This window comes from Neofelis nebulosa, chromosome 5 (assembly GCF_028018385.1).
Source record: "Neofelis nebulosa isolate mNeoNeb1 chromosome 5, mNeoNeb1.pri, whole genome shotgun sequence".
Classification (NCBI taxonomy): Eukaryota; Metazoa; Chordata; class Mammalia; order Carnivora; family Felidae; genus Neofelis; species Neofelis nebulosa.
The window spans coordinates 155,096,483-155,236,200 of record NC_080786.1 but is presented as its reverse complement, the minus strand read 5'-3'; the positions used below and the strand labels follow the sequence as shown (position 1 = coordinate 155,236,200).

Genomic DNA, 139,718 nt, shown 5'->3' with positions numbered 1-139,718 from the left:
AGCCCAATGCGGGGCTCAAACCCATGAACTGCGAGATCATGACCTGAAGCAAAACCAAGAGTCAGACGTTTAACCGACTGAGCCCCCCAGGTGCCCCCATCTGTGGTCTCCATTACCTCTTAAACCACCTGCTGGACACTGGTTTCAGTTTACTTTTTAAGCTCATATGTTAATATTCTTTGAAAGGGAGATGGTACAAGGAAAGTTCTCTGAATCTTCTCTTGTCTGGAAATACCTTTATTTTCACTCTCGCTCTGGATCTCGCTCTGGATCTCACTCAGCTGTTGCTGAGAACAAGATGCTGTCATGATGGCCATTGTCGCCCAGCACTGTGAGATTGTTCCCTCCTCTATCGGTGACGAAAGGTCTGTTGTCTGCTAATTTCTGTCCTTTTATCAGTCATCTGTTTGCTCTCTCTGGTGGCCTTGAGGATTTCCCACCACCCCTAACGTCCTGAGGTGTTATTGCAACACCCACCTCAGACCTTGCTGTCAGTCGAGTGCTCGGTGCTTGGTGGCCACTCGGATGTCACAGCCAGAGTGAAAGTCCCCACCAATGGGCTCTGGCCAGTCAGGGAGCTCAGTGCCTGATGGATCACCTGAACTTGGCTAGAATATCAAATGTTTTAGTTGGCAGGTAACTGATTTTGTGCAGCAGCTTTATTGAAATGTGATTCACATACCATTGTGTCACCCATTGTAAAGGTGCCATTCAGTGGTGCTCCGTGTAGTGACAGACTTGTGCGTCCATCACCACAGTCAGTTTTGGAACTTGTCATTACCCTTTGGCCGTCGAGCCTACACCCACTTCTAGGCAAGCACGAATGTGCTGGCTGGTGCTGTGATCTGCCTGTTCTGGGCTTTTCCCACTGACAGGATCACACAATATGTGGCTTCTTTCGCTCAGCATCGTGTTGTCGAGGGTCCCCCACGCCATAGGTGTCAACGTTTCATTCCTTTTGGTGGTGGAAGAACAGTCCAGGTAGGTCATTTTGAACCTCTGGGAAGGCTTTGAAGAGAAACAGAGGTAAGAGTTGAATTTCCCGTGAAACGAATATGGCTTAATCTGCAAGTCCTTCGAACACGTGAGCCCCTTCCAAGGCTTTGGAGGTCCTTCCTTAGTCATAAATGTGTCCCCTTTCTCTTTCTCTTTTTTTTTAAACTTTTTTTTTTAACGTTTATTTATTTTTGAGACAGAGAGAGACAGATCATGAACGCGGGAGGGTCAGAGAAAGAGGAAGACACAGATTCTGAAATAGGCTCCAGGCTCTGAGCCATCAGCACAGAGCCTGACGCAGGGCTTGAACTCACGAACCGTGAGATCATGACCTGAGCCGAAGTCAGCCGCTTAACTGACTGAGTCACCCAGGCGCCCCCCCCCCCAAAATAAAAATATTTTAAAATAAGAAGTGTAGGGGTGTCTGGGCGGCTCAATTGGTCAAGTGACCGACTTAGGCTCAGGTCACGATGTCACAGTTTGTGAGTTCAAGCCCCGAGTCGGGCTCTGTGCCGACAGCTCAGAGCCTGGAGCTTACTTCAGATTCCCCTCTCTCTGCCCCTCCCCTGCTCACGCTCTGTGTCTCTCTGTCTCTCAATCATAAACAAATGTTTAAAAAAAATTTTTTTAAATACATAAAATAAGAAATGCAATTCGTAACGTTTAAGGACACTTAATAAACAGTTTTGGAAGCCTCCTCTCCTCCCATAAGTGATTATCAAAAGTCTCCAGATTTATATTAAAGTGAGTGAATTGAACATTAAGCCCAAGGGAGAAAAAAAAAAAAAAAACAGAGGTTTAAAAACGTACAGCTTTGGGGGCGCCTGCGTGGCTCAGTCGGTGAAGCATTTGACTCTTGACTTTGGCTCAGGTCATGATCTCGAGGTTTGATTTTGAGCCCGGTGTTGGGCTTCAAGCTGAGAGCCGGCTTGGGATTCTCTCTGCCTCTCTCTCTCTCTCTCTCTCTCTTTTACACACACACACTAAATAATTTAAAAAAATAAAATATACAGTTATGAATAAATCAAACAGTAGATTTTTAAAGGTTGTTGCAAATAGTCTTGTCTGCACACAAAAAAATGTCCTCCAGGACACCACAAAACCCAAATGGAAAAATAGAAACTCCTCCTCCAGTGGTGGCTGTGAACAGACTTTCAGACCCATTATGAAGCCTGTGTCAGGCCTTCTGTAAACTGAATTTGCTCAGGGAGAAGTCATATCCTAAAGATCAGTTTTCCTGCGTGCCTCCCAGCATCTGAGTTTATAATGGGGCTTTGGTGCCCAGCCCCTTCTAGGAGAGCTCGCCGGCCCCGTGCCGTGGGTCTCTGTGGCTCCCTCCTCCTCTCCCTCTGCTCCCTGTCCGGAGCCAGCTCTCACATTGGCATTCAAGGCTCCAGTCCTGCCCTCGCTGGGGAACCCAGGCCCAGCAGCCGAGTTTCTCCCATACCTGCTGTGGCTCCCTTGTTCACCCGCCTCCCGGGACCAGGCTTGTAAGAACACCGTGGGAGGGAGGTCTGTACAGATTTGTTCTCGCCTGTGCTTCAAGCCCCAGAGTCTGATTCCAATTCCTTGTGTCTCCAAATGCCCCTGGGTGTCCGTGCCCCCCCCCCCGGGAGCCCACTCCCCAGGCCCCTGCTGGCCTCAGGCCAGGAGCCCATCTCCCTCAGGCTCTGGCTGCCTATCCCCCTCGAAAGGCGCGGTGCAGGTTTTCAGCCCATGTTCTGTGTTCTCTTCTGTGACATGATACTTCATGTCATCACCAGGTGTTCAAGACGACGAAAACCTTTCGAGGTACCAGCCATTGTAGACAACGAACAAGTTTCAGGGCGGCTTTTATTTTCTTCTTTATGTACATATACATTTTTTCAGCGACCGTTGAACTATTTCAAATATTCATCTGCCCATGTATTATCAGACAAAAATTCAAAACGTGACCTGGGAAGGACGTCGCCAGCCCTCATCTGACTCGACCCAAGCGGCCCCGGACGCAGCGCCCTGGACTGATCACAACCCCCGCGAGGCACACTCGCTCCCGGGTTTCCACGACCCGACCCCGTAGGAGTCTGCCGAGGCTGTGGCCCGGAGTCCCGCGACCCCGGGCGACTCGAAGAACAGGAATCTCTTCTCTTACAGGCTGGAGGCTGGAGGTCCGAGGTCGAGGCATGGGCAGGGCTGGTGGCTCCCGTGGCCTCTTTCCCTGATGTGTAGATGGTCCCCTTCTCCCTGTGCCCTCACATGGTGGTCCCTCTGTACACGCACGCCCGGGGTCGCTCTGTGTCTGCGTTCCCTCTTTCTCCGACACCAGTCACATTGGACGAGGGCCACCCTCATGCCCTCCCTTACACTGATCCCATCCAGCGGGGTTTACCCGGAGCCCTGGGCGGGTGCTCGTGCGGTCACAGCATTTTGCAAAAAATACTGCAAAAGTTAGACGTTTTCACCGCGGTGCCGAGGACCCCGGCCTCTTTCTGCCCACGCTTTTCCTTCATTCCAGTCCTCTTGGTGAGGAAGCAGCCTCTCGGGCACATTTGGACGGGCGTTAAGGGGAAGCTGAGCGGGGGGTACGTTTCGGTGGGGATGAGTGATTCTTATGTTGTCTGCCATCGTCGTGTGAGAGTGATGCGTTAACTGTGACGTGTGGGGATGGCCTCCGGCGACGCCCCTGCCACCCACGGTGCTGGTGGGGGTGCTCTTTGGATTACCAGTGTCCTGTGTTTGTGGGCTCCAGATGGACGGACTCAGAAGCTACCATGCTGAGGGGCACAAGAAGGGTTCGTCCGGCCCCTCGATAGGCACGCTGTTTTTAAATCGCGGTCGTAAGAAGTAAGCCAAGTGCATACACCCCAGAAATGCAGTTAAGGTGTTATTATAGAGTTAACGAAACGCTTACGTTGTTTTTCTAGATCTGTGATATTGGGGTACGGTTAGCTTTTTAGCACTTGTGATGTGTTGTGCTTTCTTCTTTCATTTTAAAAAGATATCTGCTTCTGATCTGCTCTTGTAGTCGTAATTCTTTGTCTTACTTTTTTTTGTGAAAGAGACAGAGAGAGAGAGAGAGAGAGAGAGAGAGAGAGCTCATGCAAGCAGGAGAGGGCCAGAGAGACCGAATCTTAAATCAGTGCAGAGCCCCATGTAGGGCTCGATCCCATGACCCTGGGATCGTGACCTGAGCCAAAATCGGGAGTTGGACGCTCAACCAACAGAGCCACCCGGGTGCCCCTGTATTTTACTTCTTAAAGAGGGTCCTCCCACATCAGATAAGCCTCAGCGTCCACAGACTAGGGACCCAGCCCTAATGGGGCCTCTTGCAAATATGCGTCACCCCTCCTCCAGCGGCAGGAGATGCCCAGACCTTTTGCATAAACAGCCTGTGTGTTTCACCATGACTGACAGTGAGCAAAAGCTTGGATGTGCTGATGCCCGAGAAAACCCAGTCCCATCTGCCCCCAGTTACCGGCGCCTGCGGGTCAAGGTTGTGATTTTATGTTTGATTCTGTACATTGGTTTAGCGCTCTCTTCTCTTTTTAAACCCCCTTCGGATCCATTGTGTCTTGGGACGGCTGGGGCAGGGGAGTAGGACCAGCAGGTCACAAGTCCTTGTGTGACGGAGGTGGACACCGGCCAAAGTGGTGTCATTGACATTGAGGGCTCAGTCCTGGGGGCCTGGAACCCAGACCTGGATTCCCTAGAAACTCCAGTCCTTGCCTGAATGCATATGCAGTGAATATGGACGTATCCAGCGAGGGCCGTTGTCCAAAATTTCCAGGGACAGGAAATTTGCCAGGACGTGTGCAAGGAAACACCCTCTCCTCCAAGCCCAGAGGAGCCTGCTCACGAGCCCCAGGGGTTAACACACTTCAGCAGGCATTTCTGGACCAACTGGAAAAACCAGGCCAGGCCCTGGGTGACCGCAGGCTGCCCAGTGGGAAGAAGAGAAGTGTTTCCCCAAGTGGGTAGGGAGAAAAGAAGGCAAGAAAAGAATCTGAATCACTCAGCAAGTAAACACATACCACCCAGATTCCCGCTGGTGGAACCGGTCCTGGGGGAGGCAGGCGGTTGGAGGGGGGGTGTCTGGCCCCTCACCCCAGGCATCCTGGCTGCTCACCCTGGCCAAGGAAGGGTCAGGACCCATTCAGTCTCTTCTCCCTGAGCCCCATTTCTACCTTCTTCTCTTCATCCCGCGTCCCAGCCGCCGGCCCAGCTCCCGGATAGGACAGGTGATCCTGTGCCCTTTCTAACGACCCGGCCAAATCTCCCCCTGTGGCCCAGAAGTAAACTTAGAAATGTGGAAAACACGACCTCCCACCGTGCGGAGCCACCTGGGAGCAGGGACGGCCTCTAGGGCTCAGGCCTGGGCATGACTCCACTGGCACCGACCCTGGGGCAGGGGTGCTGACCCTGCTGGCCCAGCCTGGCACCCACCTCCCACATCTCACCCAGCTTGATGGTCGTGCCACGCGGTGCCCAGCCCGGCGACTCAGCTGGAGGACGTGCAGTGGACGCGGGCCCCCCTCCGTCCCCTCTCCCTGTCCCTGGCCCGGCTCCTGACCGCCGTGCAGCTCTGACCTACACACTCAAACTCTGCCTCGAGTGCAAAGTGGGCTATGCCCCCGACTCCCAGTATCATGCCCAGAATCTCAGGAGGTCACATTCAGGAAGTGCGGTCGAGGTGCCAGGCACATGGTTAACCCTCTTAAAACTTAAAAAAAAAAAAAAAAAATGAAACCTGTCGCCTTATCCATTCAGGCGGCTACGACACAAATACCATAGGCCGAGCGGCTCAAGCAACAAACGCTTCTCGGCTCTGGAGGCCGCGAAGACTGAGATCGAGGGGCCTGCAGATCCTATGAGGTCCCTCCTCCCAGTTCAGAGCTGGCCGTCTTCTCCCTGTGTCCTCACATGGGGCCCGAGGCCAGGTTGCTCTGCCAGGGGCCCTCTGCCACGAGGGCATTCACCATGAGGTTCCACCCTCGTGACCTACTCACCTCCCAAACAGCCTACCTCCAAATGCTGCCACACTGGGGGTTAGGATCTCAACGTGCCAATTTTTGGTTCGGGGGGCGAGGGAGGGGGGACACAAATACTTCGTCTATGGCATCTATGTGATTGCATTTCTGTGATAAATAATGACATTTCTAATTTGCATACTTATTACACTTAATCAATATAATTGGTATCACAGATTCTATATTCCAAAAACATTGACCACAAACTCTCCCATCTCAACTATTCCTCCCTATCGCTTTGGGTGCCTTTTGGGTGCTGCTGATGAACAAGAACCAACATGGCACCAGGAAATGCATTTATCCCCCCAGACTCTTCCCTGACAAGATGGCACCTAGTTGCTATATTAGTCTAGGGTTTGTAACAACAGGAATGTTCTCCTTTAATCACGTCTTCATTAAATCTCGGGGGGAGGGAAGTCATTTCACACCTAGAAGTCAAGCTCTCTTGGGTAAGGCTCAAGCTTCGTGTCTCCATCGGCCACACCATGGGGAAAGTAGGAGTTTAAGGTGCATAAACAACCAGACCAAAACGCCCAGGTTCCGAGAATTGGGCCACAGTCTCCTTTCTCAAGACCAGGACCTCGGTGTGTTGATTCTTTGGATGCGTCACCCTGCTCACTCCCACCTGTGGCTCTGTGGCAAGCTGTCATCACTGTTATTCTGTAAAGATAGAAAGACCCTCCCCTTCCCTCTCTATCTTCTCGGTGCCGGGAGCCTGGAGAACACCCGTGAAGGAATTCTGACAGTTGTCAGATGCTATCCAAGTGTGGTCATCACAGGTTGGGCGTTAGCGGAGTCTGGTAAGTGTGGCTCTCTTGCCTTTCTATACCTCGTGTCCTGTCATCGTCCCGGTAACCCGCGGGGAGGCACGGCGTCCGCGTTAGGAGGCAGCTGAGGCTTGGAGAATTTCAGCCACCTTTCATGATTCCACTTCATGAATGATGGTGCCAGGGTTTAAAATGTGTTTTTTAACCAGCCTGAACTGAACATGCTAATCAACCAGCCTCTCTAGGGAGCATCTACGTATCCCAAGGAAGAGTTCATGACTGGGATCAGGAGGTGGCCAAGGGGCCATGGCCTCATGGAGCTTTAGCTCCAGGACAACTGTCTCCCAGGTAAGGAACTGTCTTTTTAGAGACCAGAAATCATCCTGGCTACTCATTTTCTGTTTGCTTCTCATCTTGCCTCCTTTTCTATCTTACCCTGTTCCAGGCTGCCCCACCCCCATCCCCGCCTCCACTGGGAGGCACCATGATGGATTCTCTCCCATCCCCCACCCCCAAGCCTCCTCCAAATGTTCTCCTCTGCCCGGTACCCCTGCTCCACCCAGCAGCTCCCTTAAATCTGCCACAGCTCACCCCACATGCCATCCGGGCGCCTGGCACAGGTGAGCCTTCTCAGATGGGTTTCCCACTCAGTGCTTCCAAATGCTTATGTGTCATCTACAGGAGAGTCTAGGGGCACCTGGGTGGCTCAGTCGGCTAAGCATCAGACGTTTGATTTCAGCTCAGGTCATGATCTCACGGTTCGTGAGATCAAGCCCCGCGTTGGGCTTTGTGCTTGACAGTGCAGATCCTGCTTGGGATTCTCTCTCTCTCAAAATAAATAAATAAACATATTAAAAAAAAAAAAAAAAAGGAAAGTCCAGTTGGCTTTCAGTATGACTTGTAAAATGCAAGACTGATTATCAGTTGCAGATGTGGTCCCTTTGGCCACTTACCCATGGGACAGAATCCAAATCCAGTCCTCTTTTTATCCCCATGCTGAGGGCATCTCAGTGACAGCAGGTTGGGGATGAAGTTGGGAGTTTTGTCAAAATAGTGTCAAAATAATCCTTCTCAGGGGCAGCCTCCCATCCTGAGACCTTGGAAGGGGGTGTTCAGAGTATGTTCTAGACCACCAGCATCACCCTCCCCCGAAACTACCAAAGAAGGCTCTTGAAGGCAAGGCTCATAAGTTTGTATTTCTTAACCAAGCTTTTTAGGTGACTCTTACATAGGATGGCATGTGAGAATGACTGGGGATGTCACACACTCATATGTACATAGAGAGGACCTCCCTGATGGCACTTTTCCAATCTTCCACGTCTGCTCAACCCTCTTCCACTGTGTTTGTTTGCTTGTTTTAGCTGTATTCACCTGTTCAACTGAATGAAGGTAAGGTCTTGCTGGTGTTGGCTTTGGCCACCTATGCTCTGATCCATTGTGAATTGATTTGTACCGTTTTACTGTCAGAAAACAACTGCCCCATTATTTTCAAGCTCTTGGGTCACCTCCTTGTTCCTCTATGCTGGAGAAAAAAGTGCTGTTAAAAATCCTGTTGTTTTGGGGCGCCTGGGTGGCTCAGTCACTTAAGCATCTGACGTCGGCTGAAGTCATAATCTCATAGTTGGAGTCCTGCGTCGGGCTCTGTGCTGATGGCTCGGAGCCTGGAGACTGTTTCACATTCTGTTTCTCCCTCTCTCTCTGCCCCTCCCCCACTCGCACTCTGTCTCTCTCTCACAAAAATAAAAAAAAGAGGGCTCCTGGGTGGCTCAGTCATTTAAGCGTCTATCTTCAGCCCAGGTCATGATCTCATGGTCTGTGAGTTCGAGCCCCGCGTCGGGCTCTGTGCTGACAGCTCAGAGCCTGCAGCCCGCTTTGGATTCTGTGTCTCCCTCTCTCTCTGTCCCTCCCCCGCTCGTGCTCTGTCTCTCTCTGTCTCTCAAAAAATAAGTAAACATGAAAAAAAATTTTAAATCCTGTTGTTTTTACTAATCTCACTGTCACAAAGGTGAGTCACAGGTGCAGTCACCGCATCCTGTGCGGTGGTGTTAGGAAGGGTTTCGTGTGTGGCTGGATAGTTTTAGGTATTAATTCATGTGTTTTCCTTACCTTCCCTCTTTCTCCCGTGGTCCAGACTAGGCTGGCTCTGGACTGGATCTCTCCCAAGCCGGAGGTGGTAGCCTCAGAGAAGTGACCAAAAATGGGTCTTTCTGGTTCTTACAGTCCCAAAGTCTAAACCCTTAGGAGAATGTTTTAGAGAGCACCCTTTTTAAAATTTTATTATTTTTATTACTTTTTATTTTTATTTTTTTTAATGTTTATTTATTTTTGAGACACAGAGAGACAGAACATGAACAAGGGATGGTCAGAGAGAGGGAGACACAGAATCCGAAGCAGGCTCCAGGCTCCGAGCTGTCAGCACAGAGCCTGACGTGGGGCTCGAACTCACGGACTGTGAGATCGTGACCTGAACGGACGTCGGATGCTTAACCAACTGAGCCACCCAGGCGCCCCTGGGGAGCGCCCTTTTAAAAAACTATAAAATGAAAGGAGAAAGAGAATTTTTTTGGAGGGAGAGGAAGTTCCCTTCTCGGGGAGAAGAGGCAGGAGGGCTGGGGGTGTACGTGCTTGATATCTAGGCTGTGCCCTTTTTTTTTTAAAACAATCTTTATGTATTTTTGAGAGAGCAAGAGCAAGCGGAGGAGGGGCGGAGAGAGGGGGGCACAGAGGACTCAGAGCGGGCTCTGTGCTGATAGCAGAGAGCCCCACGCAGGGCTCGAACTCACGAACCGGGAGATCATGACCTAAGCAGACGTCCGCTGCTCAGCCAGGAGCTCCTAGGCTGTGCCCTTTTCTAGGCAGAGATGAACTGTTTCCGTTCCCTCTTGTACAGACTGCTGGTCGCCTCCACCCGAGGGGACCCACGTGCACTCAGCGGACGGCCACACAGCGCGGTCTTCCTGAGCAGCGAACGCTGGGGTCCTGCCCTCTGCCAGCGCGGACCCTCCTCCTGGCACTGCAGGGCCCATGGGGCGACATGGGGGACGGCTTCACAGCTTTCTCAGCAAAACGTTGCGGGCAGACATGCCCCCAAACAGCAGTGAACCCTCACCTCCAGCGATGCTCTGGGTTTGTGCCTTTCTTTCCAGGCAGCTGTGTGGTGTCTGGGTATAAGGTTTTGTATTAAAATGAATAGATGCATTGGGCTTGAAAATTTGAGAATTAAATGTCATCAGTATGATGACTAAACCTACCTTATGAAACAAAAAAAAAACCCAGAGTCTGGAATCTTTAGGAGGCTATAGACCGATTCAAACCGACTATGGTGTCCACCCAGAAAGGCCGGAAGGACTGTGCAAGGAATATTTGCTGGGACTGATTCGTTAGTTGCTCATTTTAAAAATAAAACATTTTTGGGGCGCCTGGGTGGCGCAGTCGGTTAAGCGTCCGACTTCAGCCAGGTCACGATCTCGCGGTCCGTGAGTTCGAGCCCCGCGTCGGGCTCTGGGCTGATGGCTCGGAGCCCGGAGCCTGCTTCCGATTCTGTGTCTCCCTCTCTCTCTGCCCCTCCCCCGTTCATGCTCTGTCTCTCTCTGTCCCAAAAATAAATAAAAAACGTTGAAAAAAAAAATTTAAAAAAATAAATAAATAAAAAATAAATAAATAAATAAAACATTTTTAAGGGTCCCTGGGTGGCTCGGTCGGTTAAGCGTCACCTGACTTCGGCTTGGGTCACGATCTCACTCCTTGTGAGCTCGAGCCCCGCGTCGGGCTCTGGGCTGACAGCTGGGAGCCTGAAGCCTGCTTCGGATTCTGTGTCTCCCTCTCTCCCTCTCTACCCCTCCCCTGCTCGTGCACTGTCTTTCTCTGTCTCAAAAATAAACATTAAAATAACTTTTTTTTTAAATTTAAAAAACCCACTAAGGTGACTGAAATCAACAAGACAGAAAGCAAAAGGAAGAAAACAGCGTGAGGGCCGTAGAGGTAGACGCAATAAATTTGCCTCGAGTTTCCTGGAAACCAAGGGCGAGGCAGAGGGAGCGCTCTGAGTCACCCAGAGAGGGAAACAGAGCAGCGCGCTGGGGGAGATGATGGTCCTCTCCAGAAGGATCAGATTCCACACCCTGATGCGCCCCGACTCCGCCTGCATAGACAGGGCTGTGTGCTTTCTGGGAAGGCCAGTAGCGCTGCCCTTGTCTACACTGGCTGTTCCTTCTATAAATAACATAGAAGGAAATCCCCTATTCTTGGACTGGCCTTAAGATCGTGCCTCAAAAGGACATGAAGCGTCACTTCCTTCTCTCGCTCTCTCCTGACTCCTGACCGGTGTTTGTCACCGACGGTCCCCTAGAATTGCCCTTCCCCTGCTTTCTGGATCCAGTCAGGTGCGGTCTGGTCCTCCCTCACACCACAGCCGACTGCTTCATTCTCCCTGGACCCTGTCACTCAGCCTCCCACCCCATCACGGGCTACTCCCTCTCATTCTCCTTCCCTGGGTCCCCCTGACCTTCACGCAGGCGCCCCTGGAGCTCTGTCTCGCCCAGCCCCTGGCTTTCAGCAACATGTCTGTGCTGACCCCCAACTCTGTGTCCAGTCCCTGAACTCCAACAGCATACTGACCGTCCCCACTCAGAGGGCTAAGGGCCATCCGTGTTCATTTCCCAGGGCTGCCATTGCTGAACACCACAGACCAGGGGGCTGAAACCATTTGCTTTCTCGCACTCTGGAGGCCAAGAGTCCCGGACCAAGGTGTCTGCGAGGTTGATTTCTCCCCGGGGCTCTCTGCTTGGCTTTTGGGTGGCTGTCTTCTCGCCATGTCCTCACATGGTCGTCCCTCTGTCCGCGTGTCCAAATTCCTCTTCTTACGAGGCCGCCAGCCAAACAGGATTAGAGCCACCCTGAGGACCTCATTCTCACTGAATCTCCCCTTTAAAGGCCCTATCCCCAAATGCAGTCACTCCGGGGCCCCTGGGGTTTGGGGTTTCACATGAATTTGGGCAGCGGCACAATTCACCCCACAGCAGCGTCTCTGACTCAAGATGCCCACGGCCATGTTCTTGGTCTCGTCCCCCAGATCTGCCTTCCCCATCCCAGCCGACAGCACCCCCATTGCTCTGGTTGTTCAGGCCAAAGCCCTGGGGGACCTCTCTGACTTCTCACTTCAACGTCCGCATCATCTGGCTCCGTCCCCCGTCCCCCGGTGCCAGGACCACTGGATGCACCTTCTCCAAGGACCCCCCTCTCCTGCATGGCCCCGCAGCAATTCGGTCTCATCACAGCAGAGAGCAAAGTGCTCCTTCCGAACGCAAGCCAGGCCGTGTGGCCTCACGACCGCCACCCACTCCGAATAGAACCCCAAGTTCTTTTTGTTGCTCTGAGGTCTTGTGCCACCTGCCCCCCTCCCGGTCTCTTGTCTGTTATGGTCCGTGTCTCTTCGGCTGCTCCTCTGGGCTCCACACCTGCTCCTGCAGGGGCCTCTGCCTGGAAAGTTTTTCCTCTGGCAAGACCGCTGGTTGCCCTTCCTGCCCTATTGGGGGGCCTCCCCTGCCTCTAGCACGAGCAGGACGCCTCTGCTGTCACCACTCTGGCCCCTTAGCCTGGTTTTTTCCTTTTGAGCCCTCAGCACCCTCTGACTCTATGTATTTATTGTTTATGAGTTTCTGTCTTCAGTTGGATGGGGGCTGCATGAGGACTCACACGGGGCTCCCTCTGCCCCCCCGGTACGGGGCCTGACGTGCTGCAGGTGCCCTGGAAAGGTGTGTGTCTGCCCTGTGGAATAGAGGCAGGCATGGGGGGGGGAGTGGGGACTCCTCTGCTGTTTCCCTCATCACCTCTAAGCTAAGGAATTTAAGAGGCCAGGAGAGAGCACGGAGAAGGCAAAGGTGTTTCCTACTTAACGGGAGTTTCTGACCTCAGCCCTCCTGGGACACGGGGACTTTGGGACTAGGCGTCAGGTGTGGACCAGACCCAGGGCCTTCTGGAACAGTCCAGGAGGGTTCCGACCATGTGCCATGCTGGGGCCAGCCACTTGGATGCCATGGCTGCTCTGTATGATCTGTGCGGGCTGTCGGCCAATTCTTCCAAGTTTTAAAGAGAAGCTCGGAAGGCTGGATTTTATGTGAAGTCTCTCCATTTTAAACTGTTAGTTCAAGTGTCTTTTTTAAAATTCTGTGTTTCTAGGAAGACGTATCACACCTGGTTTGGGCCCACTACAACCAAGTAAGAGCTTTGCTATAAATCAACGTAGAGTGGCTTGGCACATTGAATCACATTAAAGTGATCGATGCCTTTATTTCTGGCCTCTAACCATATATTTAAGTCAAAGAACAATTAAGATACAAACCCATGATTCAGCTTTATAAACCACGTGGAGGAGAGCAGTGCTGTAGGGTTAGTTTATCTTACAAGAAAGCGCAGGGACAGGCTGCCTCATGAGGGGTGCATTCAGCACTTCCATACAAATTGGAACAAATCACCTCCATGAGATGTTTTCTGGCATCTCCTGGAAAACTGCCATGTTAAATACACACATCCCTCGTGACTACGGATGTGGAAGGCACTGCCTGGGTTTGTGCAGTCCACAACCTGCACAATCCCCAGGTATGGATGCCTCTGTCCAACCCACCCTAGACCTAGACTGGCTTGAGAGTTGTCTGAATTCACCCCTCCTTGGAAAAGAGGACAACTCTTGTTTGCCTACCTCTTCACAGTGCACAAAGTCTCTTTTCCTTCATTGGCTAATTGAATCTTGCGCAGTCCAGAAATGTGTTATTATGCCTCTTTTTTGGATAAAGGAATAAATTCCCAGAGACTTTAAGCAGTTTGCCTGTGAAAGTACTTAGAGGCAGAGAGGAGTATGAGCCACTTCTCTGACCTAAGGGGTCCCTGAGGTCTGGGCCGTTCCACCCGGCATGGCCCGGACCGCTTCATCCTTCTTTTGGCTGATGGGTACTCCCACTCCCACTGAGCCCTTTAGCCCGCAGAGTGGTGATCTCCAGTCCCTCCCAGGCCACTGCCGGCAGGACTGCGAACAGTCTTTTTTACAGTCAGTAAAAGAGGAAGTCAATTTTTTTTCCTTCCTTCTTTATAGCCAAATAATTTATGGTTTTACAGTCAATGTTTTGTACCCAGGACTCCAAGACTTTTACAACTGGGAACATGACCGCTGGTTTATTTTCTTTATTGCTTTGTTGAGTAATTTGTCACTGTCGGGCTACATAAGGTCGTCCATTATTGTGAGGTGCAGGCTCCCCAGATACCTGCCAACACACCCAGACAAAGACCAGCTGCTTGCCCCAAGGTTAGTTTGTCTGCGTCTTCAACTAAGAGCGCGGTGGGGGCAGCAACTGGGTCCAGCCGTTTGGATAAATAGGCCACCGGTCGGCGCCAAGGTCCCAGGCGTCGAGTCAGAACTCCCTCGGTTACCCCCCCTTTTTTGGCTACAAACACATGGAATGGCTTGGTGGGATCTGGCAAAACCAAGGCTGGTGGGGTCATGAGAGCATCTCGTAAGGCTTGGAAGGCTTTAGTCTGAGTCTCCCCCCATGTGAAGGAGTCCGGAGACCCCTTGAGAGTGGCACACAAAGGGACTGCCAGTTCAGCAAAGCCAGGTATCCCTAGTCTGCAGTAGCCTGCTGCCCCCAGGAACTCACGGACTCGTTTGCGAGTTCTAGGCTGAGGAACATAGAGTATAGCCCGAATTCTTTGTTCACCGAGACAGCGCTTACCTTTTTTAAGGTTGTAACCTAAATAGGTCACTGCAGTACGACAGACCTGCGCTTTTCTGGCTGACGCTCGGTACTCCGGTTTTTGCAGAAGACTCAAGAGTTCTTTGGTGGCACTCAGGCATTTTAAATGAGAAGGGGCCGCCAACAAGATCTCATCAACATGTTGCAGTAGAGTTACCTGCGGGTTGGAGATTCGAAATGGCTCTAAATCCTGGTGCAGGGCCTCATTAAAAAGAGTAGGAGAATTTTTAAATCTTTGGGGGAGTTGCGTCCAGGTGAGCTGTCCAGCTTTTCCCTCTTTAGGATCAGTCCATTCAAAGCTCATCAGTCACAGCTGTAAGGCGGGGCCTGCAGTGTCCCGGAGAGGGGACCCAGGCAGGACCTACTGGGGACTGGAAGTTTAGCTTGGGGCAAGGCTTTCGGGACGTGGTGGGGAGGGTTTGGGCGCAACTGGGTGTGGATGCTGTTGCAACACTCGGGACTGGTGGAAACAGCCCGGCGAGGAGTTTGAGGAAAGGATTCGAAGACTCTTAGGGCATCAATGGTTGATACTTGCCATTGATGAAGTGTGGGGTGGGCGGGGGGGGCTCCCAGAGGCCTCAGCAACGAACGGTCAAGACACTTGCTGGGCCAGAGTCTCCTAGAGTGGTAAAGTCATGCTTCTAGGGGCAGCGGAACAGTTGATCTTGTTAAAGGAGACAGTGAGCTGCTTTAGGTGTGGGCCTGGGTGGTGTCGGTGCTCATTCTTTAAAGGACAGACTCACTAAAACAGTTAGAGTTTCTAAAACCCAGCAAGAAAAGGGAGTGTCTATATCTATCTAGTTACACATACATATCGTATATATGTGTGCACATACATGTGTGTATATGCACACACATCCATGTGAGCACATATATGTGTATACATATTTACAGGCTCTCTCACTGCCTGCCCCCTCTCAAAATAAATAAATAAATGTGGTTTGTTTGGGTTTTTTTTGAAGAAACAAATTTAATACGATGCTAAAGAAATAAGAGGGACGGAAGCATATTTAGCATACAAATGAAGCTGAATACTATTCCTGGTGTCTAACCACCCTCGCCCCCGCCCCGCAAACACCCCCTCCCTGCGCTGTACCTGGGTGGGTGAAGGGAACGAGGCAGAAGCCACAGGTGCAAGTTCATCTCATCTTTCCTCTCAAACCCTCGAGGATGCCCCCGCGGGAGGTCAAACCAAACTCTTTGAACGGGTCTTCGAGCTCTGATCCAACCCGCTTCCATCTGTCGTCAAGCGTCAGTATTTGTTCCTCCGGTGACATCCGGTACGCTGTCTGCGAAACGTACCCAAGCAGAGGGCAAAGGAGGGGACTCCGACCTGCCTGTGCCCACCCGCCTTGGTGCCCACCCTGGGGAATCTCCTTCACGCATGTACAGCAAGAGCCCTGCCCCACGTAGCTTGCCCGAGCACACGTAAAGTTGGGGCACAGGTCTCCCTGTCGGGGGAGGGAGGGAAAACCATTCCCACCCTGGAGTTACCGCCTCCCTCTTGACCCACCTGGAAGAGGCTGCTGGCCTGGCTTTGCACAAGTTTCTGGTGCAAGGAACTGCCGGCCCCTGAAGAGTCCTCATGGACAAGCCGGGCAGCAGGTCTGCTGGACCTTGCTCTTCTGAAAAACAGGACGCGGGCACGGAAAGGCTTTGCGACGGCCACCTTGCCTTGCAAAGCAGCCCCCGTGTGCCTCGCCAGTCTTGACTTAGATAGCCTTTCATTCCAAGCCCAGGAAGTGGGCTTGAAATAGAGTTCTAGAGGCTGACCTTTAACGAAGTCCGTTTGACGATAAATCATTGTCGTTAGAGCTAGTGCGGCACCGGTGGGCATGCCGTAAAGGTCACGGTAGCACCCAGAGCCGGCTGGCATCTGCTCTTGCCCAGGAGACCGCAGTTACGCTGCCATTGATGCCCAACATGTTGGCATTCATCAATGCGGCATTAAGTATTAGTCTCGACGTGATGGAAGCAATTTCTTCACTCACAGAGGCAAGCTGAACACAACCCACTGGGCCCCAAGAGAGGGTAGGTGGAGGGCCGTGAGCACAGCCGTCTTGGACGCTCCAAAGCAGACGTGTGGTTTGACACGAGGCAGAGCTCAGCATTCCCGGGCTGAGGTTGGTGATTCATTCCCCACAGAGGTTCGTTCCAGAACGCCTTCATTAGAAGTGGATTAATTCACATGTGTAAAGTGAGTCCCTTTACTTTACGGTTCCTGGAGCCACGAGTGCCAACTCGAGAGTCTAGAATACGTCCCCATAGCGACGTGGGTCTGAGTCAGGGTAGGTGTTTTGCTAGGTTTGTTTGAGGAGGATGTGGCATGTCCCGAATACCTTACTAGTTCTCCTACAGTAGTCGTAGTAACTAGGCATTTAGTAGGAGCTGGGTGGTCTTTGAAACCTTTAGTATGCCGGAACTCATTTCCACAGAGCTGTGTCTCTATGAGACTTTAGGGGCATCCAGCGGTTAAGTGACTTCTGTCCTGTTCCAGGTTCTCTGGGAGGCAGGAAGTTTCTTGGGGAGTGTTATTGGGGTCCATCCTTCTGGGAGTGCAGGTGGCAGAATCAGGCAGAGGGAAGGACCGAGCTCTGTGCGGTCACCCCCAAGGCCTCCTCCCCCAACCTGGGCGCCTCTGGCTCTCAGGGTGGCCCATTGAGTTGTCCCGAATTAGAGACAGAGGCTCCGGTCAACTGGCCATCGGACGCGGACAGTCTCAGCAGGTGGCTGTGCTCAAGGGCCAGGCGGCTCTCTACAAGGCAGCTGTGGATGTCGTAGGCTGGGGTGGGGCAAGCAGGGGGATTAGGAATGAGGGGAATAGCTTCGGTGCAGGGACGGGAGACACGCGTAGCCAGGAGCTGACCGGCGTGTAAGCAAAGAGCCTGTGCTTTGGAAGGCGTAGAGCTGTATCCCTGTTCATCCACCACCGCGAGAGGGTAGAGAGGGTCGCCTACAAGGAAGCCTGATAGCTTGGGAATTCATAGTCTGCCCAGGAGAGAAAACGTGGGGGCGAGTAAAAGGTCACAAAGCCATGAGAAAGTCCAGAGCGTGCTCCCCACTCCCCGGCCTGGCTGGGACGTGGGGGAGGGGGGTCTCCCAGGGAAGAGGTGGGACCTGTTCTCAGCTCCTCTGTTCTCTGTGACAGGACACGGGCCATAAAGGCCAGCGGACCAGGCCTGAGTCTAGCTTCGAGGACCTTGTCTGACCAGGACCCTGGTTGATGGAACCCACATCCTCGGGGAGCCTGGCACGGACCTCAGCCCAGAGGGGCCCTGGGTTAGCCCAGAAAAGCCTGTAATCCCTCCGCCCGGAGGCACAGATGCACCCAGATGCCCACCCAGGCAACAGGAGGCAAGGAGAGCCCTCCGCTCTGGACCACGGAACCAAGGAAGTCCCCCGAGGGCAGAGCTGAGGCCCCCGGGACCTCTCAGGATAGCAGGGCAGGGGCCGTGGTCCTCCCCGCTGGACACGTCTGAGGGAAGCCACATGACCACCAAACGCTGCTTCCTCCCTCCCCTTCTCAAGTGGAACTTTCTATCGCAATTATCCTATGTTTCCTCCATCATTATGACTCAGGTGTGTTGGGGACAGTTTACGTCGTAACTTGGCCTCCAGAGCCGGGCCCAGGGGCCCCGCTGATCTCAGTGAGTGCACGTCAGCCCAGCCCCCCATTCCTACTTGGTTGCCCAAGACGCACCCGAGGCCAGAGAGCCAGCCCAGGTCTCGGCACACCCAAGGGACCCGGGGAGCCGAGGTGCCCTCCTGGAGACCCCGTGTTCCTCAGCTGTAAAACAGGGAAACCCACGCGCCTATCTTGCAATGAGGTCACTGGCATGATACGTGCTTGATAAAAGGTCGTTGTCATTTTTACAGGGCTGGGGACCCAGTGCCCACTGAGCCTTGGAGCCACGCCTTGTCGCTTGCTTCCACCACGGAAAAGAACAACTATTGAAAACTTCTTCCCTGTTTGAGCAACTGGGATGTGGATTTACGTGAGGAACCCGCAGGGAGCACGGTGTCTGCATGAAGGGGCCCAGGAGTGGCGTCTAGGAGAGGCCTCGTCCGTCTCTTCGGGACACCCCGGAGGTCCTGAGCTCACCCAGAGAAGGTTTCAAATGGTTTCCTAAACAAAGTGCTGACGCCCTTCCGACAGCACTCTGCTGGGAATCAATTCTCTGTTTCCCGTCTTCTGCAGGGGGTGTGTTCTTTCTCGGCCACTCCTTCTGACTAGGGGACTCTGAGCTCGTTAACATGACCATCAAAGTACAAAACTAGCTTCACCGTCTTAAATAGCAGGGGGGCCCGAGGTCTTACCAACAGCGGACCACGAACTATTCCCGTCAACGGATTTGCTGTCAGGGGCACACATTTCAAAACCAGTCAGTTGGACGGTTATTCGTACATCATTTTTATTTTTATTTTATTTTATTTTTAAATTTTTTTCACGTTTATTTTACTTTTTTGAGACAGAGAGAGATAGAGCATGAATGGGGAAGGGTCAGAGAGAAGGAGACACAGAATGGGAAACAGGCTCCAGGCTCTGTCAACACAGAGCCCGATGCGGGGCTGGAACTCACGGATCGCGAGATCATGACCTGAGCCGAAGCCCGCCACTTAACCAACTGAGCCACCCAAGCGCCCCATCGTACATCATTTTTAAACTTAGGAAACATTCCACCCATACAACAGAGTACAGATACTACAAAAAGAAGGTACGAAGAGAAAAGGAAGGGGACCCCAATGTTGTCACCGTCCCGGTTAACAGATTGTCACCGACCCCAGACTGTCAGGCTCTCGCTTTGCACCCTCCGCCATTCCCACTGGGGGAAACCACAATCCTGCATCTGGGGTTTGCCCGTTTCTTTCTGTTTCATGGTCTTCGTAGGTAAGTATATACGTATATACCTCGAAACAAGATGTCACTGATGTTGAATGTTTAGATATTTATGTGACTGGAGCCACCTGTATGTGCCCTGCTGCAACTTGCTTTTTTGATCAACATGTTGTGGGATTTATTCACCATAATGGGTACAGCTGTGATTTGACAGGATTTTCGTGGCGTCCAGGTTTCTGCAACAGGAATAGTGCTTTTGTGAGCACTCCTGTGGGAGTTTCTGGGCACACTGCTAGAGTTTTCTTTAGGGCACACACTTAAGAGTGGAATTTCTATGGGGCGCCTGGGTGGTTAAGTCGGTTAAGCGTCCAACTTCAGCTCAGGTCACGATCTCGCGATTTGTGGGTTCGAGTCCTGCGTCAGGGTCTGTGATGACAGCTCAGAGTCTGGAGTCTACTTTGGATTCTGTGTCTCCCTCTCTCTCTACCCCTCCCCAACTCGAGCTCTGTCTCTCTCTCTCTCTCTCAAAAAAAAATAAACATTAAAAAATGTTTTAAAAAAAGAGTGGGATTTCTGGGTGAAAGTTTTATGTGTCTTCAACATTACAGCCTAATACTGGAAAGGTTTTCAAAGTGGTTGTACGAATTTAAACCCTTCCTCCTTTCTCTTCCCCTCCCTGCAGCTGACTCAATTTTGGTCATACACAGTATTGAGTGACTTTAATTTTTGCTAGTCTGGTGTGTCTTTGTCTTTGTGTGTGTGTGTGTGTGCGTGTGCACACTACATAAAATTTGCCATTTTAACCATTTTTAGGTGTATAGTTCAGTGGTTTTTAAATGCATTGACTTTGTGGTGTAGACATCACCGTCATCCATCTCCAGAACGTTCCATCTTCTCCAGTGGACACAATATCCCGATTAAACAGTAACCCTTCCCCCAACCCCCGGGGACTCCCACTCTATTTTCTGCCTCTAGGACTCTGACTACTCTAGGGACCTCATATCAGTGGGATGGTACAATATTTGTGCTTTTGTGTCTGGCTTATTACACTCCACATAACGTCCTCAAGGCGCCTCCACGTTGGAGCACTCCGAGTTTTAATTTGTGTTCCACGTCCCGTAATGGCGCGTGTCTGTGTGTTCTCCAGGGCACTGGGGAGAGGATCTGGGATCATGCAATTGAGGGAGCTGCCAGCCGGCCGCTGTGTGCTTCTTGTCTGCACAAGGGATGCTGAAGCTTGGAGACCGCAGGGCAGGGAAGGATGCCCTCTTAGCCAGCTTGGGCTACTACAGCAAAATACCACGGCAGGGTGGCTTAAACACAGTTCTGGAGGCGGGAAGCCCAAGATCAGGGCTCTGGCCTCTTTGGTTCCTGGTGAGGGTTCCCTCCCAGGCTTGCAGGTAGCAGCCTTCCTGCCGTGTCTTCCTGCCTTCCTGCCGTGTCTTCACGTGGCCGTGCGCGCAAGAAGAGAGGGACAAGACAGAGACTGAGGCGCAGACAGACACACACACAGAGGTCTCTCTTCTCATTATTATTAGGGCACCAACCCCATCAATCACCAACCCACCCTGTGACCTCATTTCACCTGAATTATCCAAAACCCCATCTCCACATATGGTCACGTTGGGGGTTAGGACTTGAACATACAAATTTGGGGGATCATAATTCAGTCCACAACAGATGTAACAAATGGGACGGCAAAGACAAGCTGGAACCCACGTGCATGGGCTGGAGGCCATGGGGCCAGACAGTTGCCCGTGACCTTGATGCAGGTGTCCTCCAGAAGCTGGGGCAAGGGTTCGTGGACACAGACCTAAACACACACGCCTGGCCCAGGAGTCGGAGAGGCGGGAGGATCCGGGGAAAGGCCTGGCCACTACCTCGTGCAAGGAGGGTGCATAGATGACCAGCAACACGATACCGGAGCAGAAAGCAGACCTGCTTCACTTCTGGCCTCCAGATCCCCCAGGACCCCTTATGGCCCGACCCCAACAGGTGCACACAAGACAGGGAGTTCTGGTGATGTCGTGTCATTGCAAAGCCACCTCCTCTCCTAAAAGTGCCAGCACTTTAATGTTCATATGTCGTCTATAATTCACCAGAACCGCCTACACATACGATGCGATAGAGGATTCTATCGCCATCTTTAGCCACGCGATACTCGGTCTGCATTAGACTTCTCCACCGATCTGCATGTTGCCTGTTAACACTTCAAGACCCCGTACACCCGTGGTTCTGTTTTTTGGCTCTCTGGTCTTCCCTATTCACTGTCTTCTTTTCCCCACACCAGCATTGTTGCACAGCTTTTATAATGAGGTCATCAGACCCTATCTCCTGCAACTGGTCTTCTGAGACCGTTTATTTGGAAATAATCCTGCCGTGTCTTTGCTCCCTGTCAGGCGTGTCTTGCCTGTTTTTGGCCCTGTGTTCTTTCTCACTCTTGCATATGTAGTTTGGACTACATCAGTGAGCGTCACTACACATGTGTCAGAAGTTTGGATGCTGTTGCACTAAATGTGTGATGTCCATTGGAGGGGACAGTTGACATCCTTATAATATTGAATCCTCTATACATGAATTGTGTTTCTTTCCATTTATGGGGTTTTTCGTATCTTTCAGTAAAGGCTTATAATTTCCTCCATAAGAGTTTTCACATATTTTTGTAAGATTTATTCAAGGCAACTAATTTTTTGTTACCTTTGTTGGGCTTTTTTTTTTCAACTTTTTATGATGACACGGTTCAAAGATGCAGAAAGTATGGAATATTAGTATAATGAACACATGTACACGCTCCTCCATTAGATGGCTTTTTCTGATGAACCCTTTGAAATTAAATTGCAGACATCATGACCCTTCATGCCTCAATCCTTCCACATGCCTCTTCTGAGAATGACATTCTCCCACCAAATCATGCTACCATTGTTACGTAAATGATACGTTTAAAAAGAACATTCTAGGGGGGCCTGGGTGGTTCAGCCAGTTAAACATCTGACTTTAACTCAGACCATGATCTCATGGTCCGTGAGTTCGAGCCCCACATTGGTCTCTGCTGACAGCTCAGAGTCTGGCACCTGCTTTGGGATTCTATGTCTCCCTTTCTCTCTCTGCTCTTCCCCTGCTCACTCTCTATCTCTCTCTGTCTCTGAAAAATAAATAAACATTAGAAAAAATAAACACATAAAAAATAAATAAAAAGAACATTCCAGTGGCTAGTTGGTGACATAGAAGAAAGCAGACTTTTTTGTGCACTGTCTCTGTATCTACATTGACAGACAGCTAACCTTTCTTACAATCCTACTGATTTCCTCTTGAATCTTTGAGGTTTTGTAGGTACACAGTCACATCATCTTCAAATAATGACAGACTAGTTTCTTCCTTGGAAATTCTCATCAGGTTAATTTCTCACCCTGGCCAAAACATTCCGTACAATGCTGAATAGAACTGGTGTCAGCAATAATCCCTTTCATTTCACCACGAAGGGTGATGTTTGTGGAGATTTTTATAGATCTCCTTCATCAGATAAGAAAGCTTCTTTTTATTTCATCTTTGCCAAGGACTTTTATTTTTTATTATGGAGGCATGCTGAATTTTACTGAATGTTCTTTTTAAATCTACTAGGGAAGGTTTGTTATTGTGTTGAACTATACTGATAGCTTTTTTAATGTTAAAGCAATAGTATATTCCCAGGAGAAATCCAACCTGATCACAATCGTTTTTTGTAAAGTGTTGGATTCATTTTGTTAATGTTTGTTTAGGATTTTTACATTTATATCCATGAGTTAGATTGGCTTGTAATTTTCCTTGAACAGTCTTTGCTGGTTTGGACCTTGATAAAGAAACGAATTTTTTGTTTGTTTGTTTTTCGATTTCTTGGAAGAATTTTTGAAAGACTAGAATAGGAAGTTACTTAACTGTTCCTTTAAAAGATTTTTTAATGTTTATTTATTTTTGAGAGAGAGGGAGAGTGAGTGGGCAAATGGAGGAGGGGCAGAGAGAGAGAGGGAGACAGACTCTGAAGCAGGTTCCAGGCTCTGAGCTGTGAGCACAGAGCCCGATGCGGGGCTTAAACTCACGAACTATGAGATCATGACCTGAGCTGAAGTCGGCTGCTCAACCAACTGAGCCACCCAGGTGCCCTCTTAACTGTTTCTAGCAATTAACCTGGAAAATCATCTGGCCAATTATTTGGTGTAAGCGTCTACTAATTAATAAAGACTGCTCATTATGTTGTGCACAACTTCTATATTTTTACTGATGTTTATTTGTTTGCTTGACCTTTGATGGCTATGAGAGAAGAAGGCAGATTTGTAAAGATCTCATAACTGTATAAATGTTCCTTTATACATTTTTGAAAACTCTGTTGTTAGGTATATATAAGTTCACAACTATTATATTGTCCAAGCGATCTGTTTACTTTATCATTATAAGTGACCCCTCCCTTATTTCCAATAAAGCCTTTTATTCTCAGATCTATTTTGTCCATTATTAATAAAACCAAACCAGCTTTCTTTTACATATGTCCATTCTACAGATGTCTCATAAACAGCATAGCACATGGCTGTCTTAAAAATTAGATGATCAGATAATGTATGTATTTAAAAAAATCCATTCCTATTAACTGGACAGCATAGAGCATTTACATGTAGTATGACTACTGATGAATTTGCATACACTTCTACATGTATACTTTGTGCTTTCTATCCGTTCTGTTCTTTCTGGGTTCACTTTTCCTCCTTTTCCCTCCCTCATTCTTCTTTGCTTCATTTTGTTTGACTTCATTTAGTTCTTTCCCACTTATTCCCTTTTTTCCTCTTTGCAGTTGGACATATCAACATATACTCTATTTCTTATTCTTTTGTAATTATCCTTTTAACAAGCATATTAGCAATGTCTAATGTTAATCAGTATATTTATTCTCCTCCAGAGGAATCCAATCATTCAAATACGTTGATCTTGTTCATTCCACTGGGGATACCACTGTTTTCATGCTATTATTTCCTGATATTTTAGCTCTATTTGTTGTTGTTGCTGTTGTTTCTACTCTACCTTTGCAAATTACACATTATCGGGGGTGCTGCTTTTTGTTTCTTTGGTTTTTTTTTTCTTTGAGAGATAAAGAAAGAGCAGGGGAGAGACAGAAGGAGAGAGAGAGACAGAGAGAGAGAGAGAGAGAGAGAGAGAGAGAGAGAATCCCAAGCAGGCTCCATGCTGTTAGTGCAGAACCCCATGCAGGACTCAATCTCACGAACTGTGAGATCGTGACCTGAGCTGAAATCAAAAGCCCCACATGGGGCTCAATCCCATGAAGCACGAGATCATGACCTGAGTGGAAATCAAGAGTCAGACGCTTAATCGCTTAACCAGCTGAGCCACCCACGTGCTCCTCATGGGTGCTGTTTTATGTTGTCAATGTTGGTTTAGATTTATCCACATTTTTACCACGTCCTTGGCTCCCTCCTGCCTCTGTGTGTCAGTCTTTCCTTCTGGGATTATTTTTCTTCTTCCTGAACTACATCCTTTTCAAGTTTCCTTCTTGTGGTCAATACTGTCTTGATTTGTCTGGGAATGGCTTTTCCCTCTTCCTTGAAAGAAATTTTTTTACAGGATATAAAATCCTGGGTTGCCAGTCACTTTCTCCAACACTTTGAACATTTGATTCCTTCCTATGCTGCCTGTCCTGGGAGGGGGTGGGGTGGGGAAGTCTTCTGCTCCAGGAGGCTTTTTGGGTTTCCTCTTTATTTTAAGGGTTCTGCGTTCTTACTATAGGATGTTTAACTATGGATTCCTCTTTTTCCTGCTTTGGATTTGTTGTGCTTCAATAATATAAAGATTCATGACTTTTATCAATTTTAGAAAAGTTTTAATCATCACTTTTACTTCATTCTCTCTGTTATCACATTTTGGAGATCTAATCAGACTTATTTTATTTATTTATTTTTTAAAGTAGGCTCCATACCCAGCAAGGAGTCCAACACGGGGGCTTGAACTCACCACCCTCAGAATGAACACCTGAGCTGAGATCGAGAAAGACGCTTAACCGACTGAGTCACCCAGGAGCCCCCAGACATAGCTTAGATCTTCTTCCTCTATTCTCCATACCACTCAGCTTCTTTTTCATATATTTTTAAAAATAACTTAGTCCCTTTGTGTGCATTTTGGATAAATTCTCCGGTCCGTGTCATGGATTCCCTCTTCAGCTACTGGAATGCTTCTTTTTCTTTGAAAGTTCTCTTTAGTGTTTCTCCCTGCAGGTCTGCTAAGTTATTTTTACAGATCCTTGCTTCTTATTCATTTGTAGAGTCTCTCTTTTTTAAAATATAGCGAACATACTTATTTTCTCATTTGTATCTAATAACTCCAGTAGCTATGGTCTTGTTGTTCTCGCTGACTTTTTTCCTAACGCCTTCTATTTGTTGTTTTAAACTAAATTAATGCTCTCTTTAATTGTGACTGTATAGGACTTCCCCCCCCCCCCCCCCACTGTGCTGAGGGGTGAATAGTCAGGGTCATCCAGAGAAAACAGAACCAACAGGATAGATCCACCTCTCTCCTCTCTCTCTCTCTCTCTCTCTCTCTCTCTCTCAGAATCAGCTCGTGTGATTATGGAGGCCAAGAATCTGCTCTCTGCGCGCTGGAGAACAGAAAAGCCAGCGGCGTGATTTAATCTGAGTCAAAGGTCTGAGAATCAAGAGCACCAATGTTGGAGGGCGGGCATACATGGATGCCCCAGTCAGGCAGAGAGAGCATACTTCGCCCTCCCTCTGCCTCCACCTGCATTGGTGAGGGCAGTGCTCGGTGTACTAATTCAAATGCCAATTTCTTCCAGAAGCACCCTCACAGCCACACCCAGGAACAATGTTTTACCATCAAGCTGGACCTCTTTTAGCCCAGTCGAGGTGACACATAAAATCAACCAACACAAGCAGCATTCCACGAAAGAGGATCCAAGTTGGCTCTGGCCGTGTGCTGGGACATCCCCCAATCTAGAACCACCTTAGATTAAATTCTTGGCTCGATGATTTCTGGCCACCAAGGTAGTAAGAATTTAGGCTCAAAACTTAAACTGTCATAGGAGGACCTGTTTGTAGTTACAAATTCTTAGGGGAGTATTATTCCTTCTCTACAGAGAGCTAAGACTAAGATACAGACAAGTTTGTTGGTCATCACCTTCCAGTGGGAAGGATAGCAATTTTTTCTTTGAATTCTCTTTCTTTCTGAGAGAGCTTTGTGTGTTTTGACACGCTGTGGTGGTATCCTAGCCAACTTCCCACTTTGCTGAAGCCTTTGACTTTGCCATTCACCCTCATCCCCTGGGCGTAAAGCTCTTCAGAACATTTGATGGCTTCAGGATGTGTGCCACTGTGGCTCCTTCCTCCCTTCCCCGGATACAGACCCACACTTCACTTTTGTGTCCGGGAAGTTCCCAATTCTTCTTGCAAATTCGGCTGTAATTTTTTTAACGTGTACTTATTTTTGAGCGGGGGGGGCGGGGGGGGGCACAAGATCCCAAGAGGGCTCTGCACTGACAGCAGTGAGCCCAATGTGGGGCTCAAACCCACAAACCGTGAGGCCATGACCTGAGCCGAAGTTGGATGTTTAACTGAGCCACCCAGGGGCCCCAGTGCAGCTGTAATTTTAAAGGACATTAACAGGGAACCCTGGGTGGCTCAGTTGGTTAAACGTCCAACTTCAGCTCAGGCCATGATCTCATGGCTCATGAGTTGGAACCCCATGTCAGGCTCCGTGCTGACAGCTCAGAGCCTGGAGCCTGCTTCGGATTCTGTGTCTCCCTCTCTCTCCCCACCTCCCCCACTCATGCTCTGTCTCTCTGTCTCAAAAATGAATAAACGTTTAAAAATATTTTAATGAAAAAAAAAGTAAGGTTCTGCTTTCATTGTATCACAGCTACTCCCCTTGGTAAGCCATTCTGATTTGCCGCCTGTATTCATGAAAGAGGTGGCAATGTGGGCCTAACTTGGGAGCCGATGTGATGCTGTGGTTCAATGATGCCATGAAGAGCTGGTTTTCTAGTCTTCTCTATGCTGTCATGTTGGAAGGAGGAACTTTCTCCACTGCACAAGGCAGTAGGTTTCTGGACGTTCCCTGAGAAGAAAATCCCCAAGCCCCTCCCCTAAGCCCCTCACTTTACGGGCCATGAGCCAGTCGTGAGCTCATCCCTGAAGCAGGAATTCTGGCAGGGAACGGGACAGAGCGGCTGAGCCGAGACTGGCCACATGGCCACCTCCAGCGTGGAAGTCAAGTTGGCTCCCAGGCTGATGGTCAACTCCTGGGAGGTGTGTCCACTCCAACAAACATTCCCCGCAGCAGTGCAGAGAAGGAGAAATGGACGTTGTGAGAATAACCAGCAGAAGAGGGATGAACACAGAGACACATGTGCCACCTGGTGTGAAGGTGGACTTGGGGGTTTGCTGGAACATGGGCTCATTTCTGGACAGCCCTGAACACGCCATTCAAAACCAAGATAAGTGAGTGGCCAGGAGGAGACCATCCTACCCGACCTATCTGTCATTCACAACCCCGCCTGGGCAATGTCCTCTACTGGGGACAACCCGGACACCTGTAAAGTATGAGAGATGGGTGGGTGCCGGGGAATATTCGGGATGGTCCCCTCGGTGGCTGTGAGGGTGGGAGACAAAGGAAAGGTCGGGAAGGGAAGAACTTACTAGGGAAGCCCAGCTCCCAGCCAAGGAGTCATGTGAGTTGGCAGGAGGTAGGTTTTCTTCCGCTCCCACTTTATCAGAAAGCAATCCATGTTTTGTGTATTGCAAACTTGGAAAGAGTTCCTAAGGACAGGGAAGAGCCTGTCTTCTGGACGAAGGTTTATCTCCCCAGCTTTCCTCCCGCCCCCCCCCCCACCCCTTGTCTGTGATGCTGGGCAGCCCTTTCACCACTGCTGGGGACAAGGGGAAGGTGGGGGTGACTTGGGATCCGAAGGCAAAACAAAGGCGGGCACAGGAGGGCTGGAGAGGGTCCTCGGTGGTCCTTGCGTGGGGACAGAGGCCACACGCTCTGTCCAGGAGCTCCCGGGGGGGGGGGGCCTCCGGCGGGGACTCAATCACTGCCCCCCCCCAGAAGTTCCCTCCTTAACCCAAACTCGAGACCTCGGGGCCCCAAAGCGCTCGCAACGGGGGCGGTCCAGGGGACGTGGGGAGGGAGGCGCGCCCCTCAGAGCCCTACGCCCCCCTCGGCCCTCCGGGGACCTAGCCGGAGCTCCAAGGGGTCCACCCCGCGGGCGGGGACCGGGAGAGCGCCCCGGGCTTTCCCGGGAAGAAACTCCTCCTCCCGCCGCCCCGCCCCGTCCCCTCCCGGTGCCCGCGGTGCCCCGGGACCGCGTTTAGGGGTGTCGCCCTGGGCGCTCCGACACCGCCTCCCGGGATTAAAGCGGGGACTCCGGGCAGAGGAAGACGCGAGTTCCGCAGGAGGCCGAGGAGGCGGAGGAAGAGGAGGAAGGGGAGGACGAGCCAGGGGCGGAGAGCGCCGGGCGGGGAGCCCCGCAGGTGAGCGGCGCGCCGGCCGGGTCTCCCGGCGGAGTCTGGGGCGCGGGTCCCAGGCGCGAAAAGAAGGATCTGGGTGCCAGGGGACAACCCAAGCGTCCCCCTCCCCCCCCGCCCTGGTTGGCGGCGTCTGGAGGTGAGGCCAGGTGTGAGCAGCGCGAGCGCAGCAGGTGCGTCCTCCCGCCGGCGGGACGCCCCGGGCAGGGCCGGGCAGCGCGCCCTCGGTGGGGGCCGGAGGGGGCCGGCTTCGCGCAGCCGGGAACGTCGCTCCGCGTCCCTGGCTCATTGGTCGGAGCAGAGAGTGCCTCGGGGTCCCTCGGGGTGGGTCCCCTCGGCCAGAGCCGGCTCCAGGACCCCCCGCCTTCTGCGGCCCCGGAGCTGGGGACCAGGGGTGCGCCTTTTCCTTTGGGGGGGTGAGGAGGACAGAGCGTTGCCTATCCGTTTCTTTGTTTCGGGAAAATCTCTGCAGCCCCGAAGTGTTACCTGAACTCCTTCTACTTCTTGGTTCCCTCCCGAGGTGGGGAGAAACTGGAAACTCGCTGTAGATTCCGGGAGCGATACCGCCGGCGCGGCGGGGACGGCGGGGACAGGGCCCGGAGGGCCCCCCGGGCGAGGCGCGAAAGGCTCGGCCGTTCCGGGGAGGGACTGGCCCACAGCCCGGATCAAAGCCGGGCCGCCCGGGCACCGGGGTCCGCAGGAAGCCGCCCGGGAGGAGCGCTCCTGGCTCTGGCCCCGCGCTCCCTGCCGGGGACAAGGACGGGCCACCCCGGCGCTCTGGTCCACCGCACGCCGTCAGGCCCGGACCTGGACAGTGGCTGCGGGGCTCAGCGCACCGGCCTGGCCGTGGACAGGTGTCCTGCCCCTGGCCCCACGTGCTCTGCGGAAGAATTGCCTTATGGCCCCAAAGTTCGTGCGTCCACACTCCAGAGGGCATTTGCCAGCCCAGAGCCCTGAGCCGGTGCTGAAGCGGTCGCCCCCGCCCGAGGGCACAGCCAGGTGGCCTGGAATCCCAAAGCCCGAATCCCTTTTCAACCCACAGGGGAGGCGGGGAGCGGTCAAGAGGAATCCTAGTGGCTCATTTGGGAGGGAAATGATAGCTGGGAGGCCGAGGTCCACCTGGTGGGCAGGCGTCACCAGGGGCTCGGCCCTGACACAGCGGATCCCTAGATTCCAACTGGCGCAGCAGTTCCGGGGCTAAGATGGGCACACCCAGGGGGGCGCTGGCCTTTGTGCTCCTGGCCTAGCAGCTACAGAGCCTCACCAGGCTCATGGAAACTTACAAAGGCCGCCCGGAGGGAGTTTTAAGGTGTTCAGGAACCCTGAAGTGCGGGTTGTTGACTTAGCCTGGGAGGTGGGGGGAGGTTCTCCCGGAAGTGAGGCCGGTGCCAGCCTCCCCTGAAGGCCGGTAGGGGCTGGGAACGGGGACAAAGATTACCCAGGCCCAGGAACCTGGGGACGCAGGCTCTCAGGCTGCCGCTGCTGGGTGAGGCAAAGGGACCTGGTGGGCCAGGTCGGGTGGGGGGAAGCCCCCAGGAAGTCGCTGGCTTCCTTTTCTCAGCGTTTCCAGAGGTGAGGCCTGCCTGCCTCCCTCCACCACGGCAGGCCTTACTGGGGGTTGGGGTTACCAGGAAAGGGCATGGCCAAGCAAGCGAACGCTCAGCCCAAGAGTTGGGGGGTGGGGGGCGTTCCCGCAGTGGAGACCCTCTGCCTGGAGATCGGTCACTCAACTCCTTCCTCTGTTTTTGTTTTTTGTTTTTAAATATCAACCCGGGAGCAGTGTGGCCTTTGTTCTTGGCTTGGATGAGTCAGGCCAAGCCACTTTTCCCTTCAACATTCACAAGGTCAGGCTTCTCCTAACAAGGCTGTGTTGTTGCCAGAGCCCCGGACGCTGCTTGGAGCTTGGGCCTCGCACCCGTGGCTGGCTCTGCCCTGGGCTCAGTCCCCGGAATTGCAGGAGAAAACGGGGCCGCACTGGTGTTATAATTAATAATGGCAAACCTGGATGAGGCACTCTCTTCCAGCCAGGTGTCATTCCAAACTCTTTGTAGCGTACTTAATTATGGGGAAACTGAGGCAGAGAGGTGAGATACTTGCTCCGGGTCCCGTAACCCCTGGGAAGACCTGGGGAAGAAGCCAGGCTGTCTGGCTCCTTAGGGCTCTGACAGGTAGTGCGGCTGCCTTTCCTTCCTCTAGAAGATGGGAGTGTCATAGAAACCATGTGGACAAGGGCTCAGGGTGCTGAGAGCGGGGCCCAAGGAAACCTCACGCGGAAGGGACTTGCTTGGGGGCCAGGCTCGTTCCCCTTATCCTAATACTGGAGCACCTGCCCACAGCCCCACCTGGACTCGGTGCTGAATCTTCCAGAATAATCCAGGCAGACGTGTGCAGGACTCCTCCGCAGGGAGAGCTGAACTCCCTGGCTATTGGGACATTGAGGGACAAGACTCAGGCGAACATGTGCAGTAGACAAGGAAGCCCAGATACCTGGGGGCCTACCCGGAAGTGCACAGCAGGAGCCCAGGCCGGTGGCTCACTCTTTTCCACCCAAACCTGTGGCAGGGGTCCTGGGAGAGCTTCCTAATGAGATCGAGGTAATTGTCCTGGTTCCAGTCGCTGTATCAGACTGACAGCGGGGCGGAGCTTGGGAATATACTTTCTTAAGCTCTCCAGAAAATCCCAGGGCTTGGGGGCCAGGGGCAGGTCTAAGCCTTGATAATAGGAAAATTGGCAGGGTCGAAGTTAGCGGTGACCAGTTCGGTTACGTACAGGTTGGAAGCCGGCCTCTGATGAAGGAGGTGAAGGGCGTCTGGAGAGGCTCTCGGGGTCTGAGTGCTTTTCCATGTTGGTTTCCTCTGCTGCTCTGGATCTCCTGGGGTCATCCTGCTTCTCACAGCTGCTCGGGCTTTGCTCGCCCTCCCCACCCCACCTTTCTGGGGCACCTGCAGGGACCTGCTGACATTGGGTCCTCCCAGGATGAGTTGGTGGCCTCTGCGGATGGGGTGTGAAGGCATCACATACCTGAGCACTGAGACCTGAGTTGGGAAAGCACCATGAGTCTCATCCTGGTTTGGTGCTGGGGACCAGCACCATCTCGGGCCATCTCGGGGAGCCCCGGCTTGTACGCCTCCAGGGGTAGTGGGCCAGGGGTAGAGGGCCTGGGTAGTAGGCCCTCTGTGCTCTGGGCCACCCTGGCCTCAAGTACATGAGGAATCCTGGGGAGTAGCAAAGGGCTTGGCTGGTCATACAGGCAGTTTGAGGGGGACGCCGTAGGGGCAAAGCTGGCCATCAGGAAGGAGAAGAGCCGGCCAGGGAGTCTGTCTGTCCCGGCCGGCCACTGCATGGTGGTTGGGAGCAGAGGCACCAGCACGTATGGAAATGCCACGGTCACGGGCAGCCTTAGAGGCATCGGGGGAGAAAGGCAGACGCCGATTTTCAGGTGGGAGTGCGGGCAGTCATGTGGACTGTGAACGGTGTGAACTTTGAAGAGGGAAGGTGGCCCAAAGACATGCTCGTAGAGGCGAGTCCATGAGGAGGAGGACAGGGCTTGCTGGGTAGAAACTCAGGGCATTTTGTTGGTGTGGATGGAGCTCAGCCGTGGGCGTCCCCGCTGTATGAGGGTGCAGGGGTGTGGTAAGGGAGCACAGGACGTTTGAAGGGCACCACGTGTTGTAGCAGCATTCTGGAAGCTCGTGCGATGGCAGGAGAGATTGGGGGCTCAGGGGAAACCGGTAGGAGGCCGTGGCGTCCAGCGGACATTCGACAGAGAAATCTCATCAAGCGAGAGCTGAGCTGGAAGGAGACGTGGCCTGGGCCTCATGACCACTGATTGGTGTACGAGGCAGGAGACCCAGCATCGGAGTTTCTCAAGGTCACTGCTCTGCGAGGGGCCGTCCTGGCAGGACCCCACACCTGAGCTCATTTCAACCCTTGATCTAACTCCGGGGACGTGGGGCCTGTTTTCCAAGGGTGCTGGGTCATTCTTCGGGTGTCTGACCTCAGGCAATAAGAGTTCATCGTCCCTGGCCCCCCCAGTCAAAGCTCAGCACCCTTCTAGAATACGCGTGGACCAATACACGTGAAGAGCCCACCTGCCAGTCTCAGATCAAACATGCTTCCGTTTGAGGAACTCTGTTCTCTCCAAGGCAACTAGTTGACTATTTAAACTTCCTCACTGTTGGAAATTTGGTTTCCCGGGATTGGGTTACACCTGCCTTTCTGATACTGCTGACCGCTTTGATTCTGGCTGCGTCCTTTGGATTTACACAGACTAAACTGAATGTCTCTCGCACATGACAGTCCCTTCGCTACAGGCAAGCAAATCTTAGCTGCTGTCACGATGTGATTGTTCAGTGCCTAGCGTGTGTTGGCCACGGTGTTGGAAACGGACACACTTGGTCCTCGAAGCAACCCTATTACTTTATTATCCCATTCCACACATAGACTTGGGCAAGGTCTTCAACCCTAGCCGGGGCCTTTGCACGTCTCGGGACTCCTCTCTCCTGCAGGGACCCGGACGCCTCCCCAGCCGGCCTGTCACATTAGGTGTGCACTTAGTCTTGTGCACCTGGCCCCGTGAGGTCCCCCACGTCCTCACCTTGGAGGCTGGTTTTGTCCAGGTGCAGACTTTCCGGTTTGCGCTGTCCCTCAGATTCCGTCTTACTCCTTTGGCCTCTGGAACTCAAGAACTATCGGAACGCTTTCTTGTATGCTAGTAAGCTAACAAAGCTTAGCTGTAAGAAAAAAGACAGAAAGAAAAAAAGGGACCCGACCCAATTCCTGCCCTAAAAAGTTTGTAATCTCAACCGGGACAATGAGGCATTCATAGAAAAAGAAACTTGGAGGATGCGGGCAGAACCTCTCCTGAGGTGATGACTCTGCCTCTGTGTGCCTGCACTGTTCCTGTGTGAATCACCGCGTAGGCCTTTTGTCCGATTGTCTTATACTCGTTCATGTTGACTTGCTTCTTAAACCCACCACTGTCCGATAATTCGCATCTAACAGCGCTTTGGATTTGGGGAGGGGGGGGTTAAACATTTTTTTAAGTTTATTTATTTATTTTGAGAGAGAGAGAGCATGAGCAGGGGAGAGGCAGAGAGAGAGAGAGAGAGAGAGGGAGACAGAGAATCCCAAACAGGTTCTGCGCTGTCAGATGCGGGGCTCGAACTCGCGAACCGCGAGGTCAGGACCTGAGCCAAAACCAAGAGTCGGACGCTTAACCGACTGAGCCACCCAGGCGCCCTATAACGGCACTTGTGATTTGACGCAGTGGTTGAGGCATAAAGGAGCTGTCCTTGATCATTTGTTCATTGGATAAGGAGTGTCTGTCAGTATTGCTCGCTTCGAAGTTTGAAGAAAGGGGTACAGGGGTCAAGGAAGGGGGGCCTCAGAAAGCAAATGCTTTCTGAGATTTCCAAAGAAGAAATTTATCGCTTGGAAACAGCTTCGTCATGTCACAGGGTGCAGGCAGGACTCCACGGCACGGTCCTGCCGAGCAGTGGCCGGGCAGGTGCTCGGGGTGACCCAGCTCTCTGCAAAGAGAGCCCTGAGTGACCGAAACCACCGTGTCGTGTTGTGTGACTCAAGTGGACCTTTCGGTGCCGGCGTGGGGAGCTGGCCGAGGACAAGGAGGGGCTAGGAGCTTGGTCACACATCTGCTCTTTGGTCACTTAAAGAGAAAAGTGCTTCATTATGGTTGGCTTTCCGGAATCGAGGACAAGCATCTGTGTCCTTTAAATGATAGGAAAGGATGTTTGAGAAACCACGTCTCTCCCCATCTAGGCTGTCTTGCTCGGCTCAAAAACCAGTTGAAGAGCTTTGCTTGGCTGTGGAAATGCGTAGAGGTTTGTGTTTGTTTTGGTTTGTTGTGTGTTTTTGTGACACGTAACCTTATTTCTACACGTGCCGGTTTTGAAGATGAACCCGACCCCGTGTGGCCTCCCGGGCGGGGCTTCTTAGAGATCCAGTTCCAGAGTGAGACCCTGCCCCTTCCTTTCTTTTCAGCCAGAGAAAAGTACAGGCAGTGTGACTCCTGTCTTCTGTTCCAAAGTCCGGGGAGGCTGATCTGGGCGCACCGGGTGTTTCTGGTTCTAAGGTTGTGTGGCTTGTGGGATCTCTGGATGAGATAGGATTATCCTGTCGTGACTTCTGGGTCCTGTGGCTTTTACGGGATCATTCATGGCTGTGGCCGCCTGGGCTCCTTCCTTCCCTGGCTTCCTCGTCTCTCTCTGTTAGGGATCTCGAATGAACAAGGAGCATGGATTTCGAGCGTTGAGTGATCATTCCTTTCAGAGGGCTCTCAAACCGGGAAAGATGCCAGAGGGATCAGATTTTCATTTCCTGAAACTTCACCCAAACCTATAACCTGTGAGACAGCTCAGAGGCGCGGGGAGCCGGAAACCAGAGGGCCGAGAATGTTTGCTTAGGCAGAGTGCTTCGCAAAGTAACCTTGGGGATGTGCTGTGATTTTTTTCCCCCAACTTGGACCAGAGGGGAGCGGGAGACACTGTATGTGTTGGGTCTTAGAGCCCTTGTTCTTCAAGGGGCACACGTAGGACAGGTGGATTTTTTTTTTTAAGTTTACTTATTTATTTTGAGAAAGAGCCAGAGAGAGAGAGAGAGAGAGAGAGCCCGAGAGAGAGGGAGAGAGAGAATCCCAAGCAGGCTCTGAGCTGACAATACAGAGCCCAACTCGGGGCTCTGACTCACGAGTTGTGAGATCATGACCTGAGCCGAAATCGAAAGTCACTTAACCAACTGAGCCACCCAGGCGCCCTGGACAGGTGTTTTAATATGTGATCATCACACCATGTAGAGGCTTCCATGGGGACCCTCCCAAGTGTATACTGGTCAGGTTTCTTTCCTCGTATCTAGAACAGCGTTGCCCCCTTTTGATTTTTTAAAGTGAAAAAATCCCATAGCTATCCCTGTGGACTCACGCGTGTATTTTGGCTCTATGTGAACAGTAAAGAAATGACGTGGTGCCTGTTTATCGTGACCCGTTCAGGGAGGTTTCCCAAGATTACAAAGCCACCCTCACATTTTCATTTACAGCAAGTTAACGTGCGTTTTGAGTTTGACGAGTCCAGTGATGATCGTGGGCCGGAGTGTCGCATCTCGCTCCCCTGGGGTTTCGGGGCGGGCGGACTTGGCCGTTGGGGAGAAGTACCCAAGGCAAGTCTGCAAATGCCTCCTCTCAGTCCCCAGCCCCCCAGCCCCCCAGCGGCAACATCTGTCAGCTTTATAATCACTTTTATTTAACAGAAATGTCTGCATCTCTGACCTTGCTGCAGACACCGAGGGCTACATCGGTATCCACTCATTTCACAGCTCATCAACCCGGTAGTGGGGGCTGCTCTGATCTCCTTTTGTGAATGAGGACGCTGGGGCATGGGAACGTTAGCTGACCTGCCCCAGGTCCCAGGTCCCGGAGGGGACGGGCTCACCCACTGCACTGTGCTGCCGGCCGCCGTTTGAACACCTGCTGTGTGCCAGGCACTTTACAGGCAGTGTGAAGGCCAGAACTTTCTCACTGGGAGCCCGGTCTCGTGGGTGGAGGGCTTGGAGGGCCATTTCTTGCAGTGTTCTGTGGCCATTCCGGGACAGCAGGGAGGGGCCCAGGGCAGCCCTTCCTGTGCCCACAAGAGGGAGGGAGTGATGGCCGAACGGGGGCTTTACTATAACGCATCCCGTGTGGATGGTGTTTCCAGAAATTGCTGTCACAACTGTTCACAAACCTCTGCAAACAAAAGCACCTTCTTTTCATTACCGCCAACCTCAGAAACGATCAAAATGGTCAGTTCCGAAGTGTTTTTTTTGGATTCGGGGTAGTAGGTGGTGTAATGGGCGTGTGTGGACGTGTTTTACGGAGGGTTTTTTACATGTGTTTATTAAGAAGTGGGAGATTCCACATGGCTTATTTGGAAAGTCCGGTGTGACCTCCCTCGGGTACTAAGTTCTGGACCACGTGCTCTCCGGGGGACACCTACCCCCCCAACCCCCACCCCGTCCCCGTGGGCGCTCAGCAGGAGCGAGGGAGGGAGCCTCTCCTGGCCAGCTGTTGCTTGCTTGGGCCCCCTCATGAAATCCTCACGGCGGGGGGGGGGGGGGGGGGGGGGGGCGCCTGGGTGGCTCAGTCCAACTTCCGCTCAGGTCACGATCTCGCGGTTTGTGAGTTTGAGCCCCACGTCGGGCTCTGTGCTGACCGCTGTTCCGGATTCTGTCTCCCTTTCTCTCTGCCCCTCCCCCGCTCACACTCTGTCTCTGTCTCTCTCTCCAAAATAAGTAAACGTTAAAAAAGAAAAAAAAAATCCTCACTGGAACGGGACCATGCCCGACTCCATATCCATTTCTGTGCCAGATTCAGAGAGGTTCAGGTGCTGATGCAGTGATACCTCCAGGAAGGGGTATTGCCACGAGCTGACCCCAGGTCTCTGCCCCCCCCCCCCCGTTAACCTCGCCTGAACTTGAGGGTCTGAGAGGCACCTCGTGCCTGCTTCTATTGCCGGGATCCTCTGTTGCAAGAGGCAGCCTGGGGATGTCTGGCCAGAGCCGTGTTAAGCGTCTCTGGCCTTGGACCCTAATGCAGGCAAGCACCAGGCTCCTTCCGCCCGTGCGCGGGGAAGAGGCGGGCGAAGGTGAGGGCCAAGGTGAACGGGTAGAACTTCTGTTTCTTCCGGAGCTAACTCTCACCTAGAAAGCCTTCTGGTTCTTTCCCCATGGGTCTCCTAAAAACTCACCGGTATGGAGGTACCACAGTCTTATCATTCTGTCTTCTAGGTCGTCTTGAACGTTCCGGATCTCTACCATTACCTGATGCTGCTGATAAACTCAGGATGGCTTTAAACTCAGTAAGTGGTTAATAATTACCTCCCCAGCCTTTTCTTTGTGCCCTTAATTCCTGCTGTTATTTTCTGAGGTGTGTGCTGGGCAGCATTTTAAGAGCTGGCCGCAGGGAATGCGTGTGCTCCATGGATGCTGGTTGGGCCTTCTCTCGGTGAGGCTGGGCGGGAGTGCGGACACAGCAGCTGCACCCCTTGAGAGCGCCCCAGAGCTGTGGGGCGGTTGTGGGGTATGTGCACTGCTCACTGGGGCCACTTCTTTTCCTGCCCTGCGGGTGGGTTTCAGGATAGGATGTGTGGAAGGAAAAGGGGCAGGAGGGTGCCGGGAGGGAGGCAGTCCCAGGGAAGGACAGCAGACCCCTGTGCAGCCGCGTGTCCTGATGACCCGGGGGAGGCTGTGACCGAATGGACCACTGGGCTGACCATCCCTCTCTCTGGACGCCCCCACCGCCAGCAACTCTGGAGACTAATGCAGTGTCCTTATCCTTGGTCCCCATTATCTCTCACTGATTTATCTTTTTTTTTCAATATATGAACTTTATTGTCAAGTTGGTTTCCATACAACACCCAGGTGCCCTCCTCACTACCCATCCCCCACCCACCTCTCCCTCCCACCCCCATCAACCCTCAGTTTGTTCTCAGTTCTTAAGAGTCTCTTATGCTTTGGCTCTCTCCCACTCTAACCTCTTTTTTTTTTCCTTCCCCTCCCCCATGGGTTTCTGTTAAGTTTCTCAGGATCCACCCAAGTCTCACTGATTTATCTTATACCTGGGAATGCACGCGTTCAGGGCAGTTGTGTGTCATAACAGACATTTCCCGTATCTTCTATCTGGAGAATAGATCTTTACGCTTTTTCCCCTTTAGCCATTGCTGGTAGCTACTGTCACTGGATCCATTTAAAACTTCCTATCCGCTGCACAAGACTCTGCGGGGACAGGCCACTGTGCCTGCTACAACCTTCCCTGGGTGGGACAGCATGTTCTTAGATGCTTCCGATAGAGACCAAACACGTGTGCTTTTTTTTTGCCTCTGGTGCCCCATTTAGATTAGAGATTACACTGTTTCCCTTTCTGTGCACTGCTCTGGTTCAGAGTTACACTCTTTGAACTTCTGAAGGAGAGCGTCAGTGAGTTATTAAGCAGAGGTGAACCCTGAGAGCCCGCCTTTGGTGCATCGCTGTATAATCCCGCTTCCCTGGAGGCCCCGCTTAAAATGCTAAGCGTGATGCCTCCTCTGCTCGGAATACCAGTCCTGTCGGAGACCATGGTCCACAAGAAACGGAAGAAATGAATGAGTGGGAAGAAGGCTAGGGGGGCACACGTGGCCTCCCAGCGTGGCCCAGCCGGTGGCCGATTAAGGAGGACGGATACAGAGGACACGGTGGGGGTCCAGGCGGGGTCTTGAAGGGGCAGCCGGGAGAAGGCGGCGTTTAGGCAGAGGGAGAAGAGAAGGGCATTTGGAGAAGGTGGAGGGAGCCGGAAAAAAAGCTCGGGCTGGGGCAGCCGCTTGCACACCCTGTGCGCTGAGACCCAGCGGTTGCCCTCAGGGCGACAGAACCCCTCAGGCTCCCTGCGGACGTGCCCGCCCACAGCCCCCATCCACAAGCTATTTAAATGTCCGTTAGTAAACGGCGACACGTCTCTGTAAGAGACGAGGAGATAGAAAAAGAACTTCTAGAATAGCATGTATAACGTGGACCCTTAGGTAAATTTCTTAGCCTCCATCGTTCACGTTTGTCTCTGCAAAATGGGCGCATCCGTCAGTCATCCCTGCCCCATCGTTGGGGGGTCCTGCTTCCAGGAGGTCGTGAATGCAGGTGCCTGGCTGCCGCTCAGATACAGCCGGTACCGTTCCCCTGAGAATCTCCGTCCCCGGGTTTGGGTATTGACCCGTTCCCAGACTCCTGCACGTTTTTTGTTTAATTCACATTTTATTCTTCACTAAGTTGCGGCGTTGACCGTTACTCGCTCTTTACTTCAAAAAATGACTAGTGAGCAAATACAAAAACCGTTGACAACTAGCTGGAAGTTCTGGCTAGCCCTTACTGCAGGTAAGTTCCGTGTTCGGCCCGACAGGAGTCTGCAGCAGCCTTATCAGTACCTTGTCCGAGGACGTGGGTGGGCGTGTAACCTTTAGGGCAATTGGGGTTTTATGTGATTCATCTTCTTCTTCATTGTTCAGGGGCCCCCGCCACGTGTCGGACCTTTCTACGAAAACCATGGATACCAGCCTGAAGGCCTGTACCCCCCGCGGCCCGCCGCGGTCCCCAGCGCCTACTCGGTGTATCCGGCTCCCTACTACCCGCCCGCGGTGCCCCAGTACGCGCCGAGGGTGCTGACGCACGCTTCCACGCCCAGCAGCCACACGCAGCCCAAGTCCCCGTCGGGGACAGTGTGCACCTCAAGTAGGACCCCTTTGCATCTACTTCCTACAACAGTCCAGGCGCTGGGGCCTGTCTTCTCCGGTGGCTCTGTCGCTCACCGTCCTCTGTCTGCCGGGGCTCCCCTCTCCCTCGCTGTCCCTGCCCTTCTCGCCTCGGCCTCAGCCCGCTGCAAAGCCCTCTCTTCACTTTCCTTAACCCTCCTGTCGCAGCCTTGTCCCCACGCAGGGCCTCCCTGTCCTGCTCTTGCCTGCGGGGCCTGTCGCTGGGTCTTGCGGAATGAACGGTGAGCTAGGCCACGGGAGTCACCACCCACCCCGTCTTTGTGGTGCGGTTCCCTGGAACAGCGAGTCGTGTTTGAGATGCGGGACAAGGCCTTTGTGCTCAGCGAACGAGGTGGCTGGTGTGGTTGTCACACGGACGTATCTCGTATCTCGTATCTCGTATCTCGTATCTCGTGGCTTTAACGATCTCGTGGAGGGTGGGCGGGGGGCGGGGGTGGGGTGCTGGGTGGCTCAGTCTGTTAACCGGCCGACTCTGATTTGGGCTCAGGTCCTGATCTCACAGTTTATGGGATCGAACGCAGAGCCTGCTTGGGATTCCCTCTCTTTCTCTCTCCCTCTTTCTCTGCCCCTCCCCTGCTCACACACCCTCTCTGTCTCGAAATAAATAAACACATGGGGCACCTGGATGGCTCCGTCGGTTAAGCATCCGACTTCGACTCAGGTCACGATCTCGTGGTTCGTGGGTTCGAGCCCCGCATCGGGCTCTGTGCTGACAGCTTGGAGCCTGGAAGCTGCTTCGGATTCTGTGCCTCCCTCTCTGCCCCTCCCCTGCTCACATTCTGTCTCTCTCTATACATATATATATAAATCTCAAAAATAAGCTAAACCTTAAAACATTTTTTTAAAGTACACATTTAAAAAAAAAATAAAGTAAAATAAAAAAGGATCCCATGGACACAGCAGAGCAGGTGTAGACCAGGTAAACGAGTACTGGTATTAGTGACTCAACAATTCGCATTTTTGTCGACGGGGTTTTTATTTTGCAAGCACGCATGTACACACAGCTTGTACGGTCAAGAATTAACAACAAAGTGCATTTCCACCTGGCCCCGCAGCACATCGCAAAGCACAGAAGTGAGTCCCCGTGGCCTGTGCTGCTCGAGGCTCCGTGTGCACGTCTCTGGACCCCTGTAGCCCTCAACCAGCGCCGTCACCCTTAATTCCGCCCCGACACTTCCGTCTGCCCCCCCCCACCCTTCGCAAATGGTTCTTGTTCCTTCCTCCTCTCGTCAGCCTCTACTTTTTTTTTTAATGCCAATTGTTGAGAGACAGAGACAGAGTGCGAGCAGGGGAGGGGCAGAGAGAGAGGGAGACACAGAATCGGAAGCTGTCGGCACAGAGCCCGACGCGGGGCTCGAACTCAAGCCATGAGATCGTGACCTGGGCCAAAGTCACATGCTTAACCGACTGGGCCCCCCGGGCGCCCCAACCTCTACTCCTTTTTATTCCCACATCTCCTACCCTTCAGTCCTCCTCCTCCTCCTCCTCCTCAGTTACCCCTTCTTCTTTCCTATACGGTTCCCTCTTTCCCTCCACTGGTTCTTCTCGGATCAAGGAAACACCCGCCTCTGCACTGATGTCTTTCTGGTGGTAGTTGGGGAGGTTGAGACCCGTGGTTCTTAATCGGGGCTGATTTTGACCCCCACGGACACTGGGCAGGGCCTGGTCGTTATAACTGGGGAGAGGCTGTGACTGGCAGGTGCCACGGATGCTGCTGAACACCTGTGGTGCACATGACAGCCCTCCGCCACGGAAGACCCGGCCAAGATGTCAGTAGAGCCTCTCCCAGAAGCCCCGGTCTTAGTTCATCATGGTGGTTGGAAGGAAGCCAGGGTGTAGACGGCTAGGGAACTCCTGACAGTGGTACCTGCCTCCCGGAAAAAAGGGGGTGGTGATCAGAAACCAAGGGTCCCCTCTTGAGGTCAGCACCTTGAAAGGGCAGGCAGACAAGGGGCGCCCACTCACCTGACACCCACATTTCCACTGTTCTGGGGGGAAACCTGGTGATGACAGCCAATTGGACAGGAATCTGCATCGTCCTTATCAGTGACTTTATAAGGGAAGAACATGAGCCTACATGTGTGACTTTGCATTACAAAACTGCCCTTTAAACTCAAAACCAGCTGAGTGAACCTACCTTTCTATTTTTAAGACCTTTTTTAATTGACTTCTATAGACGCAACAGACACTTTTTTTTTTTAATATATGAAATTTACTGTCAAATTGGTTTCCATACAACACCCAGTGCTCATCCCAAAAGGTGCCCTCCTCAATACCCATCACCCACCCTGCCCTCCCTCCCACCCCCCATCAACCCTCAGTTTGTTCTCAGTTTTTAAGAGTCTCTTATGCTTTGGCTCTCTCCCACTCTAACCTCTTTTTTTGTTTTTTGTTTTTTTTTATTTTAACAGACATTTTATAAGTCTAATGTTTGGCCTTGGAAATATTTTTTTAATTAACAGACCCTTTTTTAGAGTAGTTTTTAGGCTTGCTATTTTTAAGACCTTTTTTATTGGCTTCTATAGATGCAATGGACATTTTATAAGTCTAATGTTTGGCCTTGGAAATGTTTTTTTAATTAGCAGACAGTTTTTTAGAGTAGTTTTTAGGCTTACCCAACAGCAGGGCGCAGTCCCTCCTACCCCTCTTACCCCCAAGTCTGTCCCCTCATCTTGCCGTAGCGGGCCCTGCTCGTTACAATCGATGAACCAATATGGATACATTGTCATTAAAGTCCATAATTTTACATTAGGATCACAGTCTTTCCCTTGTGTGTCCTGTGGGTTTTGACAAACGTACAGTAGCCTGGCTGTCATCACAGGAAAGAACGGAAGTTTCAGCGCCCTCAAATAGCACAGATTCGGGAGTGCAAGGGCCATTTGGGGACATAATGCATCTCTTTGCTGTAGCAACGGTCCTAAATGTTTCACGCTGCGTCCCAGTGCGTGCACTGCTTAAAGACTGGGTTTTGGAGGAATCGGGGCCAACAGTCAGTGATGCACATGCTTGGTCCTGGGCTCGCTAGGGCCGAATCAACGGCAGACCGAATCAATAACGACGAAGGGGCATGGGCAGTGAGTTGTAATTAAACCCAATAGTAGCACGGTTGCAAACCAGCCCCGAGTCAGGTCTGGATGGACCAGACGCTGACTGCAGGATGCCTGTCCAGCGAAGGTGGGATCGGGGGTCCCGCTGCACACCTGCTCCTAGTGAGAGGGGGGCAGGTTGCCCTCTGCCCCTTGAGAGGTTCAGAATACTTAATAGCTCCTAGCTCACCGGGCACGTTATTTTATCCTAGATCAAACAGCATACAGGGAAGCTCCCCGAAGTGAGAAACTGTCCTTGGCTAACAGGTCAAACTGGCCATTTGGAATTTCCCCTGTGAGCGTCCCCTGCCTCTCCGCCCTGCCCAGTTCTGGTAACTTCAGGGCTCTCCTCAGACGAGTGGCCTCCGCCTCCCTTGTGAGCCTGTTAGAATTGCAAATTCATGCCTCCCCACCCCCAGTGGAATCCGAATTCCTGGTGATCGAGGCCAGGAACGCTGGTTAGCAGGCTCCCTGGTGATTCCTAAGAACATGATAACAAGATGAGAGGCGTGGCTTTGAGCCCAAACAGATGGGTCAGCCCTAGTCCACCTGACTCCAGTAGCTGAACTCTCGCCCCGGGTGACTTCCAGAAGCACAGACGTGTACAGGTGGGGTTCCCCGGGCCTCCCCCACCCTCCGGGACACCCAGGTGTCCCATAAACAGAGGGTGTCAGAGGGTCTGTTGAATGCCCTCTCCGCCTACCTGCCCTCTGCCTCTCTACCCTCTGCTCCTCACCCCCCACCCCGGAGCCACTAATTACTGGGTGTGCCGTGTCTGGCCCTGCCCTCTGAACCTTGGCTTACACTCTGAACAACAACGGGCCCCTCGTTTTGTTTTGACTAGAGAACGCTGATGACCCTCTGCAAATGACTTTATTCGTAGCTGAGGTGTGAGCTCAGTGCTCCTCCTCCAACCAAAAGGCTGATGTCAGCACTGCCCGATGGAACGTTCCGCAGTGATGGGAATGTTCTACACCCGCCCTTTCCGTACAGCAGCCCCCGGCCCCGTGTCTGTTGAGCATTTGAATTTACGGAACTGTTTAATACCCCTAATGATACGTAACTGAAGTGCAAACAGCCACATGTGGCTGGTGGCTGTCGAACGGGACGCTGTGGGTCCGTGGCATCCATTCGCTGACCTGCCTTGAGTAAGACAATTTATTCTACCTTGAACACCAGAGCCAGGGAGGTGATAGTTTGGGACATTATTACTGCTATCTTACGCTTGTATTTTTTTTTAATTTTTTTAAATATTTATTTTTTGAGAGAGAGAGAAAGAAAGTGTGCAAGCAGGGGAGGGGCACAGAGAGAGGGAGACAGAGAATCCGAAGCAGACTTCAGGCTCTGAGTTGTCAGCACAGAGCCTGATGGGGGGCTCGAACTCACAAACCGCGAGATCATGACCTGAGTCGAAGTTAGTTAACCGACTCAGCCACCCAGGTGCTCCTATGCTTGTAATTACTAAAACAAGGCATTTTCCCTCTTTGGGGCAATTTTTTACACTAATCACTTATGGGACTATTTTAAGAAGATACTTTTTTTTAAAAGAGCTTAACATAAGTGTATGTTACTTCATATCATGGCTTCCTGTTTTGCTTTTGTGCCCTAAATCGCATAAAATTGAGTGCGCGGAAGAGGTTGAGACCTCCCAGGATGCGTTCTTAAAATTAAAAGCCTCATTTTTAAGTGGATAAAAAGTTATCATGGGGCACCTGCGTGGCTCAGTCGGTTGGGCATCTGACTGTGGCTCAGGTCACCATCTTCTAGTTTGGGGGTTCAAGTCCCACAGCGGACTCTGTGCTGACCGTGTGGAGCCTGCTTGGACCCTCTCTCTCCCTCTCTCTCCGCCCCTCCCCCACTTGGCTTTCTCTCTCCAAATACATAAATAAACTTAAACAAAGTTATTACCTCATGATATGCTTTACTATACAAGCAGTGGTGAGATGTGAGAGTGTACCTTCTAAGAAATTCTGTAACCACATGGTGTGCCCACCCCCCTTTCCCCAGAGGCGAAGAAAGTGCTGTGTATCACCTTCACCTTGGGGGCCGTCCTGGCGGGAGCCGTGCTGGCCGCCGTCCTGCTCTGGAAGTTCAGTAAGTGCAGGGGGGCATCCTCGTGGGGTGTCCCGCTCTCCGGGGGTGGGGCTCGTTGCTTCTGTTTGGTGACGGGGATGCAGAATCCCCATCCTCCTCCTCCAATCTCACGGCCCCCGTTGTTAGGAGTCACTTTCCCGCTTCCTCCTACCCCATGGGTCGCGGGAATCCCATGCTGTTGGTGGAGTACTGACCACGGTGGGTTTACGCGGTGCTCTGGGGCGCTAGCTGCCGCCCCGGGGCCACCTGTCCCCTGGATCTCTGTGCAGCATCACCTGCTACGCGCTGGGGCGGGTCTTGCCTGCAGCAGCTCTTTAACCACAGCCCGGCCTTTCCGTCCACCCGGGGCAGGGGACTCAGGGCTTTTACGGATCCAGAGGTCACCTGAGGAAGGCGGGGGGTGCTGTCCAAGCCCAAGGCTGGGAGCCCCTCCCCGCCCCCTTGGAAGTGATGCACCAGGGCCCCCCCTGCCTCTGACGGCCAGCCCTGTTTCCTTTGGTAGATGATGGGGTCAAGGACGCATCCGCTCCTTATAAAGACAAAGGGGGGATGTGCTCTTCTCTCCTGCCGCTTGGGGCTCAGAGAGCGGACGTTGGCATTCGCAGTGGGTGTGTGAGGTTTTCCTGGTGTCCCCAGCTGACTGGGTCTCCCTCCCGTCTCTCTGCAAGTGGAGAACAAGTGCTTGGTGTCCGGGATTGAGTGCGGGTCCTCGGGAACCTGCATCAGCCCCTCTCACTGGTGTGACGGGGTCCTGCACTGCCCCAGCGGGGAGGACGAGAACCGATGCGGTAAGTCGCAGCACTGCGTGCGCCTGGGGACGCGACCGCTCTGCCCGGGGTGCCCCGGCTCCTGGTGTCCACCGCAGAGACTGCAGCCCCATCCTAGGCAAGATGGCCAGGCCTGTGTCCGGCACGGCCACCCGGGAGGTCACTGAACCGCTACCTGGAGGCTGTACCTTTGGTCTGACCGCAGATGAGGACCCAGGCTCAGAGAGGGTGTGCTCCTGGCCCAGCAGCACACAGCGGGGACAGAGGGGGACTGCAGGGCTGGGTCACTGTGACAGGGCGCCCCCAGCTGGCCCGGGGCGTCACCTCACAGCCACTGCAGAAGCGAAGTATTTAACGTGGAGATCGGGGGGCGCAGTATGTACTTTCAAAGCCGGCTGGCCTTTAGAATCGTGTGTCTATCATCACAGAGTGGGCACCTGGCTTTGCTTTCGGTATTTTCTGTCGATTGTTGCAAGTGATTTCAAGGGTGGTGGCGTGGCTGTAATCGGAGATGGGGCCTGAGCGGGAGCGGTGTTGCATCCACCGACAGCCACCCGCAGAGTGAGTCTGACCTCAGTCCGGCACCAGCCGAGGGGACAGCACGCCGGCTGGTTGTTTTCCGGCCGTGCCCGTGTGGCCTGGGTGGGCGGAGATGGAGGAAAGAAGCATCGTCCAAGGTGCAGGTAACTGAGCTCCACCCCTGGCTGGAGCTGGCTTATTTGTCTTGAAAAGCTTTTACGTTGCGGTCCTCCCGCGGAACATGTTAGGCAGTGTGACCCAGGCACTCGGGGACCACGGCCGTGGCGCTGTGATGCTACGTCCCCGCGCCCTGGATCCTGCCGCACGCTCTGACACGTTTATATGACAACCACTTGTTTTTAAGCAAACAGAAGTTTCGGCATTGTAGCGTCAGGGGCATCGCCAGAAATCTCACGAGCGGCTTTACTCCTCTCCCGTCCTGTTTCTCTTAACTCCCGAGGGTTCCATTTAAACATGAGGCAGACTAGAGGCGCTTGGGGGCCTCAGTCGGTTGAACGTCCGGCTTCGGCTCAGGTCATGATCTCACGGTTCATGAGTTCGAGCCCCGTGGCGGGCTCTGTGCTCACAGCTCAGAGCCTGGAGGCTGCTTCGGCTTCTGTGTCTCCCTCTCTCAAAAAAATAAACATAAAAACATTTAAACACAGGGGCGGAGGATGTGGGTCCCCTTTCTTCTCCTGGGCCTTCCAGGGTGAAGACAGCTTTCCTGCATGTCCTCTGAGCCAGGTCGTGGCACCTGTGCGGGACACGCCGCTGGCCCCGGCTGGTGGGACCCCCCAGTGGGGAAGGCTGGGCCCTGGGCGCCGGCTCTGTGTGGCCCGTGGGGCGGCCTGTATCCATGGCCGACACCTCGGTCCGTGAGCCCCCACAGCACAGCCTTGCCGGTATCCCAGAGAGCGTTTGCACTTGGCAGTGACCCCCCCCCCGCCCCCCAGCTCGTTAAACTTTCAACACACCACCTTGCCTGTGTGTTGGTGACATATTTGTCGCCATTTTCCTAAGTAGGGGGCGTTGCGATTCAGAGCGTGGTGAAGCGATCCGGTGTGATAGCTTTTGGTGTTTTCATACGCGTGGGCGGGCACACATGGGCAACCCTGAACTCTAGCAAGACGAATTGTTCAAGTTCGTCTTCCTCCCTGTCTTCTGAATGTTTACGTTGTGTCTGTTTCCTTCAACACGTTGAGCTAACGTACCCGGGCAGATCAAAATCAGGGAGTACCCGAGGATGTGCGGGAAAACACAACCTCCCCCACCCTGCACGCACACGCGTGCGTGCGCGTGCACACACACACGGTCATGTGCCCATCCACCAGCCAATCACGTTTCTCTCTCAAGGGCAACAGATATGCGTCTCTCGCTTCTCTTCCGGAGAGTTTTTAGGTGAAAAAGCAAATACGTGTGTGTATATTTTGTATTGTCCTCACCTCCCAGTGGTCACTGCCCCGCTGACTGCACGGGCCTTGATGGCACATCCTGGGACCATTTCTGATTGGGACGTGAGCCCTCGCTTTCCCGCAGCCACACACTCCGTGCTCCTGGGTGTAGACATGCCTTGGGAGGCCTCTCTTCTGGGGGACCCAACATGCATGTTCCAGGCACAGGAGAATATTGGTAGGAAATACCTCCAGAAGCAAGATCGCTGGGTCAGATTTTGTAATTGGATAGACCCACCTTAACTTGGGATTATTTAATTTCCACATTGATCATTTATATAAAGCAAAACAGGTGACCGTGACATCGTGCGTGTCTTCTGCGTCGGATCAGAACACACACTTGATGTGCTTGCAGTTTTTCTACCTTGTGGGGCGGACATTATTTTCACCAAAATGCACATGTTCTGACACTAAAGAATACCGCCCGTCCCGTTGAAAACGTTCAAGTGTAGGCAGAGAGCGTTCTTTTTCCAGGGGTGCGTGTGTTCTTGAATATATATATCGAACGTATGCGTATTGTTAATGCTAGTCCGCTTTCTACATCCATCGCCCTGGTTTCTGTGGCCATTAAATGTCGCCAGGGAAACTGGAGAACCACTCGAGGTGACCCAGTTACCGTACTGTTCTGTGCACTTGAGACCGGCTGAGAGGGGAGACCTTAGGTGTTCTCACCGCAGGAGAAAGGAAGGAAAAGAAAGCTGGATCTGTGCGAGGTGGTGGGTGCGCTTGATGGTGGCACCCGGTTCCCAGGGTACACACGTCTCAAAACACCAGTTCGTACCCCTTAAGTATGTACAATTGTTATCTGTCCTTTATACCTCAGTAAAGCCGAGAAGTTCCTGATACTTAAAAAAAGAAAGAAAAGAACTTGAGCTTGGGACCGTTTCCAGCTCTCTGGGGCGTCAGCTGTCGTGCTCTCCTAGTTAACATTTGTCTAAGTGTTTATTTAAACTGCAGTTGGTTCACATACAGTGTAATATTCGTTTCAGGTATACAGGAGAGTGATTCGATAGTTGCATACATCGCCCCGTGCTCATCATCACAAGTACCCTCCTTAATCCCCATCACCTGTCCTAGTGAGCATTTGACTGCAGAGACACGAGATGGAAGGAAAAAAAAAATCCCTAAAATTACCACAAACCAAAAAGGAAACGTCTCCTTCACTTTCTGCTATGTTACAGTGTCAGTTTTATTTTTAATTTTGGAATTATTTTTAATTTTGTTTCATGTTTATTTTTGAGAGAGAGAGAGAGAGAGCAGGGGAGGGGCAGAGAGAGAGGGAGACACAGAATCCGAAGCAGGCTCCAGGCTCTGAGCTGTCAACACAGAGCCGGACCTGGGGCTCGAACCCACGAGCCGTGAGATCATGACCTGAGCCAAAGTCAGACGCTTAACTGACAGAGCCACCCAGGCGCCCCAGGGCCCCTGCCCTGCACCAGTGTGCCCTTATTTTTAACACCTTACATCGGTATGGGACTTTCATTTCAATTGATGAGCCAGTTATTAGTATGTCATTATAACGCAAGTCCTTAGTTCACACTTGGCATTGTGGACAAACGTGTAATGTGTTTGCATTTGGACAGCGGGTTAGAACAAATGTGCAATGACATGTACCCACCAGTACAGTATCACACAGAGTATCCTCACTGCTTTGAAAATCCTCTGTGCTCTGCCCGTTCATCCCTCCCTCCCCCCAACCCCTGCAACCACTCCATAGTTGTGCCTTTTCCAGAATGTCCTATGGTTGGAATCATACAGTTTATAGCCTCTTCAGAATGGCTTCTGTCACCTGGTGATACGCATTTCAGTTTCCTCCCCGGCTTTTCCTGGCTTGATATCTCATTTCTTTTTAGCACTGAGTGATGTTCCATTGCCTGGATGGACCACGGTTTGTTTAGCCACCTCAGGGAGCTTGTGGCTAGCTCCCACATGGCACGTGGGGATCACCCATCCAGGAAGCATTAGGAAATTATCAGACCACGGCTGGTCACGTCACAGGGAATGAACCAGAACGTCCACTGAGTTGGGGCCACAGAAGCGGGGCAAGAATGAGGTCTGCGATAATCAGGTCCTCATTTTATATTTTAAGACACATATATTCCCCCCGGAGCTCAGAGCACGGGCTCACATGCTTTCGTGCATCAGTGAACGTCGTACCTCACACAGCGTTTAGCAGCCTGCCCTCCTTCACGGCATGCCGTTTTCAAGGTCATTTGTATGAATATGTGACACCAGTTAATCGTCAAGCCATATGGGTGGGACCCGCTCTGTGGCTGTGCCCCTCCTGATCCAGCCGTTCACACATGGAACGTTCTCGGAATTCTGGATTGTGGTTACCCCTAGGGAGGGAGAAGTCACTGGCATAGAGAGAGGTTTAGACGATGTCTAAGGTGTTTCATTTCCTTAAACATAAGCACTGAGGTCATTTGGGCAAAGTGTGACTGAATTTAGAGGCAGAACCTTGCACCAGGGGTGTGTGGCATGTCTCTGGTGCTCTGCCAGGATCCGGGGTGTTGGGCAAGAACGGTCGATCTGTTGTTCAAAATGATTGTTTAAAGATCATTTCTGGGGGCGCCTGGGGGGCTCAGTCAGTTAAGCGTCCAACTCTTGGTTTCAGCTCAGGTCACGGATCTCACAGTTCGTGAGTTCGCCCCCCGAATCGGGCTCTGTGCCGATGCTCGGAGCTTGCTTGGGATTCTCTCTCTCCCTCTCTCTGCCCCTCCCCCACCCACTCTCTCTGTCTCTCTCTCTCTCTCTCTCTCAAAATAAATAAATAAAACTGAAAAAAAGACCTTTTTTTAAAAAAAAACCCTTTATCTTTTTCATTTATTTTTAAATACTAGCTTTATCCAGATATGGCTCACATACCATAGAATTCATCCCTGAGAACATACAGTTCGGTGGCTTTTCTACGATCACCCCCTCCCCCCACCCCAGGGCCCCCCGCAACCACTAATCCACTGAGTGTTGCTCTGGATTCCCCACTCTGCGCCTTTCATACAGCGCATGGGCCTGCGTGGGCCTCCTTTCAGGGCCGATGACACTCCGTGGCGTAGATGGGCCACCTTGTGTCCATTCATCCGTCCACGGTCGCTTACGTTCTCCTGCCTTCCGGCTCTTGTCTGAACACCTGCTGCCAGTGCTTTGGGGGTAAGAGCACTTTAGAGCCGGGAAGGGGTGCGTGGTCAGTGCCGTGGGGACATGACCCCTCGTGTCGCCGCCTCTGAGCCTTTGTGTGGGGGCGGGGGGGGCTCAGGTGTGTCGGGACGTCCCCCAGAATCTCACGGAGTGTCTCCTTCGCTGCAGTGCGCCTCTATGGACCGAACTTCATCCTCCAGGTGTATTCGTCCCAGAGGAAGTCGTGGCACCCTGTGTGTCAGGATGACTGGAGCGAGGGCTACGGAAGGGCCGCATGCCAGGACATGGGCTACCGGTGAGTGTGGCCCCACCGCAGAAGCGGAGGGAAGATTCTCTCTGCCCTCCCCGGAGGGACCTCTGGCTCCTTCCCAGAGCTGGTCAGGGAAGCCAGCAGGTGCCCACCGCATCCCTCTGCCCCTGTCCCCTGCACCTGGTGAGCAAAACTCACTACCCCCCAGCCCTACCACCTCCTGGACCTCCATCCACTCCCGGTTCCCCGTCCACTCCCACCCACGGTCAAGGTCGCCGAGGTCCAGGGTGCCGGCCGGGGACTCCCTTTTCTCAAGGAGCTCTTAAGGAGCACTGAGGCCTCACCTCCTCAGGCTTCCCTGGCTCGGGGGGTGGGGGGCGGCGGGGGGCTGGGGGAGGTCAGAGGACACAGATGTGCAGACGTTCACTGCATACATGCTTGGGGGACGCACTGAGCCTTTGAATGGGGGACAGGTGGCATCAGATTGCCGTGGAAGAGAATTCAGTCCTGCCTGTGGCCACAGGGATGGGGGTAGAGGCAGGAAGGACCCTCCCTGGGGCTCCCAGCCAGGGGCTCCCCAGGGTATCCCTTGGCATGCATGGCAGCCGTCTGGCCGCACGGGGAAAGGCTGTGTGATTGTATTGTCACTATGTCTTCCTCGGGGTGTCTCTGTGTGACTTCTGCGCAGCACTGGGGGGTTCTCCATATGCCAGTAGTCAAGATTAATCACTGCTTGATAAGAAGTGTGACATCTTTGGGGGTGGGGCAGAGGGGGAAATGGGTGATGGGCATTGAGGAGGGCACTTGTCGGGATGAGCGCTGCGTGTCGTATGGAAGCCAATCCGACAATAAATTATGTTTAAAAAAAAAAAGAAAGAAACTTGGCATCTTAGCCAGCGAAATCTCTCCAAATGCCATCCCCAATGGACATAGTAACGCCCCCATCGTGTTCAGGACCCGACGGGATTTTATAGCGGGGGAGTGTTTTAACATCTGTAAATTCTCTTAGGTTACATGTACTCACGTCCCCTCTGTCCTTATTTCTCTATCCTTGCCCAAACTAGATTAGAAAAAGGCCCACGGAGGGCTTTCACCTGACGCTTCCGGGTTATTGGGTCCAAAGAGGATTATTAGACAGCGTCACTTGATCAGACCTTGTGGTTTTGTTTCCCACATGCTAAGGTGTCCCCCCTAATCCGAACACCGTACGACAGAAGTATGGCGATACGGCACAAGGATTTGCCGTCGCTTGTCATGAAGCCATTATTTTAATTAAGGTTTTCCGTCTCCTTTAGGAATAGTTTCTATTCTAGCCACGCAGTAGCGGATGACAGTGGGGCCACCAGCTTTATGAGGGTGAACGCAAGTGCTAACCATATGGATCTCTATAAGAAACTGTACCACAGGTATTTGGTGATTTCTTTATTTTTCCTTTAAGAAGTTTTGTAACGAGAGCGAGCAGGAGACACCATGGGGAGTCACGGTCCCGAGGTGGCGTTCTCGGACTGCGATTCCAGTATCGCTGAGAGTTTCTCTCCGGGAGGAGATCGGACTCGGAGTGGGGGTGGTTCATTCTCGGGGAGCAGCTGAGGGTTATTTGCCATTGTCTTCGTGCCCTCTGCCCTCGGCCCTGGTGGCCCTGGAAGACATGGTAAAATGAAAACAGAGAGTCCTCCTGATCGCATTAAAATACTCCCCAGACATTAGAGACGGACGGACTGCGGGTCAAAGTATGTCTCCACGAACCCCCGAGAAAGTCAGCGTCCCAAGGGGGGTGACCAACCCATCCCGCTTCGCCCGGGATGGTGCCCGTTTCAGCCCGGAAGTCCTGCTTCCCCAGGGGCCCCCTCGGTCCCCAGCAGCAGGGATGGCTGGTCCCCCGGCCCCCAAGCCACCCTGTCAGATGGCACCCGGCCGGGCGTGCGCGGCATCCCGGGGGGCCCGGGAGGGAGCAGCTAGTTCGGTTCAGCCCACGTGTCCTTTAGCTCGAAGCCAACTTGTGGCCCGGGGCGGGTCTCAGTGTGTCCAGTGGGTGGAAGAGAACCTGAACAGCAGATTGCAGGATTGGTGGCCTAGCTGGTTGGGAAGATGGGGGACAGGGGGTGCTTGAGCTGCTCGTTTCGTCTCGCGTGTGTTTAAAATGTTCACCGTCTCCCCAGACCGTCGTTGCTACCTGCCTGCTCTCTCATGTGAAAGTCTCACGGCGTCTTTGTGTACAAGCCCTGGTCAGCTCCCAGGTCCCTATCGCTCATCCCCAGGTGACTGGCCAAGCCCGTCACCTCCCTGTGGGCCAGGTGCCAGGGGCTGCCCTTGGGGTGGGTGAAGTGACGTGGCACCCCTCCTTTCCTTTGAGCGGGCGGCCGGCGGTGGCTTTGCGTTCCCGGTGGCCGCTGGCCGTGGTGGCTGGGGGGCCGATTTCCGCCCAAGCTGCCCAGCCTGGCTGTCCCCAGGAACGTGACAGAGTGAGCCCAGGAGGAGGGCTGTGCTTGCCAGGTGCACATCAAAACGGCGGGGCCGCGGTCTGCCTGCCCAGGAAGCTAAACACAGCTGCCTGGGCTCTTTGTCGACGCTGAGTGTTTCTGTCCTTCCCGGCGACACTCCCATGCGGGATCAGGGCTGCGCGGGGAGGGAGGGCCACCACCTCCGGGACTCACAAGGTGGCTGCCGGGTGGGGGTGGGGGGGCGGAAGGCTCCCTTCTCTTCGTTTTGATCCCCGAGTCACAGACTCCATGTGACCACACGCTGGTGGCCGGACGGCGGCCCCTCCACATGGAGGAGAGTCAGCTTTGTGACCCTCAGAAAACATTTTCTTTACATGGGAACGTGTCTTCTCTTGGCGTTGGCATGCCGCACAGCCGACGACGCCTGGGACACACAGTGTCCGTGGAACCGGGGGGCATCTCGATGTGAGGGTGTCAGAAGCTGACTTTATGTGTGGAACTTGGGCTTGTGTCGAGTCGTTTGGGGGAGGTTCAAGGAAGCAGGGCTCTGCTCTGGATTGGATGCTGTGGGGAAGCGAGGCGATTTTGCGATTGGGATCTTAATGCCTTTTTTCCTTCTAGAAGGGGGCTGGCATGAAGCCAGGCTACACGGAGATTGGCAAGCAGGTGCCGTCACTCCTGGCGGCCAGCAGAGGGAGCTGTTGGTCACTGTGGTTTAGACTAAGCTTCTGGTCAGGCCCCGGGGGGACCCCCTGAATGTGGTTACGTTGGGTGCAACCCACGACCAGCTACCTCTCTCCTCCACCATCTGTCAGGGGAAGATTCACTCTGAGGCAGAATGCGCTAGTTACTTATTTTTCAGATGTAACTTCACTTACCTCCCAAATGAGTGACTTAACTTTTCTTTGGCTCCTGAGCCAACGAGGGGTCGTCTCGTTTTTCTGTGCAATATGTGTAAAGCAGTTACAGGAACCCGGAAAGTTACAGATGACTTCCTTACAAAATTAGAGGGTGATTTTCAGTTCTGGAAATAAAAATAATAGCTCATGTTATTGGGTGCTTACCCTCACAACCAGTCTATGGCCAGGCACTGTTATCCCACTCTACAGATGGGAGAAACGACGCACAGAGAGGTTAAGTAACGAGCCCGAGGTCACACAGCTGTGACTTGAAACCCGGGCTGGGACTCAGTGTCTGCTCGATGCCAGTGTCCCCCACGTGGATGTGCTCTCCTTTTTTGACTCTTCAATCGCGGGCCTTTCTGTGTCTGGGGAGGCAGGGGGGTGCGACCATGGGAAGAAAATGTTTATTTCTAAGTATTTTGAGGGTCAAGCATCTCGTGTATTCTAGTGACCAGAACACCCCCTGTTCTTTTGTAGTGATGTCTGTTCGTCAAAAACGGTGGTTTCTTTACGCTGTATAGGTAAGCGATTCCTGGTTTCCACCCCCTCCCCCTCCTTTTTTTCTCCAAAGGGAGCACCCTGTACCTTCAGAAATGCATCCCCTGCGTCTAGGGAGGCGGGGTGATGGGGTGGGATGTGTCTGAGCCTTGCGCCCGGTCCGTACCCCAGCTCCACTCAAGGAACACCTTTCTGGAACTGCGGTGTCCTGGAGATGCCTCCGGCCTCGGGGCCAGGGACGCAGCCGTCCTGCGGGGACAGGCAATCTCAGGAAACTGACGGGGCGCCGGAGGCCGTGGGTCTCCCCGTCTGGTGTTTGGCTTGCTTCTGGCTTCCCAGCCTCTATCCGTGTGGAAGGCACCCTCCCCGTGCCCTCCTCTTTGGTCCTGTTTTCGAATGAAACACTGGTCCTGCAGCTCAGCTTTGCAGTGTGAACAGGTCAAACTAGCCGATGCCCCCGGGTGGACCGCGTGACCCGGGATCCTGGCCGTAACTCCCCAGCCAGGCTCAGCTCAGGCTCTTTCAGGCACCAGGAGGGCATGGTGCTCGCCCTGCCCTCCGGCCCTCACCGTCCTCCTCGTGGGGCAGGAGGCCCACCCCCTCGAGCAAAACCTCCAGGCAGCCCCCATTTGATGGACACTCATGGAGCCCCGCCTCCTTTGCCCTGGCGGTGATGGGGACAGGGCAGACACTGGAGGGGCTCGGAGATTTACCCAGGGAAGCCCCTGGGACGTTAGCATCCCCTCCAACCTCCCTTTCTCCCTGGGTTCGGGTCCACTGTGAACTTCTGCCTGTGCCTCTGAGGCCCCTGCATCACCCGCCCGCACGACCAGGAGCCTCTGTCCTGTGGCTCCTTCCCCGCCAGCGCTGAGTTTCCAGAGAGGAAGCCTCCTCTCCCTTTCTGGCAAAGAACTTGTCACAAGTAGCAGCAGGCCAGGCCAGGCATTGAGGACTCACACTCGTTCTCCATCCTCCTTCTCCTTCCTCCCTCCTCCCTCTTCTCTTCCCCTCTTCCTGCCTTCTTTCTCTTTCCTCCCTCCTCCTCCTTCATTCTCCCCCTCCTCCCTCCTCCTTCTTCCTTCCTTCTTCCCTCCTTCTTCCTCCTCCCTCTTCCCCTCCCTCCTCCTCCCTCCTCTCTCTTCCCTCCTTCTCCCTCTTCTCTCCTCCTTCTCCTTCCTCCCTTCCCCTCCTCCTCCCCTCCTGCCTCTTCCACCCTTTCTCTCCCTCCTCCCTTCCCCTCCTCCCTCCCACACCTTCCTCCTCCCTTTCCCTCCTCCTTCTCCCTCCTCCTTCCTTCCCACCCTCTTTTGCAACGTTCAGGAGTCTTGGGGCCCCTGAGCGTTCAGTCTATCCACGACTCCAGCAGGCCCCAGGGCCTTTGCTCCCCAGGATGGCCGCCTGGGTGCGCAGGGGACACGGGTGGTGTCTGCGCTGAGCGAGAGGGGGCGTCAAGTGCCAGCGGAAGTGCTGCTTCCTGGGGGGGGGGGGGGGGGGGTTGGGGGAGCGTCCCCTCCTCCCCTCAACCGGAAACAGACCAGGACGCATTCTCTGTAGTTCAGACCCCAAACGCGTGGGGTGGTCCCCCAGCCTGGCCGGACTTCGGGTGGAGGGGCCGGGCCCACCCTGCGGGGGCGGCGGGGCGGCCCCGCCCACGCTCACCTGCTCCCTGCTGGTCGCCTTCAGAGTGCGGGGTCACCGCGAAGATGGGCCGCCAGAGCCGCATCGTGGGCGGGACCAGCGCCTCCCCGGGGGACTGGCCGTGGCAGGCCAGTCTGCACGTCCAGGGCGTCCACGTCTGCGGAGGCTCCATCATCAGCCCCGAGTGGATCGTGACGGCTGCCCACTGTGTGGAGGAGTGAGTCCCCGGGGGCGGGGGGAGGTCTGGAGGGGGGGGCGAGGGTTTGGAGGTGGCTCTGGGGCCGCGTGACCTGGGGCGGAGTCTCCGATCTCTTCAAGCTCCCGTGTCTTGGCCCGTGCGTGGGGCCCGGCGCCCCCTTCGCGGCGTGACCCGGGGTTTTCGCGGCTCCTGCCTCTCTCGGCAGCCCCGTCCTTCTGGGAGGGCCGGACTCCCTGGAAGCCCGTCCTCACCACCGGAGGCCAGGGGGCTTCCCGCTGCCCTGCCCCAAGGCTCCCTGGGACCCACGGTCAAGCATCCCTGGCCATAGCGTGGCCCTCAGGCCGGGGCAGCCGTAATTTACAGCGTCCGCTTTTGTGGACGACGCTGCCCCCTCCTTTCTCCTTAAACACAGACTTTTTTGGCCACGCCAAAAAGTGGCAAAAAAAAGTGGGGGGGGGGGGGGGAGGAGCGACGTTTGTTACCCACTGGTGTTCCCTCCCTGACTTGCTTCCACCGGATTCCGATAGCTCCCGGGATCTGGGGTTCTCCCAAAAGGGAAACACCTAGACGAAGCTAATGCCCTAATGGCTGTGAGGCCTACAATCTAGCCATCCGTATGCACTTATTAAGCACCTGTTGGGTGCCAGAAGATGCCCTGATACATGAAGGCAAGTAAGACCCAGTCCTGCAGGAACGAGGTTTGGAACCTCAGGGAGGCATTCAGGCCAAGAAACAGCGTTCTTCGATGTTCTGAGGGTTTGCAGCTGGTACAGAAGTATGGGGGTGGAGGGGCTGGGTGGCTCAGTTAAACGACCCCCTCTTGATTTCGGCTCAGGTCACGATCTCACGGTTTGTGAGTTTGAGCCCCCCATCGGGCTCTGTGCTGATGCCCACAGCCTGCCTGGGATTCCCTCTCTCCCTCTCTTCCTGCCCCTCCCCTGCTCTCTCGCTCTCTCTCTCCCAAAATAAATAAAAACACTAAAAAAAGAGAGAGGCACAGGAGGAATGGACCTCATTGTCGAGGTGCAGGGGTGGGTGGGGCCACGGCGCAGCTCGAAGGGACAAGAGCCCGAGACCTCGCCGGCCTGGCCATGTTGCTTCCAGAGGGTCATGGCACCTCCGGGACGTCTGGCTCCGGCTTGTGACTTTGGAAGTCACCAGAAGAGTGTTTCCCATTTGCGTTTCTGAGGTGCTGAGTGGTCTTCGGCTTTACCTTCCAGACCACTGAACAACCCACGGCACTGGACGGCCTTCGTGGGAATTTTGAGGCAATCTTTCATGTTCTATGGACACGGGTACCGAGTGGGAAAAGTGATCTCCCACCCGAACTATGATTCCAAGAGCAAGAACAATGACATCGCTCTTATGAAGTTGCAGACGCCTCTGACTTTTGATGGTACGTGACCGCGTCCGTGGGGCTCGGGGGCGTGTGGACGACTTTGACCGCGTGTCCAGGGAAGATGGAACCAGAGGGAGGGGGGTTGCACTGCGTGCGGGGGGCGTGCGGGAGGGCCGCACCTGTGTGCACCTGTGACGGGCTGGGGGAGGGAGTGAGCGGCACGCTTTTCCTCTACCGTCCCGAGTCGTGATTTAATCAACAAAGTCCAGACGGGCTTTCCAACCACAGCACTGCTGGCCTTCGGGGTCGGACGGCGCTTTGGGGCCGTCCTAGCCTGGTCTCCATCCACCAGATGCCACTGGTGCCCTTCAGTTGTGACACGGATGTCTCCAGACGTCGAGAGACCTGCCCTGGGGGTGAAATCGCCTCTAGCTGAGAACCGCTGATCTAAAATTTGTCAGGACTTTACTTTTTCACATAAATCCTGAAAACAAGAAACAACGGTTTACAACAACGAAAAGCAAGCCATGGTTTCCCTTAGCTTGGGCCCCCATTCTAGTCCATCCAAGGGGTCCTCCGGAATGTTCCAGCCCACACGGGCAGAGACAGACCAGACCCTCATCCGCCACCCCCCCCCCCCATCAAGGTGTTTGCATTTAAGTGGGGACACAATGTGGACCCAGAAGAACCGGTCCATGGGGGCCGTGTCCAGCATGGCCTCCGAGGCGCAGGCTGGGAGTGCCCGCCAGCTTCTCGAGCCTCACGTGTGTCCTCTCTGCCCCTCGTCCCCTGCCGACAGTGTATATTGTCAAATTTTTGTTCCTTGAAGGTTTAAGTTTGAAAAAAGCTTCACTACTGGCAGCCTCTTTCTTAGTTCTGTTTCTTGAAGAGTTCAGCGTGAATTTCTAGAAGCAGAGCTAGCAAACAGTTCTGTTTCTAAGCAGCTTAACTTCCAGAGAAGGGAGCACCTCGCCTGTGAGAAGGAGGGGCCCGGCAGGGACAGAACGTGGGCGTGCGGGGACAGGTCGGGGTCTGGGACTCTCCTGGGGTGATGGTGGTGGCACCGGGCCCCACGGCATGCAGATGGGGAGGGTCCGGGCTAAAGACGGTCGCTGCAAAGCCTTCAGTTAGACCAGACTGGCTCACGCTGTTTTCTCTTCTTGGAACAGACAAAGTGAAACCGGTGTGCCTGCCCAACCCAGGCTTGATGCTCGAGCCGGAACAGCCATGTTGGATTTCTGGGTGGGGGGCCACCCACGAGAAAGGTGAGGCCCTTGGCCACGCGGGTCCCACGAAGCCCAGCACCGGGCTTGGAAGTGGGGGGGCCGGGGGGTTGATCCTGGATCTGCTCCCATGCGATCAGATCACTTCGGCCATGTCGCTCAGGCTCCGTGCCTCAGTTTCCCCATCTGCTAAATGGGAAAAAAAAAAACCCGTGCCTGCCCTACCTGGCACTGTGTCCTTACTAAGACGCAAGGGAAGCAACGTGTGTGGAAACTGCTTTTCGAAGCGTAGAGGCCGCATCAATGCCAGGGACGTACAGGCTGTGCGATCGCGTCCCCTTCTTGCTAACGGCTTGCCCCGGAAGCCGGCCGTGCCCTCCAGGGGCTCAGGGACAGTGGGCTCGGTGAGGGTGGGCTTTCATGACCCACGATGGCCAGCCGCAGGCCGCTGGAGCTGCGTCCGTCTGCCCCGACGCCCCAGAGAGGGGGGGAAGCTGCACAGTCGTGGTGCAGACCTGCTCAGTGGGCTTTGCTACAGTTGACTTTCCTCTCCGAGAATACTTTCCGGAGAAGGGGAGCTTAGCGGTTCCACTTTTACAGAGCGTGAGAAGCACTTGGTGGTACAAAGAGGCCTCTCACGCACTGTCTACGTCTTTCTGAAAAGTGTTCAAGGCAACACCCAAGAGACCCTTTAGAACAAGGCGGAAAGTACAAGAGCTGGGTGATGTGGGGGCAGATCGGGGCGACGGTGGCCGAGCCGGGCATCCAGGCACCTGGTGTAAAGAAAGTTAGAGCAGCTGAGCCTTACCCTGGGCTCACAGTGGGGAAAATCGACACGTGTTTGTGGAGCACCTTCTATGGGCTGGGAGGGCATCACCGCACAACATAAGACAGGAACATCTGCCCTCAGGAATGTCGCATTTCCTCGTGGATGTCTGGGGGGCGGGATGTGGTCAGCCAGCAAACAAAGAGCAGAACTGGGTGCTTTCAAACGGCAGAAAGTTGTCACGGCGGGGGCCTGGCTGCTTTGAAGGGGTGATCAGGGAAGGCTTCTTGTAAGAGGCGACACTTGAGATCTGAATGATGACGCTGTTTAAGGAACAGAAGGGTCAGTGTGGCGGGGTGGGGGAGATGGCGAGTCAGGGGTAACGGTGTAGGCTGTGGGGGGGCCTGACAGGTTTTGGGGAGGACCCTGGCTTGTATTCTGCGTGAGCTAGGGAGCTGTCGGGAGCTTTTAAGGAGAATGGCATGAGCTGGCAGGCTTCTGGGGAGTCACAGGAAGGATGCAGGCAGGAGGGGGCTGACCCCAAGTGCAGGGGAATCATGTCTGGGACGCGCTGGCGGCTCAGCCGTGGGAGGTGGGCCTGGAGGCAGGAGACCATGTCTGGGGCAGACCCACCCCACCACCTTGCAGGTGGACTGAACATCAGCGGGGGGAGAGGGAGGGATCCAGGGCGGTCAACATCTTGCTTGGGGAATCTGAGCCCCAGGGGGGGTGTGGTGCCGCTTTCCGAGCCGGGGAGGACGGGATGGTGAGGACTTGGGGTGGAGGGGTGCGGTGAGAGGCTCTGTTTTGTCACGTGAGGCCCGTGGCGCCTGGAAGAACCCCACGCGGAGGGAGCGAGATGGGAGGGAAGAGGTAGATGGACACAAGGGCCCACCCTGCTGTGGAGAGGTTTAATGGGCAGGGGAGCCGGGAAGCGGGACCGGACCGTCGGTGGAGCCCCGTGGGGTTACAGAAACACAGCCTGACCCCTGTGGGCCCGGGAGCGGTCTGGCGAGGACGGAGCCCCAGAACCAAGGCGCTGGGCGGAGAGGGAGGAAGATTCTAGAACACAGAGCGTTCCGTAGCTCCAGGGCCAGGAAGGCCTCCCTGATTGGGAAGAGCTGTGCCAAGTCCGAGCCATCAGCTGTTGGGATGACCCGGCCTCCCTGGAGGAGGAGGAGGAGAGAGGGGCCGTGGCCCCCGGTCTCGGGTGCGCACTGGCGCGTCCCCAGGAGGGAGGCCACTGTTCCACGGGAGCCGCTGGCTGCACAGCCGCCCGATGCTGTCTTCCATCTCAGGGAAAACCTCGGACGAGCTGAACGCCGTCATGGTGCCCCTCATCGAGCCCTGGCGTTGCAACAGCAAGTACGTCTACAACAACCTGGTCACGCCGGCCATGATCTGCGCGGGCTACCTGCAGGGGACCATCGACTCCTGCCAGGTGACTGGAGGCTGTCCTCGCAGCCCCCACGGACACGGGGTCCATGTCCCTGGCACGCGGGGGGTCAGCTCCGGGGTGGCCGTGGCCAGCCGCCATGACACTGACAGCGTAAAAGCACGCGCGTGCCCGGCCACCGGCCCCGAAGGGTTTTATTTTGTCGGCTTGGGAGCGGAACAGAAATAAGTTTTGCAACCGTTTTAAAATACGGCCAACGATTTACTTAGTAACTAACTTCTACCTGATGCAGGCTAAAAGTCGTCACTGGAAGAGGCTCTTTTGGGGATTATATTACTGTCCCTCTTGGTGGGGGGGGGGGGACACAAAACCCGCACACTGGGTCATAACTGCCACGGGGACCCCCACTCCGACCCCCGCCCTGACCCCATCCCCATCCCCCCGGGCGTGGCCAGTTGTGTGTGCGGGCTGTGGCGTAAACTTCCGCCCTTGCCGTGTCCCCCAGGGTGACAGTGGAGGCCCCCTGGTCACTATGAAGAGTCACATCTGGTGGCTGATTGGGGACACGAGCTGGGGATCAGGCTGTGCCAAAGCCAACAGACCAGGCGTGTATGGAAATGTGACAGTATTTACAGACTGGATTTATCGACAAATGAGGGTAAGTTCCTGTCCTCCTCCTCACCTTGCTCTCTACTCTTGTCCCAACGCCCAGAAGTCCGCGGGGTGTGGTGTGGCTGCCGGGGGCTCAGGCTGGCCAGGGCACGGAGGGACAGGGCCGGGTGGCGGGACAGACGGCAGAGGGAAGCCGGCACTGAGTAAGCATTTGCACCTTCATGGGCTGCGGTCGACTTGCCCCTCCCAGACGAGGCTACACGGCTCACTTCCGCACGTTCTCGCTCCTGCCCCGTCCTGCCCTGTCTGCCTGGAGCCCCTTCCTTTGGCAGCCCGAGTCCTTGACCGTTGCCCTGTAGGAAAAAAAAGTCTCTTGGCCCCGCTAAGCTTGCTGCTTCGGTTATAAGTCAGTCTAGAAGACAAAACGAATTTGCTGCCTTTTTGTGTCTTGAGAAAATAAAGCCGTTTCTTTTTTTCTCGTTTCCTTTTTGAACAGGCAAACGGCTAATCCGCGTGGCCTTTGTCCTCGACACCGTTCCACAAGAAAATGAAGGGGCTGATTTTTAATTCCCCGTGCGTGATGTGCTGTATTTTTAGAAATGATTCGGAGGTCCTTTCGTTGTTATTAAATAGTGTATTTGTCTGTCTTCGGCACTCTGCATAGTTCTGTGCAGGCCACAGGCCCACGCTCCTGGACCCCTGGTCTGCAAGGCGTGACCAGGCCCAGCGGGGTGTGGGCGCCCAGGGCCACCGCAGGGCAGAGGGATAGAGGCTGCCCAGTGGGGTCTTCCTTCTAAGCCCACTCGGGGGGCCGATGCACCTTTTGGATGTACCTGAGGCTGGTGACTTCTCAGCTGCTGGACGGCTTGAGACAGAAAGGGAAGAAAGCCGGGTGGGACTTTCAGGGTCAGCCTGCTGGGGTCACTGCTAGGGAGGGCCAGTCTTCCCCCCCCCCCCCCGGGGGTTTTCGCTGATCATTGTTTAGTGCCTTCTTAGCAGCCCTGGATGGTGGCTGAAAATAAAGGGACCAGCCCTTCATGGGTCAAGATGTAAAGGCAGCAAGAACCTTCTCTCCAGCTCAACAGGGTGAGAGTGTAGACAGACCCCTCGGGGAAAGGGAAGTCCTTGCAAATGCAGATGCCACTGTGTGTGGGGCTGGGCGCCCCCAGGGAGACCCAGCCCCACTCGCCCACCCTCTTCCCTTCAGATTGTGGGGTGCGGCAGAGTGGGGTGCTGTGCTGACCCTCTTGGGGCCTGCTGATTACATGGAAATTGAGGTCACCCCCTGGGAGGGGGGGGCGGGAATCAGGGATGTGTGATTAAAGATACACTGTTTCCATGTAAAGTTCCTACGTGTTACTACCTCAGTGCTCCCGGAGTCTTGGCTGTGATGTCTCTAAGTAGTTGCTACATTGGCTCTTTGACACTCTTGGCCTTGCCAAGTGGGCCGCACGGGGGACTTGAGGCACTTTCCAAAGTGTTCAGTGCCGGGGTGTGGCGTGTGCTGGCCACAGAGAGGAGAACTGTGTGTTCTGCGTTCCCTGCGGCCCCTTCCAGCCCCTTCCAGCCCCTCAGGCTTCCCTGGGAGGGAAGGGCTGGGGTTGAATTGCCAAGCGTGGAGCCTAATTGTGTGCTGAGTCCTGCTTTGGGGGGGCGGGGGGGGCTGCCTCCTCTCAAGCGCACTGGTTTCCAAGAAGGAAATGAACGATCCCACCGCTTAGGGCTTAGCCCCGAAGGGCTAGGGCTTAACCTTGAAGCGGGAGGCCGTGGCGGCCCCACTCCCCAGATGGATGCTTCCGTTCTGCGTGACCCGCCACACCGCGAGGTGCCCGCTCCCCGAGCCGGATCTTAAAATGCATTGTCGTGGCGAGAACGTGTTGCGTCCCTGGCTTCTTTTTATGTGACGCCTGTTTGTCCTCTGTTTTGTACCTTTTTTAAACTGTAAAATTCAATTGTGAAATACTGTACAAATAAATTATACATTTGTTTTCCAAGTATTTATGGAGTCTCTGCAAATGGGGATGGTGAGCAGAACCAGTCTGCACCTCCTTGGAGGGCGGTGATGCTGGGGGGGGCGGCTGGGGGGCGGCTGCGTGGCGGGGGCAGGGGGGAGGGGGGCGGGGCTGAGGTGAGGTGCGGGGTGGGGGGGGGCTGGTGGATGTGGTCCCGTCGGAGGTGTCCCATGGTAACTCCTTTTTTTTCCCCAAGTTTATTTATTTGAGAGAAAGAATGAGCAGCGCAGGGGCAGAGAGAGTGAGAGAGAGAATCCCAAGCAGGCTCCGAGCGGTCAGCACAGAGCCCGACGCGGGGCTCGAACCCACCAACCATGAGATCGTGACCCGAGCCGAAGTCGGACGCTTAACCGACTGAGCCACCCAGGCGCCCCCGTCCGTGGTAATTCCCGCATGGCTGTCACCCATGGCTCCCGCTTCCCCCTGACTCAGACCCTGAGACCCGACTGTCTTCCAGATCTCTCTGCCCGGTATCCCACACACCCTCAGCCCCAGCCCGTCCAAACCCGCGCCCAGCATCTTGTACCCTGAAGCTGTCTCCCCAAAGTCCCTGTTATTTCTGGGTGACAGAGCTGCCTCCTCGGCTCTCTTGGGCACCAGTCCCATGGAGTTGGGACTGGGACTGTGGGCAGGAGAGAAACAGTGAGTTTTTCTCTCTGCCAGAGAACAGAACTCCATTCGGATCCTTTGCATCCCCCAAATCCTGCACCCATGACGGGTGATTGTTTTCATTATGTGTTAAAATTATGGAAGACATGTGGGGCGCCTGGGTGGCTCAGTCGGTTAAGCGGCCAACTCTTGATTTCAGTTCAGGTCACGATCTCAAGGTTGGCGCGTTGGAGCCCCGGATGGAGCTCTGTGCTGGCAGTGCTGAGCCTGCTTGGGGTTCTCTCTTCTTCTCTCTCCCTGCCCCTCCCCCCCCCACTCGTGCTTTCTTTCTCCCTCAAAATAAATAAGTTTAAAAATTTTATGTTAAGACGTGTTAAAATTATGGAAAAAGTGGTCCTAAAAACAGGGAAAGCACACATTTTTGCTAGACAATACCCTTAAATACAGTGGATTCTCACTCATGGTAATTATGTTCCATAAACCCATCACAAATGCTGAATTCGTGAATGGGGAATCGTTGCTTCTGGGGGACAGAGACAAGGTCAGGTGCCGACGAGCCTCCGGTCTTTGTCAACCAATGGGTTCATGACCTTGTTTTGTGGGTGCTTCTGTTCGGAGACGCCTAATTGGATATATAGCTGCTGCACCAACACTGAGCCCGAGCAGATGGCACCATCACTCCTGAACTTGCTTATCTGCACGCGTGTTTTCCCCATGAGGCACTTCACGGAGACCACGCTTCTCCACGACACCTGGGGCCGTGTCAAACCCAGAGATCACCAGCCAAAAGTGCAAAAATGCTGGAAACCTGGCACCAACCAGATCACAAAAGGACATTTATTGACAGCGAGAGCTGAAACGAGAAGGAGGACTCCACTGGGTGTCCTCGGCGAGGCACCTCCCCTTTTTTTGCCGCCCGCACGCCTGTCCGCCGTAGCACCGTGAGTGCTCGTTTTGGAATTACAAATAAATGTTAGCAGGTAGGGGGACTCAGAAATAAAGGATCTGCGAAGAGCAGTGAACCGTATACCTAGAGAGTCCACTTGGGACAAGGCAGTTAACAATCTTCAGTTGTATTTTTCACGCTAGAGTCGCCGGGTGAGTGGTTTTACCTTTGGATGAGGCTGATTGCACCTCAAAGATCTAGCCAGAACGCTGGAGCTAGGGAAATATTGATATTTTTGTCTTAAAGGCTTTATAAAAGATGTAAGTTAATTTGCTTGATATAAATGAACCCCAAACACTCATCATTAAAGGGAAAACACAAGTATTAATAAAAGTGAATCATTTGTGCTGATTTGTGTCTCTTTTTGCCACTGGGTCAGTGGGTGGGTTTCCAGCACTGAAACATGTGCCCTCCAGGGGCACCTGGGTGGCTCAGTCAGTTAAGCGTCTGACTTCCACCCAGTTCATCATCTCACAGTTGTCAGTTCCAGCCCCGAGTCGGGCTCTGTGCTGACGGCTCAGAGCCTGGAACCTGCTTCGGATTCTGTCTCCCTCTCTCTCTGCCGCTCCACGACTCGTGCTCTGTCTCTCTCTCTCTCTCAAAAATAAACAAGCATTAAAATAAATTTTAGAAGCATGCACCCGCCTCAATTTGTGTCTGGCTGAGCTGTCAATGGGGGACAGTCCTGCCTCGAACCCAGGTTCCGGGTCTGCTCCCAGCTCTTCCTCTGTCCCCCTGCGGCTTCTTTGCCCCCACTCCGATTTCAGTCTCTTCCCCTTCTGATCGACGCTTCCCCTTCCCCAGTGTTTTAAGAGAAGTGCTAGAATAAAGTGACATTTAAAGATTCACTGATGTACCAGCTGCCCCATGTTTAACGAACCACCCCCATAAATGGTGTTCGTCAGACAGTCACTGTGACTACAGAGATGCATCTTATAACCAACCGAAATCCCACAGAACCGCTTGGACCTTTCTTCCCTGGAGCAACAGAACAGGTCTGACGGAAGCCGCGCTGGTGCCTCATTCCCTGCGACCTGGTGCAACATTCGCCGCCTGGATTCCTTTCCTCTGAAACAAAACCTGACATTTGGGGGAATTCTCTGGGTGCCTGATTGTTTTGTCTGCCTTTCCTCGAGAAGGACAGTATAACGGCAGGTGCTCTGGGGGCGCCCGGGGGGGCTCAGTCGGTTAAGCGTCTGACGCTTGACTTCAGCTCGGGTGGTGACCTTGAGTGGGGAAAGGGTGAACATTAGGCAGGGGGAGGTGAGGGAGAGGCAGTGGGCAGCTGCAGGTGGAAGGCTAGAGCGGCAGCGGGGTTTGAGAGGGACAAAAGGAGAAAGGTATTCCAGCCCCGCCTGGAGCCTCAAGGACTTCCCGATCAGGTCCCCAAAAAAAGTCAGGGACAGAAATGCTCGGCGGCTACCCAGTCGGGACCCCTCTCCCTCTTGAGAGCTTCGTGCTTTCTCTCGTTGCACTCTGCCACTCTGCTCACTCTCTGTCGTGTGCGGGACTCGTGCTTCGACTCCGTGAGACCAGAACAAGCTCACAGTTCGGGAGTTTGGGGCTGTTGTGCTGACAGCGGGCAGCCTGCTTGGGATTCTCTCTCTTCTCCTCTCTCTATCCCTCCCCCGCTTATGAGCCCACTTGTGTGCGCTCGCTCTCTCTCACTCAAAATAAATAAACCTAAAAAAAAAAAAACAACAACAGGTGCTCTGAAGCATCTTAGAAGATAGTCACGAATCCAGAAAGCCATTTGAACAAATGCCCAGCGTGTCCCGTGCCCCGCTCCCTCTCATAGCATTTATTAAGCACCGACAGCACATCAGACCCTGTGTTCTGGAAAACCCAGGCTTTCTATGTCAGTCTGCTCTATGTGGCCCCTCTCCTTGCTCTGCTCCAGACTCAGTGCTATCCTGTGGGCTCAGTAGAGCCCCAGACGTACCGAACGTGAAGGGTTCAGGAGTGGGCATCACGGATATTCTAGCATAGTCTTCACAGACGGATGGACCTTGCTACTAGTGCTGTAGGGTGGGCAGCAGAATCTGGAGACGCAGGGAGGCTCTAATCCTGGCAGTGTCCCTCATGGGTGGGGGCAGGGATGGCGGAGGGGAGATTGGGGAGCACGTGAACCCTTTGTCTGAGGCTGGCTGCCCTCGGAGCAAAGAAGTGACCCAAAGTGGACTCCAGGGCTCTCTCTCCCTGGGTCCTGAACACACGGGAGAAGGGACCGTACACTTCCCCTTTGTTGGTGGCGGCCTAGGACAAGCCTGGGGGAGCCCTAGACACCTGCTCTCTGGGGTCAAAGTGAAAGTGACCGCCAGCACCTCGTGAGTCCGCGGCAGGTGGGCTGCCCGGGGAGGTCCCTTCTCTGGAGCACATAGTCAGCCTTCTTCCCCCACCCCCCCTTCAGTCCCCTGCCAAATTGGAACCGCAGCAAAAAAGACCCCTTTGCGACTCTGGCGCCTCTGGCCGTCCCTGGTCCCGGCAGAATCTTCCTGTGGGCGGCGGGAGAAGTCACTCCGGCCAGGCCTGCGAGGGGGCCGGCTCCAGCCGGGGATTGCTGCGGTGGCTCCCGGCACCCCCGTGAGAAGCCGCCCGCATCCCCTCTGCGCCAGGGGCACGCGCCTCGTGCTGGACTCGGAGCGCCCGCACCACGCGCCGGCCTTCGCTCTTACAAAAGCCTGTGCGTATTGACGGAGCGTTTCCTTTCGGCCCCAGTGAAACTGCGCCCTGCAAGCCTGAGCGGCGTGAGCCACCCCTCAGGTGTGGGGCTGACAAGAGGGGTAAGGCGCCGCGCCACAGTGGGTGCCGGGGGGACCCCGCCGAACGCCCTTCATGCTCCCGGCAGCCTCTGTCGTGTACAGATTATCAGACGGCCCCTGAAAATACGGGGTCGCAGCGGCGTCGGTGGAAACGGGTTTATTACCCATCAGCGAAATGCAGCCTCTAGGCACACGCACACAGCACCAATGCTCCAGGAACATCAGGCGCGTGGTAGGAAGTGGCGCAGAGCAGGAACTAGGCCTTCCAGGGTGCTCCCCATGCGCTGGTCTCCGGCGGGAGAGGGAGAGGGGTCCGGAGGGACAGTCCCCAGGTGGAAACTGGTTTCTCCTAACCAGGGAGGCGGCGGCGTCCACCCAGTCTAACTCTCGTTCGTCTTAATCCTGACCTAAGTCTTCTCACCAGGTCCCTGCCCTCGAGGGACAAGCACAGACCACAGACGGTGCCAGGAAAGACCGGCTAGTAACTCCTCGGGCCTATGAAATGGGCCAGCGGGGAGAGAGCGGAGCTGAGGGCGGGCCCCTCCACGCGCCCGGGGATGGGGGCGGGGCTGAGAGCGGGTCTTCCCACGCGTCCGGGGCTGGGGCGGGGCTCCCCCCCCACGCGTCTGGGGGCTGAGGGCGGGGCTGAGAGCGGGTCCTCCCACGTGTCCGGGGCTGAGGGCGGGGCTCCCCCCCACGCGTCCGAGGGCTGGGGGCGGGGCTGGGGACGGGGCTGAGAGCGGGTCCTCCCACGTGTCCGGGGGCTGAGGGCGGGGCTCCCCCCAAGCCTCTGGGGGCTGGGGGCGGAGCTGAGAGCGGGTCCTCCCACGCGTCCGGGGCTGGGGGCGGGGCTCCCCCACGTGTCCGGGAGCTGGGGGCGGGGCTGAGAGCGGGTCTTCCCACGCGTCCGGGGCTGGGGCGGGGCTCCCTCCCACGTGTCCGGGGCTGAGGGCGGGGCTCCCCCCCACGCGTCCGGGGGGCTGGGGGCGGGGCTGAGAGCGGGTCCTCCCACGCGTCAGGGGCTGGGGCGGGGCTGAGGGCGGGTTCACCCCCTCCAACGCTTCCGGGGCTGGGGCGGGGCTGAGGGCGGGGCTCCCCCACGCGTCCGGCGGCTGGGGGCGGGGCTGGGGGGCGGGTCCTGGAGATGCGGGCGGGACAGGCAGCTGGACTTAACCGGGGAACTTGGCCAGGCGGCGCCGAGCCTGGGCCAGCCGTGCGAGCCGCTCCTTCAGGAACTTCCTCTTGTCGCTGGTGTCGCTGCGCTCCTTCAGGAGCCAGCTGTAGGTCTCCTTGTCCTGCAGCAGCTGCAGCATATTCTTCTGCAGCCGCTGGCCGTACACTTGCAGGATGAAGTACTGGATGATCAGGGGGATGTGGCTGGCGATACGGTTGGCGGCCTCCTGGCAGGGAAGAGGAGTTCACGGAGGGTGAGGGGCTGACGTCAGCACGCCGGCGTCAGGAGGGGCCGGGCCTGGCAGGTGCGGGTGCCCGCCTGGGTGTCTGGGTCTCGAGCCCAGCAGCGGCCTCTGGGCCAGAGGGCAGCCTGACCCCGCCTCCCTGCAGGCGCCACTCGGGCACCTTCGGCTCGGCTCGAATGGGCTTAATAAAGGTACGTGGACTGAGTACAAAAACCCCGTTTTCGAATTAAACTTTGCTGAAAAGATGTTGCAATTTTTTTTTTTTAAATCAACGCTAAATATTCAGCAGGAAAGAGGCCGGGCCGCCCAAAGCCACAGGGCGGAGGGAGCCCTCTGCGGTCTCTGCGAGCCCGGAGCTAGTTTCAAGCCCCCTTCACCCTCCCCACGCCCTGCCTGTTCGTAAAGAGCTCTTTCCTGAGATAAGGCTGATCTCTCGGGAAGCCGATTCGTCCCGTGCCTCAGCAGTACCACTGCCCATAAAACAGTGGTAACATTAGCGCCCGGCCTCGTGAGACGGCTGAAAAGATTAAACGGACTGAAGGATAAAAAGTTTAAAAAGCTGCGGGGTGTGTTGGGGCACCTGGGCGGCTCAGTCGGTTAAGCATCCAACTTCGGCTCAGGTCGTGGTTCGTGAGTTCGAGCCCCGCGTCGGGCTCTGTGCGACAGCTCACAACCTGGAGCTGCTTCGGATTCTGGGTCTCCCTCTCTCTCTGTGCCTCTCCCATGCGCTCTCTCTCTCTCTCTCTCTCTCAAAAATGAATAAATGTTAAAGAAAAAAAAAAAAAGAGGAGTGCCTAGGTGGCTCAGTTGGTTGGGCACCCAGCTCTTGATTTCGGCTCAGGTCACGATCTCAGTTTGTGGGATTGAGCCCCGCATCTGACTCTGCGCTGACAGCACAGAGCTTGCTTGGAATTCTCTCTCTCTGTCTCTCTCTCTCTCTCTCTCTCTCTCTCTCTTTTTCAAAATAAATACACAGAAAGAAAAACGTCATGTCATAAAGATGTCAACTCTCCCGGTGCAGACTGATAAATGAATAGGATTGCGACAAGGATGCCCACAGCTCTTTTTTCATCACAGACAGAATAGGCTGATTCTAAAACTCCTAGCGAAACCAACGGAAGAAGAGGCAGGATAATTCTGCCTAACAAAGAAGCAGGGGCACAGACAGACACATGGCCGTGTTCACAGCGGCGTCATCCAGGGTGGCCCAAAGGGTGCCAGCAGCCCAGATGCACACAGACAGGTGAATGAACACGCAAAATGCGGTCTCTCCATACAAAGGAGTATGATGCTACTTTTAAGAGGAAGGGCAGTCTTGGGGCGCCTGGGTGGCGCAGTCGGTTAAGCGTCCGACTTCAGCCAGGTCACGATCTCGCGGTCCGTGAGTTCGAGCCCCGCGTCAGGCTCTGGGCTGATGGCTCGGAGCCTGGAGCCTGTTTCCGATTCTGTGTCTCCCTCTCTCTCTCTGCCCCTCCCCCGTTCATGCTCTGTCTCTCTGTCCCAAAAATAAATAAAAAACGTTGAAAAAAAATTAAAAAAAAAAAAAAGAGGAAGGGCAGTCTGATGCACGTTATGGCAAAGGTGAACCTTGAGGACCTGACGCTAAGCGAAGTCACCCAGACGCGAAAGGACAGAGATTGCATGAGTCTACTTAGGTGAGCTCCCGGGAATCAGAAAGTCCACAGGATCAGAAGGTAGAATGGGGGTGCCGGGGCTGGGGGAAGGGCTGGAGAGGTGCGTCTCATGGGGGGCAGGGTCTCAGTTTGGGAAGGTGAAGAATCCCGGAGACGGAGGTGGGGACGGCTGCCCAACAGTGTGGACAGGTTTTGTGCCACCAAGCTGGGCACTTAAGGATGGTTAAGACAGTACATTTTATGTGATACGTGTCTCAACACAATGCGGAAAAGAAAAAGAGGAAGAGAAGTGGGCAGCATTACGGGAACAGTTCTGGCTGCGCTAGACATTTAAACCTTGTATAAAAATCCGCTAATGCAAAACAAGGTATGTGAATGTAATCTTGTTGATGCTGACGTATGAAAAGTAAACCAACAGAAAGAGAAACGGGTTTCTACTGGGCCTTGGTTTAGAGGCTTGCCGTTCCAAGAAGGTCTCTGTCCTCGGAGCCCGTTAGAAATGCGAAACCTTGGCCCCACCTCACACCTGCAATCCACATCTAACCTGCAACCAGATCCCAGGAGATCTGTGTGCACGGTCGGGTTCTAGAAACACTGCCTTACGACAGATGCTGGTGAGGACGCGGAGAAAGAGGGACCCTCTTGCACCGCTGGTGGGCATGCAAACTGGTGCAGCCACTCTGGGAAGCAGTACGGAGGTTCCTCAAAACACTAAAAATAGATCTACCCTACGACCCAGCAATTGCACGACTAGGCATTTATCCAAGCGATACAGGTGTGCCGTTTCGAAGGGACGCATGCGCCCCCATGTTTATAGCAGTGCTATCGACAATAGCCAAAGGTTGGAAAGAGCCCAAATGTCCATCGATCGATGGACGAATGGATAAAGAAGATGTGGTATATTTACAGTGGAGTATTACTCGGAGATCAAAAGGAATGAAGTCTTGCCATTTGCAACTACGTGGATGGAACTAGAGGGTGTTATGCTAAAGCGAAAGAAGTCAGAGGAAAGCATCATATGACTTTGCTCGTCTGTGGAACTTAAGATACAAAGCAGATGAACATAAGGGAAGGGAAGCAAAAATAAGATCAAAACAGAGACGGAGACAAACCCTAAGAGGCTCTTAAATACAGAGAACCAACAGAAGGTTGCTGGAGGGGTGTTGGGTAGGGGGATGGGCTAAATGGGCAAAGGGGCATCAAGGAGGACACTTGCTGGGACGAGCTCTGGGTGTTACACGTAAGTGGTGAATCATGACATTCTACTCCTGAGATCATTGTTACACGCTCTGTTAACTTGGATTTAAATCTAAAAAAAAAAAAAAAAAAAAAAAAGAAACACTGCCATAAAGCATCCAAACAGTGACCTGGTGGAGATATCTGACAAGCCAAAAGATGACTATTGGCTTTATCTGTCCAGGTTTTGACCTGTCTCAACGGCTCTAGCAGAGCTGTGCGTCCTTCCCCAGCGTGAATTAGACTGCTTTTTCACATGCTTGGAAATGTACAGTAGCCACAGAAGCGTGTGTCTCTGCGAGTGGCTCCTGCCATCGCGTCCCAACCCCGAGCCAAGGGCTCCACCCACGCTCAGCTGCCAAAGTATTCACGAGAACCCGGTGAGGAGGTACCGCTCTACAGAGAAGAAAGCTGAGGCTCAGAGAGGTCAAGGAACTTGGCCCAGGGCCACACAGCCCGTCAAAACCAGACGTGAGTGACTCCGAGCCTCAGCCTCGGCTCATCCGCCCGAGGCTCGATGCTTCCACGGAGGCTCACGGAGGCCGGGCACACGGGGCTGGCTGACGGTCACCACACAGAGACCCGGAGACTTAGAGAGAGGCATCCACAAGAAAAGGAAAGGGAACGAAAGCCGCCTGTCCGAGGCGCCTGCGGACTTACCTGGCGGTAGGCCAGCAGGTGCTCCAAGATTTCACACAAGGAGACGTTCCCTGAAGAAACTTCTTCAGAGATCGGACTGTTTATTTTTTTATTCCTCTTCTCATCCTCCGAAACCCTCTCCCTGACCCTCTGGAGTGCCCGCTGGTAGATCTGGTCCTGACAGTAGACAATCTGCTCCATTTGGAAGTGAAGTCGGATCGACTTCTCCGCTTCGTTTTCCAGTTCAAACTTAATGTCTTCGATTTTGGACTAGGGCGAAAGAGAAGCGGAACGAAGTTCGCTCAGAAACAAATCGCCGGGTCGAGGAAGGGGGTCCTCCCTGAAGCCCGCAGCCAACGGCTCCTACTGGAACGCGCCACGGCCTTGCGCACCCCACGCTGGCTTATCTAGGACGGAGCGCTCCCTCCCCGGCGGGGTGTGAGGGGGCGGGCAGCGCGCCCAGACCCCGACCCCCCTGCCCTGAGCCTGGGGACCTGCACGGGCTCTGCTCGCGGGCCTCATTTCTCTTTGGGGGGCTTTCCCGTCTCATCAGGAGTATGTATGCCCATCACAGAGACCACGGGGGTAAAACGGGGGCCAAATTGAAATCCATTCAATTCCATAGGGTTCATGTTCCTGCAATTTACAGAAACTGGCTTCCAGGTCTGGGAATAGATCTCTCGCACAGAAAATATCTGCCCTTCCCAGAGCCCACTGGGAGCCACCGACTATGATGCATAAGGCCAGGTGTACCCCAGACATTTTCTTCTGTGTTCATGACACCTTCCAAACAAGGTATTCTTAGTCGTATTTCGTGGATAAGGAGCCAGAGGCCCGGGCAGCTTAAGTCGCAGTCCCCAAGACCCCAGCCTGCGACAGGCCAAGCCAGTGTTCCCAGCGGTGCTGGGTGCCAGGGACCGAGAGTGTGTGTCTCCCCAAATCCGTTAAGTTGAAAGCTTAATCCCCAAAGTGATGGCATCGGGGTGGTGGGTTGGGAGATCCAGCCCATGAGAGTGAAGTCCTTACGGATGATGCCAGTGTCCTTATGAGAAGGGACACCAGAGTGCTCTCTCCCTCCCTCCCTCTGGCTCTCTCTCTCCCTGGCTTGGGAGGATACGATGGTCTTGGCAGCGATCATGCAAGCCAGGAATTGGGCCCTCGGCAGATTCCAGATACGCCACATTGATCTGGGATTTCGGGTGAGCGGCCCAACGGTGCTCTGTTACAGTGGCCTGAGCTGACCACGCCGGGGGAGCCCCTGCTCCTGAGGGTAGACGCTTCGGGTCTCAGCTGCATGACGTGGGGGGCCTCGCTTCCTCCTGACTCCTCACTCTCGGAAAATGCCGGGTGTGTATGTGGCTTCCTCAGTGAGTTGCAGGGTTGGGGCCGTTTCCCTCAGACGAGGCCATTCTCCACGAACTCTGGCTCTCTTTTGTGATTTTAAATATTTATTTCCAGAGTCCGCCTCGCTTACTGCTTACTGCTTCTTCCCCTGGATCACTGGTGATGCCACTAATAAAGTTCGCCACTGAGCCTGATTCTCTGCTTCTCCGCGTATGCAACAAAGTTGGGATGGTCTTCATCCAAGAAATCTATTTTCTAGCATCAGGCTGACTTTTTTTTTTTTTTTTTTTTTTTTGGTTAAATCGCATGTGGTCAGTGTTACCTTGGTTGTTCTGTAGAGGTTGAAAAATTCATCAAAGTTTCCTTTCGAAATATTTACAAAGGCAAGCTGGACCATATCTGAAGAAAGGAAAACAAGATTCGTTCAAAATCATAGATGGCTGGGGCGCCTGGGTGCCTCCGTCGGTGGAGCGTCCGACTTCGGCTCACGTCATGATCTCACGGTCCGTCAGTTGGAGCCCCGCGTCGGGCTCTGGGCTGCCGGCTTGGAGCCTGGCGCCTGCTTCGGTTTCTGGGTCTCCCTCTCTCTCCACCCCTCCCCTGCTCGCACTCTGTCTGTCTCTCCCTCAAAATGAATACACGTTAGGGGGAAAAAAAAAGGATTCAAATAAATAGAGTATTTTGAGACTGTGGAATAATCATCTCAGCTGCAGAGCCGACCAGAGGTGTGGACGATGAGAAAGGTGTATTTTGTGGGTGCCCCTGGTTCCTGACACCCAGCTCCTAAATCCCTTAGAAACTCCCGGGTGACAGGAGCATCTCTTGTTCTAAGAAGGTGACTCTTGGTGGGCCCCAGACTGCTTCAGGGTGAGGGCTGGTCACCAGAAAGATCGAGCCCGGATTAGAAGCCTGGAACTTTCAGCCCCACCCCCACCCCCCCACCCCCATCCCACCTCGCCGCCTCTGAGGAGATTGGGTTAATAACTGATTATGTCTTTGCGATCATTGATTCCACCTCATTAAAATCCCCTAAACGACAGGGATCAGAGAGCTCCCAGGCTGGTGAACACACCCACGTGCCCAGATGGTGGTGCCCCCCGCCCCCAACTCCACGAGACAGAAGCACGTGCCCCAGGACCCCCCCAGGCCTCATCCTCTATACTTCCCTTCACACCCTTTATAATAACCTGGAAAAGGGAAGTACATCCTTTAAAATAAACGAGTAGAGGTAAGTCAAGTGTGTTCCTGAGTTCTGTGAGCTGTTCTGGCAACTTATAGAACCTCGTGAGGAGGGGGCCGTGGGAACCCCCGAGAGCCTGTCCGGCAGGAGCACAGCCTGACGTGGGGGCAGTCCCCTGGGGTGAGCCCTTACACCGTCCGGTCGGCGCTAACCCGGTTAGTGTCGGAACTGAGTCCAAATGTCGAACACCCAGTTGGTGCCCCGGAGAATCAGAGAATTGACTGGGTTCTTGGATACTGGAAAACACCCCGGGGAGGAGAGCTCTCATTGGTTTTGATCCAAGCCTTTCCCGGGCCTGGAAATAAAACGCCGAAAAGCCAAATCAAGAACTCACCAGTTACCGTGCGTAGCATGTCGACAGCCGGCTCCTCCAGCTCTCTGATTTGCTGTTTGATAATAATCTCAAACGTCTTGTAATTGACAAATCCCGGCAGCTCTCTGCCACGATACCGATTTTCAAATTTCTCAATTTCTTTATATATCGCTTTGTACCCTGGAAAAGAACGGTGCTGAATTATTTTACAAAAATAACCCTGTGGGCTTTTCTTTTTCATTTCCTAATTTATTTTGAGATAGAGAAAAAGCATGAGACGGGGGCAGAGAGAATCCCAAGCAGGCTCCGCACTCTCAGCACAGAGCCTGACATGGGGCTCAAACCCACATACCACGAGATCACGACCTGAGCCGAAGTCGGACGCTTCACCGACTGAGCCACCCAGGCGCCCCACAGGTTTTTCGAAACACAATACCATTCTTGACTCCGTGAAAACACAGAGCCGCATGGAAAAAAAAAAATTCAAATCGGATTTATCGATGGAAAATTCAGGGATAGCAATAAAAAAACAGATCTCAAGATCATTTTCCTTAGTCGTGTCAAGATGGCAAGTACGGAGCCAGGGTATAACGCCAGAGGGCAGGGAACGCAGAAGGCAAGAAAATTGTATCATATAAAAAATAAAAATGACCACAAATGCCATCCAGAATCAGCGACACATCACAGAGCATGAGTACAAAGTGTTTGTAATCAGCTTGGGATAGCGGACTAGCCAAGCCCATAAGACCACATTCACGGGATCTGGTATCAGTGTTCGCTATATAAAACACTTTGTTGTTTCTTTATACTTTTGGAATTCTTTTTCTTCTCAACAAACTGGACTGTGGAGGACACTGGGGGGTGGAAATTCAGGAAGGCCCTAAGAACTAACCAGGAGGGGCACCTGGATGGCTCCGTCAGTTAAGCATCCAACTTTGCCTTAGGTCATGATCTCACGGTTCATGAGTTTGAACCCCGAGTTGGGCTCTGTGCTGACACCTGAGAGCCTGGAACCTGCTTTGGATTCTGTGTCTCCCCCTCTCTCTGCCCCTCCCCCGCTTGCACTCTGTCTCTCTCTTTCTCTCTCTCAAAAATAAATAAACATTTTTTAAAAATTAAAAAAAAAAAAAGAAAAGAACTAACCAGGAATCATGGTCTAGGTATCCTCTTTTGGTTGGGAGATATTTTCTCGTAGGAATTTTGTACAAACTGAGATAAAATTCACATGCTATAAAATTCACCCTCGGGGGGCAGTTGGTTGGCTCAGTTGGTTGGGCATCCGACTCTTGGTTTAGGCTCAGGTCAGGATCTCACGGTTCATGAGATCGAGTCCCACGTTGGGCTCTGTGCTGACAGCATGGAGACTGCTTAGGATTCTCTCTCTCCCTGTCTCTCTGCCCCTCCCTTGCTCACACATGCTCTCTCTCTCAAAATAGATATATATACTTAAAAAAAATTTTTTTTTAATTCAACCTAGTCAGGGCACCTGGGTGGCTCAGTCGGTTAAGCACCTGACTTCGGCTCAGGTCATGATCTCACGGTTCGTGGGTTCGAGCCCCGCATCGGGCTCTGTAATGACAGCTCAGAGCCTGGAGCCTACTTCAGACTCTGCCCCTCCCCTGCTCTCTCTCAAAAATAAAACATTAAATCCAACCTAGTCAAGTGTAGAGCTCAGTGATTTGTTAGTACATTAACAAAATTGTGCAACTGTCCCCAGTAGCTTATTCTCAAACACTTCTATCGCCCCAAGGAACCCCGCGCCCTATCAGGACTCCCTCTCCATTTCCCTCCCCCCGCCCAGCCCCCAGAAACCACTCCTCTACTCTCTATTTCTAGGGACACGCCTGTCCCGGACATTTCATATCAATGGAACCAAAACACATGTGGCTTTCTGTGTCTCGTGTCCTTCACTCAGCAGTGTCTTCAAGGTTTGTCCATGTTGCAGCACGTTTCGTCCTTCATGCTTTTCCATGGCTGAACATTTTCTATCATCCGCTGTCACAGGCTGAATTGTATCTCTCCAAAATTGGTATGTTAAAGTCCTAACCCCTAGCACCTAGGAAATGTGACTGTGTCCGGAGACGGGACCTCTGAAGAGGCGATCGCACTGAAATGAGGTCATTGGGGTGGACTGAACTCCAATCTGACTGGTGTCCTTATAGGAAGAAAGCAGGACACAGAGCCACGCAGGAAAGACCATGGAGGACACACGGAGGAGGTGATGTCTACGTGCCAAGGAGAGAGGGCTCCGGAGAATCGAAACATGCTGGCACCTTGATCTTGGATTTTCAGCCTCCAGAATTGTAAGAAAGTAAGTTTCTGTCATTTAAGACACACAGTCTGTTGTGCTCTATTGGGACGGCCCTAGCAGACAAATACACGGGTACGTTAACATACCAGCCACCCTAGTGCGTGTGAGATGGGGTCTCCCGTGGCTTTGGTTTGCATTTCTCTGACGGCTAATGACGCTGAGCGCCTACTCGTGAGCCCAGAAGCCATTTGTGTGTCTTCTCTTTAGAGAAATGTCTATTCTCATCCTTTGTCCACTTTAACTTGGATTATTTGGCTTTTTGTTGTTGATCTGTAAGAGTTCTTTGTATATTCTGGGCACTGGACCCTTGTCAGATGTGTGATTTGCAAGTATTTTCTCCGGTTCTGTGCGTGGGGGGTGGCGCCCTTTGACCCACACACGTTGTTTATTCTGATGAAGTCCCCCTTGTCTGTTACTTCTCTTGTCGCCTGTGATGTCGTGTCCTATGCAAACACCGCCTCTTCATCCAAGGCCACGAAGGTTAGAATCCAGGTTTTCTTCTAAGAGTTTTATAGTTTCAGTGCTCACAGGTTGGTTTCTGATCATTTTGAGTTTATCTCTGTACAGGGGGTGAGTTAGGGGTCCAAATGCATTTTCTTGCATGTGGGAACCCAGTGACATGCAACTGATAACTTGTTGGAAGGAATTTAGCATCTTAAAATGAGAGCTGTTTTCTCATGGGCCGCATGCTGTAATAAGCTTGCTGAGCCATGCATGAGGGGGGTTGCTGGAAGCGAAGGACTGTTGTCTTCCCGCAGCACGGTCAGCAGCTTGGGAGTGGTGCAGAGATGGCAAGTGGCAAGTGGCAAGTGACCGCCCCAGTCTTCTACCAGGGAACACTGTCATTTATCTTGTCCTGCCCTCCATGCCCTCTGCCAACGAACAGACGACTGAAAGGCGTGGCCGTCGAATTATGTCAACAATGGCATGATGTATCCTCTCACGTTCATTACTCAAAGCCAAGGACAGCGGCCAGTCGGAACCTCCAGTCAGCTCAAGGTACATTATGGAACCCGCCACCAAGCTGCCTGAGTAGAAGCAAAGTCACTTAAAATTCCCCTCAGCTGCTGCCGCTTTATCACTGGCCAGTATATGATTGACCTCAAGCATCTTGAAATATTAAAAAAATTAACTTCAGGTCACACTCTCTACCTTTTTCGGACTCTTGAGAATTTGGTGGTGTAGCGATGGTGTCCAGGCTATGTTTCGTTTCCCCTGCGTCGCTGCTGCAGCTACAAAATCCACTGAGATACACGCGGGCTTCAAGGCCACGGCCAGCTGACCACGAAGAGCATGAGGCAGTGGCGGGCGCCGTGTTGACCCGCTACTGTTGCGGGAGGGCTGATTCTGGTCAAAGCCCTGGCGGACTTGGGCAGATTCCTCTGCGTGTTCTCTCTAGGTGTCCTCCGAAGTCTGCAGCAGGCGCTGGCTGGCCTGGGTTCGGTGACATGGGGCGGAGCAAAGGCGCCCCCCCCCCCCCGGCCCTCCTCGCCATCTGCACCGCCCGCCTTGACCCACCTCGCCAGGCCTATGGCGGTGCCTGGCACTCACCTTTCTGGAACTTCTTTTCAATCACGATGCTCCACTTGTGGAATTCATGTCTGATTTTGGTGAACAGCCGACTCTCACCCTCCCCCACAGACTCCTCCCCTTGTATTAAAGAGGTGATGTCATGATTAAACGCATTGATTTTCTGTTAAGAAGGAGAACGTACGTATAAGCGGAGATGTTCCAGATACAAGTGGGGTGGTCTGGAGGCCGTGTGTAGGCTGAGGGTGGGCAAGTGACGCCTCACCACGTGACAGGGGTACCAGACCCTCCCACACTCCCAACTGCCCTCGGGGTCTCGGGTGAGCATGCGTGATAAGCAATCCATACGGCAAATGTGACCATCTGTCACTGCCCATTGTCCCTCCGCCCTGGCCCCTCTTTGGTGTTAAATGGGCACAGTGAGCCTGGGTCGGCTTTTGGGGAGTGAGAAAAAGTGCATGAGGCACACGATCCCTTTCTGGACAATGATGTGTGAATCTCCGACTCGATGCTACGGGCAATACTCACATCTATCAGAAAAAACATTTTTTCGTGTTCGTCTTCTGGTACATCTGAGCCATACTTTTGTAATTCCTCTGTTATTTTCTCATGATTCTCCTTTATTTGATTCTCTAACAGGGGCAGAGATTTCTGAGGAAAACAGAAAAGAATGCAAAGACATAAATATGGACAGGGAAGGAGCTGGAGCCCCCAGGCCACCTGTACGGTACACCTGACCTCCTGGCTTGCTCTAGAGCGAAGGTGGAGAGGGAGGCACATTAGCGGGCACTGACTCCACCCAGGCCTCCCCACATTCCCACTCCTGGGGGGAGGGGGGACAGTCTCAGGGACACGCCAAGGTGGCTACTCTGCACGGTTCCTGCATCCTGTCCAAGCAACGCCAGGAAGAGCTCCTTCCACGATCTGCAGGGACATTAGAAAGGGCCACCTGTCTTGTGGGCTCTGAAAAAGCAGCAGTTGGGACAATTTGAGATTCAACAACTTTTGTTAACAGATTTAAAGTTTTCAGGTACTTCTGTCTCTGACGACACGGTGGATGGTGCATGCTAGCGCCCTCTTCCACCGCAAACATCAAAAAATGCTGGCTGGCACATCAAAAGCATCCCTTGAGGGGCGCCTGGGTGGCTCAGTCGGTTAAGCGGCCGACTTCGGCTCAGGTCATGATCTCACGGTCCGTGAGTTCGAGCCCCGCGTCGGGCTCTGTGCTGACAGCTCAGAGCCTGGAGCCTGCTTCGGATTCTGTGTCTCCCTCTCTCTCTGCCCCTCCCCTGTTCATGCTCTGTCTCTCTCTGTCTCAAAAATAAATAAACGTTAAAAAAAAAAATTAAAAAAAAAAAAAAAGCATGCCTTGAAGTGTATCCATGAGCTGGCAGGTACTCAGAGGCACAGACAGGTGACACGGGTGCCCAGGGGCGGATAGGGAGAGCGGGAGTACAGCCAGATTTGGCCTCGCAGGGCATTTGTAGGAAAGAAAAATTGAGGTGACATTTCAGAGCCTCACTTGGTGCTGGGGCAACGAATAAATCCCGGTGGGCTTGCTCGAGGCAGGGACTCTAGCGAGCCAACGTCTTCTTACTCTACAAAGCTGGGACCCAAAAGAGCTAGGAACAACCGTGCCCTCTGTCCCCATTCCTGGGGACTGAACTCGGTGCTGAGTGGAAGGACATAAAATCTCTGCTGAAAATCTGTAACCACAAACCAGCCCTCAAACAGGTCTGCTGCCCAAATTCATACTCCCTGAGGGGTCCCCCAGGCCTCGAGCTGAGAATCTAAAATGATTCAGGCCGGAGGCTGCACCTCCCTGGAGAAACCGATTCTGAACCTGGGCTTCCATGAATACCCACAGATCAAGTTCCAGAAAGGATAGGCCCAGGGTCGAAACCCTAGTCCAGGTCATTGTGGGTGATGGCTACCAGGACCCAGTGCACCTGACACTCGAATCCTCGAGCGCTGCGTACAACAGAAATATGTGCAAAGGAAACCTTTTTAAGGGACCGCACAGGTGAAAGAGAAAGGGATTCTGTCCAGACAAACTTGAAAAAGAACCACGGAGAGATTTAAAATATGAAATCTATGACCATGACCGTTGTCAAGCCATTGCCATAGCGGCTGGCAATGAGAAAGGAACAGGTTCGTGCAGGGCGCATGAGATTTTAGGCCAAGCGGATGTAGTCTATCAGGTCCCGCCCAACATGTGGTGCCGCAGTCACACACCGTCCGGGAGCTTGCTCGAGGATCCCAAGCTGTGCTCCAGACCCACCGAACCTGAGCCTGCAGCTTAACGAGATCCCCGGGGAGAGGTGTGTGCGTGCGGACGGTGAGCGAGCCCGCACGGGTTGGCTCTGGGTTTGTGGGACTCGAGTCAGAGAACGGACGCCTCTACATGTGCTTACGCAGATGTGCATGATGAGTTCAGTGGTCAGTCTGTCCGCCAGACAGGGCACGGTGGCCCTTCCTTCCTCCAGAAGAACCCTGCGGACGGAGAAGAGAACACGACATGCACAACCATGCTGGTGTGGCCAGAAAACGCAAGCCGGCTTTCTGCTGCAGGGAAAGGCAAGGCAAGTCGAGTTATTCCCAGGCGGATGGAGCGCCCTGCCGCGGGTACCCAACTGATGTGCAGAATTGCCCTGCGCGGAACGAGGGCAGGGTCTTCATTATTTCGGACACTTCAAAAATGGCATAGAGTTGGAGAGATTTGTACACCTCAAGCTCATATAACACTGTATGTCAGCTGACCGGGACTAAAATAAAAAGCTTTCTTTAAGAAATGGTATAGAGGGATCCCTTCCAGCTGAGACATTAAATATGGCTCATGACATTTGGAATGCCTGGGTGGCTCAGCGGGTCAAGCGTCCCACTTCGGTTCAGGTCATGATCTCACAGTTCGTGGGTTCGAGCCCCGCGTCGGGCTCTGTGCTCACAGCTCCTTCGGATTCTGTGTCCCCCTCTCTCTCTGCCCCTCCCCTGCTCACACTGTGTCTCTCTCTCTCTCTCAAAAATAAATAAACATTTAAAAACATTTTTTAAAATATGTCTCATGACATCTGACTACAGAACTGGTCTTTATAAAGATACGCTTGGTCACCTATGGATATGTTTTCATAACACACACACCCTTCTTCACGTAGGTAATATGCACATAAGTCTACGTAATGCACGTCGGCATAGGATTTCACAAAAATACCCCGACACGTACCTACGTAGGTGTATGGATGACATTGAACTATGGGACACACCCTTCCCCAAGACAAGAACCTAAACCATGGGCTGCTTGGAGGAAGGAAGGCCTATCCTCGCTCTATCCAAATCTGCATTCGCCGAGTTATTATAGATTCTTTATAGTTTAAAGAACTTTTTAGGATAAAGGGCATGCCTGTTTGTGAAAGTACACTCACAGCTAGGCTCTGGTCTCCACATCTGTCAATTTTTAAAAATTGTGGTAAAAGGAACATAACATAAAATTTACAATTTCCCCCAGTGTCCCTGACTGATAATCAAACTGATGTGGCCCGCGATTGGAAAGGCCACATTTATCATATAGGAAATGTATGTCTCTGGGTCAATTTCTGAGCTTTCTAATTATTTTTCTATTCTGAGGTATTTATGTTTTCTTCCGGTATTTGTGTTTCTATTTAATTTATTTTCAATTATCGTAGCCAGTTCCCTCCCCATCTGGCCGTGGACGTCTATTTCCTGCTGTACTTTGTCAGTTCCTCTTTTGTTCTCCTGGGCAAATCCCACGGGCATTGTCAAGGTATAGACACACTCACACACCCACTGCGAACGTCTGCTTTTGGGCGGCAGCCATGTTCCCCAGGAGAAATGGAGGGCCTACGTTTTGGTTTGCCCTTTGCAGAGACACGGCCCGGGTACCTGAAATGTGGGTGGTCCTCAAAGAAGACTCTCTCTTTCTCCAGAGCCTCGGCCAGGCTCAGCTGGTCCTGGATGTCCTGCTGGCCCCGGCACTTGACGACCATGTAGCCCTTCTTCAGGTGACACACGAGGTTTTGTGCCACGTCGACCACCTTGTCCTCGGTGCCTCTGTCCACCAGGTCAGGCTTTGTCAAGATGCCTGCAGGCCGGAGCCTTTCCATCAGAGAATGCTCACAGTTTCCTCTCAGCCTTGCTCGTGGGGACACGATGGCACCCCCAACCCCCAAGTCCACGGTTTGAGGCGGAGCCCCTGGCCAGTGACAGAACTACAGCTCAGGCCCCAGGAAGATGGCATGCCCCTCCAGGCAGCTGTGGGGCGCTTGCTTCACCCAGGGCTTGGCCCTCATGCCAGAGAGACAGCAGCCTGTGACGGCCATTTAATTTCCATTCTACCCAGTCGAAGAGTTCATGCTTTATTGCGATGACTCTCCACCTCCCCAGTGAGGCACACTGGGCTGTCAGCCCAGAGCCCGACGCGGGGCTCGAACCCACGGACCGCGAGATCGTGACCTGAGCCCAAGTCGGACGCTCAACCGACTGAGCCGCCCAGGCGCCCCACTAGCATTTCTAAACATTCTCCAGTTACTTCTGGTGCAGATGGGGCTTGGCCCATGCTTGGGGAAACACGGGTCCGGCCGAGACCAGAGGCATCATTTGCGGAGCCCACGGCCAAGTAAAGCCCTCCTATGGTTTCTAGGTTCTTCCCTCTTCTTACCTATGGTCCTGTCTCCATCGGGGTCCACCTCCTGAGCCATGCTCAGGGCCTCTGTGGTGGCGATGTCCACATTGCAAGGGACCACCACCAGGTTGATTGTCTCCTGCTTAACGATGTACTTCCTGATGAGTTGCTTGGTCTGTGAGAAAATGAAGGCGTATGAGGGCAGGGACAGGTCCCGACCTTGCCCTTGCGTTGGGACCTCCACGTCCTAGGGGTATCTCCCCGAAAGAAACAAGCCTGCAGCATTTCTCAAGCCAGAGTTACAAGAAACCAAGTCTCCCGTGGCAGAAATGGAGCTCTGGGGTCTGGGGAAAACCGCCAGACCTTAGCTCATTAACTATCTCCCAGGATTCCACAGAGGACAACCACAGGGAAAGAGAAGATGCCACCAAGTGCATGACGGTGCCCTAGATCTTAATCTCTTGGGTAACATTTGCCAACATGAAAATGCCATCATATCTGTTGCTAATGCTTTCTCTCCCCACATAAAACCCCTTCCTGTACACACCAGCTTAGATACGCCACAAAATGTAACTCTAACCAAAAATGGGTCCCCGTGTAAAACCGAAACACCGTAAAATGGATTTCCAGTTCTGCCTCCTTGCCTCGCGCTCCCCAGAACATCTCCATCTGACTTGGTGGAGGCCACGGAGCCCACCCTTCACACCTCCTGATAACCACCCTCCCAACTCAGCCCGGAACTTGCTGGTGTCCAGGGCACGGCCCCGGTCCCCCCCAGACTGAGGTTGTACCTGGCGTCCGATGTCGGCCGGCTGATTGCCCACAGCCACCCTGGTGATGCCGGGGAGGTCTATCAGGGTCAGATCCGGGACGTGAGGGGAGCTGACCTCCAGGTTGATTAGCTCATGACTGATCCCCAGTCCTTCCCCAGCGATGGCATTCTGGGCTAGGGAAGGGGTAAACGAGAAAACCTGAAGAGAGCATACAGTACAAGCATCTCCCTATAGCAAATCCTCCGAAAGCACCTTCTACCTGCCGTGCTTGGATAAGGCATATCTGGAGCAGATTCACTTTTCCGGGGCTAAAAGGAAACTCAAAGGACAATTCAGGGTTCTCCCTGCCAGTGGCCAGAACTGTTTGTGGAGAGAGCAAGAGAAACATCTCTAAAGGTGCACCTGCACCAGGCCAGAGCGGGGCCGACCTGAGCTCCTCCTGGCATGGCGCCTAAATCCTTCCCCTGATGTCACTAGGAGATTAACAACAAAGCAAAATGAAAGCAAATAAAAACACATGGGCATGCTGGGACAGGATTTGGGAAATGATGGAGGGGAACGTGCTAGTTTTGAGCAAAACGAGCCCTGGCATTGCCATCCTATCAAGGGACCTCATTTGGCTCCTGCCTCCGTAACGATGACAATTTCAAGATCTAAATTTATTTATCGGTATTCCCTTCCGTCACTGCACGCACGCTCCTCTCCAGGGCGACCTTCTCCCAACCGGAGAGTCTGTCCCTCGACCTCGGGCTTGCCCATGGCTGACAGGACATCACAGAATGGACTCCAGTAGAGATCGAGACCTTGCGCCTGGGGGATCCTCCTCCCTTCCTGCCAGGAACCCGTCCGCCACCACGCAAAAAGCCAAGCCTGGCCTCCTGGAGGAGGATGGCCACCGCATGGGGAGAACGCCTGGTCTTTCCAGCCCAGGGCCTGGGTATGTGACCGAGGCCATCCTCGACGGTTGGCCCCAGCCAAGCCAGCTGGAGGGAAAGAACTGCCCGGCTGATCACCGAATCGCGAGAAACCAATGCTTCCAAGCCACTGGACTTTGAGATAGCGTCGTTACACAGGAAGGGCGAGAGGTACACACAGCGGTTTTGAGTGTTCTGCCCCTGGAGCCAATCTAAGCCCAACAATCACACAATGACGTTCTGACTGTAAAAGCATCCTTCAACTTTTGTAAAACAGTCTATAAATGTGACTTAGTGCTTCTATCTTCTTTTTTTAATACAATTTATTGTCAGATTGGTTTCCATGCAACACCCGGTACCCATCCCAAGTGGCTGCTACCTTCTTAAGAGCCAAGCTCATTCTTTGCCACTTCTGCTCCCCAAATGACTGAGACTAGGCTGTGACACACTAGGAAGAAGCGAAGGTCCACGTGGCAGAGATTATCTATCCGCCTTGCTCACTCTCAGCCGCAGCCAACCCTGCCACCACTTGTCCTTATGTCTTCCGCGTGTTATCTCTCCTTTCGGATGCTTCATGGGGACAGGGTGATCTCTGTCTCTGTGGCTGGCATTCACTGAGACACACTGTAGGTCAACCCGAGCTGGGATTGTGCAAACACATGCAGAGGAAAAGGCCTATGAAATGCTTCCAGAGAGGGTTCGGGGATGGTCCAGGATGCCTTTCATGAGGCTAACGGGGAAAGGGGTTCCCTGGCCCCACACTTAATTCTTCTTCCATCAGATCTGTGGAGTGGGGAAGCCTTTGAATAAGGGACAGATACTCCTTGTTTAAATTTTAAAGTCCACATTACTCTCCGATGCTTGTTTACATACTAAGCAAGTAATTGCTGAGGTCAGATTCTGTCCAAAGCGCTGGTCTTACTGAGGGTAAAAGAAGAGAAGACACAAGGGAGCCGGGGCCTGATGCAGATGAGGGCCGGAGGGAGGCCCCCAGGAGAACAGGACAGGCCCAGAAGGGGAAGAGGGGGACAGTGACAGATGGACCCCTTCCTCCCTCACCCAGGTGGCCAGATGTCCAAACAGGTGATGGCGAACAAATGTGGGGCACTTACCTGTATTGATTGCCTCCTCCACCTCCGAAGGGTCTGAAATCTCCGTCTCGAAGTCCTGGTAGCTGACTTTGCCTCTCCATTCATCCTCATTCATGAGCTTCTTCAGCTTCAGCACCAGAGGACACCTTGTGACAATACCTGGAGGCCACGTCCGCATCAGTCCTGCACTCTGCTGTCAAGAGTCCTAGACGGTGGCCTGAGGTCAATGCTGCGCAAACTTTTCTATAATCATCTGGGCAGGCTGGTAAAAGCGCCTGGTCCCCTTGTGTGACACTCGGATGCATTAGGTCTGGGGTGGCCTTAGAAATAATGCATTTTGAGTATGCATTCCAGGTAATTTTTTGCTCACTAATGCTTGAGAGCCACCACTTTCGGCTTCTCGCTTCAACTCACTGTTTTGCCATCAGCTCGGGTGGCGCACTCTCGTAGGAAACCCCCAAACTCTGATAAATGTCCTCCGCTATCCCCCAGGATACACCCATACCATCAGGAACACATACTGCCCTCACCAGGCCCCCTGACCACGTCCCCCTGCCGTAAACTTCCAGACCCCACCCTCTCCTACATCTGACCTGTATTTCAAGGCCCATCTCAGGTCTGCCCTCTCTCCCCTGGAGCCCCACCGATCCCTTGACCTTGGCCTCAAATAGCACCACTAATCAGAGCACCAATCTTTACCTCCCATTTGGAAGGTCACCTCTTGAGAAGGGGCTCAGGAAAGACACCCACATGCACGTGGTTCTGGGCTGGGGGTGCAAGTACATATACTCAGACCTGCCATAATGCACAGGTTATACACAACCCACACAAAAATGTGCAACAAGAGGGCGCCATGAACTGACTCACGTCCCCCTCCCAATTCATGTGTTAGAGCCTCAGCCCCCAGTGTGACCACTGGGGCCACTCCTTAAAGGGGTAATTAAGGGTAAATGAGGTCAGAAGAGTGGGGCCCAAGGTGACTGGCATCCATACAAAAAAGGGAAGAGACGCCAGACGTGTGTGTGCACAGAGAAAAGGCCATCTGAGGACACAAGGAGATGGTCATCTGCACAAGGAGAAAGGCCTCGGGAGAAACCAACCATGCCAACACCTTGGTCTTGGACTTCCAGCCCCCAGAACTGTGAGAAATAAGTCTTTGTTTCAGCCACCCAGTCTGTGGCATTTTGTTATGGCTGCCTGAACTGATTAAAACAGAGAGCAAGTTCTTACCGCTGCCTCTGGGAAGGGCGACCCCTGACAGGGCCTCCAGCACTGAGCTCTTGCCCGAGCTCTGGTCTCCGATGACAGCGATGGCGGGCAGGGCCAGGTCCTGCTCCACGCCCAGGGCACGAAGGGAGTCGATGAGGTCAATGCAAGGGCGCACTTTCTCCTCATACTGGCTACATAGGCTCTTCTCGAGTCCCTGAAGAAAGCAGAATCAAAGAATTCTGTCATGGCCTGCGGGTCATGTTCCATCAGAGACAGACAACTTCAATCAACCTATCACAATAGGTGAGAAGAGATCCCAAAAGAGAGTGGGAAAGGAACACAAAAAACCATTTAAAGAAATGATAGGTAAAAATTCCCCACACTTGAAAACAATTAACTCAAAGACCCAAGAAGCTCAATGAACCCCAAACATAAGGTACATAAACTACATCAAGGCAGATTATAGTCAAATAGCTCAAAACCCGCCACAGAGAGAAAATGTTTCAAGCAGCCAGAGAACACGTTCCACATTGAGGAGCAAAGATGAAATTTATAGCAGATTTCTCATCAGAAACAATACAAATAAGAAGATAGTGGAATAGGCTTTTTAAAATACTGGAGGGGAAAAAAAATCCATCATCCTAGAATTCTATACCTCGCCAAAATACCTTTTTTAAAAATGAAGGCAAATGAAGTTTTTTTCAGACATAAACAAGTGAATGAATTCATCACCAGCATTGGCACTACAAGAAATGTTAAGGAAGTCCTTCTGCCAGAAGGAAAATGATTCTGAATGAAAATCTGAATCCACACAAAGGAATCTACACCAGAAATGGTAACTACTACATTTTTTAGAAGTAACTTACATATCCTTAAAAGATATATGACTGAACAAAAATAACAATACATTGTGGGGCTTATAAGTCAAATTAAAATTCATGACAAAATCAACATGAAGGCTAGGAGGAGACAAATGGAAGCATACAATTGTAAGGTTCTTATTTAAATATTAAGTTATAGGGGTGCTTGGGTGGTTCAGTCAGTTAAGCGTCCGACTTCGGCTCAGGTCACGATCTCACAGTCTGTGAGTTCGAGCCCTGCATTGGGCTCTGTCCTGACAGCTCAGAGCCTGGAGCCTACTTCGGATTCTGTGTCTCCCTCTCTCTCTGCCCCTCCCCTGCTCATGCTCTGTCTCTCTCTGTCTCAAAAATAAATTAAAAAAACATTAAAAAATTTTTAAATATTAAGTTATTTACTATCACTTCAAGTTAGACTTGACAAGTTAAATATGTAAAATATAAACCCTAAAATAGGCACATTTAGTAAATCAACAAAGGAAATAAAATAGAATCATCAAAAATGTAGTTGATTAATTCAAAAGAAGGTAGAAAAAGAGGAAAGGGGAAATAAAGGACAGGGAAAATAGAAAATAAATAGCAAAATGATCTTCTCAAACTTCATTAACAATCACAATAAATATAAATGGTCTAAAACATTTTTAGAACAAACTGACTTTGAAAAAGAAGAACAAAGTTGGAGGGCTAACATTACTGATTTCAATATTTATTAAAAAGCTGCAGTAAGCAAAGCAATGTGATACTGGTATAAAATTGAGAAAGAGATCAAAAGAACAGAATATATGTTCCGAAAATAAACTGACATTATGTATGGACAACTGATTTTGACAAAAGTGCAAGGGCAATGCAGTGGAAGGATAAAGCTTTTCAACAAATGGTGCTGGAACAACTGGGCATATATATACCCCCCCAAAATAACCTTGTATCTATATTTCACACCATACTAAAAAAATAACTCACAACAGATCATAGACCTAAATGCAAAATCTAACACTAGAGAACTTCTAGAAGAAAACAGGAGAAAAATCTTTATGGCTGTGAGTTAGGCAATGTTTTCTTAGATATGGTCCCCAAAGCACAGTTCATAAAAGAACCAACTGATAAATTGGACTTCATCAACATTGAAAACATCTGGTCTCTAAAAAAGACTAAGAGAAGGAAAACAAGCCACAATCTGGGAGAAAATATTCACAAAACATATATTTGACAAAGGATTTGTACCCAGCATACATAAAGAACTGCCAAGAAATTCCTTGACAATAAGAAAACAAACAACCTGACTAAGAAGAGACTATGAGAATATGCTTTATAATATACATAAGTTTTACTAGGTAGTTCCTTTATCTTGTGGTGAGAAGCTATTTATATTTTCTGCCAGGTCAGCTTTTGTTGTTGGGGTCTGTCCTATGCATTGCAGGAGATTCAGCAGAATCCCTGGCCTCTATTCATTATTCACTCTGAGTTGTGACCATCAAAATGTCTCCAGACATTGCCACATGTTCCAAGGGGCAAAAGTGCCTCTGGTTGAGAACCACTGCCTTACAAAGTACATGAGTACAAGAGTTTGTATACAGGCAATGCTGGCAGATTTCTGCAGGGGGGGGGGGTCCACACTGACAAGGGCCTCCTTGACCAAATGCTAGCGAGCCCTCTTTGACCACCTTGAGCCCTCTTCTCCACTTGGCCTCTCCTGGGCTGCTGAGCCCAGACTTAGCAAAGAATCCTTCTTAGCAAAGAATCCCCTCACCTTTGAAAGCTAATCAAGCTCTTTCTCCCAGTCCCCTTGATGATAACCTGTTCTTAGTCATTCTTTCTCCTCTCCCTCACCCTTCCTGCTGGCTGTAAATCCCCACCTGTCCTCCCGTACCACCTTGACCTCAGTCTCTCTCCCTTATGGCATTAGGCTGGAAAAAAATCCTCTTGGCCATTTTTTTTTAACAAGCGTCTGCTGCCAGTTTTTTCTATAACAAACTTCAGAAAGGTGTGGAGCACAGCTCCACAGGGAAAGCCCCATGGTGGTCGTACCAGAAGCCTGGGTACACCTTCGTACCCACCAGCCTCTGTCTCAGCCTTCCTCATGGGTTCTTCTTTGTTTTCATTTCTTTATATCGCCTATTCCCAAGAGTTTATAAAACATGAATAATAGTACCAACCACCTGAATTAAGAAAACACATAACCCCAGCCCATAAGACACTCCACGCACCCTTCCCCATCACTTTCCTGCTGTTACCCCTTCTCCCCACCGAGGGTCTCTCCATCCTGAGGCTCGTGAGAACCACGTTCTTGTTCTTCTTCACGGTTTTACCACCTACCCATCTTTCCCTAAGCAATACATTGCTTCTTGTTGCCTGAATTGGAACTTTGTATAAGTGGGGCCATACCATACATTTCTTCTATGACTCAATTCTTTGTTTTGCCACTGTTTTTTAGATCTTGATGCTTTGATGCTCACTTCCAAGCAGAATTCTGCTGCATGAGCATACCGCTATTGACACATTTGTCCACGGCTCACAGGCCCTTGTGTTGATTCTGGGTTTTGTTATCATAAATAACGCCATTATGAACATGGCTCTCAGAGGGCACCTGCAAGTTTGCATAGTGGTTTAGCACAAATAGAATTGCCTGGAAGCACTATTCGAACACAGATGTGGGCCCTACCCCTGGAGTTCCTAGTTCATCAGGTCTGGGGGGAGGTGGATGTGTGGGCTAATCATGTACAGGTCAAACTTCCCAGGCCTTGCTGAGGATGCTGGTCTGGGGACCACACGCTGAAAACCAAGGTCTGTACCTAGAAATGGAATTTCTGGATTATAAGACAGCACCGTTCAGCATGACTGGAAAAGGCCAAGCTACAGCCAAGCAGGTGGGTGTGAACGGTATGAGTTCTTACTGCCCATACACTGCCAGTTACAGTCAGGCAAGAAACACAGTTATATTGGGGACCTTCTTATTTTTCTGTGTGCTTCAATGTGGCTTTTAGTATTGTTTAATATTGTTTAGCATTTATTATGAAAATGGAGTCAACGTGAAAGAGGCTGATGATCCACGACTTTAAGACACACGACAGCAGTAAAGGGACCTCTCTCTCAACAGTCACAGAAGGCAAATTCTGTTATCATTCCCATGTTAGAGATGGAGAACCCAACTTGTACACCAGGGAGGAAGAGCCATCTTAGAAACAAGATCACACAGCTGGAAGTGTTTGCATTGGGATAAAATTCAGATCAGACCAATTTCAGAGGCCAAGTTTGGTTCCCATCAAAAATACGTTCTGGATTCTGGGGAAAAAACGATGCCGCATGGCTTGCCGGTGAGGGAATGGAACCATGTGGTGGGTGTGGGATAGCACGGTGGCCCTTGGGCCCAGAGCGAGGCCAGTTCCTACAGGAGCCGGACAACACCCCGCCCTGCTTCTCAGGCTGAAACCGCACCCCAACCAACCAGTGTCAGCTATGGCGAAACATCTACACTACACTTGGTGGCCAGATGGGCCCCAGAGGGACGAGTAGGGGATCACATCAGCAACCGCGGCAGGAGAGATCAAGAAGCAGGCGTCCCGGGTCAGGAGCATCGCCGTCTACAAGGACAGCCCTCAAACACGGCTATTTTCAGGCGGCAACTTACCATTTCCTGATTTTTCTCTGCCTTATCCGCAAGTCCATTTAGTAACAGATGATCGGATACAGGATCTGAGTCAGTCATCTTTCCTTTAGAATTAACCATCTCCGCCCTTTATCAGCTTAAAATCAAGCACATCGGGATCAATACAATTCAGAAGCCAGGTTCATTCAGTCACAGAACCACCACTAGATACACTGGGACACACTGTGGGCTCCTCAACTCTTTAGGGACTGAAATGAAACAACAAGGAGCCAAATGATGGATGGAGGCAGCTTAGCCGTCTTCAGGAATGGGCTCCCAGACCGCAAAAGAGTCTTTAAAACTAGGTGTTTCCTATTACAATTTTAGGTTGAACGGCAAAAATTTTTTCACCATCAATTGGAACAGTGGCAAAGAACAAAATTTCCGTGAATTTTTAAAATCCGCATGTAAAAGGAAACTTATTATAGAACCATTCCCAATGTTGCTGTGGGAACCTCAATATAATGGAAATTTGATACCCAAGATTATAGTTGAAAAAAAAAATGCCTAAACTTTAAGTTCTTTTACTCTGTTTGTTTTGCTCCTGGCTTCATATTTTTATTCCATTTCCCCCCATACGAGTGTATCTTAATGACCTTCACTTTTTTCTATTTTTTCCAGTTTCATGGGTTTGGTGGATCGACATCCATCACTGTGTACGTTTGAGGCACACAGCATGAAGGTCTGAGGTACACACTTTGTGAAATGATCACCACGATGGCTTCGGCTAACATCCACCTTTTTATATAGATATGATATCATTTTATTTTGAAAGAAGCTAATCGTCCACTTCACCATACTTGTCTGTATCCCTCCAGATTCGTACATATATGTCTGAAATTCATTTTTCAGAATTTCTGGGGGCGCCTGGGTGGCTCAGTCGGTTGAGCGTCTGACTTCGGCTCAGGTCATGATCTCACGGTCCGTGATTTCGAGCCTTGTGCTGACAGCTCAGAGCCTGGAGCCTGTTTCGGACTCTGTGTCTCCCTCTCTCTCTGCCCCTCCCCCGCTCATTCTCTCTCTCTCTCTCTCTCTCTCTCTCTCTCTCAAAAGTAAATAAACATAAAAACATTTTTTTAATAAAGTAAAATAAAATTTAAAAATTTCTGGGACCCCATACCTCTAAATAGTAAATTTTACACATCTAATCATCTTGGGTAAAAGTGAGCGGGAATTTTTCTATGACTTGAAACAAATTATGAGAAATGTAAACTGCCTACTTACCTCCAACACACCTTCCTTTTCCCTTGATGATGCAACGTTGACTTGTTGGATAGAAACACGGAGCTCTTCTCCCACGCCTCCTTGAAATCACACAAAACTTACAAATTAGGCCAAAACCCAGGTGAATGTATGTGACGACTCATCAAGGTAAGGTCCCATTGTTAAGAACGATGCACAGAGGCCTCACGATGAAGCGAGTTCATGGTTCCCAGAACCCTTTTGGTAAATCTTGAGTATTTTAATTCTAAGAGAGACCGATAAGGCACAGAGCCTTACTGTTAATTTACTGCCTGAATCAACGATATTTTCTGATGTTCTCTGTGCTTCTTTTCCAAGACCCTCCCCCAAGAGCTACGTGATCTTCCTTTAATATTGGGGCAGTTGAAAGGGACAGGTTAAAAAAAAAAAAAAAGGGAGGCGCGCTTGGGTGGCTCAGTCAGTGAAGTGTCCGACTTTGGCTCAGGTCACGATCTCTCGGTCTGTCAGTTTGAGCCCCATGTCAGGCTCTGTGCTGACAGCTCAGAGCCTGGAGTCTGCTTCACATTCTGTGTCTCCCCTCTCTCTGCCCCCTCCCCCACTTGCGCTCTGTCTCTCTCTGTTTCTTAAAAATAAATAAATGTTAAAAAAAAAACTAAAAAGAAAAAAAGGGGAGAAATGTATTCCTTTTATCGTAAAGTGGGAGAAAGGTGATTTGGAAAGGCAATCAATTAGAAAGAGTATGACAATCTGGAAATGTATTTCCTAACCTCCCCCCGACCAACCATGCCTTTGGAGATGTTTGTGCGCTCAGGGAGTCCCAGACTGGGGCCCCACATTGAAGACCACAGCTGCCTCAGTTGGCCTTAGTGCACCCAGTCAGGTGGCATCATTGGTCCCCAGGTCCTACAGCCCCATGACCACGGGTCCAAATTCTGTCAACACAGGATTGTGTGAATGCATTCCCCTCCTCTGTTTGCTTCATATAATGACATTACTTGGACACAAAATCTTATCTGTGCATCTTAAATGTTTGTACCTTTCATAGATGATCTTTGAAGATCAGTTTGGAGTTCAGGGGCAGGACAATCTCAGGAATTAAAGCCCGTTTCTTACTTATCAGTTACACTCGGCACCCGGCCGTCAAACCGAACCGAATGCAGTTGCCAGTTGTGGCCATGGTGGAGTCACGCTCTCAGCCCGCGTCTGCTCCTAAAACGTCTAACCCACACTGTGTGTTTAAGACAAGACTGTGGGCTGCTCTCCGAGGTAGGCACATCACCCGGAACCCCTCTCCACTTTCACCTTCCTCCCCCCACCCCTGCCAGCGGTCAGGATGGGCTCCTCCCTCACTGCCAAGGTTGGGGCAGGGGATAGAGAAACTGCCCAGGGCAGGTCTGTGGACACTCAGGCCCCCCCTGTTCTCGGACGAGGCTGTCTGGCTGCCCCTGCACTTTGGATTTCAGAGGGTGGCTTCCAGACCCGGACACTATCCACCAGCGGCATCCCTGGAGAGTCTCTGCAGCAGAGGGTGGGGGCACCATCCAAGGGCGGTCCCGTGGGTCGCTATCCTTGTGGGAAAGCTTCCTCCAGCCCAGACCTCACAGAGGTCTCCCAACCCCTAATAAGAACCACCCACCTGTTGCGTCCTGCTGAACCCCTGACCCAGGCAGTCTGCCACTTGCCCAACACAATTGAGTCCAGTTTTTAAAATAATCCTCGTAGGACTTACACTCACGTTTTCTCTTGGGAGTCTTCTGCCTTGCAAAAACCCACTGACATTAAAATTTTTATGGTGGAAGGGGAGAACATTGTGCTCTTTAGACCTAATGCTCTCTACCAAACCACCCGGAGGGAGCTCAGTACCGGGAGGTGGGGAGAGGGAAGCCAAGAAGGAAATGGAGGGGCAGGGGGCATCCTGTCCACATGACAGGGGTTCCCGGCCAGCAGCTCTGTTCCAAAGTGGGAAAATGACACGGCTAGACATTCGAGGAGCCGTTTGGGACTGACCGCTAGGGGTTAGCATCACTTGATCCTGCTTCTGACAACCACCTGATTTAAATTTGACCAAATGATTCCAAGAGCCCCCACATGCACAGCTCGGGCGGTCACGCGGGGTGGAGTGCAGGTGTCTCCGAGCCTGACTCCCTCCGTCAGCCCCCAGGACGGTCTTAACTCCCTCAAAACTAGCCTGTCCCCTGCTCAGTCCCACCCCGCTGCGCTAGCAGCTGAGAAGCGGGTCCCTGGGCAGCCCCCCTTTCCCTGGGTGGGGGGGGGGGTACGTTGGGCGGGGCACTTCCCCAGATGCCGGGCCCCTCCCTCCTTGCCCCTCCTTCCTACCCGGCTGCTCGGCTACTCAGGACGCCCCCTAGCGGGGACCCTCCACCCTAACCTCCCTGAATTCTGCAGGATAGTGCAGACCCCCCTGGTCTGCGCACTCGCACTGTGGACTTGTCTGGTTTTCACTCCCCAGCAATGTGAAAACCAATAAAATTACTAAAGTAGTGGGGAGGCCAGAAGGCGGAGGCTGTACCATTTCTCCTCAATCATAGGAAGAATTGTCAGTAACAGACCCCGACTGGAGACACTCATCAATTATAGCCTCCCCCCCCCCACAGGGACAGGTGGGTACGTCATCTCCTACGGGAAACCGCCACCCCTGCCACTCAGCCGCCAAGAACCTGCCATCGCCATGACCTCTTGCATTTCTCCGGTGGACTAGGTTCAAAACAACCCTCCCCAAGCCCCTTCCAGAAAGCACTGTTCCTGTCCTTTGTTGGACTTGCCTATGGTTTTGCCATGGCTTGCGCGTTCCGGATTCCAGATCGCTGCTATTCCTGAAGAAGCCCACGTTTGCTGATCAAAGAACACACTGTTTTATTTTTAAGGTCGATAGCAGGAAATATAAACTGATACAAGCCATGAGCCACCTTCGGGGTGGGCTTGGAGGGCGCCCAGCACTGAATGTGAAACTTTCTCAGTGCACACCCCTGGGAGACCCCCTTGGCCCCCCTGCCCTCCACGGGCCCACCTCCTCAAGCAGAAAAGTCCTCGAGGTGCGGGGGGTGGGGGGGCTGTTTCTGATAAGGCATCCAGGAGTCTTAGCAGCCTGTTGGTCAGAAGCAGAATCAAGCGGGCTCTGAGCCCAGCCAGTATTTCCATCATCATCGTCACTGTCACCGTCACCATCACCATCATCACCGTCCTCACTATGACCAGCTTCTGCTCCCCCATGCGTCCAGAGAGCTTGTCTCCGCACCCAGCCCTCCCACCCCAGCCCCCCAGCTTGCAAGAAGGTGCTGCTATCCAGGAACGCGACCCTCACCTGTCCCCGCGCAGCTGCCAGGGCCCTTCGCCGCCGCCGCCGCCGCCGCCGCCGCCGCCGCCGCCTCCCGGCTTTTATGCAGCGCCCGCTCCGCCCCCTCGCTCTCGTCGCCCCCGCCTCCGAGGAGAAACGAAACTCAGGGGATGCGAGGGAGCTAGATCCGCCTGGTGCAGAAAGGAAACCGAACCCATCACCCCCCACCGCCTCTCCCCACTGCCCCCACCCCCGCCCGGTGCCTGTCGGCTGCCGCAACTCGTCCCGGGGCTCCGCGCGCCCAGCCCCATCCCAGGCCCGCGCGTTCGTGTCTCTGCAAGCTGGGAGGAAATGTAGATTCTGGGGCCCAGACCTGCTGACCCAGAAACTCAAGTGCAGGGCCCAGGAAGCCCCCCACCGCTCCGAGAGCAGTCTGAGAACCGCTGCCCTACTGGCCTTGAGCCATCCCGAGCAGAATGCAGCCTTGAACCTAGACACGCCCATTCCCTTAAGCCTGGTCTTCCTTCCCAACCCTCTGATAACTGGCACCGATAATTGGGCGTCTGAAATTGCTGCTAGCGGTTCACAGGGATCATTCCGGCACCAGCAGGAATTCCCAAGCGCTCTGCCAATGGCCAACTTCCCCTTCCCCATGCAGACAGCTATTAACCGTAAAAATAAAGGTTATTTTACCACCAAAAGATGGGTTTATTTGGGAACAGTAGAGAATTGCAAATTGGGACAAGCAAGCTGTGGCAAAACCATACGCGAGTCATTTTACGGAGAAGTTGGAGGAAGTTGGGACGTTTTGGTTTTTTTTAATGTTTATTTCTTGACTTTAAGTTTATCTTGAGACAGAGAGAGGGAGAGCGCAGAGGAGGAGCAGAGAGGGGGAGAGAGAGAATCTGAAGCAGACTCTGCTGCTGTCAGCGCCGAGCCCAACGTGGGGCTTGAATCACGAACCATGAGATCATGAGCTGAGCTGAGATCGAGTGCTGATGCTCGACCCACTGAGACATCCAGGCGCCCGGGGAGGAGTTGTTTTGAACGAAAGACTGTTGGAGAAGAGCAGGCATTGGGGTGATGGCAGTTTGTCCTTGGCTGAGCTGCAGGGGCGGGGCTTTCCGGTAGGAGATGCGGCGCACACGTGTCTCCCCGCTAGGCGCCCTCCGCCAACTGATGGCTCTGTCCTCCTGGGAGTCTTCCGCTGGGTCTGTGATTGATGACTCTTCCTGTCATTGACCCGGAGTGATGCCCGCCCCCCTCCCCTAACCTCCCCAGCTAGCAGCCAAGTCCACTTTCGTGAGTTTCCCTTTATTCATTTTCGGGGGACCCACACCATCTTCCTCCTTGTCCTCCTGGAGCCCTCTCTGGAGTTGGGCTCACCTGATTTCTCCAGGAGAGAAATGCGTGGAAAGTGGAGGCTGAGGTCAAGCAGCCTCCAGAGTGGCCCTCTGTAGATGGAGAGTGACATATCCTTTTGGAAGGGGCTGGCCACCTACCTCCATTCTCCTTAGCTCAGCTCAGAGTCCCGGACAACAAGCTCCCCAAAACTGTGATATGGAAGGGTTGCCCCCACTCCATCCAAAGACCCAGAACCCACCCCAGCTCCAAGTCCTGGGGTCGGCCAAGCCTAGATGGAAACAAATTCAGTGTGGCTCACCCCGAGAAGGGGAGGAGGCCCCACAATACAACTCTCTGGCTGAAGTCCCCTTGTTCTGCAGGGTCCATTGCTGGGTCCCGGCAGCCCCATCCAGGGTGGCCTGCTGGGAGACACATACTCTCCCCGTAATTAGCGAGGAACGTTTGTCCAGCCACTCATCACCTCTGGGCCTCAGTGCCTTTCTCACTAGGAGGAAGAGTGACAACCCTTTCCTGATGGGCTGTGAGCAGGATGGAGGAGGGAATGTGCCATCCGTACACGGAAAAGCGGACAGCACCCTGCTTAAATGCTGCGGGGTCGCCCACTGCAGGGGTGGGGGTGGGTGGGGTAGTCCCAGCTGCTCAGCTCGGTGTGCCAGACCTAGCCTCACCTGGCTCAGCCCCACCCCCACTGCTTCTTGTAACACCTTGCTCACTACACAGAACTCCTTCGGCTCAGGGGTGCTCCTCCTCCTACCCCTCCCTGCACACTGGGCTGCTTTCCAGGTCACAGCCTCCAGCCATCCTTCCCCAGACCCGGTGGACTTGCTTCCCGGGCGCCCCCCTGTTCCCTCCCACCCGCACCCACCCACCTAGCATAGTGTCAGCACACAGCCTTGACCTCTGTGAACGCCCATTTCTGCCCCCAGGTTGTCCACAGGGCAGCTCCGGGCCCGAAGTGTTGCTGTTGTCCTTGGGACCTAGCAGAGTTCGTGGCACATAGCATTTCAACGGATGTTTCTAGAATGAACTAATAAACGAATGAATGGTGAGTCTGAGAACCGGCTCTGATCTTGCAGACCCGGTCCTCAGACGACCTCTGGCGAATTACCCTGAGCATCGACTCCCTGATCTTCCGTTTCCCAGTCAACTCAGGTTCAGTTTCAGTTTCTTTTCTCCTTCTTGGTTCCCAAAAAAGGAAGTGAAGAGGGAGACTCTAAGATTCCAGGAACTAGAAAGAGAGAGACAGAGAGAGAGAGGCGGGGGTGGGCGGTGCCGGAGGCGGAGGGGCGGTGCCTGGGGGGCGGAGCCGGAGGCGCGGTGCCGGAGGCGAAGGGGCGGAGTCTGAGGCGGAGGGGCGGTGCCAGGGGGGGTGGAGCCGGAGGGGCGGTGCCTGAGGGGCGGAGCCGGAGGCGCGGTGCCTGGGGGGCGGAGCCGGAGGCGCGGTGCCTGGGGGGCGGAGCCGGAGGCGCGGTGCCGGAGGTGAAGGGGCGGAGTCTGAGGCGGAGGGGCGGTGCCGGAGGCGGAGGGGCGGTGCCAGGGGAGGAAAGCAGAGACCAGGAGGGAGCGGAAACCCAGGCGGTGAGGGCGGTGAGGGAGGCGGAGGGAACCGAGCCGGAGGCGGGGCTGACGGGCGGACGGGCGGACGGGCGAACGGGGTGGGACCGGTGGAGGCTCTCCGGCTGGGGTGCCTCGGGGTGCCTCTCGAAGGCCCAGCGCAGCCTGGACACGGTTCTGGCGGTGCCGGGGGAGGGAGATGGGGAGGGGACGGTGACGGTGACGGAGAGGAGGTTGGGGTTGGGGCGGCGCACGTGAGGCGGTCCCCGAACCGCAGAGGTCGCTGCGCCCACCTCTGACGCCGTCCGTGCTCGGGGGCAGAGCAGTGCGCTCCCGCGCCGCGTCCCTTCTGTGCGGCCCGGAGCGCGGAGTCCAGGGTACGTTGTCCCTGGCCCCGTTTTTGTTTTCTCCTCCATAGACCCTTGCCATGGATCGGTGCTTCTCAAATGAGGGCCCAGCAACACTGGCTTCACCTGGAAGCTTGTCAGACCTGCAGGGTCGAGGGCCACCTCAAGATCACTGAATCCATCTGAGTTTCAAGAGGGTTCTCCAGATGATTCGTTTGCAGTTAAAGCGTGAGAACCTGGAGTCTGCAAGGTTGCTATTTATTTGGTCCTTAAGGCCAGGGTCTGATTTTGCCTTCTCCGCGGCCCTCTGCGTGCCAGAGGAGATAGAAACTGAAAAGTCTGGCGAAGCTGAGCTGGTTGGTGGCCCTGGGCCCCGGCTTGGTGTCGTGTGGCCCACCCAGCCTGTAACCACGGGAAGGCTGGTGGCCTAGCCTTTTCCTGGGATACAGCCAGCTGTCTTCTCTGGCATTCGCCTGGTGATCAGCGCTCTGTGAAAGCTTATCTTTCAGATAAAGGAGGAAATAGCGCTGTGACCTGACCTCCCAGGACCTTTCCCAGGGAGCTTATGGGAATTGGCACAACCACTGGAGAATTCCCCCTAATTCTCAAATTCACCCCAGGCTGCCTCCTTCCTCCTCTGCCTGCAACCAGGCTCAGTGTTTCATAGTCTAGAAAGTGGGGTGCTCGCTTCGGCGGCCCGTATATGGTGTAGGAAGTGGAGAGACCCCCCAACACAATACCTCTGTTAAAAATGCCACCTTGTGGCTGTGGAGCATTCCCCGGATATTGACCTCCCGCCCCCCGTAAGATAGTGAGCCAATTTCTTTACACACATGGTCTACAGAAAAAAATCAGTCAGCTAGGAAATGGGGGCTCAGAGAGGTGGGCTCTTGGCCCAAATCACACAGCTAGTGAGAAATGGAAATCCCTTTCCACGCTTTCATGAGCCATCCTGTTCTTTCTGTTGTCACTGCAGTCACCCGCCAGCCATCACTCATTGCCTCAAAACAGCACCCGCCGTGTGCCAGGTGCCCCAGGTGCCATGATGGAAACAGGCGCGTGCATTGAAGAGTCGTTGCCACACTACCTGTCTTCACACTCACTTGGGCAACCTTAAAAAAAAAGTCATTCAATTCTATTTACAAAATGCCATCCTGATCCTGATAATCCTATAGACCGTCCACGTGGGTTGCCATGTTGTGGTAAAGTCCCAGCGTGCGACGTGGCAGAGAACTGATGTCTTTGGCCAAAGGCCACCCAGGGCCTGAGGCCTGTCCACAGACAGGAGAGTGAGCTTGGAGCCCGTATCAGTTTCCTGCAGCTGCTATAACAAATTGCCACAAACACAGTGGCTTACAACAACAGAAACTCTCTTACAATTCTGAGGCCACAAGCCCAAGGCCAGTTTCACGGGGCTAAGGTGGTGGTGTTGCTGGGGTCATGCTCCCTCAAGAGACTCTGGACAGAATCCTTCTGCTCGCCTTGTCCAGCTTCGAGAGCTGCGTTCCTTGCTCTCTTTAGCTCGTGGCCCCTTCCTCCACCTCCAGAGCTGGCAGCGTGGTCCCTTCCGATCTGCTCCTTCTTTGCTTTGCCTCCCTCTCATGAGGACACCTGTGATGGCGTCTGGGGCCCACGGGGACAACCCAGGGTCACCTTCCAGTCTCAGTCTGTAGTGTGCCCAGACCTACAAAGACCCCTTTCTCCATTTAAAGAACCTGACACCAGAGGAAGGAGGGTGAAACTAAGAGAAAACAAGAGCCTTATCTGGGGTCTCAGAATGACACCTGCGAGAGCACCGATCCCAGAGTGACCAGAAAAAGTGTCCCGCTTGGGTAGGGAAAGCAAGGGGGGTTTTATGAGAAAGAAGAAGAATCTCCTATTTAGATAAACCAGAGAAGAGAGAAAACCTGTTAATTCCGTGCTAACCAGCTGAGCAGTTTTCAATCACCGCCTAATCGATTCTTCTCTGCCTGCAACCAGGCTCAGTGTTTCATAGCCTAGAAAGTGGGGTGCTGTCAACACAAACTGTTCCTGGCCTGCATTAGTTAACTCTTTGCTCTTCCTAAAGTTCTATCAGCAGTTTTGTGGTCGAAGGCCAGTCGTTCTACAGGATGTGATGAACGACTGCTTGTGAAACAATTACAGATGCTGGCCTGGTTTGAGAGCTCATTGGTTAGAAAGTGAAATGGAGCCTCATCATGGAGCCTCTCATGGGCAGGGAGTTTGTACGGGTCCACGTCGCTTTCGCCGGCACCAGGGATTAGAGCCTGGCTATTTGGGGGGCCGTTATGCAGCCCACCACAGAAGCTGGACCAGCTCTGTGAGACCTCCCCCCACCCCCCCCCCCCCACACACACGCACAGCCAGAGGCACCTGCCAGGGCCCATGTGAATTCCTGACCCGAAGAAACCGAGAGAGGAAATTTCGGGGGTAAGACTTGGGATAATTTGTGAGGTGACAATAGATAACCCACACACATGTCACTGAGTGTGACCAAAGGGGCATTGGAGGCCCTCCCCGCAACCAGGGGTAGAAACAAGAAGGGGGAATCCGGATTTGTTTATCCCACCGGGTGATACCTCTTCATGAATACCCTTCGGCCTCATCACTGCGGCACTGATGGAAGGGATCACCACCCCCCTCACTGCCGCCCCTGTGAGCATCGGGGGGGGTGTAAAGACAGGGTTGTGGATCCGTGCACCGTCAGCCCAGACTGGGGTTACAGCATGTGTCACCTGCCGGGGCAGTCCTGCAGCACCAGGGCCAGAGAAGGGAAAAGTCTGAGAGACGGACTATACTCACACGGCGGCCAGACCATCCGTAAAAACAGAGCTCTTGCAACAATCTGTTCTCTGCTGTAACCGGCCCCAGGGGCCAGCCTCCTGGAAGTCAGACTTGCAGAAGGCAGACCGTTTCCTACCCACGATCTCGAAAGTGAAGCAACCACCTCTACAGCGACTCGCCCCCAGGTGACCAGGGTTTGCTGAATAACTGACAGCTTCCCTCAAATTGTGTCCCTATTTCTGATTTAGGACCCACCAGAGAAAGCCGGATATTAATGCCTAACCAGCCACAGGGGACGTCTGCTTCTAGCTCGCTGCCCTCAGCCCCCACCCACGGCTCATACGGAGCCTTCTCCCTGCCTGTGAGGCTTTGCCCAAACCCCCGAGCGACGCTGGCTGACCTCCTGCTCCTCGTCGTCATCAGCTCTCACTAAATACCTTTGCTCCTTCCCCCTTGGGTGGTCTTCCTCTATTTCCGCACTTGTTAGGCACAAAACGCCAGCCCACAGGCGTATTGCAGGAGGAAACGTACGTGTGTGCTTATGTGTGCCTGTGTGTGTGAGCGAGTGAGTGACCCCGGGATAAGAAGGGAGAGCAGAGAACACGCCTGTTCCTTTACTCCCGTGTTTTGTGCAACGAAGGCCCCCCACGGATGTAGGGGCGGGTGTGGCAACAGGCAAAGCCGGTCTCCCCTGGCTTCTGTCAGCTCAGCTGGACCACATTTCCCAGCCTGCCTTGCAGTCCGGTGAGGCCCTAGGCCTGAGGCCTGCCTCTGGAATGTGGGAGGAAGCGAGGCACACAGCTCCCGAGCCTGGCTCCTGGAAACTTCCAGGAATCCTCTACACTCTCCCGTTCCTCACCTGCTGGTCAGATGCAGAGGGTCTGGTGGGGACTCGAAGGAGCCGGCGATGGTGGGGCCATGAGGTAGAAGGATGCTGGTGGCCCAGGGACAGTGTGGCTCAGAACCCTGCCAGTCGGCCTAGGACATCCGTGATGTGAGCGAGGGGCACGGCTGGGTCGTGGTAAGCTGCGGAGGTCTTGAGGTGCTTGTGGTCGCCGTGAGCTTATTCCGATGGGAGCGTGGGCCCCGCACTCAGCCCCACGCTCCGACTTGCTGGGAAGCCAGGTGTGGTGGGCTACCTCTTCAGAAGCCACGTTTAAGGGCTAACCCCCGGAGCCTCTACGGACCTAGAGAGTACAGAAGAGAGGTGTTTGATGAGCGGGAAGAGTCGCTGGATTTGGGGACAGGTAGCTCATAGAAATGGTTTCACTTAATGTTCCTAAAATTCCCCTGAAATTAACTATTGCTTAGCGTGACGAAGAAAATAAAATTAGCCGTAATCCTCCAATCTAGAGATGACCACAGGTAGGAAGCTCGACATTTTTTTAAAACATGTATTTTTCTGCGCGCCTGGGGGGCTCAGACGGTTGAACACCCGACATGGGCTCAGGTCACGATCTCGCGGTTCGTGGGTTCAAGCCCCGCGTCGGGCTCTGTGCTGACAGCTCGGAGTCCGTGTCTCCCTCTCTCTCTGCCCCTCCCCTGCTCACCCTCTGTCTCTCTCAAAAATAAGTAAATATTAAAAAAAATATTTTTTTTTCCTTATCAAACTTCTCTTCAGGGCTTCACATAGCAATGGAAGCTCATCGCAGCCAGAGAAACAGGACAGATGACAATCAGTATCACGCCGGCTCATTTCTCCTGGGGGTTGTAAACACGACCGTGGTCAACAGTGGGGAGCAGGTGGCACAGCCAGATTCCTCTGAGAGTGACCAGCTCAGGGACACCGTCTCAAACGACCAAAGTCTGGAGCTAAGCCATAGCAGCCGGTCGCCCTCATCATGCATTTGTTCACTAAGATGTCATTCGTTAAGCAGCTACTAGGTAACAGGTGCCATGTAAGATCCCGGAAATACCAAAGAAGAATATGATACGGACCTCCCCACTCTGGGGTCTTATAATCTGATGGTGGGGAAGATGAATTAACAAAGAAAGAGAGCAGTATTTGAGAACCCCGTAACTGGGGAGCTGTGGGGCCCAAGGCCCGGAGAGCCATCTCTCCCGGCAGAGGGGACCGCCCCGGGCGTGAGTGCCTGTCAGACCCAAACTCTGGTGCCGCGTGCAATCCAGCGAAGGTGGACAGGGAAGGCGACAGAGTGCGGTCCCAGATGCGGAGCCACTTCGTGGGCCATCTCACGGTGAATGCACGGCGGGAAACACCCCAAAGCATTGCTGCCCTTTTGTGCATCCGCGCCCTTTAACTGGATGATTTCCGGAGAGCGTGAGCCGGTCAGTTTTCTCCTTAAGGAATCTCCTCTCGGTGGAGGCATCGCTGGGTTCCTGAAGCAGCCGGGAATAGTGGTCTGTCTCCTGTAGTATCTGCATTGTGGCTTTCTGTAAGCGAGTGCCCGTTTGCTGCAGCATGAAATATTGAATTACGAATGGGATCTGCTTGGCCAGACGTTTGCTGGTTTCCTGGAAGAGGGAGGAAGAAGGGTCAGCCGGAGGGGTCTCGGCCTGTGCTTGCAGGGAAGCCTTGGGATTCTCGGATGAGCGGATAGCTGCCTCGAGAGGTCCCGGTGGCCCCGTCCACCCCACTCCAGTGGTCAGCATCCAACCACGGCAAGGCGCTCTCTGTGCTGCCCCGAACTCTAGGATCAGGCATTCCCTCTGGCACTATGAACCCACCCTGTAAGCTGGCAAACCCATAGCACGTTCTGGACATCCCAGCCTTCACAGGAGCTCCTCCCCCTCCTCCACCCCCATGCCTGCTCCAGCTCCCAGAGAGACCTCTGGGCCCCTTGATCCCCTGGCCCCTCCTGGGAGCTGATCAGGATGTGCTTCAAGGCTCACCTCATTCCCTCTCTTCACAGGGATGCCCAGTTTGCCTGGCAGCTGGGCCCCACATCTGGGTAACTACTTTCTATTCTGATGAAGAAAAGGCTTCCAGAGTTGGGCTTCTTTGCGGGTTAAAAGCCACCTTCTGTTCTATGCACCCCGTGTGGGCGGAGGGTTGGAAACCTTGGAGGTGATGGGGCTACGGGATCTAGGGAAAGGGTTTTTCCTTCCTGTCTTGTGGACTCAGTGAGTTCGAGGCTGCTCCAGACCTGAGTGCCTTCTGAACCTCAAGGAAAACCAAATTATAACGAGTAAAGTTAGTGCTGGTTGTATTTTGCTGAATTCCAATAATAGTGGCTTGGTAATAGATGCATAGCATGAAATATAAAGAATTCTGCGGTTGGAACTGGTTTTGAGTAAATGCTTTGCCGCATCAAAAACCTGATTCCGGGGCACCTGGGGGGGCTCAGTCAGTTAAGCTTCAGACTTCGGCTCAGGCCATGATCTCACAGTTCGTGAGTTCAAGCCCCTGTGTCGGGCTCTGTGCTGACCGCTCACAGCCTGCTTGGGAATCTCTCTCCCTTTCCCTCTCTCTCTGCCCCTCCCCTGCTCTCTCTCATTCTCGCTCTCTCTCTCAAATATAAATAAACTTTAAAAAAATTTTAATAAAGAAAATAAAAGCCTGATTCCCGAATTAATTAAAAGTCCCTTGACAGGGTTACTGTTAAACTATAACTGAGATAATATGTGAGTATTTATCACTGCAGAAGGGATTTAATACACAGTAGTGGCCCCTCCCACCTTCTCTCAGTGACACAACTGTCAATCAGAGTGCCCGGCATCTGCTGGGCAAACACCCGTGGCACTGACCTACACGCTCACCAAGAAACATGCACTCACGCGCACAACTCGATGTCAGTGATGGGCGAAGTCAAAGACCGATCATTTGAGAAAGACCGTTTCTACTCAAGGTCCTGCACAGGATTGCCCACTGGGTTAAAAACCTCTTCCCGGGGGCACCTCTTCCCGGGTGGCTCAGTCGGTTAAGCGTCCGACTTCGCTCAGGCCACGATCTCACAGTCCGTGAGTTCAAGCCCCGCGTCGGGCTCTGGGCTGATGGCTCAGAGCCTGGAGCCTGCTTCTGATTCTGTCTCCCTCTCTCTCTGCCCCTCCCCCGTTCATGCTCTGTCTCTCTCTGTCTCAAAAATAAATAAACGTTAAAAAAAAAAATTAAAAAAAAAAACAACAACAAAAACCTCTTCCCGGACTCTGTTCAGAACCACACGGTAAATCTGGTCTTGACAAAACCAGCTGTTCCATATTCCAAACTGAAGTCGGACCCGATTTTCTGCTGCCTCTGCTTGTTTCGTTTTCATGTCTTCAACTTTGTCCTGGTTGGATAAGAAAGAGAAACATGTTCCTTCTTTTCTCGCCCTTGTTTAAACATCGTAGGAGGCACTATTGTGTTGAGATGGAATTAAACACAATTCAAGTCAGAGAAGGCCTGGGATTTTACATGGTGACTTTAAGAAGGCCCTCGGCAGCCCATGCTGCTGTCCTCATCCGTCCTGTCCTCTGTCCCTTGCAGGTCCTGCCCTCTCCACGGCCGTGGGGCCTCCTCTCCAGCCTGGAGAAATGATGATCCAGGACCGGGCCTGTCCCCCAACCCCTGGTGAGGCACCCGGGGGGTCAGACACAGCCCCTAGGAACGGTGGAGCGGTCATAAGTCAGGTATCATTTTTACCAACTGGCCAAAGAGATAAAAGACAGTCAGTTGTTGTGGGAAAATGGCAGAAATCCTTTTTCCTGCTCACCTGGGTTGTGGAATGAGATTCAGACCCACCGACCCAGGCCTGGGCAGAAGAGGGTTTTTATCTAGAGCGCAGAAGGAAGCTGGACATCCCTGGCACCCCATTACTGAGAGGGGGATCAGAGTTGTTGAAGGGGAAACCCACACAGCTGTGGCAGTGTGTTTAAGTCCAACTTATAAAGATTTTGGAATAGGACTAGTGGACAATTCGGTCTTTGTAGTAGCTAAAGATTCAAAGAACGGGTCAGACAGCAGGCACAGTCATGTATTCAGAGGATCAGCACTAAGCCTACATCACCCTGTGCTGCAGAAGGTAATGCAGAAATGAGAACTCGGCCGGGTGCTTCCTTCCATCTCTCCCGGGGAGCACGAACTAAGTCCTCAGCAGGTGCAAAACAGCAGGTGCTCCTGGAGCGGCCAGCCCAGCAAGCCCGCAGCTATAACCTTGGCCTCAACTTTAAAAAAATTTTTTTAAATATTTATTTATTTTTGAGAGATAGAGATACAGAGTGTGAGCAGGGGAGGGGCAGAGAGAGAGACATACACAGCCTCTGAAGCAGGCTCCAGGCCCCGAGCCGTCAGCACAGAGCCTGACGCGGGGCTCGAACTCACCAACGGTGAGATCATGACCTGAGCCGAAGTCGGACGCTCAACCGACTGAGCCACCCAGGCGCCCCCGTGGATAATATTTCTAACTGCAATACCAAACAAACCACCGTGGTGAATTCTATAAATTCCCCAGACATTTTAAAGATAGGAACTTTTTAAAATTTAAGTCTGGCTTACCCACTGTACCCTAAGGCAATGTTTCTAAATGGAGATTTTTTTCTTTTCTTTCTTTAAAAAATTTTTTAATGTTTATTTAGAGAGAGAGAGAGAGAGCATGAGCAGGGGAGGGACAGAGAGAGAGGGAAACACAGAATCCAAAGCAGGCTCCAGGCTCTGAGTTGTCAACACACGGGGCTCGAACCCACAAACCATGAGATCATGACCTGAGCTTAAGTCGGACATTTAACGGACTGAGCCACCCAGGTGCCCCGAACGGAGGTTTTTTTCATAATGAGAAAAAATTTATGATCTGATAATGCTAATTTAAAGAAAACTGACTTTTTTTTTTAATTTTCAAGTAGATTGCGTGCCCAGCGTGGAGCCCAATGTGGGGCTTGAACTCACGACCCTGAGATCAAGACCTGAGCTGAGATCAAGACTAGGAGGCGTAACTGACTGAGCCACCCAGACGCCCCGAGGAAAACTGACTTTTAGGAAACCAAATTGTTATTCTATGAAAATACATTTCAGTTGAGGGTATTCACCCTGAGAGAGAAGCTGAGTGTTTGTAACTGGTAGAAAGCACTGGATTCGTTCAATGGAAACAGAAACCTATTATTATAGCACTTACAGATCTCCCGAGAACACATCCAGACACGAAGAGTGCTGGTTTTATTACGTGCTAAGACAAAGATACAATGCACGCGTGCGCGCGCACACACACACACACACACACACAAACACCCTCCTGGCATCAGGGCTATAGCAGAATGAAAGTTGGAACTTCCCCAGGCAAAGCAAGGACACTCTTATCAAACCACTGACCCGTGTGCTCGCTTCAGCAGCACATACGAAACCACTGACCTTTTCGGTCGGTCGTGCACTAGGGGTGAAGACAAGAAGGGAAGAGAACTAAGTCGAACTGTCCAGCCTCAAAACGAAGAAGCCAGAGAAAGTTGGAGGCGGTGGAATTGTCTCCTGGTGCGGGCGGGGCTCCACGTTGGTGGCTGGGAAGCAGTTGTAGGAAAGCCTAAGGGGCCCCGTGGTCTCTCGCGTGGGCATGTTAGTCTGTCTGCACGCTTCTTATGTGCCAGAAATAGCTTCTGGTCTTGGTAAACCTGACACCGTGTTTAGGCGGAGCCTCGTCCTAGGACTTGCCGTTTGGGGTATTGGCTGTAAGTGTGAGAACCCAGTTTTTAAACTCCTCCCTGATTTTGTTGTATAAGCAGGTCTTGTTCTGCCTTATGACTTCTTCTCCTAACTTTCCGAGGTCCTGATTAAACACCTTAATTTTCCGAAAATGAGAGAGAGTCATCGATCTGAGCCGTAACCGCATTGAAGAGCTGGGACCTGCCTGGGGCAGCAGTGTGTGGTGTTGACGCGAGGAGGGCCATCTTAGGATGTGCTGGGCCACCAGGAAGGATGCGGCCGTCTAAAGGGAGCGGGTGACAGAGAAGCCAGTTTCTGTGCCTGTCACCTGGAGTCCCCAGGAATCCTCATGGATCAGAAAGAACATTTTATCCGCTTCATTGCTGGGGATGCCTCTCCACACAGGTGCGGCCTCTCTGTCGCCCTCCGGTGGCTCTCCCTTATTTGCTTTTCTAACGACGGGAGTGATTTCTGAACAAAACAATAGCGAACGATGACACTCCGCAGCTTGATGGAATTGGCTGACAGATTTCTTCGATACGTGGGCCGAATCCCCTGTGACAGCATTCGAGGGGGTCCGGAATTTCTATTTTTGTGTGAAGTTCGCTAAGACGGGCCCCTGTTGTGGCGCCTGGGTGGCTCAGCTGGTTAAGTGTCCAATGCTTGACATGGGCTCAGATTATGATCTCGCGGATTCATGAGATCGAGCCCCGTGTTGGCCTCTGCACTGACAGTGTGGAGCCTGCTTGGGATTCTCTTTCTCCCTCTCTTTCTCTCTCCCTCCTCTCCACCTTCTCTCTCTCTGTCTCAAAATAAACAAACATTTGTAAAAAAATGTTTAAGTTTAAGATGGACACCTGTTAAAGAGCCCAAGGATGGCTTTGCATGCAATACAGCTCGAATGACCCAGTGTGCAGTTTTGTTATGTCACTGGAGTGGGGAAGTGCCAAGAAGCGGCCGGGCTTGGGTTTGGCTTCGCGCTTTATATTTAGAGAACAAGTACACTTGAAAATAATGTAAGCTTTCTTTACGAAAATGCTCTGTCAGTGATAATTTGAGTGTTATAAACTGATAAACGGCGCTTTGGTAGGGGACGTGGCCTGGATATTGGTGGCAGGCGGGGTACAGTCCTAACCAATCAACGATGGCGATGATAATGAAGGGGAGGAGAAGGAAGGACACAGAGAGGCACCACAGAGGGTTGTCTTTGGGCCAAGCACCCTCCACATCTCAGTTAAGCGACCCCCCCCCCAACTGCAGGACAAAGCACGTGGCTTGGTTGCTTCTCTGTTTTACAAGAGAGGAATCTAAGGCTCAGAGAGGCTAATGGCCAGATACCGTCACGGAGCGAGTCAGTGGTGGAGGGTCCCAGGGCACACCCAGCTCACTGCCTCCGCAGCCCGTGCAGGTGGACATGGATGCCTGAGTGCCCAGCGGGCCCAGCTTCTGCCTCGGTGAATGAGGTCCCCAAGCCAGGCGGGAGGAGTGTGTTGGGGTCTAGAGGCAGTTTGTGGATTAGCTTACTGAGGCCTCGTAAAATGCGGATGACTTTGGATGACACCAGGAAGTCATAAGGTCTCACAGGTGCTTTGGAGGGGGGAGGGGCAGTTTGAATCTATAGTCGGAAATGTATGAAATTGTTTCCTGATCCTTCAAATCATCATTATCATAATCGTTATGAATTTTTAAAAATTAACTTAAAAGGGGCGCCTGGGTGGCGCAGTCGGTTAAGCGTCCGACTTCAGCCAGGTCACGATCTCGGGGTCCGTGAGTTCGAGCCCTGCGTCAGGCTCTGGGCTGATGGCTCAGAGCCTGGAGCCTGTTTCCGATTCTGTGTCTCCCTCTCTCTCTGCCCCTCCCCCGTTCATGCTCTGTCTCTCTCTGTCCCAAAAATAAATAAAAAACGTTGAAAAAAAAAAAATTAAAAAAAAAATTAACTTAAAATATCACAAATGTAAAATTAAAGTTTGAATGTAGACGATTTAAATATTGTGAAATGTACTATCAAAAACGGCTATCAAAATGCAACGCCTTTTTGCAAAACACCAAGGTTTTTGTCAGTTTGACAAGGTTGTGTCTTTTAGACAGGGATACGTCTTTCGAAGCCCTCTTCTGTGAACTGAGGGGAATCCCACTAGAGTTGGGGCTCCTCAAGGTATGTTCCCTGGATCACCTGGGAAGTTAGAAGGGCAAACTCATTGCCCCCTCATCCCCCCAATTTATTGGCCCAGAAACTTGGATTGGGACCCAGGAATCTGAATTTAAATAAACTTTCCAGGTGATTCTTTTTTTTAATTTTTTCAATGTTTACTAATTTTTGAGTGACAGAGACAGAGCACGAGCAGGGGAGGAGCAGAGAGAGAGGGAGACACAGAATCCGAAACAGGCTCCAGGCTTCCGAGCTGTCAGCACAGAGCCCGATGTGGGGCTCGAACTCAGATCATAACCGGAGCCCAAGCTGATGCTTAACCGACTGAGCCGCCCAGTCGCCCCCAGGTGATTCTTGTGTACACTGCAGTTGGAGAACCACTGGCTTCTTTCTTCCAACTCCATGTTCTTGGGAGTACGTGTTTCCTGGCTCAGAAGAATTCGTTGCTTTTGTCTGACAGGCTGGGAAAATAACTGGCTGTTTCACTGTCAAGGTCGACAAAGTGTGAACCTGTTGCAAAAGGATACATTTGCTGAGTCAGTGTTCATTCCTTTTGCCCTCCTAAATGGTTTATAGTTTTCTTCCTTCCCTTCTTGCTTCCCAGATTGATCGGCTCTTTGTTTCGACATTAGGCAGTTGTTACTTCCCAGTTTCGGAAGCTCCCTCTGTGAGCCCCTGGCCACGAGCGATTTGGTTTCCAGAACGTGCTTGTTTCTTGGCTTGTGTGGGCAGCTCAGTGGGGTGTCTCAACCACCTCAGGACGGAGTGCCTTGGGTAGGCTGTAACTTTTGCAACTTGCAACTCAACCCATTGAAACTCAACCCGTCGACTCACACTGACAAGGCAACGTGAGCCCATGGGTAAGTCTTCCTGCCAGACGGGGCACCGTGGCCTTTCCTTCCTCCCAGGAGAGCTCGGAAACAAGACGGAGCACAAGGGCATTCACGAGGGACCCTGGTGTTAATGCTCAGGGAAACCTTGCTGCAAGGGAGTCGGGAAGCCAGAAGGGGGAGCTCTCCCGCCATACCACTGTCCAAGAAGTGTCCCTTACAGACCCGGCAGAGGACTCCTCAACAGGAATCATCAACTGTCGGCCCCAACAGGAAGAGACGTGCACGGCATCCCCTACAAGCGACCAACCACCCCCTGCAGCTCAGCCAGGGAAAAGCCATCAGCACCCTGAACGCGTGCTTTTCTCCGATGGACTGAGTTCAAAACAACCCAACTTTCTCCTCCTTCTGTATAAAATAAAATTCTTCTCCTTTGTTTGTGGGACTTGCCTATGGTTTTGCCATGGCTTTTTACCCCCCAAATTGCAATTCTCTGTCATTCCCAAATAAATTCATTTTTGCTGGAGAAATAACTATTTTATTTCTAAGGCCAACAACCTATGTGAGTGATCATTTTGCCAATTCTGGGCTTTATAAGGGGGTCGGTAAGCTCACCTCCCCAGGATGACACATGCCTTCAGAAAAGCCAGGTAGTGCATTAGGGCGACAGTTGCTAATTACAGAGTGAGCCCAAACCTAAGCAAGCATGGTGTTAGGAAGGCGAAATTTATTTTCTCTTTACCATCCCAATAAATTCATGAGGTATGTCACCTGTTTTATCTACAGGAAAACAAAACAAACTTAACTTCGTAGAGGTTATGTGACTCGCCCAAACTAGTATTTTATTTCTTGTAATACAGAATTACCTCCAAATAGCCAAATCAATCTTGATAAAGAAGAATAAAGCTGAAGGCATTATACTTCTTGATTTCAAACAGATTGGACAAATCTACAGTAATTAAAACACTATGGAACTATATAAAGGTGGACATTCAGACCAATGGATCAGAACAGTGAGCCCAGAAATAAACCCACACACATGCAGTTAGCTGGTTTTTGATGGCGGGGTGGGGGTGGGGGGGGGTAGGTCCAAGAATATACCACGGGGAAAGGATAGTCTCTTCACCAAATGATGATGGAAAACTGGAGATCTACATGCAAAAGAATGCAACTTACACTATACACAAAAGTCAGCTGAAAATTGATTAAAGGCTTGAATGCAAGACCTGAGATGGTAAAACTCCTAGAAGAAAACATAGGCTGAAATCTTCACGATATTCGTCTTAGAAATTATTTCATGGGTATGATACCAAAAGCACTGGCCACCAAAGCAAAAACAGATAAGCTGGACTACAGCTTAGTGGAAGTGGAAAAGCTTCTCCACAGCACTGGAGACAACGAACAAAGGCAAAAGCAACCTACAGAATGGGGAGAAGATATGTGCAAACCATATAACTGATAAGGGGCTAGTTCCCAAAATACTTAAAGAGCTCCCGCGGGGCGCCTGGGTGGCGCAGTCGGTTAAGCGTCCGACTTCAGCCAGGTCACGATCTCGCGGTCCGTGAGTTCGAGCCCCGCGTCAGGCTCTGGGCTGACGGCTCGGAGCCTGGAGCCTGTTTCCGATTCTGTGTCTCCCTCTCTCTCTGCCCCTCCCCCGTTCAAGCTATGTCTCTCTCTGTCCCAAAAATAAATAAAAAACGTTGAAAAAAAAAATTAAAAAAAAAAAAAAAAAAAAAAAGAGCTCCCACAATTTAACAATGATGACAACAATAAAATCCTAAAAACCTAATCAAAACTGGGCCCAATACTTGAATAGAGATTTCTTCAAAGAAGACATACAAATGGCCGATGGGTCACGACCTCATGGTTCGTGGGATCGAGCCCTACGCTGGGCTCTGTGCTGACGGTGTGGAGCCGGCCTGGGATTCTCTCTCGCGCTCCCTCTGCCCCTGACCCTCTCTCAAAAATAAATAAATATCAACATTTAAAACAAACCACACAAGTGTGAGCAAGGACGTGGGAAAATGAGAACCCCTGTACACTGTCGGTGGCAATGCAAAATAATGCAGCCGCCGTGGAAAGCCATAGAGATGTTCCTCAAAAAATTGAAATATGGAGCAACCGTATGATCCAGCAATCCCACTTCTGGGTATTTATCCAAAGTAGTTTAAATCAGGATCTCAAAGAGATATTAGCACTCCTTTGAGGATGCTGGCCCCATCAGAAGATGTGGAAACAACCTAAATGCCCACAGGTGGATGAATGGATAAAGAAAATACACACAAAGGAATAGGATTGGGCTTTTACAAAGGAGATTCTGCAGCATGTGACAGCATCGATGGACCTTGAGGACGTTGGGCTGAGTGAAATAAGCCAGCTACAGAAGGACGAAGACTGGACGATCCCACTTACGCGAGCCATTTAAACAAGCCAAACTCACTGAACCAGGGGGTAGAATGAGGGTTGCCAGATGTTGGGGGAGGGGAAACAGGCAGTTGCTAATCAACAGGTGTGACATTTCAGTTATGCAAGATGAATAGGTCTAGACGTGGCCATACGACATCGTGCCTGTAGTTAACAAGACTGTATTGCGCACTTAAAAATTTGTTAAGGGGCGCCTGGGTGGCCCAGCCGGTTAAGCGTCTGACTTCAGCCCAGGTCATGATCCTGCGCTTTGTGGGTTCGAGCCCCGCGTCGGGTTCTGTGACTGCCTCAGATTCTGTATCTGTCTCTCTCTGCCCCTCCCCTGCTTGCACTCTGTCTCCCAAAATAAATAAATATTAAACAATTTTTGTTAAGAGGTTAGACCCCATGTTAAGTGTTCTTACCCCAATAAAATTAAATTTTAAAAAATGTACATGCTGTTTTCTAAGTGACGGCACAATTCTAAGGGCTTTACAAATGTGAATGTATTTCATCAGAAAACGATTGATGGTAAAGGCCCAGAGAGGTTACGTCGCTTGCCCAAGGCCACACACCAGGCAGTCTGGCTGCAGAGTATTTGTTATTTACGTGAACTCAGGGAGGATCGCTGGGGCTCATTTTTCCGACACCATTCTGAATGCTTCTCACGTCAGCGGTGAGTCCCCAGCACCTGGGCCCTCAGGATTTACAACCAGACGCACGATGACCGACCACTTCAATGCATTTGCTCATCCAAGACTTGACTTTCCCAAAGACCTTGAGTGGTGGTTTTCAAAGTGTGGTCCCTGCACCAGTAACATTGGCCTCAACTGGGAACTTGATAGAAACATAAATTCTTGGGCCCCACCCCAGACCTGGCGTGACTATAAAACTTGTATAATTTTATCTCTATCACTTGGTAACCTTACCTTGGCCGGTTCCAGAAGGCAGGGCTGGCTCCCACGGAGTTCTGTTCTAGGACCGTCCTGAAGAATGTCACCTGAAATACCGATGTGTCTGGAAGAACATTTCTTCCTTTGTTGCCTCCACCAACGTCAGCTTGTTCGTGATCTGATCTCCTGCCGGCTCCACACGTCGCTATCCCGTAACCCTTCTCAAGACGGGACGTGATATTCCACACCACACTCACGACAACTTTTTCAGTGCCTTGCCCGCTACATCTGCTTTGGTCGGGATTCCTGTGAGATGGTTAGCGAAAGGCAGTGGAATGTTCCATTTTCTCCTCAAATATACTTGAAGGCTGTGAGGCTCTGGGATCCTTCTTTGGCCAGGACCAGAGAAGCCTTCTGTTGCGATGGCCCTGCGCCTGACACCCTCTCGGTGCGTTCCATCGCCACCCCTCTTATCTGCGTGTTTATTGTTCTTTCGCTATGCAATTCATTAATTGCTTTGTGGGATTTATCGAACAAACGTTCCCGGGCACCTGCTGGGTTCCAGACACCAGGCAGCGCGCATCATCATTACTGACCGACGCCCACCGGATTGCCCGCAAGGGCTCAGTCCCTGCTGTGCAGAAGGTTGGTGCCCCTCTCAGGTGTCTCCTGTCACAGAATCACGCTGCCCTCCTCCTGTGGGTGCCTCCATTGACATTGTCCTCCCGGCCTCCCTGTCTCCCCGCTGCCCCCACATACCCTCCCACTTGGATTGGATCGAAAGCTTTGAATTCTGAGTATTTCTTTCGATTCTTGGGGCATCAAATGGCCACTGCATGTTTCTGTTTGTTTGTTTGTTTATGTTGGGAACCGAACATCATCTTCTGCTATTTTCGTCCTTGTTTTTAATTTGTGGTTAAGTCTGGCCATCTGGCCTATCATTTCCTGAAACCTTCCTGGCCTCTAAGCAGCTGAATGTCTGTCTCTCTGTTTTACCTTCCTATTGGCAGAAGTTGTCCTTCCTGTTACTAACAGAGCCGACACATCTCTGAATGTACGCCCGCACTTCCCAAAGGAAAGGAGAGGACCCTCCAGCGGGAGAGGAGGCAGCAAACCTGGGGAAGCCCCTCCTGGGAGCCAGCAATCATTCAGGAATGCCTACATCCCTGTCCTTTATCCTGAGAAAAAGTGGGAAGATAATAAAGAGTGAGACTTGCTATCAGAATTCACGCTAGGGGGTGCCTGGGTGGCTCGGTCGGTTGAGCGACAGACTCCGGATCCCGGCTCAGGTCAGGATCTCACCCTTTGGGAGTTCGAGCCCTGCGGTGGGCTCTAAGCATCATCTAATATCCCAACTATTGTGCCACAGAGAAGGGAACGGTCACCCGTTTTTAGATGCTTTAGGGTTTTTTTTTCCTCTTTTTAAATCAACTCCTTCCTGCATACCTTGCACATTCATATGGAATTGAAAGATGCTTATTAAGCACGCTACTTTAGTCGAGGAAGCGGCAGTGAACCAGACTGCAGAGTCCCTGTTGTGTGACTACCCCGTCACCTTCCAGCGGGTAAAACCCAGATACATTAGTCTTGTGATTTGCGAGAAATAAAGAAACATACCTTGAGAGTGACGCTATTGAGAAGCGTTACGCAGAGAAGTGACATCCGGTCATGTGCCGGCAAATGAGTGCAGGTGGGGGTGGGTGGTGCTGGGCTGAGTGGACAGAAGGCCTCTGGGAGGGTAGCGTTCGGGCTGAGATCTGCACACCCAGCCCTGTGAGGAAGGAGAAAGAGCATCCCAGGCCCTCGGGCTCACAGCTACACTGAAGGGTGGTGGGAAAGGCAGAGTGGAAGGGAACCATGCGCACAGAGGCGGATGGAGCCAGGTCACAGGAGGGTTTGTCGTCCAGGAAAGGAGCCTAGGGTTTGTGTACGTGGCGTGGACGCATTAGCGTAGAAGCAGAGGAAGGGCGTGACTTCATTTACCTGTTCAAAGGTCAGCGGAGGGTGTACTTAGGGCAAGGTGAGAGCCAGGAGGCCAGCAGGAGGACGCTTGAGTAGTCCAGGCAAGAGAGGAAGGGGGCCTGGCCTACGTGGTGATGGAGCGTGGTGGACAGATGTGGTTTTGGTTTTGGGGACAGAGTCATCTGGACTCCAGATGAATTAAAAATGGAAGCAGGGGAAGGAGGAATCAAGTGTGACCCTTAGATTTAGTTCTAGAACGGGGCAGGCAGATGTGGTGCTGGGAATAGGGGGAGAAGCCTTGGGAGGGAGGAGGACTGAGGCAGGGTGGGGTATCAGGAGCTATGTTTTGGTCGCACTAGATTGGAGACCTTTGACAGATATCCAACTGGAAATGTCAAGTCTAGGGAAAGGGAAGGGTCACAAATTTAGATCTGGGAGTTGCCAGCTGATAGAGATGAGCTCACCTGATAAGCCTGCCTAAAGAGCACGTGTTGACGAGGGAGGATCTCAGAGCAAAGTTTTGGCTTTCCGACTTTAGGGATCAGAGAACTGAAGAAGCAACCAGACCAGGAGACTAAGAATGTGACCTCCAGTGGCCAGTGAAGGAGGAGACCGAGGGAGAATGGTGAGCCGGAAACCAGCAGGCTGTGTGCTACAGCAAAGGAAGGAAAGACTTCAGGAAGGAGGGAATATGGTCAGCCATGTTGGCTGAGGTCGAGAAAGATGGGGACAGAGAAGTGACCACATGTTTGTCAGCATGGAGGGCACCGGTGACCCTAACAAGTGCCATCGCTGTGCCATGGTGGCGACAGGAGTCGAGCTGGAGCTGGCTGTGTAGACAGTGTGCAGTTAGCAATGGACGGGTGGGGAACGAGTCTGGTGAGGAGTTTGCAAATATACTGACTCACAGCTCTTTTTGTAACTTGGTATTATATAAACCACCACTCTATTAGTCACCAAATTTGTTCATTTTCACCCTTTTGGAAGTACTGTATAGATAATCCATTTAGCTTCCTATTAAAAAAATTGGGGTAAAACACACATCACTCATGCGTACAAGAGAATCATTCAGCTAATGAAAGTATGATTCTCCTGCCTTCACTCCACCTTCAGTTACCCTGGTTTTGAAACTTACGTGCTTTTTAAAAAATTGTGGTGTGGGGCGCCTGGGTGGCTCAGTCGGTTAAGCGGCCGACTTCGGCTCAGGTCACGATCTCACGGTCCGTGAGTTCGAGCCCCGCGTCGGGCTCTGTGCTGACGGCTCAGAGCCTGGAGCCTGTTTCCGATTCTGTGTCTCCCTCTCTCTCTGCTCCTCCCCTGTTCATGCTCTGTCTCTCTCTGTCTCAAAAGTAAATAAACGTTAAAAAAAAAAATTAAAAAAAAAATCGTGGTGAAATAGGCATCACATACACGTTACCGCCGTAGCGACTTGAAATTGTACTCTCATTGTTGTGTGACCATCCCACCAGAATTTTTTTCATCTTGCAGACCTAAAACTCTGTACTCGTCCATTAAGTCCCAAGTGCCCCACCCCACCCCGCTTCTACAAAGATTTTGATATCCAGATAGATCTCCCTCCCAGACCGATGATATTACCTACTGTGGCCATCAGTAAAACACCCTTCACGACTTAGGATTGAGAGGGGAGAAAGAAGGTTGACCTACGAAGACTGATGACCCAAAGCCTGAGTGTTCTCTCTGGCTCAGTGCGTTTGTGATGCTTGGAGAAGTCAACAGCTAACAGGCCGCAAGCGTGGTCCAGCGCGTGGTGAAACGTTATACTTGAGGGGTTTGCCCCTACTGTTTATTTCTGTCCTTACTGGAAAACCAGGCATCTATGTGGGAAGAAACGGGAAAGGCGGTTATATGACGAGTGTGCATTCAGTCAAGGGAAATGACCTGCAAAGTTCCAGGAAGGTCAACTCGACGGGTAGGTGGGATGGTTGGTGGAGAAGGGATGTTGAATGGTAATATTGCAAATTAAAAAACATAGCAGCAACCGTTTGTTGAGAAAATACTATGCGCACAGACCTAAGTAGCATTGTGTACAGTATTTCTTCATGGAATCCTTCCAACAAGCCAGCACATAGGTACTTACTGGGAGTACCGTTTCATGGATGAGGAGACCGAGGCCAGGAGAGGTTAAATATATTACCCAAGGATATGTAGCCAGAAAGTGGTAGAACAAGGACTCAAACAAGACAGTGTGTGCTCTTAAACCAAGTTCCCTGTAATGCCTTACAGGGTGACTATTTTTTTTTTTTTTTTAAGAAATTTAGGAGACCCCAGCTGCCTACGAATTCTGCTTGAATATACATTCTGCAGACCCTCACGTTCTAACATCGGCCCAGTAGAATGTTCGCTGAGACCTTATAAAGGTGCTTTCCATGCACCAATGGGTCCCAAGAACTTTACCTGTAGCAAGGCAGATCTGAAGGGCCAGTCACTTTCTCCTTTCCAGACCATTGTGGGATAGCAGATAAGGTAGTTCTCGCCCCCACCCCATCCAGGATGGTTTGTGAATGCAAATGAGGGGCAGAGGAAGAAGGGTGAGGAACCCCCAAATTCTGGCCACGCCTCTAACCCTGTGAGTGGAGATACCCATCCACAGGGTGTGAATGCATCCTGAGCCCATGGAGCTTCTCCTGGGAAGAGCTCTTGTCTCTAACGGTGCTGCATTAAGGGACCTTCTAAATATATAAGAAGTCTCCCCCTTCTTACCCGTCTTCTGGAAGCTAGGTTCTTTCTTCTTACCTCTGGCCCTGTCTCCATCGGGGTCCACCTCCCGAGCCACGCTCAGTGCCTCTGTGCTGGCAATGTCCACGTTACAGGGGACCACCACCAAGTTGATGGTCTGTTGCCCCTGGATGTATGAGTGCCTTGATCTGATGACAAAAAAAAAAGAAAAAAAGCACACAAAGGAAGAGTACATCTCTGGGCATCCAACAATACGGCCAGACAGGTGTGATGGTGGAAAACCGGTAACTGGGACCATGACCTGGTTTTCATACTCCTGGGTGTTGGCTTGGCCAATCCCTTCCACAGGAAGGCCTGCCCATCTGCCCTTACTATATTCTCTGTTGATTTTCTACTTTTCTTCAAAACCCACCACTGGTGGGGCGCCTGGTGACTCAGTCGGTCAAGCCTCTGACTCTTGATTTTGGCTCAGGTCATGATCTCACGGTTCTTGAGTTTGAGCGTCAGGAAGTCCCTGCACCGAAACTGCTTTGAATTCTCTGTCTCCCTCTTTCTGGCTCTCTCTCTCTCTCAAAAATAAATAAATGTTAAACTTTTTTTTTTTTTTAACCCACCACTGGTATTTCTTCTTTCCCGAGGACTCTGCCTCCTGTAGCCAAACGAGACCTCTCCTTTTCTAAATCTCTCCTGTGATGCTTCTAAGATTATGCCTTCTATGACAGTGTTTGTGTACGTGTTGTATTTGCCCCAAAAGCCCAGGGGTGCCTTTGTGACACGTCATGTGCCATCTCAGTGTCCCCATGCAGTCCCGCAGAGGTCCCCAAGCCACCGGTGCTCTGTGCCTGCTGTGATAGGATCTGATGTCAATAAATGTCTCTACATGTGCTCATTCCTAATGTTAAATACTTTTTCTGGAGTCTGTTCTTGGAAGGGGTCACTCAAATTAGAGAAATCCAATAAAATTTCTTAGAATCTGCAGACAGAGAGAGATATGAGCAGATAAGCCTTACACACCAAATTTCAATCATGTTTTTGCCCACAGACAATACAAACAAACAAGGAAAGGCTGACATCTAGGGACATATTTTTAAAAATAGTTTGCTACAGGGGCGCCCGGGGGGGTCTCAGTCAGTGAAGCGTCTGACTTCGGCTCAGGTCATGATCTCACGGCTCATGAGTTTGAGCCCCACATCGGGCTCTATGCTGACAGCTCGGAGCCTGGAGCCTGCCTCGGATTCTGTGTCTCCCTCTCTCTGGCCCTCCCCCACTTGTGCTCTCTCTCTCTTTCTCAAATAAAAATAAACATTAAAAAATTTAAAAAAAATAATGAAATAAAATAGTTGCTCCAATTGACACGTGCTTTAGCTCTCATTATGTCCCATAAAATTATGTTAAGCTGCACACAGAAGATAATACTGCATAGCCACAAGTAGGAAATTTGCATCACATAAGCACAAGCTAGCATCATATAAACAATTAAGTGCCGGGGCCAGATAAAGACGACAAATATAAACAGGCCAAATTAAGTCCTAACCATGGGAAAACTTCACCGAGGAAAGTTATAGTTGACTTCGGGAAGTGAATTTTAACGTGAACTGTCCTTCAGTTAAAAGGCATCTTCTCGTTGGTCTTTATTCCCCCTGCTACCCCCATGCGCAGCACGCGGTCTGATGTCTGTGAGTGAACAGACCATCCAGCGTTCTCCACCTCAGCACCATGGACAATTTGGGATGGATGGTTCTTTGTGGCAGGGGCCATCGGGTGCATTATAGAAAATCTAGCTCCATTTCTGGTCTCCACTCACAGGATGCCAGTAGCAAACCTTCTTTCCCAGGTTGTAACGACCATAAATGTCTCAGACGTTGCCATTGCCGACGTCCCTGGGGATGAAGTAGGCTTGGGGTAGAGACCACTGTATGAAACACATATCTTCCCATGCATTTTGACAGGGTCTTGGGGAGTGGTAACTGTTCCCCAGAATGTCTGCCAGCAGAGAGAGACCCCATAAAGATCACCTTCTAGTCATGCATCAATTACGGGCACTCATAGGCATTAGGTCCATTCCAGGGTCTGGAGATTCACTATTACGCACACAGGCACTATCCCTCAGGGGTTTGTGCCCCAGGAGGTAATGTAGACAACAGACACAAGGACCAGGTCCAGGGTATCGGGCATCCCGGAGAAGGTGGCATTTGTCAGAACTTCGAGGGAAATAGAGAACGCGCCACGTCAAAGCTGGGCAGGGAGAATGTTTCAGAGAGAGGGAAGAGAAGGTACAAGGACCTTCTGGTAGGTTTGAGGACCACTGAGGATTCAGGTGTGGCTGGAGTGGATGAGGGCTGGGGCACAGTGATGGGTGTGGCCAATGAGCGAGTGGGGCCAGAGCACATCAGACGCTGGATGCTTTTATTTGTAAGTTAATTTCTTTATTTTGAGGGGGAGAGCACAAGTGGGGGAGGGGCAGAGAGAAAGAGGGGGAGAGAGAATCTCAAGCAGGCTCTTGCTGTCAGCTCTGAGCCCGACACAGGGCTTGAACTCACCAACCGCAAGATCATGACCTGAGGCAAAATCAAGAGTCAAACGCTTAACTGACTGAGCCACCTAGGCATCCTGGCCATTGGAAGCTTTAATGATGATGGACATGGAACCACACTGGAGAGTGTTGGGGAGTGATAGCCTCTAACCTGTGTCCTAATAGCTCTGCCCCGCGCCCTGGGCACTGCTACCCCAGTCTCCTCCCCAACCACTCAGCGCAAGGGCAGGGGAGGCACACCAGAAGCCCTGCTGCTGCCCGCAGAAACCTAGAAGTCTCCCGAACTTCAGCTTGGCCCACTCCCAAGTTCTAGAAAGACCTAGAAGTCTCCCGAACTTCAGCTTGGCCCATTCCCAAGTTCTAGAAAGACTTGCCTGCAGTCTGATGTCCTGGGGCTGGTTTCCCACGGCCACACTGGTGATGCTGGGAAGATCAATGAGGGTCAGATCCAGAACCTCAGGGAGGTGATCTCCAGCCTGATGAGCTCATGGCTGATGCTAACTCCAAGGCCAGCTATGGTGTTCTGGGCTGTGGAGGCCCAGAGACGGGAAAGCCAGCCTTCAGATTAATGACCCATCCGAGGAAAAGCAGTGGTAGGAGGCTCCAAATGTCTCTGGTGTTTAGAAAACACTTCACAGAAGCCTGGGGAGTGCTCTCTGAGGCCACTAGTGTGGCCATCAAACACAGAGGTAGCATAGACATTCACCTTCCGAAAGCCTGGAGGAAAACATACCGATACGTTCATGGCGGGGTTACAGAGGGATTCTGTTCTCTTTCTTTACCCTTCTTGATATTTGCCAGTGACCGCGGCAGTGGCTTAAAATACACCCACAAATTCTTCTACACTCTTCCCTCCAAAAGGTGAAACCTTGAGCGCGAACCGGACATAGGGACTTCTGTCTAAAGATAGATATGGCGGAAGTGACCGTGTGGAACTAGCAGTAAATGTGTCGTGACTGCCTCTTGCCTTCTCTTGCATGGCTCGCTCTGGGGGAGACTGGCAGCCCCGTCCTGAGGACACCAGGGACCGACGGAGAGGTCCACAAAGTAAGGCACTGAGGCCTTCCGCTCACGGCCACGTGAAGAGCGGCTCACCAGCCACAGTCGAGCCTTCAGCCGATGCAGACCCCGACAATACCTCAACCACGGCTCCCCAGGGACCCTGAGCCACAGCCCCCCAGCCGAGACCCTGCAGTTGCTGACTCTCACACTGTGGGAGAGAACAAATTCTGTCTTCGAAGTCACCAGGTTCGGGATAATTTGTTATGCAGCGAACAGATAACGCACACAGGTATATACTACTTTTATGAGCAGAAGATAAACCCAGACACACACACGCTAACACGTACACAAAAGCACGTACCAACACACACACATAAACGCACACTACGAACACACACAGTCAATTGTGTGTTTAGCACAGCGTGTTTCTGGGCGGCGTAGACACCCCTCTACTTCCCGATACTTAAGGAAAAGCCCATCTGCCTGCTTCCTGTCTGTTGGAAAGGGGGGGCCAATCGGAAGGCCGGCGGTCAGTCTGGAGCTAAGCAGACCCCTGAGAAGAGGGGACTTCCCAGGGTCAACCCCCGGCCACCCCAGGGTCTGCCAGAGGGATGGCAGAGGAACTCAGGGAGTGGGACCCCTCGGCCGAACAAGACACACCGTGTCCGTAGTACCCGTGTCCCTGTTTAACACCACCTGCCACTTCTCTTAGGTCCTGGAACGTTTTGTAGGAATCCCCCTGCACTGTCTCTTGGGGGGTAAGAGGTATGGAAGGAAGGGATGGAGAAAAGGAAGCAGAAGGAAAGCAAGATTATTTCTTCCCTTACATTCATTTTTGCAAGTAGATTATTTCTGTAGAGTCTTCACTGGAGGTTCAAAGGACTTTTTGAGAACGGCATCTAATTTAGGGGATACCGAATATGTATCCCAGCCTACACATAAATCATATACAGTGATGGGCATCTGGGCGGCTCAGTTGGTTAGGTGGCCCAGTCTTGATTTCAGCTCAGGTCATGATCCCGTGGTTTGTGGGTTCGAGCCCTGCGTCAGGCTCTGTGCTGACAGCCCGAAGCTTGCTCAGGACTCTCTCTCTCCCTCTCCTCAGCTCTCTCCCAAAACAGGCAAATAAACTTAAAAAATACTCAGTGATTCCATCCTGTGTCTCAGATTCCTCCTTACTGTGGAACCAATGGCGACCTTTAACCTGCGTGGGCGGGAAGGTCTACTTGTGTCCTGTTTCTATAAGCCGCCGATTGTCCTAAAAGTTTTAAAAAACAGTTATGTCATAGATATGACAGAAACAATCTATAATAGTGCTCAAAAAATGAAAAAAAATTTATCCTTGAGCTGGACTTGAGCCTTGTCCGTGGGCAGGACAGTTCCTGTTCTAGAGGATGGCCAAAGGACAGGGTCCCTGGGCCACAAGTCCGACGGCGTGCACACTTGGTAACAGAGACCCAAGTGTCAGTAAAGATGGCCCCTCAGTGCCATCGGCAGGGACCTCCCATCACATCTGCAAGCCAAGTCTCGGTGCAGGGGCGAAGGACAGGCGAGGTAGTGGAGAAGTGACAGGCAGATTTGGGCCCCGGGGTTCTCCACGAGAGCTTTGCAAAGCAAATCTCAAGGCCGGAGGGAGGAGATATAGACAGAGCTAAGAAAGTCCCCCCACCCGCCTCACTTCTGTCACCCCCTCCCAGCTGCCCGGCTCTGCACGCACTTGGCTCGGCTGCTACTCACAGTGATGTCCAAGTGGCTTCAGGCCCAAGGGGGCACCAGACATGCCATGACGTGCTCTTGGGAGCAAGCCCCATAGATGAGCTGGAAAAAACGGGAGTCTTCCCCCGGGTTGTTTTACAAAACCAGAAAAGGGACCAACGAGGATATTTTGTGCTCACACACTCAGAACCAGGACTAATCCCGCGGAGCCCCGTGTTCGGAAGGGTCCCCTCCCGGTTTGCTGTCTGCTTTCACTATCTTGAGAGTCTAAGTCATTTCGAACGAGGGGTCTTGCTGTTTTATTTTTCTCTGAGCCCCTAAGTCGTGTAGCTGGCTCTGCTCTGAGCCTGGTTTCTCAAACTCGAGTGCACACGAACCATTTTGGAGCTCCGTTCAAGTTCAGATTCTGACTCAGCAGGTCTGGGGTGTTTTTCCCCAGCCATTTCTGCAAGCCTCCAGCAGAGGAGGTCACACTGAGGGGCCAGGGGCTAGGGGACGATCTTGAAACGAGATGATGTCCAGGATGATCTAGGTGAGGGGAGGGTATCAATGGCAGAAATCAGATACGTGGGGCACGCGAGCCAAGGACAAGACAAGGACAGAGGTCATTGGTTACCAGCTCAAGCGTGGAGACATAAGGACGATGCTCCCCAGTCACCTCGTCTTGTCCCCGTGGGTGTCCTCAGTCCTCAACACCTCCCGGCGTCCCACTTCCTTCTCCTCTTGGAATTAGCCGCCGATCCACCCAGGAACAGGAAGTGAGTCCTGGAAAATCTGGCCTGGAAGATCCTTCTCTGTCCAGCAGCCTTGTGGGGTGGTCATCCGTATTTGGGGGTGAACACAAGGACTGGGGGCAGGACTTCTCCATTCTGGAGGGGGTCTCTCTGCTCAGCCATTCGAGGCCTGCAGACACGGATTCTCAGGGAGCTGAGCGCGGGAAGCCACGGAAAGGCCTCGACCCCGGACGCTGTGTTACCGGTCACATGGAGCCCAGCGTCCCACAGGGCCCGCTTTCATCATCTCCAGAGCAGTGCCCCAGGACAGCAGTGACCAGGACAGCCGGGAGTCCCGCGGGGGCCTTTCTCAGAGGAGGACCAGCACATGGAAAAGCCTGGAAGGAAGAGGCAGCGGGCTCCCCGGTGGGGACCGAAACACCTGGTGGGGACCAGGCAGCAGAGGAGGAGCCAGGACAGTGAGGGAGAGGCCATCAGAGCCTCACCTGCAGAAACCCCGTGCCTCCCACCTTCAAGGATCTCCTTCCTACCTGGGAGGGGTCCTGACGATGGACTGTCCTGAGGACCGGCCGGAGGAAGCCGATTCTCTCAGCACCAGGTCACAGGTCCTGAGCAGTTTTCCAAACATTCCAAGTTCGCAGGTGCCTTTTCCTCTCACCCCCCAAGGGAGCTGCCCCAGTGTCCCCAGAGTCCTGGACTAAAATTTCTGTCCCTGTCCAGGGCTGGGAGGTGATGGGGGCCGCCTGGACTGGGCGGGCACAAAGGAGCACAGGCCCGGGGACAGAGGCATCGGCAGGGGAGTGTCTCCAGGCCGACCGTGGTCACGTCCCCACGGTGCTGCTCTGTCCGCCACATGAGCTGGAGTCGCGGCTCAGTGTCTGAGGCCCTCCAGGACGGAGACAGGCCTCGGGCTTTGGCCACAGGACCTGCATTTGTCCAGGTGGCGGCTGAGGAAAGGGGACAGATGGAAATGTGGGGAGCAGGGGGATCCATGCGTCTCCAAGCCCCCTCACAGTTGCGGACAGTGGGTGCAGGGAGAAGGCAGCAAGAGCCAGGGCAAGAGTCTGGACGTCCGAAGGAGGGGGTTCAAGGGAATTCTCAGTGGGCAGTTTGCACAGCCGGAGTTCAGAAAGGCTGGAACCGCCCTGGGCTTCTTGGGGCCGGGCGTTCCTATTGCCGAGTCCTGAGCACTGATGTATCCTTTGTATTGCTGGCCCTATAAGGGCGTTTATCATCTCCTCCAGCCTGGGGACATGCCCAGGGGTCACATGCCTGCCACCAGCATCCAGACCCTCCACTATGTTGCCCCTCTCCCCAAAATGCCGACCCCGCGGCAGAGCAGAGGGACGACTGCCCCGGATCCTTCCTCTCTGGTGCATCAGGTGTTCTGCCAGGCTGACCGGGATCTCCCAGGACCCCATGGGATCAAGGACTGGGCTGCCAGTGACCTGGAGGGAGCCCAGGCCGGGGCATCTGGCGAGGCAGCTGCTGTTGGGGGCTGTGCAGGATCTGGGCAGCCCACTGGGGTCCCCACACCCTCCTCTGTGCCCAGGGCGGGGGGTGGCCCGGGCAAGACGGCGTCGGTGGTGCCCAAACCCTGAGTTCTGGTTGGGTCTGGCCTCTGACAGCACTGGCAGGAGATGGGACCAAGGGAAGGGACCGGGACGGAGCCTCCCCCAACCCACGAGGAGGGTACTATCTCCTTCCTCCCTTTTTTCCTTTATTTTATTAAATCGTAGACGTACAAAATCACTTTTTCTTTTTTTTTTTAAGGAAAACATCGTGTCTTATCACGCTATGACCCTGGCTAATCGCTTTTTCCAAACACTGAGAAAATTCTTCGGAACGACTTCACACGGCACCTGAGACTTACAAGCTCGGTGTCATCAAAGACATGCCTGCCACAGACCACTGGACAAGGTCTGGAGTCAGGGCTGGGCCGTCAGGTTCCGGGCCCCGACGGACACAGGCCCAGCGACGGCTAAGGATGCGAAAGGGGGTCAGAGACCCGGGGGCAGCCCAGGCCATGCCCGTAGACCCAAGCCTCCCGGGGCCAATGTCTGAAACGCCTGGTACCCCCGGGGATGCTTTGCGGCCCGCGGGAAGAGCAGAGCCGGCCCAGCTCTGCCTACCACTGCCTCTGGGCAGGGCGACCCCGACAGAGCGTCCCGCAGGAGCTCCTGCCCCAGCTCTGGTCCCCGATGACAGCGATGGTGGCCGGGGCCAGGTCCCGCTCCGCACCCAGGGTCCGCAGGGAGCCGATGAGGTCAGTGCGGGGGCTCACCTTCTGCTCGTACTGGCTGTACAGGCCGCTCTCGGGCCCCGGAAGAGGCAGACCGGACTTCATGGCCTTGGCCTCTGATCGGAGTCCCATCATTATCCTTGGGAATTTGGGGCAGAATTTGTGCCTCTCCTGATGCTGGGCTGCAGACGGGAGGTGCGTGTGCCTCTGGGAGGTCCCTGTGTTCTTGTCCCGCACAGGATTTGCTTCTGCTGATGTGGGATGTCTGGCAGGAGGAGGAGGCATCTCACTGAGCAGGGAGAACGTACCCCGGGTTGGAGCTCCTGGCCAGAGGGAGGACAGGAGCCAGGCCCTGGGCTGCTGAGCAGGGGTGGGGTGGGGAGTGGGGTGGGTCAGCAATGGTCACAGTGATAATAGTTGCAGGGAGAGCTCCCAGGAGGGAGACCCCAGCACCCGGAAAAGAAGCCCCCATACTTGCTGCCCCAGAGACCGGGCGCCCCTGGTGCATGTCAGAGGTGCCTGGGGGACTGCGGGGCACCAGCCGTACTGTTGGGGTTAGACCACGCTTGCAGGTTTATGGCCGCGGTTGGGGTGCTCGCCTCTGGCCGGCGGCTGGAACGCACCCTTCCTGAAGGTCCCTCTACGTGACTTACCTTTGCCTTCCGTGGGCCCCTGCTTCCTCCTGGCTGCTGAAGGTTCAGCGTCGGCAAGTTGAACTTCTTGGTGAGCTAAACTGGGTCCTGCCGTCCCACCTGCCAGTCTGGGGGATACATCATGTGCCCTGCTGCTGTGCCGGATGGCGGCGGCTGTCGCTGGACGAGATTCATTTCTTTTTTTGCACATTGTCAGGAAAAGAAAAAAAAAGGAAACAGACTGTGCCTCGGGCACGGCCAAGAACCGTGGGCCTTAGGCATTAGCTGTCATGCAGTCCGAGCTGGTGGGTGGGTTCCCCGCTGCTCAGCACCTCCCGTCTCCTTCACGAGCTCTGCAAAGACACAAGTTGGCAGAGTGGCCCATTGTCCCCAGGTGGTCCCTTCCCAGGCTGGACCTTTGCCAGCCCCCCCTCGCCCAAGCCCACACAACCCACAGACACAGGGGAGACTGGCAGCCCAGCAAGGCCCCAGTCCGCAGGAGAGGCCGCCGCAGTAAACAGGTGCAGCTCACAGCTGCGTCTCGGCGGCCCCCGGGGCGTGGGGACAGGGGCAGAGAACTTCCTGTCATGTATTGGTTTATTATGCTTTTAAAGCCACCTGTTTACGAGTTACGGGAAGCTATTTAGATCTAAGGGTGCGTTTACTTACATAGAGGAAGCTGTGTTAGGACGTCATCCTTGACGTCTGTTGTCACTAAGCAGTCGCTCAGCAGCTGACGGGCACCACTGGGGACTTACAGATAAGAATATATGGACAGGTGTGCAGAACGCAGCGGACATTGAAACTTCAAATAGCGAGAGTTTGTGAGGACCCACTGAGAGTGTTCTGTCTGGGCAAGGCTACCCTTTGCTGAGCTCGAAAGCTCTCTGCAGACCTGGGAGCACTGGCTTCTGGAGCAGCAAGGCCCCTCTTTGCTGGCAGGGGTGAAGGCCGTGCAGTGGCCCCTCCAAAGGGGCTGTCTTGCCCGCCTCCCCCCGCTGCTCTGGTCCCCAGCACCATGCTCTGGAAATCAGGGGACTTCTGCTCTGTGCTGGTGGCTGGACATCAGCTCCTGGTGGGCTAACTGGATCGACTCTTCCAAGAACCAACTTGTAGAAAGCAACCTCAACTAAATTTGGACTTTGTTTCTGTCCCCTTTGCTTGGACCAGTAGGGTAATCAATCTATCACTAGTTTGGAGTATGTCATTTCTTTATTGGCCTATTAAGAGATACTGTCCTGGGACTCCTGGGTGGCTCAGTCGGTTAAGCAGCCAGCTTCGGCTCAGGTCATGATCTCACGGTTCGTGGGTTCAAGCCCCGCGTCGGGCTCTGTGCTGACAGCTCGGAGCCTGGAGCCCGCTTCGGATTCTGTGCCTCCCTCTCTTTCTTCCCCTCCCCTGCTCACGCTCTGTTTCTCTCTCTCTCTCTCTCAAAAATAAATAATAAACATTACAAATTTTTAAAAAAGAGAGAGAGATTGTCCTGTATGCTGTAGGCTTGTCCCCTGCAAAATATTTCTATAAATTGTAAGTCCTGAGTTACTGGCAAAGACAATGTGAGCCTCTGGGCATAACTCCGCATTTCCACAGAGGGGGTCGAACGTTCCTCTAGAGAGGTAGGCTCCATGTCACTTGTGGCTGAGGACCAGACAGGAGACCACCAGGCAGGAAGAGATGGGAGGTGGTATCTCTTAGGCCCTCTGGAAGCTAATCTCTGCCCGGCCCTCACTGGTTCTCGCCCAGACTCGTCTGGAAAAGGTGGGTGTTTGGTCTCTCGCCCTTGAACGTCCATAGCTGATGATCACATAAAGTCAGCACTGTTAGAAATAGTCGGCCTCCCGGCCTCCCCAGTGCTGCTCCCAGGCTCTTGTCTCCCTTGTACAGCAGCCTTGTGTGCTAGGACCCTGTTGGACTTTCCAAGCCAAGAAATTAAGTGCCAGGGCCCCCGGCTGGCCCAGTCAATAGAGCACTTGACTTTTGATCTTGGGATCGTGAGTTCAAGCCCCACTTTGGGCAGAGAGCTTACTGAAAGAAAAAAAAAAGAAGAAAACAGATTGAAGTGTGGGGGGGGGGGTCAGCTACTGGTCTAAGTCAGGACTCAGACCCACCCCGGGCCACTCCCCGTCACAAACCCTTCCCCGCTATGACCTACACGGCCCATCCTTCCGGGAACAAAGTGGCTGCAGTAGGTTGAATGGTGTCCTTGGAAGAGCGAACGTGACCTTATTTGGAGAAAGAGTATTTGTAAGACCTGGACGTGGGGCCTAAACCGAGCCACAGGTCAGAGGAGGCAGAGGGAGACTGGAGACACAGATCCAGGGAGAAGGGAGAGACCAGTGTAGACGGAGGTGGGTCTAGACTAATGTGGCCCCAAGCCGAGCATGCCAAGGACCTCAAGGAGCCACCAGGAGCTGGGAGAGGCCTAGGTCCCTCCTCAGAATGTCCAGAGGCACCAGCCCCACTGATGCCTCTATCTGGACCTTCTGGCCTCCAGGCTGTGAGAGGGCACATCTCGGTGGTTTTAAGCTGCTGAATGTGGGTAATTTGTGAAGAGAGACTGAGGAAGGTCACAGAGTGGGGACGGCCTGGGGTCTCCAGGTGAACCGGCTGGGCTTTGGGAAGTCCGCTCACGCGCCTCGCCCAGCTGGACTCCTTCCGCTCAGCCCAGCCCCTTCGTCCTCGAGACACTGGGCGCAAGTGTGTTTATTTACCGCACCTGCCTTCTTCCTAAACCCCCGGCCTCGTCCCATCTCTCTGTGGGTGACCTGATGGATGTTTACACAGGCAGGGAGAGCAGGCGGCATGGACAGAAGGCAAGGACGTGAGGAGGCACGGTCGTCAGCCAAAGCCAGAGTCCCAGGTTCAGGACTGACGGCCACCAGGCCCGGGACCCAGAACCCTCTCACTTTCAGCGTTCCGTCTGTGTGCCCTGCAGGCTAAGGCACGGATTTTCACCGCCACCCTGTGCCTGCGGGGTTCGTGATTCACAGACCGGGATGCAGAACTGCAGGGAAGTGAGGCGCTCACCAGAGGCCACCAGCTGCTAAGTGGTGGAGTTCAAACCCAGGCAAAACCAGGAGTTGGAGGATGGCACCCAGTCCCAGGTAGGAAGACACGGGTGCGAGCGGAAGACACGGGAGCCGCGTCCCACCACCTGCGCTGCCTGGGCTTACCTCACCCTCCAGCCACACAAGGGGTCTCTCTGAAGCTGCAGCGGGGCCGCCAGCCTGCACCCGCCTGTACCTGCCCTGCACCCGCCCGCACCCGCCCTGCTCCCAGGTATGCACCCACCTGCACCTGCCCGCACCCGCCCTGCTCTCAGGTATGCACCCGCCTGCACCCGCCCTGCTCCCAGGTATGCACCCGCCTGCACCTGCCCTGCACCTGCCCACACCCGCCCTGCTCCCAGGTATACACCCACCTGCACCTGCCCCCACCCGCCCTGCTCCCAGGTATGCACCTGCCTGCACCTGCCCTGCACCCGCCCGCACCCGCCCTGCTCCCAGGTATGCACCCGCCTGCACCTGCCCTGCACCCGCCCGCACCCGCCCTGCTCCCAGGTATGCACCCACGTGCACCTGCCCGCACCCGCCCTGCTCCCAGGTATGCACCCGCCTGCACCCGCCCTGCTCCCAGGTATGCACCCGCCTGCACCTGCCCTGCACCTGCCCACACCCGCCCTGCTCCCAGGTATACACCCGCCTGCACCTGCCCGCACCCGCCCTGCTCCCAGGTATGCACCCACCTGCACCTGCCCTGCACCCGCCCGCACCCGCCCTGCTCCCAGGTATGCACCCGCCTGCACCTGCCCTGCACCCGCCCGCACCCGCCCTGCTCCCAGGTATGCACCCACCTGCACCTGCCCCCACCCGCCCTGCTCCCAGGTATGCACCCGTCTGCACCTGCCCTGCACCCGCCCACACCCGCCCTGCTCCCAGGTATGCACCCACCTGCACCTGCCCGCACCTGCCCTGCTCCCAGGTATGCACCCGCCTGCACCTGCCCTGCACCTGCCCACACCCGCCCTGCTCCCAGGTATACACCCACCTGCACCTGCCCGCACCCGCCCTGCTCCCAGGTATGCACCCGCCCGCACCCGCCCTGCTCCCAGGTATGCACCCGCCTGCACCTGCCCTGCACCCGCCCACACCCGCCCTGCTCCCAGGTATGCACCCACCTGCACCTGCCCACACCCGCCCTGCTCCCAGGTATGCACCCACCTGCACCTGCCCACACCCGCCCTGCTCCCAGGTATGCACCCACCTGCACCTGCCCGCACCTGCCCTGCTCCCAGGTATGCACCCGCCTGCACCTGCCCTGCACCTGCCCACACCCGCCCTGCTCCCAGGTATACACCCACCTGCACCTGCCCGCACCCGCCCTGCTCCCAGGTATGCACCCACCCGCACCCGCCCTGCTCCCAGGTATGCACCCGCCTGCACCTGCCCTGCACCCGCCCACACCCGCCCTGCTCCCAGGTATGCACCCACCTGCACCTGCCCACACCCGCCCTGCTCCCAGGTATGCACCCACCTGCACCTGCCCGCACCCGCCCTGCTCCCAGGTATGCACCTGCCTGCACCCGCCCGCACCCGTCCTGCTCCCAGGTATGCACCTGCCTGCACCTGCCCTGCACCCGCCCGCACCCGCCCTGCTCCCAGGTATGCACCTGTCTGCACCTGCCCGCACCCGCCCTGCTCCCAGGTATGCACCTGCCTGCACCTGCCCTGCACCCGCCCGCACCCGCCCTGCTCCCAGGTATGCACCCGCCTGCACCTGCCCTGCACCCGCCTGCACCCGCCCTGCTCCCAGGTATGCACCTGTCTGCACCTGCCCGCACCCGCCCTGCTCCCAGGTATGCACCTGTCTGCACCTGCCCGCACCCGCCCTGCTCCCAGGTATGCACCTGTCTGCACCTGCCCTGCACCCGCCCACACCCACCCTGCTCCCAGGTATGCACCTGTCTGCACCTGCCCGCACCCGCCCTGCTCCCAGGTATGCACCTGTCTGCACCTGCCCGCACCCGCCCTGCTCCCAGGTATGCACCTGCCTGCACCTGCCCTGCACCCGCCCGCACCCGCCCTGCTCCCAGGTATGCACCCGCCTGCACCTGCCCTGCACCCGCCTGCACCCGCCCTGCTCCCAGGTATGCACCTGTCTGCACCTGCCCGCACCCGCCCTGCTCCCAGGTATGCACCTGTCTGCACCTGCCCTGCACCCGCCCACACCCACCCTGCTCCCAGGTATGCACCTGCCTGCACCTGCCCACACCCGCCCTGCTCCCAGGTATGCACCTGCCTGCACTTGCCCTGCACCCGCCCTGCTCCCAGGTACGCACCTGCCTGCACCCGCCTGCACCTGCCCGCACCCACCCTGCTCCCAGATACGAACCTGCTTGCACCCGCCTGCACCCGCCTGCACCCGCCCGCTCCCAGTTATGCACCTGCCTGCACCTGCCTGCACCTGCCCTGCTCCCAAGCATACACACAACCTGGGGGGGAGCACAGAGTTAAGCCCCTTGAGGCAACCTGTGACACGTGCTGGCTGTGACAACTTTGCTCTTCTCTCACCTCTCTGATGTGCACGTTCTTGCCCAGCTCCCTAGGGAGTCCAGTGGCCCGCGTGGGGTTGGCTGCACCCACCCAGACCCTACACCTGCTCCCTGGGAACCCCTCCCTGCAAATCTCCGCACAAGGTCCTGTCTTAGACTCTACTTCCGGGAGGCGGCGACTGAGTCAAAGCAAGGAGAATCAGAGAAAAGCAAGCGGCAGTGCTCTCTCTTGAAGATAAACTTCATGGTCAGATTTCGGGATACATCATTAGAAACCAGGATTAGTTCTGGTGTCGCTCAGCATGGAGGAGGCGTCCGGCACCGGGACCTGGGGGCCGGACTAGCTGTGTGGGTGAGCTGGCCACATCCCTTCATTGTGACACCCTGTGAGGGTGTTAGAGGGCTGAGGGTTTATGCAAAGGCGCAGCACCGGGCCAGGCGCAACGTGGCTCCAAGAGTGAAAGCCGGTGCCAGCCTTGTCATTTTCTCCTTCTTGCCACCCCCTTCCCGGGCGCCAGACCCCAGGGCGGGAAGGGCTGCTCCGGCCGAGGAGAAGGCCCTGGGCTCGGTGCCGGCAGACAGAGGGTTCTCCCCACACTTCCTTCCCAGCTGCCAGGGACCCCCGGGGAGGAGGCCCCCCCGTTTCTGTCTTGCTTTCTGTTCTTTTTCATTTTTGTTTTAAACTTCGGAGTTCAGAGAAGCAAGGTGTGACGGGAGGCTCGGGGCCAGCCTTTCTCTGTCTCTGAAGCTCCCCCCTCCCCCTTTCTCATGGAGGGGGTGCTCAGAAAGCCAAGCCTGGGGGCAGCTCCTTTAGGGGGCGAGGGGGGCCTGGCCCCCGGGTGTTGTCGGAGCCAGAACTGACACCTGGGCTTGGGCCGGAAAGAGGCAGGGAAGGCCCTCCTATGAGGGGTCGGTCAGTCCCACTGACCTGGAGACCTCATGTGAGGAGGGATCCCCAGGGAGGGGCACCTACAAAGTCGCTCTCTGTTTACTTGTCACCCGTCACCTCATGACAGCAGGTACTGTGCCTTCTGCACTGCTGAGTCCCCGCCCCAGGCTGGCACCGGGCACGTGGCAGGTGCCCCCTAGACTTTGGCTGCACGAACGAATGGGCGGGGGGACCGATACTCCCCTGCGGGGGCTGCGAAGGCTGTTGTTCTAGGGGAGGATTTAGGGGTTCCTCATCCCCTCTCAGAAATAAAACTGGTATCACGCTCCTCCCCCCCCACCCCCACCCCACCTTCCCATCCCAGTTCAGGCCACTTCCGACCTTCCCGAAGCCCTGGCCAAACGCCTCCCCAGCCGCTCTGCCCATCAGCCCCACAGCCCCCTCTAGGGGGAACACGTGGACTCTGCCTTCGACACGTCCAGCATCTGATCTCTCACCACCTTGACCCAAGCCACTGTGGATCACATGATCAAGCCATCTCAATCACATGCTGACCTGGCCACCCAGCCTGGTGGCTTTTTACCAGAAGCGGCCACTGACCCCACAATCCCGGAAGGGACCCCGCTCCCGGGGGCCCCCGTGAGTGCAAAGCCCCCTCCTCAGCCGTGCTCCCCCACCCCCCGGCCATCCCTCCCCACCAAGCCTACTCGCAGTGTGCTCCTGAGGCCTCACGGACGCCTGCCAACTCACAGAGCCGTGCCCCACCCCCCGGTGGCCCGCTGCCTGTCACAGCCTGCCCCGTGAGCCCCAGCCAAGCCGTGCCCTCCGCTTACGGGCAAAGGCAGAAGCAGAAGTGACGAGAGTCTCCCCACCTGGAGCTCAGTAGCTTCTGTGCACCGTGCGGTCCTGCCAGCCTCGTGCTTTCCTGTTTGCTTTGCATCCCACGCGGCTGGCAGCCTGCGCCACCTCCCTTCCCCCCTACGGAGGAAAGGCGACCGTGAGGTTGTTCAGCAGGGACTCAGGTACTCATCACACCCAGGTCCCTTCCCGCAGCCGGTGCGTCCTGGGCTGGAAACCCCTGGCCGTGCACCTGTCAGAGGAGTCGCGTCGCCGGGCACCAGCTTCAGAGAAACGGGCTCCAAGAGAGCCCCTCCCTCTGATGGGGGACCAAAAAGAAATCCTGGTTATTTAGAGGGATTTTGCGTCTTCCAGTTTTCCTTCATTTCTCTGAGTTTTTGCTTTTGATAGTGTCAGCATCCTACGGTTTCCTACTTTAACACGTTACCATCTTATCCGGGACCCCCACCCCCCACCGATCATTTGTTTTACCAAACTGCCACTCCCCATCGTGCCTGCCCTTCAGCCAGTGTCCAGACACACTGTCATCCCATGTCCACTGACACCAGCTCCGGGCGGGTTCCCGGACCCAGTCCCACCGTGGGGGTCCCCGCACAGGACCAAGCAGTTCTCGGGCACCAGCAGGGGTTCAGCTCTGACACCGGCTGGGAGGAGACAGCAGGGGACCCCACAGGCTCAGGGCTCAGCCCCACAGGGCCGCCCCGCCCCCCACTCCAGACGCCAGCCGCGAGCCCCGGGCTGTCCTCTGTCCTTGTGACAACCACGCTGTGACAACCACTGGAGGCTCCAACGGCCTCCTCCTCGGAGGCTTCTACATCACCAGCGCGGCGAAAGGAACTCTGGGAAACCTTCACTGTTTCCGGTTTAGTAAAGGATGTGATAAAGGGCACCTGGGTGGCTCAGTCATTCAGCGTCTGACTCTTGATTTCAGCTCAGGTCGTGATCTCACCGCACTGAGCATGAAGCCTGCTTGAGATTTTCTCTCTCTCCCTCTCTCTCCCTCCCCCCTCCCCCCACTCTCTCTCTCTCAAAAAAAAAAAAAAAAAAGGGATGTGATAAATGATATGAATGAACAGCCAGATGAAAGATGTGAAGAGTGAGGTCCCCGGAGAGGGCCTGGAGCTTCCCCGCCCCCCCCCCCCAACCCAGACACCATTCACCTGCCCCTCCACCTGTTCACTAGCCCAGATGCTCCCTATTCAGTCCTCTCGGGGGTTTTATGGAGTCTTCATTACTCAGGCATGACTGACTGAGTCCTCGGCTATTGGTTGACCCAACCTCCAGCCCGCCTCCCCTCCCCGGAAGTGGGGGTGGGGTGGGGGCAGAACCGGAAGTGCCAACCCTCTCCCCTCTGGGCCTCCCTACACCAGCACCTGCCCCAGGGTGGGGTCCAGAGGTCACCTCCTTCAATAAATAGAAGACACCTTTATCACCCTCAACGCTTAGGAAATTCCAATGGCTTTTGGAGCCGTGAGCCAGGAACTGTGGACAAAGACCAAATATATATGAAAAATACATTCCGGTCATCAGAATGGCCAAATATATGTTTCTTATGAATCATAATATCATACACGTAAAAGATCAAGAGTCAGCCACTCAACCGACTGAGCCACCTAGGCACCCCTGCTTTTTTGTTTAAGTAAAATTGCCATCAAGAACAAATCCATCGACTTATTTAACCTCCTTAAATAAGGAAATCATGTAAGTTATATTAACCTCTATGAGACAAAAATACAGTAAATTACTTTGCAGAGGGCCAGACTGGAGATGTTCTCCCTCCTGGTGAATCGAGTGCCCCCTTACTCCAGAGAGCAGGGCACACCCATCTGTGCAGCCTGGCCCTTGACGGCAAGGAGGCTCACAAGCAAATCACCGGGGGTCGTAGCGTCGTGGGCATTGACGTGCTCTATGGCTTTGTCCCCAGAGTCTT

The 139,718-nt window shown here is 53.4% G+C and overlaps 3 protein-coding genes and 3 long non-coding RNA genes across 9 annotated transcripts; 2 read left to right on the top strand and 4 right to left on the bottom strand.

Annotated features, from left to right (window-relative positions):
* Positions 1–28,736: 28,736 nt before the first annotated feature.
* TMPRSS2 (transmembrane serine protease 2) lies at positions 28,737–64,462 on the top strand. 2 transcript variants are annotated; one of them, XM_058732068.1, is made up of 14 exons: positions 28,737–28,869; positions 37,642–37,712; positions 39,885–40,107; positions 45,242–45,328; positions 45,997–46,116; positions 51,372–51,498; positions 52,749–52,859; positions 55,274–55,317; positions 56,978–57,149; positions 58,352–58,527; positions 59,640–59,735; positions 61,758–61,900; positions 62,361–62,513; positions 62,964–64,462. In XM_058732068.1, exons 2-14 carry the CDS (start codon positions 37,698–37,700, stop codon positions 62,973–62,975), a joined length of 1,479 nt encoding a protein of 492 aa, XP_058588051.1. In that variant the 5' UTR covers positions 28,737–28,869; positions 37,642–37,697; the 3' UTR covers positions 62,976–64,462. The 2 variants fall into 2 exon arrangements, with proteins under 2 accessions (XP_058588051.1, XP_058588052.1); XM_058732069.1 differs by lacking the exon at positions 28,737–28,869 and adding an exon at positions 28,919–29,036.
* On the bottom strand, positions 52,868–55,540 carry LOC131512881 (uncharacterized). The gene is made up of 3 exons (XR_009262355.1): positions 55,382–55,540; positions 54,773–54,918; positions 52,868–53,092 (listed from the first exon to the last, which is right to left on the bottom strand). It is a non-coding gene; the product is annotated as an uncharacterized LOC131512881 (long non-coding RNA).
* A 4,475-nt stretch (positions 64,463–68,937) lies between the features above and the next one.
* Positions 68,938–98,154, bottom strand: MX1 (MX dynamin like GTPase 1). Of its 3 annotated transcripts, none has more exons than XM_058732065.1 (15): positions 98,110–98,154; positions 94,809–94,888; positions 93,567–93,681; positions 89,106–89,298; positions 87,897–88,034; positions 85,889–86,043; positions 85,134–85,272; positions 84,359–84,557; positions 82,876–82,954; positions 80,990–81,112; positions 80,483–80,624; positions 76,642–76,800; positions 75,390–75,466; positions 73,745–73,993; positions 68,938–70,196 (listed from the first exon to the last, which is right to left on the bottom strand). In XM_058732065.1, the coding sequence occupies exons 3-15, from the start codon at positions 93,663–93,665 to the stop codon at positions 69,966–69,968; spliced, it is 1,983 nt and encodes a 660-aa protein (XP_058588048.1). In that variant the 5' UTR covers positions 93,666–93,681; positions 94,809–94,888; positions 98,110–98,154; the 3' UTR covers positions 68,938–69,965. The 3 variants fall into 3 exon arrangements, with proteins under 3 accessions (XP_058588048.1, XP_058588050.1, XP_058588047.1); XM_058732067.1 differs by having other exon boundaries at positions 94,809–94,885; positions 98,110–98,133; XM_058732064.1 differs by lacking the exon at positions 98,110–98,154 and adding an exon at positions 97,571–97,590.
* Positions 98,155–98,766: 612 nt separating this feature from the next.
* On the bottom strand, positions 98,767–100,721 carry LOC131512883 (uncharacterized). Its single transcript, XR_009262357.1, has 2 exons — positions 100,317–100,721; positions 98,767–99,137 (listed from the first exon to the last, which is right to left on the bottom strand). It is a non-coding gene; the product is annotated as an uncharacterized LOC131512883 (long non-coding RNA).
* Positions 100,722–101,081: 360 nt separating this feature from the next.
* Positions 101,082–105,510, top strand: LOC131512873 (uncharacterized). Its single transcript, XR_009262349.1, has 2 exons — positions 101,082–101,378; positions 102,325–105,510. It is a non-coding gene; the product is annotated as an uncharacterized LOC131512873 (long non-coding RNA).
* Positions 105,511–105,644: 134 nt separating this feature from the next.
* Positions 105,645–133,240, bottom strand: LOC131513218 (interferon-induced GTP-binding protein Mx2-like). Its single transcript, XM_058732551.1, is given in 17 exon segments — positions 105,645–106,808; positions 108,227–108,411; positions 110,413–110,431; positions 110,699–110,843; positions 111,048–111,090; positions 111,093–111,283; positions 117,080–117,168; positions 117,170–117,246; positions 121,656–121,813; positions 124,403–124,412; positions 124,535–124,627; positions 124,630–124,692; positions 124,871–124,881; positions 129,490–129,789; positions 129,791–130,218; positions 130,512–130,702; positions 133,207–133,240. Coding segments are annotated over 17 exon segments (2,520 nt in total). The 3' UTR covers positions 105,645–106,325.
* Between the last annotated feature and the right edge of the window lie 6,478 nt (positions 133,241–139,718).

What these genes read in the sequence shown, in the direction of transcription:
- MX1 (XM_058732065.1), bottom strand. Translation starts at nt 93,665, where the DNA reads ATGGTTAATTCTAAAGGAAAGATGACTGACTCAGATCCTGTATCCGAT. An exon ending in CGCCCTTCCCAGAGGCAGCG is followed by an intron (nt 88,035 to 89,105) that starts GTAAGAACTTGC and finishes CGTGGCCTCCAG; the next exon opens with GTATTGTCACAAGGTGTCCT. An exon ending in CGATGGAGACAGGACCATAG is followed by an intron (nt 84,558 to 85,133) that starts GTAAGAAGAGGG and finishes TCCGGCCTGCAG; the next exon opens with GCATCTTGACAAAGCCTGAC.
- TMPRSS2 (XM_058732068.1), top strand. An exon ending in TGCCAGGACATGGGCTACCG is followed by an intron (nt 51,499 to 52,748) that starts GTGAGTGTGGCC and finishes CGTCTCCTTTAG; the next exon opens with GAATAGTTTCTATTCTAGCC. An exon ending in GGGGGCCACCCACGAGAAAG is followed by an intron (nt 59,736 to 61,757) that starts GTGAGGCCCTTG and finishes CTTCCATCTCAG; the next exon opens with GGAAAACCTCGGACGAGCTG.